This window comes from Leptidea sinapis, chromosome 14 (assembly GCF_905404315.1).
Source record: "Leptidea sinapis chromosome 14, ilLepSina1.1, whole genome shotgun sequence".
NCBI classification, from domain to species: domain Eukaryota; kingdom Metazoa; phylum Arthropoda; class Insecta; order Lepidoptera; family Pieridae; genus Leptidea; species Leptidea sinapis.
The window spans coordinates 9,930,137-10,041,910 of record NC_066278.1 but is presented as its reverse complement, the minus strand read 5'-3'; the positions used below and the strand labels follow the sequence as shown (position 1 = coordinate 10,041,910).

Here is a 111,774-nt window from a genome sequence, read left to right as displayed (position 1 = left end):
GCGGGCCGCTGGCCATCGTCAGAGTGACGAGTGCCAGTGGTTTGCGGTGGTTTACCGCGCCTACGCCTGCGAAGCTCTCTAGGTCGCGGTGAAGGTCAACGTTTCGGATGAACCACGGGGCTCCGGTTGCCATGCGCGTGAATTTATTTTGAACTACTTGCAAACGACGTAAGTAGCTCGGTCGGGTGAGCGCGAAAACGACGCTTGCGTATGACAGTATGGGCCGTACGATGGTTTTGTACAGCGTCACTTGGTGTTTGAGCGGAAGTTTGCTTCGCCCACACACAAGTGGATAAAGGCGACTGAGGACAAATCGGGCTCTATTGCATACCGTATCAATATGTTTCTTGAAGTTCATATTGCTGTTGAACGTGACTCCTAAGTATTTGTAATCCTTCACCCACGGTATGGGTGTTTCATACAGTTTAATAACGTCGGTCGGTTGTTTTTTAGCGCGGATGCTATTCGCGTTACCGAAGAGTACCGCTGCACTCTTGGCGGAGTTCACTTTAATCTGCCATTTTCTGAACCAGTTCCCTAGTTCATCGACGGCGGCTTGAAGCACTTTAATGTTCTTGGTCAAGGTTGAGCGGTTGGAGCCAAAGTAGAGTGCCGTGTCGTCAGCGTACTGAGCGAGCTGGACACTCGGAAACTTGAGAATGTCGCTCGTGAAGAGCGAGAAAAGAGTGGGAGAGAGAACCGAACCCTGTGGCACGCCAGACCTGATGGGTCTGGGTGAGGATAGGGTGCCCTCTACTCGATATCGGAAGGAGCGATCAGTAGGGTAGGCTCGAATGATGCGCACGAGCCTGTCTGGCACTCCCAGTTGATACAGCTTGAATACTAAGCCGTTGTGCCATACCTTGTCGAAGGCCTTCGCGACATCGAAAAACACGGCTGCCGTGGTAGCGTGAAATTGACGCCGTATGAGAATGTACTCGGTGAGTCGGTGAGCCTGCTGGGGACACGAGTGAGCGGTTCTGAATCCGAACTGTATGTCGGGTATCAGGTTAAGCTCCGCGATGTAATGATTAAGACGCGCGAGAATTAATCTTTCGTAAAGTTTCCCGATCGAGTTAATTCAGCTAATAGGCCTATAGCTACTCGGATTAGCTTTAGGTTTATTGGGTTTTGGGATACCGATAACCCTTGGATGGAATCCTTCCATTGTTCGGGGAACGCGCTATTAGACAATAGAATATTAAAAATGGTAACCAATAAAGTAATAAGAGTCGAGGGTAGGATTTTAAGAACCCTATTGTTTATAGTGTCGGGCCCCGGGGCCTTCTTGGAGTGAAGCTCCTTAATGATTAGCTTCACCTCTTCGTAAGAGGTGGGTTTTATTACATCGCCTGAAGGGCTCAGAGCGGAGCGACGTTCAACTTCACGATCAACTTCGTCAACGTGTGTCGGGTCGGCTGCTGCATTTGGAGAGCACTGACTCTCGAGACTATCGGCGAGGCATTCAGCCTTCTCATCGTCATCGAGCGCCGGCTGCAGTCCCGGTCTGTCCAAAGGAGGCATTACAGTGGGCGACTCCTGTTTGAACGCGCGAGGCAGCTTCCAGAAAGCCACATGTGATGGCTTAAGGTTGCCGAGCAAGCGGTCCCAACGTTCGCCGCGGAGTTCCGCGATACGTTCCCGTACCACCCGCTGTAGGTAGCGGAGGTGGCGCCTATTCTCGACCGACGGATACCTGTCGTAAAGTCTAGTGGCTCTGTGCTTCTGTGTGAGTAAGTTCCTGACCTCTGGAGGCAGGTTTAGGCGATGCGGTTGCATCGTCGGAACCTGCCTGGAGCAGGCCTTGATCCTATTCTGTATATGTGACGTCGCATGAGAGATAGCACTGTGAGCCGTGTCGACCGAGTCGATGACGTCCGGTATACGGTCAAGGTCGTCGGACTTGATAGACTCGAGATCCTTTTCCAGCCGTTGCCAGTCATCACTGTTTTCGTCGGTGGTTGAAAGTTAACCGGTGGGCCTAGATTTAGGACGACGGGCCGGTGGTCTGACTCTAATTCGTGAAAAACCTCGATTGAATTTACATTGAGCGTTACGTTTTTAAGTAACGCAACGTCTAGAATGTCGGGTCGGTGCGCGACGTTATCCGGATAACGTGTTGGTTCGTTTGGTGCTATTACTGAAAAGTTCAGCGTGTCTGTGAGAGAATCTAATAAAATTCCGTTTCTATTTGTGGCTCTACTGTTCCAGCTGGAGTGTTTGGCGTTAAGATCGCCGCCCACTATGACTGCGGCCCCGTGGCCGAGTAATGCTTCTATATCTGTGTCTAATATTTGTTTGTTCGGCGGAAGATAAGCTGAAATAACAGTGATCGGCTGGTGATTCGCCATACTGACCCGGATGGCAGAGGCCTCGATGTTAGTGAGGACCGGAGGATCTATAGGTATACAGTGTAGAGACCTTTTAAAATAAATGAGGGTGCCGCCCATACGGGTGGTGCGATCATTCCTGACTAAGTTATAATTAGCGATACGCGGATCGCGTATACGTGGTTTTAGAAATGTCTCTTGCACTAAGAATAGGTCTAATTGATGTTCGTGAGCGAACTCCTTCACCAAGTCTAGTTTAGGCCTTGGGCGTTAAAATACGCTATACGGAGCGTATGTGGTTTAACCCGTCCGCTTACGTAATAAGGCATCGCGAATGTTTTTATACTTTCGCCCTATATCGGTGAGGGCACGGAATATTTTGCCGTTGTCTGCCATAACTTGCAGGAGCGACGGCGGGTCGTCCCGGACAGCATCGAGCCTGCTGGCCAGGGCTGTGATTTCATCAATGTCGAACAGCTCTGACAGTTCGAATATGAAGGCAAAGGTGCTGCCGCCTTTGTTACCTGTTGCCGCGGACGCGGGCGCCGGTGGCCTCGGTCGCGGGACCGACGCCGCCGGGCGGGACGCTAGCGGTGGCCGGAGGGGCGCGGGGGCCTCTGTGGCAGCGTTGGCAGCCGGAGGAGATCTCGCCCAGGCGTTTACCTTCGGAGGCGGCGCAGGTTTGAAGGTCGGAGTGAACTCCACCTTCTCTGCTCTGCCTTGCGGCTGGCGGCGCCCTGGGTGACGCTTGTGTTTGGGTGCCTTGGGACACCCGCGATAGCTCGCGGGGTGCCCCTTCTCCCCGCACAAGACGCAGGCCCGGGGCTCCGCGCATTGCGCTGGTCGAAGGCACTCCGGCGTGCCGTGTTTTCCGAGGTACTTCACACACCTCGGGGTGTGTTCGCAGTTGCGTGCCGAGTGCCTGTATAAATGGCATCTGTGACACTGACCAGGCCCCCCGCGGTTGCGAGGAGCTTCGGCCCGGATGCCCTGAAGGGAGCAAACCGATTTAATATTAAAAATTTCCTTTCCCTCTTGCGTGAGGTCGAGGACGACGAGAACCATGTTAAATGGTTGTTTGTTGGTGGTTCCGCGCATACGGTGCACCTCGTGTGCAGGGTAACCCTGCTCTTTGAGGTCCGACAGAATGTCGGCCTCGTCTAACTCTCTGGGGACGTTCCTAATAACGACCCTCAGACGCTTCTCCTCAGGCAGGGCGTACGTGTGGAAACCCACACTCAGCTCTCTAAGAAGAGATGTCAGGGTGCGGTGGTCCGCTACCTCTCTGGTCCCTTATTTGATGAGAGATTGGTACGCCCACGCCTGGAAGGAGAGCGTCTTCGGGATCCTATTTTTGATAACTAACCAGCGGCCTCGGTCTCCTATAAAAATAGGAGGCGGGCGCTTGGTCGGAGGCGGTACGCGGGCTTTAGCGGGCGCGGGCGCGGACGCGGGAGTGGAGCCCGTCGTGGCCGCGGCTTTCTTGGCGGGTGTGCCATCAAGAGAAGGCGATTCGCGACCGCGCTTCTTCTTGCGACTGACGGTGATGAAGCCGTCAGCATCCGACGCGACACTCCGCTCTCGACGGTAGAGCGGTTTCCGGCTGGGCTGGTGAAGCACTGGAAGCCTGAGGGGCTTCCGTGCGGTCAGGACTGACCGCGGGGACCTTAGGGGTCGCCTGCGCGTCAAAGTACGCCTGAAGGACAGGCGGGCGGGCTGATCGGGTTCACCTTTCTCGGTTTGACCGAGGCCACGGAGCTTGCGTCGGAGTCATTTTCTAATTCCATTTCGGATTCCCCGTCGGAACCAGAAACGTCAGATGATGAGTTATATTTTTTGGATTTTGCTCTAAAAGCTGGATCCACTGTCTCATCTATAGTTTCCTTAATTAGCGGAGCGATCTTCTCCGTGAATAACCTATCTAGTAGGGCGTTTAGAAGGCCCTCGTCGGCAGCCATTGGTGAAGCCATGGTTGTCATATTTAATAACTAGGTTGAGCGGGCAACAACCCCCGCTGCCCGAGTCAGGCAGAGGGGGAATATAATAATTAAGTGGACAACTATAGTTAAGTTGTACACTTGCACTTTGATAAATAATATTAATGTGCTCGCGTTGCCTGCCTGAATCGAACTTTACCTGACGAGTGAAGCATCGGGACTCGGAGGTCGATTGCTATTCATGCAATTTTAATCAATGAGCAACAGCGTAGGTGCTGAATGCTCATTGACATCGTATGATCGAGGTTCGACGCGAGTTTACACAAACTGTGATACATTAGTTTTAGAGCGAGATAGAACACATAATATTATTCTCAATTCTTATTGAATGAAACGTTTTACTATTGGTTGAAATATAAGCTTTAGTATTGGTGTGTATTTTCTGAACTTGTAAATATTTTTTAAGTAACAATTGTGATTGGGTAACTAGTTTTAAGGATTTTGTATATATATCATGTAACTTTTTAATAAATCTTTTTACTACATGGGTGTCATACGTGGACATACACAACTAAAGTGAAACAGAGGTTACTTTCTACGCAGAGAGCAATGGAAAGAAGCATTCTGAAATTAAACAAAAACAAAAAAAAAAATTAAAAATGAGTCCATACGACAAAAAACAAAAGTTTCAGATGCACTGACACGAGCCCTGAAGCTTAAGTGGCAATGGGCAGGACATATTTCACATTACACTGATAATCGATGGACAATGAAGATGGAATGTTAATGTAATGCATATTGTTGGTCCTTAGACAAACAAAGAGTCGGCAGACGCAGAGAGATAAACGGTGGACTGATGACTTAATAGATATAGCAGGAAAAGACTGGATGCATAAAAGACAAAATCGAACACTGGAAAAAACTGGAGGAGGCCTTTACTCTAACGAGATCCACAACTCAAATAAATCGTAGCAAAAGCAACTAATCTTACTAACACCAAACTATTAGAATTATCTTATCTTACCTACTAATACTACTAATAATTCGCTTTGTGTCAAAAGAGTTATGGAATAAATGAGGTTTTATTATTATTATTATAATTGGACAATTACTCCAACCAGCCCAGTTTCTTCCAAGAGTTGAGAACCATCCTGGAATGTTCACAAAACTTCTCAAAGCGACTTCGTATGAACGATTTTCCAGGATTACATAGGTTTCCTGTAGATGGATTGAAAATAGACATCAATCATCGCACATCGGTTATTCAAATGCCATAAGTAGGAAATGGATTAAAATATCAATCTCCGTTCACCAATTTAAGATTGCGATTGAATATACAAATTTGCCTCAAAGTGCTAACGGTATTAGATTCAAGGCATTTATTTTAAATTTATAAGTTTGTGTTACGTTACGTTATTCCATCCGATTTTTTACTTTTGTTTTATTAAATATCTTCTTAAATACCCAAATGTTTATAATTTATATCATAAGGTTTTTTTGTGACAGTAAGGGACGTGACGAATAGGACGTTCAGCTGATGGTTATTGATGCGCCCTGCCCATTACACTGGAGTATCGCTCAGGATTCTTGAAAAACCTAAAAATTCTGAGACATCTAACACCTTGAGACATAAGATGTTAAGTCTGATTTGCCAAGGAATTTCTCTAGCTACGGCCCCTTCAGATCGAAACAGATTAATGCGTACACATTACTGTCTCGCGGCAATAAAAGGCGCCGTCGTGGTAACATAATCATAATCTTTAAGAATATAATTTTTAGAATCCTGGTATCATATTTCGCAGCATGATCTGGTCGGTGTGCGCAACCTTAGAGGAGGAGCCTCGCCGCAAGTTGGACAACTGGGTCCGCGAGCATGAGGGCATGTTCCCACTCAAGGACACCGTCTACGACTACTACGTGGATGAGCGGCTGAGACAGTTCAAGTCCTGGGAGGACAAACTACCCGATAACTGGAGATTCAATGCGAGGTTCAACTCTTATTTATTTTAGAAGAGGGAGTTATTGGGGACATTGCTTCAATTGTGTCTTCTACCGCATTTATCACGGAGAGTGTTCCGAAGAGCTGTTTCACCTGATTCCTGACACCGAATTCCACCTTTGCCCGCGTGCCGCAAATTAGGATATCATCCCCACCATCTGGATGTGTGGCGTTCCTCTACAGTGCGGTTTTCAAGGAACTTCATTCCACGTACTACAAAGCTGTGGGATGAGCTTTCCTGTGCAGTGTTTCCGAGACGATATGACATGGGTACCTTCAAAAAAAGGGTACAACTTCCGTAACACCAGGTGTACGCTCGTTTGTCCTCCTTTTCCATAAAAAAAATATTATCACCCATATTTTAAAGTCCACCTAGGCCAAGTCACAGACACGAATGTCTTTCATTATAAATGCGATCATAATGCAGTTTAGATACAAAGTAACTTATATGACGGTCGAAGGCCGGTGATATGGTCATTGTCTTCGTGGTTGTCGATTGTTGTGGGCGTTATCACAACAGCAAGTACAACACAGCCTCACAAACACAAGGGTATCATTATTAGCAACAAATGTTACAATCGTAAGTAGGTAAACTTCACAAAGCCTTATGTAATTAGGTCGTGGTGTTTCCGGCATGCGTATACGACACAACCGTCTCACTCTGTAGTTCTTCCCTGACTGCCCACTCGGCGCTCGTCCAGCGCCCGATTTCGACTGCACTCGCGCCGCTCGCTGATTACCAAGACGAGTACCCAAACGTATTCGTACTTGCTCGTGGTTCGACGTTCGTGATAACTATAATCTTAATATATACAAATCTCGTGTCACAATGTTTGTCCTCAATGGACTCCTAAACCACTTAACCGATTATAATAAAATTCGCACACCATGTGCAGTTCGATCCAACTTGAGAGATAGGATAGTTTTTATTTTGATTTGGGACCCATAAATATTTTTATTTTCAATATTTGTTTTGTATGGACATATTTTCTGTGAGAGAATTTACTGACGCACGGTTTGACAGTTCCGCTATGAAACAATTTCATTATAACAACAGAGAGCATTTTTTACGAAATAATTCTTGATGGTTTGAAATATTATTGGCAAAGTCCTATAAAACAGTTTTTTTTTTTTATTATCTACAGAACAACGTCTGTCGGGGCAGCTAGTAATATATATAAAATAAATAATAGCTGTGCCCATTTTACCTACAGTTTGGGTTTCCACACAATATTGGTGCCAACAGTGGAGTTCCTCCGCGTGGAGATTATAGCTCTGGAGATGCTGAGAGCCGGCTACGGGGTGCTGGTTGGAGGTGGAACTGGTACCGGAAAGACTTTTCTCATCCAAGGAACTCTAGCACATCTTGATACATCCAGGTACGATAAACAGAAAAATAGTTTTTATTTTTATAGGAGTTCTAAATATACTATTCATGGAGAATGAACAAAAGTAGTGATTATATTATGTTCTCTTGGCTATTTTTGACCAAAAAATTTTGTTATATCCTGTACACCTTACTTTGTCACCAACAAAAACACTAACTAAAAACAAAACACTCACTAACATGTCTGTATTAATTACAGACAGCTAAAACGTTATCAACATGTCTAGTTTTCCACTTACAGATATAGTACACAGGTTATCAACATCTCTATTTACACTTACAGATACAGTACAGATGCTATCAACATCTCTATTTACACTTACAGATACAGTACAGATGCTATCAACATCTCTATTTACACTTACAGATACAGTACAGATGCTATCAACATCTCTATTTACACTTACAGATACAGTACAGATGCTATCAACATCTCTATTTACACTTACAGATACAGTACACAAGTTATCAACATGTCTGCGCAAACGACTGCCGCCAATGTGCAGGACATCATCGAAGCTCGTCTGGAGAAGAGGACCAAGGGCAACTATGTTCCAGCTGGCGGTACCCCTAAACATATTATATCTACTTAGTATTTACAAAGTCTACCTCGTAGAGGTTTAATTCAAAAGAATATATTGAGAGACAACAGTAAAGATGTTAATTTGCATTTTCTATAAATTTTGCTGTGAACGATTCATGCTTAGATCATTTATACGTCTAGATAGACTATGACAGCTGTGAAAATGTCGAAAAGAAATTGAGTTTAGAACTAACCTATTGTGAGCAATTAACGCACACTAACACAGTGTCATACAAAACGCGAGTGTAACACGTAGCTTGTCACGCACACTAAACTAATATACCTGCCCTGTTTTTATCGGTTCTCTAACAGCAAGAGACTATCCAGACGTATGAATTATGTAAGGATTCATGATGTGATCAGGGAAGAAGATGATAGCGTTCATGGACGACATCAACATGCCGGTGCGGGACGAGTACGGGTCGCAGCCGCCGCTCGAGCTGGTGCGGCTGTGGAACGACTACGGCTACTGGTTCGACAGAGCCAAGCAGTGGCGCAAGAATGTTAAGGTGAACAAACGTAGCTCTCATGATCTGCAAACTGGTGTGAGGGTTTTAAGGATTTTTCGTTCACGTACAAAGCCTATGAGCCACATATTATATAAAAAAAAAACATTTCTTCAACACTTAATACTTAAATTTTACTAACTGACCCGACACACGTTCTGTACATAATAAATAAAATACAATGTTTAATGAATTTCTCAATTGTATTTCATAACATCAAGAATTATTTCGTTGTTATATTGAAATTGTTTCAAAGCAGAACTGTGCGTCAATAAATTATCTCATAGAAAATATGTTAATACAAAACAAATATTGGAAATAAAAATAATTATGGGTCCCAAATCGAAATAAATACTATCCTATCTCTCAAGTTTGACTAAACTGCACTCCATGAAGTAAATTAGTTTAGCAGTTCAGTGGAAATTATATCTAATTTAAAATTAGTTCACCAATTCACCGTACAAAAATCGATTAACCCTGATTAGTCTAGCCAAAATTGGTACAAGTTGAAAACAAAAAATATTTGAATTTGGAACACTACTATATTATGTTAGAAACTTGATCCGCAATTTAAGATATACTTTTCAAGATAAAATAACAATAATTGTAAAAGATTTCAAAGTAAACAGAATTGCAGCGATTGCCTTAGACAAAGTGAGTATGCGAGTCATTTTCAAGACACTACAATAGCTAGGTACGGAGCTAGGTAGGTCGTCGTATTTCTTTATCGACTATCGATAGATACATCTTTGTCTAGCGGTTCACTTCACTAACGTGTCTCTAGTAACGGATACATTGCTGTCACCGTTTAAGGCGAAGAGTAAGCAGAAAACACGCAACCATGATGTTTTTAGACAAGTTTTGTGGTGAAAGTATAGCATTTCGAGCTATGAACACTATTTAATCCTGTTACACATATCCTAAAGTCTTATTTGTAGGTTGCTAATGCTTGCTGTTGGTCATAGTTAACACTACCGAGCCTTTTTGAACTACCATTTTTCTTTGAAGTTAAACAAGTTTTTCGGCATGGCGTGACCCATTTTTTTGGTACTTCTCTCATAAAAGTTATTCTTATAGCTTGTACTTTTTTGTGTAGGTTCATTTATTCAGATTAGTAGTGAATAACGAGGATTGTAAGCATATAAACTGTCTTCCACGCAAGAATTTTAAAAATATTGGCTTTGTTACATAGATGGCGGGCCGGCAACGGTGAACTCATATCGCTCAAGGTCGCTGGCATTCAGTGTCGCCTTAATGACAAGACCTTATCTATACATAGTTATGTCCAATAATAGTTATAGTCCAATGGTTTATGTCGATAAGTTATTGAAATGTAAGTAAGCGTCAAAGCATAGTTTTGTCATACTTTCATAGTTCCAAAGAACCTTCACTGTTATTCAGCATGGTCATCGTCGTGCGTCAGTTATGGTGTGGTGGTGTGTGTGTCTTATCAAGGAATCACAAAGATCTATTGTAAAAAGTGTGAAGATTTTCAGCCAATGTGTATCAAGAGACTGTCTCACAACGTGTTGTGAAACCTATAAGCATTTCGCTTTTTAAAAATCTACCTTCACCTTTCACACAACAAGACTCTGCACCTGGTCAAAAAACTGCCGAAGCTTGGTTGGAAGTGAACTTTCCCGATTTTATAAAAGCTGGCTCTCGTGTGGCCCAGATCTGAACCCCTTGGATTAGATATTATGCTCGATTTTAGAAGACTTGGTGACTAAACGATCGCCGGCATCATGTCGATTAAGAAATCTCTAGAATAAGATGTGATTTAATTTCCCATAGGAACAGCGCGTAAATTGATAGATTCTAGTAGTAATTTCAAGCACAATTCTTTTTTATTTATCGCTGAGACTTTAATAAACAAATAAAAAGTTTTATTTGGCTTACGTTACTTCATAAAAACTAAATTTATTTTTATTTCTTACGCAAGTTATGGTCTAGGTTCAGAAACTTATTACTATTTTCCATAACTTTGGAAAGCAGAGCTTTTATTATACAAATGATTTGAGTTTTCTTTAGTGTTAATTCCGCCAATATTTGTCTCTCAAATCATTTGTATAATTATGGATTTCCGCAATGTAACGCCTACTTCAATAAAAAACAGCTTCTATTATTAGAATTGGTAAGAATGAGATGAGGAATAAGAGAAAATCGAAGTTCACCTATTCCCTTTCACACTGCTGCCAGCTAGTTTTTAGTAGTTTTTTGAAATGAACGGGCATGACCCATTAAAAACTTAACGGCGGGCGGTTATGTGGTGCTTAAAGTCCAGAAAGTCGCAGCACTTAGTGGTTCCAGTTGTAATATGTATATGTGTATATATTGCATACAGGACATGGTGCTGTGTGCGGCAGCGGGCCCCCCCGGCGGCGCCCGCTCGCCACTCCCCCCACGCCTGCTCTCCTGCTTCCACTCGTTCTTCCTACCGCCGCCGACGCAACAGCAGCTCGTCAAGATCTTCGGTACCATGCTCTCCCAACACCTACACGACTTTGACGAAGAAACTAAAACTGTTGGTGAGTATTGTTACTTTTGTCTGTTGTAAAAGTGTCGTAATAGGCGAATATCTTTTTTTATGGAAAAGGAGGACAAACGAGATCACCGCCGCCGATGTTCTCATGCAACATCAGAGGAATCTCATGAGCGTTGCCGGCCTTTAAGGAAGGTATACGCGCTTTTTTTGTACCCATGTCCTGTCGTCCCTGAAACACCGCACATGGAAGCTCATTCCACATTGAATTCGTACGTTAAAGAAAGTTCCTTGAAAACCGAACTGTGGACGACCGCCACACATCCTGATGGTGGGGATAGATAAGCAAATATCTAAATAGGTTGACTTAGCTAGTATTATTCAGTGGTTTATCAACTATAACATAATAATACTAATTATTAATAGAAAGGTGATTTGTTTGCACAAAATTAGTGTGGATGTATGCGTGGTAAATGGAGGAGGATGTAAGCTATGCCTACCTTGTAAGTGATTTCCCCAATTACTGGGATATTATCAACGCTTTATCGGCTTGTAAATAATCGTACTAATAAAATCTTGTATAATATATACCAATTTAACAACCGAAAGATATCCACTGTAGGACAAAGGCCTCTCCCAAAGATCTCCACGACGATCGGTCCTGCGCTGCCAACCTATTACGGCGATCTTGACCAGATCGTCGGTTCATCCAGTGCGTAGGTGGTTGCCATACTTTGAGCTATATGCCCTGCCCACTGCCACTTCAGTATCGTACTCATCCGGGATAGTCGGTGACTTTGGTTCTCCTACTGATCCCCTTATTTATAATTCGATCTCGCAGGGCAACTCCAAGTATAGCCCTATCCATTGCCCTCTGACCGGCCATCAGCTCTCTCATAAGGGCTATATAATGGCCTGAATAAATAAAGTTGCGTCTGCGTTCCGTATATCATTACTGGCAATACACACTGCTTAAAAACCTTTGTCTTGAGTCTCTGTCGTATATAATAAGAATTATATTCCCCTTATACAACAAAGAGCTGTATGACGGAGACAGATGTCACGTATTCTCGTTGCTGTTGTAGTATAAGTAAACAAACCGTTAATTTATAGTTAATTCCGCCAATATTTGTCTTTAAAACAATTCGACACGTGTTTCGCCTCTACACGAGGCATCCTCAGGATTCTTTATTGTTTACAGGTAAAATAGTGCTGATAGCGACGATAGACATGTTCAACAATATCGTGGCCAAGCTGCTGCCCACGCCGAGCAAAATGCACTACCAGTTCAACTTGAGAGATATCTCCAAGATATTCCAGGTAAAATCGTTAACTATTTGGCAACTCATAAACTATGCACGTCTGGCTACATGGTAGTAGTAAAGTCTGAGTGTGGTGGGAGAATGAACGACGTAAAAATAAAAAAATCTATGTTTGTGGAGATAACTAGAGTGAAAGATTAACCCCCTTATTCATAATAGTCTGCTAACTTAAATCATTGCTAATTCTCACTCTGTCTTCTTCTATTGACCTAAGTCAGAATGAGAAAAACACTCCTTGGCGGCTGTTTAAAGTTAGCGGACCATTATGGATAAGGGGGTAAGAAACTGACATAGAGCTATTTGTATGTGAAAAGGAAGCCCAGGAGATTAGCTTTCTGTTTCGAGTCATCATCCCTCTGCAGCGGCGGAATGGCAGGCTGCAGAAATTTACTTGGACAGCCTTGACGATTGGCCCGGAACGCACAAATTCCTGAGGGAAGGTGAGCAAGTCTCGCCAATTATGCCTATGTGCTTCGACTTCGCCTCGGCAATACCTCTTTCTAGGGACCTAGAGGGGCGCTTGTAGTCCTACTAAATCCTACTAAAATTACTAAAAAGTATTGCCAGTAATGTTGGCTGGTTTCAGTCATAGGTGTGCTTTATTTTTGCTAACTTTTAGTGCCATACTAATAAAACTATTTAACCAGGGCCTGCTCCGAAGCAATAAGGATTATCAGAACACAAAGCCGAGATTTCTGCGTCTTTGGATCTGCGAAAGTTTCCGTGTGTTCTCCGATCGTCTCACCGAGGAGAAGTTAGTATAAATTTTATACAACATTCATCTCAGTATTTTTGAACAAATCTTTAGATCAAATGAACAAATAAAAAAAAAATAAAAAAACACATTTTCAATGAAGCTCTTATGGAAACGTTTAAACCTGAATAGCTTTTGACCCCGACCACCTAGAAACCAAACTATCGACTAACGATTTTAAGATTTTCTCAAGACCTTTCCAATAAAAAAAGCGCGCTTTCAAGGAGCTTTCTTCCTCGTACTACGAAGCTGTGAAATGAGCCTCCTTGTGCGGTGTTTCCAGGACGACACGACATGGGTACCTTCAAAACAAGCGCGTTCTTAAAGGCCGGCAACGCTCTTGTGATTTCTCTGGTGTTGCAAGAGAATGTGGGCGGTGGTGATCACTTAACACCAGGTGACCCGTACGCTCGTTTGTCTTCCTATTCCATAAAAAAAAACTACATAGTATACTAGCTTTTACCCTCGACTTCGTCCGCGTGGACTTTCATCTCTTATTTCATCTCCAAATATATGATAGTTTGCTTCTTATCAACTACCTAAAGCAAAGTTTCATGGTTTATCTCCGAAAAAGACGAATTTCTATGAAAACTTTCATCCCTTATTTCAACCCCTTCATGCACTTTTTAACAACAAAGGGTAGCTTATGTATCTATTTTTAAACCAAATATAATCACATTCGAATTCGGAGATAAGCGTGAAAGCGATACTTTGTACTTCCATACGAACTTTCATCCACACACATGTAGAAATTTATAAAACGCTAGTTAAAATATTTGTTTTATATCTTATCAAGTGCCTCAATAGAGAGTTTCATGGTGTCATCTTCGATAGTGTCGAACTTCCATACAAACTTCCATCCCCAATTTCAACCCCTCCAAGCCTTTTTTTCGGGATAAATGATAAGGCATGAAATCGTAACAAACAAACTTACATTCACATTTATAATATTAGTAGGGATTATATACATGTACCTGTTGTAGTTGCTGAGGAGTTCCAATACCATCTTTACGCTTTATTTATGTAGATTAACTGGCCGTTCCCGCCCGCTTCGCTGGACGAATTTTAAAAGGAAATAAATTAAATTTTATTCACCTTTTTACAAATACAATAAAAAATAAGTAGCCATAAACCATCTGGGATAAATTTCGCATCGAATGGTGGAAGTTTCATGTCGATACGATCAGTGGTTTAGCCGTGATTGAGCCTCAAACAAAGACCATTTTCAATATTTAAAAAGAAGATGATATTTAAAAAAAAATTAACGAAACATTTCTTCGACTTCATGTGATTAGGTACTCTGGTGTTGCAAGAGTTGGGCGGCAGTGGTAACTTATCATCCAGTATTCACCGAGCTCATTAATTATTGTCTTATAGACTTTGATCATCGAAGCGTCGAAATAATGTAAGGAAGTCATTAATTATACCCTTTATATATGTATCACGCAGGGATCGTGAATGGTTCATGGGCCAAATGGGAGACATGCTGGGTAAGCACTTTGAGCTGACTTTCCACGCGCTGTGCCCGACCAAGAGCGCGCCAATATTTGGACACTTCCTCAACCCCTACGAGGTTTACGACGACTTGAACGATCCCAACGCTTTAAGGAGGTAAGTTCTGCTTTCATGCTTCACATCTTTTATCTTATTCATAAATGCAATATAAAATTACTCTTAGTTTAAATTTATTTCTCCCTGTTATGTACCTAGCCTTGCCATAATTACTGAAATAAAGAATAATAAATAGTTTCTTTTGCAAATTACATTTATTACTTTTACAGTGTGTTAGTTTAATACATAAATATAAAACAATTTAAAATATAAAAAGGTTATTCGAAGTTGTCTCCATTGGCTGCAATACAGTATTTTAAACGTTGAGGGTAGTTATCAATAGAAGCACGCACCATTTCCATGGGAAATTTCTTCACTGCCAATCGTACTGATTGTTTTAGGGACTCCAAATTATCTTGGCGTTTAGAGCAAGCCGTACTCTCTAAAACTGACAGGAGACTAATGGACACTAAATTGTTTCAAAACGGTTTCTATTCAGTCTCTTTCTCACACCTAGGTTTTTTTATAAGGATAGTTATCTCAATCTCATACAGGGCTCGTCCATTACGCTAGTATGCTAATATGTAAGTACAAAATGTATGTACATGTAAAATCATTTGCCAAACGGTGAATTGGATAATTCATGTCACACACAATATATATTGGTGCAGATACATAGCGAACCAGATGGAGGAGTACAACAGCTGCCCTGGCGTGGTGAAGATGGACCTGGTGTTGTTCAAGGACGCGATAGAACACATCGTCCGCATTGTGCGCGTCGTTTCGCAGCCACGCGGCCACATGCTGTGTGTTGGGATCGGTGGGTGATACAATTCATGTTTATATTTCGATTTATATGATATTTTACCCGTGGGAGCCTCCTTTGCACAGGATGCCAGCTGGATTATGGGTACCACAACAGAGGTGTGTAAACATTACTGTGTTTCGGTCTGAAGGGCGCGAAGCTAGTGAAATTACAGTGCAAATGAGACTTAGGGCGCGGACTGACTAGGATTGTAAACGCTACAACCAATAGTACAATATTTGTGTCGATCATGTGGCTAAGCTGCAAATGGGCATTAATTTTAATGGTTTTGTTTTGTTTATTCAAAAAATACATATTAAATTGAATAATTGTTCGGTTTAAACTTTAGAAAAATACTAATTCTATTAAGTTCTTTTAAAAAAGAATATTGTTATCGCTGAAAATTCAGAGATTTTTAAATCCAAAGTTTATTTTTTGGTAGCAACTACCAAATTTTTTATTGGATATTTCAAATTATATATAAATATTCTATTCGGTTCTAATTCATCTTTATGTACTTCTTTTTGTACTGTATTTTTTTGCGTCGGAATATTTTAATTGCGTCTTATTTTAATCGACTCTCTAAGAAACTAATTTTTGTGGATATCGAGGTATGACCGCGCCTTAACATTTTATGTCTCAAGGTGACGAGAGCAATTGTAGTGCCGCTCAGAATTTTTGGGTTTTTTCAAGAATCCTGAGCAGCACTGCAATTGTTAAAAATTATCCTGTGTTCTTCTCAGAGTAGTGCATAATATCTCTGAGAGTACACAGAATGATCAAGTTGAAATCTTTAAGCATTTTGCTGATTCCAAATGTTACAGTCGTAACATAACTAAGGTTACAATTTTGAAAGCTAATCGATTGATAGAATTAATTTTTTTTATTGTTTTTATTTCGTTCAGCTTATTTTTTCACATTAGAAGGGGTAAACGACAATGACGACGACGACACTGGATGGAAACCATCAGATGAAATCTGCCCATGGTCATTCGTATCCCCAAACATCAAGAGATGTTTTACCGACCTGGTGGCAGTATATGGCCTAGTTAAAAGGCGTTTATTTTCTCAAAATTGATTCCCTTAGAATTCTATTTGATGTCATTTCTAATATACTAGACACTACTACCGCTTCGGAAGCAAATGGCGCTCTGAGAGAGAAGAAGCGGCGCAAAAAACTCTCCCAGCATTTTTGTTGCGCTCTTTTTAATCAAATATACAATATTGTACTGTCACAGCTATTGCTATAAAAAGATTGAAGGTTACTAGGTCTTATCGGTTCGGAAATTCTGCTGCAGATGATTCTATATGGATTATTGCAAAATCCGCGGTTGTACGGACAGCAAATTGAATTAGATGACATTTCCTATTGTTAACGCAAGTGTTCACCTCACAGGTGGTTCGGGCCGCCAGAGTTTGACGCGAGTCGCCTCCTACATTTGCGAATGTAACTCGTTCCAGGTGGTCTGTACCAAGACATATGGCGTCAAGGATTTCCGGGAAGACCTCAAAGTTTGTCTTATTCAATTATACCTATCTAGTTTCCACTTTTCGTAGAAGTCAGCAAAATTCAAAAGGAAGGGATCGTTAAAAAAAATTGCAAAATAACGTTGCCGTTGTATGCTAAACAAAAATGGCCGTTTTCTGTTAATAAATTCAAATTCAAATATTTTTATTCAAAATAGGATGTCACTCATTGAAAGTCAAAAACTACCACCCATTCCATAACGATTGCCTCAGACCTGACAAGAATGGGCGCAACAAACTCAGCGGGCTTTTTTTTCATCAAAAGAAATATGTTAACAAAGTAATATTGTACAATTAAACTTATTATTTAACAGCCTGAGGGCGGTGACTCCATTCCCAATCTGTGGTATCATTAAGAAAGTAATTTATGTTACAGTAACCATTACCACACGTTTTTTTACAATTCTTTTGAATAACGTTATACTTTTATTTTGAACACTTTCTGGGATATTGTTTTAAAAGCATATACATCACGCAGGCCTGATAAATTATACTTTTTAATTATTGTTTATTTTATCATTCGACGAACATCGCGTCAAATGAATGATTTAGTTCAATTTTTTTTTTCAAATTGAGAAGTAATTTTAAACTTGGAGTAAATTTTCCTTGTGTTTATTAATAAAACAGAATATGAACATGTTTTGTAGTGGACCTTTAATCGGATCTTATTAAAATATTGAATGTCTTAGGTGCTGTACACAAACTGCGGCGTGGACTGCAAGAAGACCACGTTCATATTCTGCGACACTCAGATAGTGGAGGAGACCTTCACCGAGATTATAAATAACCTGCTCAGCAGCGGCGAGGTCACTAACCTCTTCAAGCCGGACGAGTTCGAAGATGTATGACTACCCTCCTTTATCATCTAGATATTGTAGGCACGCTATGATGGCCGTTTTGATAAATTACAATAGAAATCTTGATATATGTCATGTTACTGTGACCTGTATGGATTAGCAATCAGTTTTTTAATAGTAATATAATAATAAACTTTATTGGCAACATAATTACGTTGCTAAACGTAGGTCATTTTTTTTAATTAAAAAAAGAAACCCTTAACAAAAAGTAATTATTATTTATTTATCAATATGCAAACTTAATTGAAACTATAAAGAAAAATAAACAAATAATTAAGACAGTCTTAGTGAAGTTGAAAAAAAAGAACAATAAAATTGAGGGGCAGAGTAATCACTTTAGTGTTGCCATGTTGGAGTTTGCTCGGTTACAGATGTGTCCATACTTTATTGACACAACACTGATAGTCAGTGTATCCGTAAATAATTGTGACTAAAATAAATATTACAAAAAATTTAGATTTAAAAATTATCATATTAATTACAAATCTTCAATTTTGTCAGGCCATCTTGTTGGAGAACGACTGCGCAATCAAGAAAGACAGTTGCGTTCGGATAATGATAATTATTTATAGGAAACGAAATTATATTATACACCCTTTATTGCAAAGTCACGAATATTGTTGTATGATACATAATATGTATGTTTTTTTACCTCCTTATTCATAATGGTCCGCTAACTTTAAACAGCCGCTAAGAGAGTGTTTTTTCTCATTCTGACTTAGGTCAATAGAAGAAGACAGAGTGCGAATTAGCAGTGCTTTAAGTTAGCAGACTATTATGAATAAGGGGGTTAGTATTTAAGCAAATTTTGGACGTGATGTCACTTCGGGAATTCAATTATAATCTTCCAAACCTTATTCATATACTACAACATGCAAGCGAAAATATACCTTCAGCTGTAATTAGCTTGTAGTCTTGCTTATCGCTATTCATATTTAGCTAGCTATAAGGTGCCATAATATTGAAATCTACAAACCGAAGTACTACGAGACGAGCAGGAAGTTCAGCTGATGGTAATTTATACGCCCTGCCCATTACAATGCAGTTCCCCTCAGGTTGAAAAATCAAAAAATTCAACAATTGCGCTCATCACCTTAAGACAAGATGTTAAGTCTCATTTGCCCAGTAATTTCACTAGATGTGGCGCCCTTCAGACTGAAACACAATAATGATTACACATTACTGCTTCACGGCAGAAAAAGGCGCCGTTGTGGTACCCATAATTTAGCCTTCATCCTGTATAAAGGAGCCTCCCATTGGTGAACTTCCAGTTTCATTATATTCCAGATCAAGCAAGCCCTGGAGAAGCCGATGAAGGCCGCGAACATAATGCAGACGGCCGAGTCTGTGTACTTGTTCCTGGTGGACAGGGTCCGTGCCAACATGCACATCGTGCTGTGCTTCAGTCCCATCGGTGACGACTACAGGTGGGTTCGGAAGAGAAAAGCATTGTAAGGAAAATGTGACGAGCCCAGCAAAATGACACTTGGCGCTGCGTAGAGACGTCGATTCATTATGTGTCTTCTACCGCATTTATCACGGGGAGTGTGCCGAAGAGCTGTTTGAACTGAACCTGCCGCCAGTTCCAAGTTCGCTACAAATTAAGATATCATCCCCACCATCTGGATGTGTCGCGGTCCTCCACAGTGCGGTTGTGAAGGAACTTTCTTTAACGTACAACCAAACTGTGGAACCAGCTTCCTTGTGTGGTGATTCCAGGGCGGTACGACATGAGTGTCATCATACGCGCAGCGCAAAAACATGTCTCAAATGCTGGCAATGCTTCTGTGATTCCTCTCGTCTTGCAGGAGAATGTGGGTGGCGTTGATTACCACCACCAAACCCACACGTTGGTCACACCAGGTGACCCATACGCTCGATTTTCCTCATTTTTCATTAAAAAAATAATGTTTTGTGGTTGTCATTAATGTTTTTAATATAGGAACCGCATCCGTCAGTACCCCGCCTTGATAAACGCTACAACTACTAACTGGTTTCTGGAATGGCCGCGAGAGGCGCTGCTCGAGGTGGCCTACAAGTTTCTGGAGGGCGTGGAACTATTAGCTTCCATCACGGGAGTTCGGGTGAGAGCTATTTATAACCTAATTATTTTGGTAACTTAAGCTAAGGCAATTAATTCCTCAAACTTGATTCCTTTTGAATTCTTTATGATGCCTTTTCTAATATACTAGGTACTACTAACGCTTCGGAAACAAATGGCGCTCTGACAGAGAAGAAGCGGTGCAAGAAACTCTCCCAGCATTCTTTTTGTACTTTCTCAATGTTCGACATGACACTCGTAACCAGTCGAACAATATATTTTCCTAACACAAAAAAACAGTGGATGTAACGTTTTGGACCCAGGTTGCGTCAGACAATAATATATATATATATATATATATGTAATAATGAAAATGGTATTTCTTTGAGGCTCGAATCACGCCTAAACCACTGATTGTATCGACATGAAACTACCACCATTCGTGGCGAAATTTATCCTAGATGGTTTATGGCTACTTATTTTTAGAATTCCAACGTTCCTTCATTAATTTATTTTTTGAAATTTGCCCTTTTGAAATTTGCCCGGCGGGAACGGCCAGTAACTATACAAGTTTTATATTTCGCATTTCTGCAGGTCCGCCGGAAGGAGTCGCTGGTGGAGAGCCGCGAGGACGTGCTGCGAGCGTCCGTGGCGTCCATCATGTCGCTGATCCACTCGTCGGTGGGCCGCTACTCCGTGAAGATGTGGCAGGAGATGCGCCGCACCAACTACGTGACACCAACCAACTATCTGGAGCTCGTGTCCGGCTATAAGGAGTTAGTATCAGCCGACATTACCAACTTCTGGAGTCGTGGCGGATCACTGTCTTGTTTTAAGTAACTTTCGTCAAAGACAATTAAAATTATAGAAACAAATATATTTCGTGGTGTTTCCAGGCAATTGTGACTTTAAATAAAGTGATAGAATGATTTAATGGTCATGTAGGCCATTGGTGGCGATGACCATTCAACATCATAGAAAAAAAACTATAGGATGTCTGTTTACTTTTAACGAAATACTGAGCAAGAATGTAATAAAAATTCTTAATCCGGCAGCGTATCTTTTCTATTGTCGAATACATAATGATCGCTTACAGCAATTGTAGCGTCTAACAGTAAAAAAAAATCACAAGAGCAGGTGTCGTTGTCATCACCATTCTTAACTCTGAATGTGGCATTTTTGTCCAGTTTTTACCTTTACCTGTAATTAATTTTAGTAAAGCTAATTTTCTGATATAAAATAAAACTATATGTTTTTTTTAAATATAATTATGTAAAAAATTGAAAAAAATATGGTTATCTCAGCCAGCTGTGGTATATTAATTTTTAATTTTTTGTTTAATTCAATAATCATTTTGAATAAAAAAATTTCAGGATGCTGAAAGCGAAGCGTATAGAGATTGCTCTGCAAGCAAACAAACTGCGCAATGGCCTGGGCAAGGTGGAGGAAACCACCAAGCTGGTGGGGCAGATGTCAGAGGAGTTGGCAGTGGCCCAGGTGAGATGAGATGAGGTGCAATGAGTTTTGAGACTGCGGCGCTATCGCCCGCACTGGCATCGCACGCCGATTACACTCGAGCTAAGACGAATACCGAATCATCTTCGTACTAGCTTCCTGGCTCGTCGTTCTTGACTACGACATATGTATAGATTTAGTTTGTGTAATATGTTTATTATAAAACGTAGGTCCAAGTGGCGGAGTACACCGAGCAGTGTATAGAGTACATGGGCGTGATCAACGTGCAGCAACGGAACGCCGACGAGCAACAGCGGTCCGTGGCCGCGCGCAGCAAGAAGACGCAGGAGGAGGAGGTGCAGTGCAAGAAGCTGGCTGAGGCCGCCATGAGGGACCTGGCCAGCGCCATGCCCGCGCTCGAGGAGGCTGTCAAGGTACTTATATACGGCCTATACAAGTGAAGGAAGGAAAAGTACCTTAAGTGTGTCCTCACCTGATTCCTGCCGCCGTATTCCACCCTCGCACGACACGCCACAAATCACAATATCATCCCCACCATATGGATATGTGGCGGTCCTCCACAGTGCGGTTTTCAAGGAACTTTCTTCCACGTACTACAAAGCTTTGGAATAAGCTTCCTTGTGCGGTGTTTCTGGAACAATACGACATGGGCGTTCTTTAAAGGCCGACAACGCTCCTGTGTTTCTTCTGGTGTTGCAAGAGTATGTGGGCGGTGGTGATCACTTAACATCACGAGACCAGTACGCTCGTTTGTCCTTCTTTTTCATAAAAATATGTACTAACCGCTCGGTTCTATTGTCGTTGTGCTCGTTCTATACCACATGGAGGGGAAGTACCTTAAATATTGTATATGTAACATTTTAATAAAATAAGACCTTATTTTAATTTAAAAAACAATTTAAATTGCATTTCTAGATTTGTAAATAATTTACTGATTGAACCGGGAATCGAACCCGCTACACGAGAAAAAATAACCCTGTAGTTTTATTATACCGACCGAAAGACTTCATCATAAGGCTCTTGGTGAGGGAGTAGGGTGCCGTATTTGGGAAGGATAAGAGGTGGATAAACTAGGCTAAAAATTAAATTTGAATATAATATGCCTTGGTGTATATTCTTCTATTTAAGAGTTGCGTTTTACTTGTGTTGTTTATTGATGGATTTAATTGCATCACCGAACTGTGGTGTGGAGCAGTCAAATATCGAAATAGCTGACGAAAATATCTTCTAATTACTGTATGTGCGTCTCGAACATTCGCAGGCGCTCGACGCGTTGAACAAGAAAGACATAACAGAGGTTAAGTCGTACGCCAAACCACCGCAGAAGGTAGAGATGGTGTTGGAGGCTGTACTCATATTGCTACAGGTGAGACTTTGGCAGCGTTTGAATCTTAATTCCATTCAAGCTAAATTCAAAATTTTGTAGTTGTAATTATATTCTTATTACTTATATGTTCTTATTGTTTATCACAAGATTTTACGTAGGTACATTTTTGATATTATTTTTTTAACATTAAAATTATTTAAATAAGACACTTTAGAAGGATTAAAACGCGTTTTTACATTAGATTTTTGCGTAAAAGTTACATTTTTATTTTTGTTAACCCTTCAAGACCTTTCCAGATCTCGTTTTCAGGGGGACTGCAGATGAAATGAGTCAAAGATAGTATTTATCATAGTTGTCATTATAACGCAAAAATCGAATGTAAAAACAGTTACAATTATTACACGCGTTTTAATCCTTTAAAAGGGTTTTATTTAAATGTGTAACACTCGCGTTAATCAAAGAAAAAACTATTAAAATTATTTGTTTAATCTTTTGCAGAAAGTGGCAAATAAAATTATGTGATGTGAAAAACAGCTTATAAACTTAGGAAATTTTATGCCAAATTGTTCCAAAGAGTAGTATTTTGAAATAGAAAGAGCCAACATGGGCCGAAGCGAAGCGTCAACTGGGCGACCAGTACTTCCTGGACCGTCTGCGCGACTTCGACAAGGACAACATCGCGGACAAGACGCTGAAGAAGATTGGCACGTACACCGCCAAGCCGGACTTTGACCCCGAGATCGTGGGCACCGTGTCGCTAGCTGCGAAGTCGCTCTGTCTCTGGGTGCGGGCTATCGAGAAGTATGGCAAGGTCTACAAGTAAGTACATCTTGCACACCCGCTTCATGGATAACATTTTGTTATTTCAAAAGTTACCAAATTATTTAGATTTGAAAGAACTAATATGCAATGATTAGGGTTGAGCAGGTTATCAACTGTAACGTATATCCTGTAGATGGAGCCACAACCTGAGAGTTAAACAAGGCATACCAAGATTAACGAACCATACGTCAATCGAACGGTTGGCTAAAGAGCGCTCGGACGGAACCCGAGAGGTCGCGGGTTCGAGTCCCGCATCGTTCACTTTGTGATTCTTGTAGCTGCAGGCTAAAGTATTTTAGAAAACGTTTCAGCTTTTCTAGGTTTTTAGTCGTTTAAGTGGCAGGCAACGAATTTGTTAGGAACATCTTCAAAGGTTTAGTAGAACCAATTTCAAAATAATGATAGATACAGTAACAGTCCTCTATGCAGAGGATGTGTTAGCGCTGGAGCTCTGCCACGTAATACGTAATAGTCTCCTCTTAAGTAAATCCTCGGAATAGTAATGCCATTCCGTAAAGACCATGAAGTAACTTCGAAACTTTTGCGTTTTTGGACAGCTTGGCTGCTGCACTAGCCAATATCCTTACAAGGACCAAAAGAGAATGTGAGCGGATACAGGCGTTTTTACATAATATGTTGCATTTGTATCTCTGAGACCGTTTGCTTTCTAATAAAGAAGAGAAGGTACTGTAAGATCTTTTACGACTAAACATAAAACATACATACACTACGAATCTTTCTTGATATTGGATGCGCCAGCAAACGATTTAAATTAAAGCTTAGTTTCTAGTTTGACTCCTAATGATAGTTTAATGTAATACTATAAGAAGTTTACCTGAGAATATGGATCGCAAATAAGACGATATATAATCGATAATAATCATCACAATTTTACCCCTAGAATTGTCAAACCCAAAAAGGAACGTTTAGAAGAGGCTTTGGAGTCGCTTCGTATGAAGCAGCAAATATTGGCTGAGGCACGCGCCAAGCTGCGGGAGTTGAGTGAGATGATCGCCCGCCTGCAGAAGGAGTATGATGAGAAGGTGGCGCAGAAAGAAGAACTAGAGAGGAAGTCGAGAATGCTCCAGCTAAAGTTGGAGCGAGCTGAGGCACTCATTACTGGACTGTCTGGTTAGATGATGTATCAGCAGCAGTCGAAGACTGCTTGATCGTAGATGAAATATTATGATTGTTAAAAAAATAAAAAAGTAAAGCGCAAAGAGAACCACGAACATAAGAAACACTGTATTATGCTTCTTATCTCATTTACTCCCAAGTTAAATCTTATGAATTTATGTGCCTGTCTCTTTTTCGTTCCATCGATTTTCAAATCACAACGATGCTAAACAAGTTTTCACTTCAAAACCTTGAGGTAAAAATACTACAGTCGGAGATGGGGAAACTCTTATGCTTCTTATTGCAATTAAAGTAACAATTGATTATTTGAAAAAAAGCCTTTGCGAGTGCGGTTTTTAAGAAGGTTCCTGCCATGAACTACCAAATTATGGAATGAACTTCGTTGTGCTGTTTTCCAGGATGATACGATACTGGTGCCCTTAAATAAAGTACGTACATCTATCTCATATCGCTGCAAGTCTCCTATGTTGCAAGGGTGTAACGGAGGCGATTATCTCTTACAATTGGGTTAGCTACTCTTATATAATTAGAAAAACGTAATGTCTCACGAATAATTCAAATGCAATACAAATTCAGTCACATGACAAGAATGAACAAGATCATTTGTTGGACTTTTATGTTATATAGGAAAGAACAGATAGCAACCTTATCGTAAACGGCAGCTGATACTGCAGATGCTGATCTAGTGACTGCCAGAAAAAGATCTGGTCGTCAATTTACACTGGAACACACAACCGTCAAACAAGAACTTAACAATACAAATGCACCGCTTAGGCGTTTTACGCACATATGTGGTGGCAGCAAGTACTGCCCCACACTAACTATGCACATATCTATAGTACTACTTGTAACATAGACTTACAATATACTAGCGTATAAACAAACAAAGCGTCTGACAGAAAAGAAAATCCCTAACGGAGACACAGCATTATAGAAATTTGAATAACTAGCCGTAAACAGTCATCCATGCCTGGAATTATGGATAAAGGATAGTATAGCATAAATCATTACCACACTTTGGGAAAGGGTTGATTACCACCAGACTACTTCATGATATAAACATTAATTAATCTAATACAATTTAATATTTGTAAATAGGCCCTTTAGGTTCTTTGCATCCGTTCCGTGTCTGAGGCGTATCTTTTTGGATGTATGGTGAATATGATGTTCAAAAAGCGCCACAAAAATCCAACATTAAAGAAAAATATTTGAAAACTTGTCAATAGGTGAGAAAGAGCGATGGGAGTTGACAGTGGAACGTTTGGACAAAGAGTTTGACAACCTGCCAGGTGATTGCTTGATAGCGACCGGGTTCGTGGCGTACCTGGGGCCGTTTGTCTCCGAGTATCGGGAGTACCTTATGGACGATTGGTTCAGAGAGGTTTGTCTATCCTTTTTTTCTAGTCAGCAATGAATGGACATGGATTTTTAATGAAATACAAAAATAGTCAGGCTTATTACATACATTATACGTCACCCGATGGTTATTTAAGATGCATTTTTGCCATCTGCTGCCGATTTCCAAATTATTAAGGCTCGCTTAACTCTTAACTCGACTCACTTAAGATGTGTGGTGTTCCTCTACAGTGAGTATTCCTAGAAACTTTTGTCCACATATTACCAAACTATAGAACAAACTTCCTTGCGCGATTTTTACAGGACGATGCAACAGTGGTTCCTTCAAAAAAGGCGCGTAAACCTTCCTAAAAGTCCGGCAGCACTCCTGTGATTCTTCTGGTGTTGCAACATGTGGATGGCGGTGATCACTTAACAATATCTTTTTATGGTCTTTCAATAAAAACATTTAAAAAATGATGTTATGGTATTTTATGTCGGTAAATAATAGCTGACTAAATCTCAGTACATATACTGTAATTTAAGAAGTTCCAGTTAAGCTAGGGTCAATTTATTTTAAATCATGTAGGCACGTAGTTTTTTTTTATGGAATAGGAAGACAAACGAGCGTACGGATCACCTGGTGTTAAGTGCTCACCGCCGCCCACATTCTCTTGCAACACCAGAGGAATCACAAGAGCGTTGCCGGCCTTTAAGGAAGGTGTGCGCGCTTTCTTTGAAGGTATCCATGTCGTACCGTCCCGGAAACACCGCACAAGGAAGCTCATTCCACAGCTTCGTAGTACGAGGAAGAAAGCTCCTTGAAAACCGCACTGTGGAGGACCGCCACACATCCAAATGGTGGGGATGATATCCTAACTTGTGGCGTGTCGTGCAAAGGTGGAATTCGGCGGCAGGAATCAGGTTAAACAGCTCTTCGGAACACTCCCCGTGATAAATGCGGAAGAAGACACACAATGAAGCGACGTCTCTGCGCTTCGCCAAGTGATCCAGCCGTGGAAAATGGATCGAGCTGATTGTGGGGTAGCTCGTTAATAAAGTTTTTCCCGTAGGTTTATAATGAAGGTGTCCCCTGCACAATGGACCTCAGCATGAAGTACTTCCTTCTTGATGATGCAATTCTAAGAGAATGGAATTATATGGGGCTGCCTGGTGAGTATGACTGCCTCCTTCGTTCTATGTCAAACTCAAATAAACTTGATTCAATACGGCTTAAGCTAAGAGTTTTAGAATCGTCACTATAAATACATCTTTTAAATTACTGATCTACAATATGTTCGGAAAAATTAGACCCCGTGAGAAAATCACACTAGAAACTCAACAGCCAATAGAATATTTTTCAATAGCTGTAATGCACAAAATATATTAGTTTGTAAGGTGCTGGATCCAATATATGAATCGTGTTCAAAGGTAAAGCGTTTTAAATATTTCATAAAAAGTAATAAAGAACAAATTGTATAAATACAAATTATCGGATGCATCAACATTTAGAGCTTGAATTCATTGTTTGTGTAAGGTGCGTCGTGAACATGATGGTCGTGATTACTGTCATAATTAGTAATCGCGTTCAACAAATACAAATGCAATGATATTATATATTGCTTTAGGTATGATTTAACGCTTCCCGCACCATAAATCTATCTAGGGATTCATTTCTCATGTGACTGGTCATTTACTAACTACTTTTATGAGGAATATTTATTTTCGAAAAATACGTACTAAAGCTTTGGGTAAAAGAGTTGCTTACGTACCTCGCTGTTTCCCATGTCATACTTGTATAATTCATCATTATCTAATCGTCTAATTCAATTACAATTTAACATAAATTTTCCTTCTGGGACACCAAACTATTTTAGAGCCACAGAGCTTCCTAGCGTGCTTTTTATAAAATATTTATAGTTAAAAATACCCAAATTGTGTCATTACACAACAGATGACAACTTCAGCGCGGAGAACGGAATAATAGTGGTGCGTGCTACAAGATGGCCGCTGGCTGTGGACCCGCAGGGACAGGCGCTCATCTGGATCTCGAGGCTGGAGGAGAAGAACGACATACAGGTTGATATGGATCGCTTAATGTTGATACGAAATTTCACTCGCACCACGTTGTTGTCTGGCATACCACAGCCGAGTGATTCGCAGGAAACTTCTTGCCTCCCACAAATACTTTTTCCAATCATCTGCCGGTTGCTGTATCCTCGATCTAATTCGACTTAGGCATGTCCAACCTGAGAACTAACTCCCCACCCATTTACAAAACAACGCATTTCTAAGACCGCTAGAAGTGCAGATGTCCATGAGGGGCAGTTCTCACTTTGCGCGGTGCGCCATTACCCTCTCTAATATAAAAAATGTGGAATTAATAAAGCATATTCTTTAGAATAAGTATATAATATATAAAGGGAGGATAAATCTTGATGAGTTTCTTGCCAGTTGTTCTCAGAACAAGGCGTCCTGGTGGTCTCTTGATCCGATGGCATCAAACTTGACATTCATAGGCGTACAAATTATACCTACATGAATAAAGAAAATTGATTTCATTACTGTTATTGTATGTACTCCAGATTGTTGATTTTGGTCAACCCAACTACCTTAAGATCATGGAGACGTGCCTGATAGAGGGCAAGCCGGTGATCGTCCAGAACGTAGGCGAGGTGCTGGACCCCTCGATCGCGCCGATCCTGGACAAAGCCATTGTGAAAATCGGGAACTCCTACGTCATCAAGTTCAACGAAAAGATGGTTGCATACAATAGCAAGTTCCAGATGTACCTCACCACCAAACTTGGTAAGACTTTGAGGAATAAATTGGCGTTTATTTACGTTACAACTTTTTAAATTGATTACTTGGAAAAATTAACAATGTTTTCAGTTTAGGATATCATTCCCCTCTGCAATAGTGCGCATTTAAAGAAACTGTCGTCCACCTAAAACCAGCCTGTGTAAAGCTTTGCGCGGTGTTTCTAGGACGATACGACATTGATACCTTCAAATAGCTCGTACACTTTTCTAAAGGACCGGCAACGCTCCTGTGATTCCTCCTGTGTGGCAGGACAATGTGGGCGGCGGTGATCACTTAACAACAGGTGACCCGTACGCTCGTTTGTCCTTTCTTCCATAAAAAAAAGTTGAATACGTTATCAAATTACTTATAATTTGTTATAAACTTTACATAATGAATAAAATAATGGCTACGTTGAAATGTTAAGGTAACCCGGTGTACACTCCCGAGACCTTGACGAAGACAACGATGGTGAACTTTGCGGTGAAGGAGCAGGGGCTGACGTCACAGCTGCTGGGCATCGTGGTGCGCAAGGAGCGGCCGCAGCTTGAACTGATGAAGGATAACCTGGTGATGACCATCGCAAATAACAAGAAAACGCTGGTGAGTGCTTGTAGGAATTGCTAGAAAAGGCATCAAAGTGGGCGGGTGAAATGTTGTATTTCGATGTTGTGCTATATGCATAAAAATGTGATATGAATCCAGGTGGACTTAGAGAACGATCTGCTTCGCATCATGTACGAGTCGCAGGTGCCTCTCCTGGAGAACGAGGAGCTGTTCATAACGCTGCAGACGTCGCAGCGCACGTCGCTGCAGGTGAAGGAGGCGCTTATCACCTCTCAAGTGACGGAAAAAGAGATTGACACGGCCCGACAGGTGATGCGACTAATGTTTTATCAGTTCATGTCAGCTTTTCTTATTGTTTTGTATGTTCGTCGCTCCATTTACTTTAAATGCCTTATCCTAAGCGTGATAGCGCTCCACCTGGGGTGAAAAAAGTGAACCACCTCGCGTCAGCAATATTAAAAAACAATTTGTCAGTCTTCGCTTGAAACTTCTGCTGACGTGCACTATGAGATTTGCATTGGCAGAACCGCCTCAATATAATTAATAACTGTTGAAAGTTCTTTACACCCTGGGGTTTATTGTGTGAACTAGTGATTTTTGGAGCACTACGAGCTGTGCACCGCAATATCGAGTAAATTCCCTAGCGGTAAAGTTTTTATTTTGAAGATATTATACTTGCAAGTAATCGGAACCCTAGAACCCTTGTTCACTAGAACAGAGCTGGTGTTACCTGATCGACCCTGAAGTCGTTAGTAGACTCTGATAATCTCGTGGCAAATGAGAGTATGAGTAGGTGTAAACAATTTGTTATTTTTAAAGTGATATCCCTTACTTCAGGAATTAATTATAAAAATTAAATTTGAAACCAAAATTGATTCACGATGTGGTTGGCCCGCGCCTCTCGGTTTCGATTTATCGTTTAAATTTGAAAGGGCGACATCTCAAGTATATTTCGTAATATGTAATTATTATTGGGGTTGAGCAGGTTATGAACTGTAAAGCAGATGCTATAGATGAAGCAACAACCTGAGAGTTGAACAAGACATACCAAGATTTACGTTTGATGTGTTACTCAGACTGTTGCTCGGTTGGTAAGAGCGCTCGTACGGAACCCGAGAGAACGCAGGTTCGAGGTCGCATCGTTCATAAATTTTGGTTACATATTTAAGTTGTATGGTGAGGTGATCTAACAGGCCAGCTGTAATAACCTACACCCAACCACATATTTGTAGCACCCGTAATTGAACTAAAATAGTGTTGTCGACCAGTGGGACCAACAAACGACGTCACACACGAATGCCGTGAGAAACGCTATGTCAAATAAAATTATAAAATAAAATAGACAACGCATGGGTTTTGTTTGACCGATATCCTAAAATAAAATTGTTTTATCAGGGCTACGTTCCGGTAGCTGTCCGCGCGTCCGTACTGTTCTTCGCGTTGAACGATCTGTCCCGCATCGACCCCATGTACCAGTTCTCTCTGGACGCCTACATCGACCTGTTCACGTACTCCATAGATCGCAGCCCCAAGGGAGGGGAACTGGAGGACAGGATCAACAATCTCAACGAGTTTCACACTTTTGCTGTCTACAAGTGAGTCAAAACAAGCGCGCACCATTATCTTTAATTTTCGTAAAACCATTCAACCTGAGCTACCCCGGGGCATAAGAGGAATAGGGAAGTCCCAGGCAGAAGGGGACTACAATATAAAAGTATAAAAGGCGACTTAGGACAGTTACCAGTACGAGGCTCCTCTGCACAGGATACTGCTTAGATTATGGGTGCAAAAACGGTGAAATTACTGGGCAAATAATGAGACTTAACATCTTATAGTTTTTCAAGAATCCTGAGCGCCAGTTCATTGTAATGGACAGGGAGTATTAATAACCATCAGCTGAACGTTCTGCTCTTCTCGACCCTTATTGTCATAAAAAAAGCTTGGTATGCTTTATGCGTCTAGATGGAAACTCTTGCTGCTAAGCAACGTATGACAACGGGCCATGTTTATTACTTTAGTGTGCATGACAAGCTACTATTGCTATAGTTATTGCTGAAAATAGAGGTTACCAGTTCACCGCTATTTTTTGACGTGTCCACAGTTGCCATAGTCGGTCAGGAAGTATATATTCTCTAAGCATTCAACTTAAATTTATGTTCCCTCTTTTGTTTTCAACTTTTGTAAATAATAAAATAATAAATTCTACATAAAAATAGCGTGTGGTGGTATTACAGGAACACTTGCCGCGCGTTGTTCGAGCGCCACAAGCTGCTGCTGTCGTTCCACATGGTCTCCCGGATCCTGTTCCAGATGGGCAAGTTGAGCATGAACGAGTACCTTTTCCTCCTCAAGGGGGGAGTGGTGCTTGACCGCTCCGAACAACCGGACAATCCTACCAGTCAGTATTGTCTGGGGGCACGGTATATCCTCCGCTAAGGATTTTTTAAATTGATATGATCACTATAAGTTAGCTAATTGCGTAGTAACTTAGACAGAAGGACCCTTAAGTTGGGACTGAATAAATTAACCGACTTGGTATTATATGAATCTGACAACTGACAACAACACGCTGAATTCCACAACCCCGATATTTACGACACCGACAGAACAAATTGAAGCATTAGCGGAGGGAAGTGATTGAAAAGCGACGTTGCCAACTTGACAACGGTTTAAAGTTCCCAGAAATCTGTTCTGTTTTAAATCCTCTTCGTTTCCCCTCGGCCTTCCCTACAACAAAAACTAAAAAGAGGCAATTGTAAGTGGTAAACATTTTTTTTTAATTGTCGTTTAAAAGATGAAGCGGATTGTTGGAAAATATTTCCTCGTCTTGTCAGATTGGCTCCCGGATGAGTGTTGGGACAACGTGACCGAGTTGGATAAGCTGCCCGGCTTTCACGGGGTGATTGACTCTTTCGAGACCTTCTCCAAGGAGTGGAAGGAATGGTACCTCATGCCGGAGCCAGAGCTGGAACCACTAATCGGTAATGACATGATATTTATATTGTCTCTGACAGTCATCTATGGCTGATATCTATAGATTGTACTCAGACTTTACTTAGAGTTCAAGCTTAGGGCATTATTTGATTTGGTATTTATAGTTATTTGACAGCTGATATTATGCTGAGCTTTTGGAGGTCTTTCGAGGCTTTAGGAGGCCTATGTCGGAAGACAAGCTGTACCACAGTAAAAACCGTTTGCCGATAGCATTTAGAGGCACTTTTTTTTACTATTTTAGTACCTAGTATGTAAAATTTGTACAGTAATAAAGGATTTTTATTTTTTATTTTATTTTATTTTTTATTTTAATTTTATATTATGCTGAGCTTTTAAGCTAAGACGGCCCAATAGAAAGGTCAATCGCGCAATTCATTATTCAAAGTACATTGTCGATTATTATAAAAACAATATCCAAAACTTATCTGAATATCAGTTTAAGCGAGACGCGGACTTATTAACTTTTACATATGAGAAACGGAACGCAGTTTTAGATGCGTGACAGCTATGGGTGATAGCAGACAGTGTATATATAATACGGGAATTGTAAAACGTCGACCAACACCTGTTGTGATGACGCAATGAATTGTTGATCTCCTTTTTGTTCCGCCTATAGTCGTTTTTTATAGGCTAAGCTTAAGCTTAGCTCCAACTCAACTCTCTAGGGAAGTCTGAGTAAAATCTAAGTTGGCTCTATAGATCTGAGCCTTTGAGCGAGTATAATATTATTAGTATGATCTCAAATTTAATGCATATCAATGTATTAGTGAGAAAAACTGACGAAATATAAAAGTTCTTTTGTCGCTACTAGTATTAAATGAAGTTAATATTTTATCTACACCTATGCTTTAAATCCTCTATTAAAGATTCTGAAACAGTTAGCTTATTGCCAACATTAAAACACCCAATGTCCTAATAACCATTACATCATCCAAACGAGTGTTGTAATGTTGCACTGAATTTCATAACAACACTCCTTTGTTTTTTTTTCGAACCCTTCATGCGCAAATTGTTTCAACAGACAGCCACATTCTTATTGTTCGATGCGTGTTATCTGTATGAATTAAAAAAAAAGAACATTTTATTTTACGCGCATTCCAGACTACCAGATCGTCGTGCGCCGTAAAAAAAAGTAGGTCATTCGAATCCCCGCCATATTTATTCGATATTATTATTGTTTTGTGTATAAAAATGAGATATTCAAGTTTTGACAGCACACCACCAGATATTTTAAACGCTGCAAAAGAACTTATTATTCAAGTAAATTTTAATAATTGCAATAATTCTTTCATTAATAGGTACTTATTTATTTGTATATATATAGGATATTAGGTTACTACTAGGAATGGCTGTTTTAATGTTAGCTTAACTATTTCAGAATCTTTTAGAGGATTCAAATTCTGGGTGTAGATAAAGTATACAAGTATGCAACTGTTGATAATTAGGTATTAAAACACTCTTGTGATACTATTATCACACTCGGCTTCGCCTCGTGTCATAAACCCATATTCGTGTTTTAATACCCCTTATTACACAACAGATGCATAAATAACTATAAAACGTCTCCCGATCCATTTATAATCACTTATTACTAATTATTATTATTTATTTATTATATTATTATAATACTTACTTATTTCTATGAGAGAATTTATTGACGCACGGTTTGACAGTTCTGCTGTGAAACAATTTCATTACGACAGCAGGGTGCATATTTTACGAAGTAATGTTTGATGTTATGATATATTATTGACAAATTCATATTAAAACATTATTTTATTTATTATAGACAGAACTTCTGTCGGGTCAGCTAGTATATAATGAAAATGGTTTTTGTTTGAGGCTCTTTGGCTTAGACTTGAAACTACCACCATTCGATGCGAAATTTATCCTAGATGGTTTACAGCTACTTATTTTTTTATTGTATTTGTAATAAGTTGAATAAAATTTAATTTAGTTTCTAATATATTACAATAACGTTTCGTTTTCATGTTGGTATATTAAGGCGAATGGAACGACGTGTGCAACGAATTCCAGCGCATTCTGTTCGTGCGCTCTCTGCGTGCGGACCGGATAGCGGCATGCGTGTCCACATTCATCATCAACACGCTCGGGCCGCGGTACGTCGAGCCGCCCGTGCTCGACATCAGGGTATGTGCGTGTAATGCCGCCTTTAATTTTGCCCGAGCTATGTTAATTGGTCAAGCCTATTCGAATCAGAGTTACATTTATGCTGGTTGTTAGGTTTAACTAAAACTGTACCTAAATTTGAATATTTTATGAAGGTACGTGCTCTATCTTTCATAAACAATACCGAAGTCAAAAAGTAGTTTATAGGATGTTCGTCTGTGTGTGTGTCTGGGAAAAACACAACACACATGCAGATACCAGTATTTTTGCTGCTAATTCCGTACAGAGACGACGTTGCGGGCAGCAGCTAGTGTGTATATATTTCAAAATAATGAAATCTTTTAAGTTGAAGCGGTTTCCCTCTCTTTGGGAATTAGAATATATTATACAAGTTTATGTTTGCGCCAAAATTTATGGTCGATACGGCCTGCGCTTCTAGAGAGAACATCAGAGGTGTTATATTGCCCATACATTTTGGGCGTAAATAAAGATTCATTAGTATGGTTGGAGTTGCGTAGAGATGTGGGTTCTCCCTGCATTTTGTTTTAAATGAAAATAAAGGAAGAGACGAGGAGGACGTTCAGCTGATGATAATTGATATCTTCGAGCTTCCCACTGGTGGTGGGCAAGTGGGCAATGGCCCATGGACATCCGCACAACCGTAAGTAAGGCAATGGCCTTACTTACCATCACGTGTCAGTCTCGTGCCCGTATTACCCCCTCCTATATAATGAGAGGTTTTTCATTAAGTAAAATGGTGTATTTGTGAGCCAGGCAGCATGGGAGGAGTCAACATGGAAAACGTCACTGCTGTTTGTGCTGTCACCCGGCGTGGACCCCACGTCCTCGCTGATCCAGTTGGCGTTGGACGTCAAGATGTTTGACAAGTTTCAGTCGCTCAGCTTAGGCCAAGGGCAAGCTCCTACCGCTGCTCGGTCAGTAACTTCGGCCGTTTTCAATAACCTATATATCCTTAGTTTAACTTACGGATACATTGCTGTCACCGTTTAAAGACAAGATCTTATCTATCCATAGTTATGTCCAATATAGTTATAGTCCAATGCTATCTGCCAATAGGTTATTGAAATGTAAGTAAGCATAAAAGGATAGATTTGTCAACCTCTAGTAAGTTAAACTAAGGATAGATAGGTTATTGAAAACGGCCGTGAGACGATTGATTTGCTGTTGAACTCGTCGAGATACATTTCAGAGAGCCAAGACATTTACGTACTACAAAGCTGTGAAATGGGCTTCCTTGTGCAGTGTTTCTGGGACGATACGACATGGGTACCTTAAAAAGTATATTGGGAAAATAAACTCACATTGCTATAAATTCTAAAACGATCTTCTATTTTGAAATATAGATAATTTTCATTGGAGCATTATTTGTGGGTTCACGTACGCAGGTTATTATCGAATCCATTCTACAACATGACCAATTACAACATACAAATGACAATGGTGTAAATTGTCATACTAACGACAAACAGATATTATGATATATATAGGTGTAATCGTTAAGTGTGACCAGGTGACTATTCCGTAACTATAATAGATATCAAAAAACTTTAAACTGATATTGAAAGTACGTTACCTAATCTTTAAAATTACATCAATAACTTTTTAAAAATCAAACGAAAAGCTTTCAAAGTGTGGATATGAATCACTCCCATTTCTTTTTAATTTTTGTTTATTAAGATTTGGGGATTTAAAATACACTTAAATTCTAGGACCTATTGTGCCCCCTACTTGCACTAGCGCCTGCCCTCAACTCTTAATGTCTAAAAAAACATCTCAATCTCATATTAAATGTATGGGAGTGTTTAATACCAAAAATTTAGATTTTTCTATTCATGTCATTATACAGATTAGGTAACGTGTTTTCGATATCAGTTTATTTTTTTTTAATATCTGTAATAGTTATGGAATAGTCACCAGGTCATACTTAACGATTACACTTCGCATTGCCATGTCGAGCTATATCTCTACGCTGATGAGTAACAAGAACAGCTAGTATTATATATAAAATTAAATATATTATGTATACTGCATTTATAATAATAAAATTATTTTTATTATTGAACCTACTACAATCATTATATTTAGTATGACACATGACTACAGGATGCTAGCGCAGGGCATGCACGACGGTGGGTGGGTGTTCCTGGCGAACTGCCACCTGGCCTGCCAGTGGCTGGGCTCGCTGCGTGGTCTGGACAACCCCAAGATCCACCCTCGCTTCAGGCTGTGGCTGTCCTCCATGCCGGACGACAAGTTTCCTCTGAGCGTTCTGCAGAGGAGCATCAAGATGACGACAGAACCTCCACAGGTATATTACACAAGTACCGGACTTTTTATGCACTCTTATAATTTTATTTTGGCAACAGTCATGTACAAAAATAATGTTCTTATTCTAATCCTTAATATGTTATTGTAAATGACCATGAGCTGTAAGTAAATTATGAATAGCACAATGGATATACAAAAAGAAAACAAAAAATTGAAAAAAAAAAGGAAACATTTTTGATTTATAGATAGTTCTTAGAAAAAAAATCAATGATCAATAATTCTTCTATTAGCAGTAAAAGGATCTAATATATAATATCTTTTTATCTTTTTTATTTAAATCTTTTGTGGGGCGATGTATATGCTTTTACAACAGGCTCCCAGAGAATGTGTAAACAAAAGTATTACGTTATTCAAAAGAATAGTTAAAAAACGTTTGTGAGGTAAAGGTAACTATAACATAAATGACTTTCTTAATGATACCACAGATTGGGAATGGAGCGACCGCCCTCAGGCTATTAAATAATAAGTTTAATTGTACAATGTTACTTTGTAAATGTTACTTTAATTGTTAAACATATTTTTGATGAAAAAAAAGCCCGCTGAGTTTGTTGCGCCCATTCTTCTCAGGCCTGAGGCATTCATTTTGGAATGGGTGGTAGTTTTTGTTTGACTTTCAATAAGTGATTTCACATCCTATTTTGAATAAAAATATTTGAATTTGAATACAAATTAAATGATTAACAAATAATTAAATCCACCAATATAAATATTTGGGTATTAAATTCGACCTTTGTGTGTCATTTTATAACTTAACACCGATAAAATTATCTTACCTAATAAACAGAATATAAATAAATAAATTCTAAGAAATAGAACTAAAAGTAACTTGAGTAAACGAAAACTTATTATGCACACTACTAATCCAAGTTGACATAGAATTAATATGCTTCAACATATAAAGTAAACATACAACATTTTTGAAATGACAACTTCTTTAGCGTCGTTGTAATTTGAAAGTCGATGGAACGAATAAGCGAGACAGTAAAAAGAGACAGATACATAAATTAATAAGATTTAACGTGGGAGAAATGATACTTACATATGACGCGAGTATACCTTAATATATTCTGACGTCATGACGTATTACTACATAGACACCAGGATAACATAAATATGGTAGCGCTGATAGTAATATCTTTCATAGCGGTTCATGCACAGTTCAGGTTTCACTTCGAACATGTGTATTTTGTACGCACGCATTTTTTTAATACATATACTGCTAATCCATTCCTAAGCAAGTGATATATGTAAATTTAATCGTGTTCTTTTACAGGGTTTGAAGGGCAACCTCGTTCGGATATTCTCGAATTTGAATGAAAACAAGTTCGACGAGGCGACGCCGATGTATCGCCGGCTGTTGTTCTGCGTGTCGTTCTTCCATTGCTCGCTCATCGCCAGGAAACGTTTCCGACAGCTCGGTTACAACGCAGTGTACAGCTTCAACGATGCAGACTTTGATGTTAGTTAACCTTGTTCTGCCGCTAATTACGTACCACGCTGTCTCGACGTCTCGACTCAACTTGTGAAACTGGATGATTAGAAATGAACATATAAACACACAATTTATTTTTGAAGTGAAAACTACTTTAGCGGCGTTGAACAATTTCCTTGGGATGGTTATAAAATGTTAAACTCGCGTCAGGACACGTGACATTCGTAAGACAGTCGTTGAAATTATAGATGAAAGTTAAATTTTGCTGACGGTTAAACTTGTAGGTACTTTCCGATTTCTTATGCATTTTATTTATGTTATGTACCTTTAAGAATAAATATTCTTAAAGATACATTAACACATAATATAACAGGTGGTAGGCATATTTAAAGTCCATTATTTGGACAGGCAGAGGGTTCGAGCTCGTACAGCCGCATTCGTTATTTAATAATAAATTGTCAAAGCCATCGTTGCAAGATTTTTACTATATTGTTCTTTCTACAAACGTAGAATAGCTCGAGGAATAAATAATTTTAAGAATTTTTGCTTTGTTAGGCCAAAGAAGTATAACTTCTTGCGTGCACACATAAGTACATAAACACTTTTTTGGAACGGAACCTGATTGACTCGGATAAGTCATTATTAAAATAGAAAAAAATAACTCGCAATAGCAACTTTAGTATTAACGCGATAACACGGTAAGCGTATGATAATTGACATGGAAGACACAACACTACAATGCAGGCGCGCGAGGCGAGGCTCGCGGATAGCGGGGGGAGGTACTCCTGCTTTTTACCCCAGGCCCCGACTGCATTCAACTCGCGCCATAACTGTAGCAAAGCCATGTTGTGGCACGAAAATACTAGACTCGTTCGTTTTATTCGCGCATGTGACAAGCCTAATTAAGTGTATCGATTTGCATTGGAAGGAATCGGTACGACCGCAGACTGGGTGGGCATCAGGGGGCACCGTTCTCCTTCATTACCGCAGACCCATTGTTGCTCTGTCTCACGGCCGCGTTGGGCCACTGTTTGTATTTATTACACACAGTAATGTAGTAATAGGCATGTATGCATTTGTGGGCTAGAAAACTTTAGGTAATAGGACTCTTGACGACAACGGAAAAACACCGCCGACTATCCCGCGGTGTCAGAGCTCTATGCCTGAAGTACAGTTCAGACAGAAAACTGTTAGGCGAGCTCTGTTTTCGTTGGACGTCAGAAAGTCAAGCGGGCCGGATGGCATTTCTCCAATCGTGCTTAGAACGTGTGCCCCTGAGTTGACGCCGGTGCTATCGCAGACAGTTCGTATCCGGCAAACTACAGGCCTATTGCTATTACCTCCCTGCTCTCCAAAATCATGGAGAGCATAATTAGCCGTCAGCTCTTGGTATATCTAGAGGGTCACCAGTTGATCAATGACCGACAATACGGGTTTCGCCATGGTCGGTCGGCAGGTGATCTTCTGGTATACCTAACACATAGATGGGCAGCGGCTATTGAAAGCAAGGGGGAAGGCCTGGCAGTTAGCTTGGATATAGCGAAGGCCTTTGATCGTGTATGGCACAAGGCGCTCCTCTCCAAACTTCCATCATTTCGGCTTCCCGAGAGCTTGTCCAAGTGGACCTCCAGCTTCCTCACTGGGCGCAGCATACAGGTCGTTGTCGACGGATATTGCTCGAACCCGAAGCCCGTGAATGCTGGAGTGCCCCAAGGCTGTGTGCTGTCTCCCACGCTGTTTCTTCTGCATATCAATAATATGTTGGACACCTCCAACATTCATTGCTATGCAGACGACAGCACTGGTGATGCCGTATACACTGGCCATGCAGGTCTCTTTCGGGAAATCGTCGACCAGTGCCGGGAGAAACTTGTGTCTTCTATCGAGTCCTCTCTTGAGAAGGTCGCGAAATGGGGTAAATTGAACCTTGTCCAATTTAACCCCCAGAAGACTCAAGTTTGCGCGTTTACCACTAAAAAAACCCCATTTGTCGTATCACCGCTCTTCGAGAACACTTCTCTTAAAGCCGCGCCTAGTATCGGAATACTGGGTCTCGAGATCTCGAGCGATTGCCAATTTCGTGGTCATCTGGAAGGCAAAGCCAAATTGGCTTCAAAGAAACTGGGCGTCATTAATAGAGCACGGCAATACTTCAAGCCGGCCCACATACTAGCGCTCTACAAAGCGCAGGTCCGGCCACACATGGAGTATTGCTGTCATCTCTGGTCTGGCGCACCCCAGTATCAGCTCGATCCATTTGACCGCGTGCAACGCAGAGCAGCTCGAATTGTCGGGGACCCAGTGCTCTGTGAACGGCTGGATCATTTGGCGTTGCGTAGAGACGTCGCTTCATTGTGTGTCTTCTACCGCATTTATCACGGGGAGTGTTCCGAAGAGCTGTTTAACCTGATTCCTGCCGCCGAATTCCACCTTCGCACGACACGACAAGTTAGGATATCATCCTCATCATCTGGATGTGTAGCGGCCCTCCACAGTGCGGTTTTCAAGGAGCTTTCTTCCACGTACTACAAAGCTGTGGAATGAGCTTCCTTGTGCGGTGTTTCCTGGACGATACGACATTGGAACCTTCAAAAAAAGCTCGTACACTTTCCTTAAAGGCCGGCAACGCTCCTGTGATTCCTCTGGTGTTGCAAGAGAGTGTGGGCGGCGGTGATCACTTAACAACAGGTGACCCTTACGCTCGTATGTCCTCCTATTCCATAAAAAAAAGGTAAGTATTTAATTGTTGTAAACAATGCAAGCAACAAAACCATGTAAGCGTGCGCTTTAATTGCTAAAATGTAGCAATATTGCTATGAATTTCTGGTTTGCTGGTATATAAGTATCATGTATTTTTATGTAGTAGGTATCTAACTGAATAATTTTTATTTAAGGTATCGGACAACCTGCTGGCGAATTACCTCGAGGAGTACGACGAGGTGCCGTGGGACGCGCTGCGCTACTTGTTCGCCATCATCAACTACGGCGGACACATCACCGACGACTGGGACAAGCGCGTGCTCATCGCCTACATCAACCAGTTCTTCTGCGAGGAAGCTCTTGACACCCCTTTCTACAGGTACTGTATCAATTGATAAAGGTGTATGAGAATTGAGATTGAAGTGAGAGTTGGGTATGGCAGAAAAATTAACGCAGTTGAGATGCGATCACTGCGTAGTATGTATGATGGTGAGACTTATTGATATAATTCCGAATGTGGTAATACGAGCGCGCTGTGGTCTAAAAGAGGATGTTGTGACAAGGACTGAGAAAGGAATGCTGAAATGGTTTGGATACGTGGAGCGAATGACGCAAAAGTATAAGGCAAGTGTGTGTGGGAAGTCGGTCGCGGGAGACCTCGTAGAACATTCGTCTACCAAATTGGGGACGTTTTGAGAAAAGGAAAGGTCCGAAGCACCCGCAACCGGCGAGCAGGTTTGAAAAGAGTAATGAATGTAGATGAAGCGCTTGAGGTGTGTAAGGATAGACGCAAGTGGCATTCTATTGTCTCTGCCTACCCCGACGGGAACAAGGCGTGAGAATTTATAGATCTAATTATTTACTGCACTTGTTAGGTAGGTAGGTACTCTTTGGAGGTTTTATGATTTACCACTCTTTTTCATTTTTTTTAACAAATACAAGTAAGTGAAAAAGTTAATAAATAAATAAAATATAATGTAAAATCCTGAAACTATAAATATAAATTTAAAAGAGTGACAATGAGAGTTAGTGGTGATAAATCTTTGAAATTCATATGTGTCATATTTTTAACCTCAGATAACGTAACGAGCAGATGTCCCACTTACATTTTTAAATTTTAGGATAGATATGTACTATTGGCATCTGGTTTTATGATTAGTAGTGAACAATTTAATAAATCAAATCAAAATCACTTTATTCATGTAGGTCAAGGACAATGACTTATGAATGTCATAAGTTTTCTTTGCTTATATTATTGTTTAATGTTTTATGATGTGACATTATTACGAATTCCCAAATGATATTGTTAAATCTTTTTAAAATAAATTAACTACTTTCCTTAATACTTGTATGACCATAAAGTCAGTGAGATAATAACTTTTTCTTTATTTTGTTTATTAATTTATACTGTTTCATCGAAATATTTATAAAATATGTAATTAGTACAATCGTTCTTAAGGCGCGGACTGACTAGGATTGTAAACGCTACAACTAATAGTACAATATTTGTGTTAATCATGTGGCTAAGCTGCAAATGGGCATTTATTTTACTGGTTTTCTTTTGTTTATTCAAAATATACATATTAATTAGAATAATTTTTCGGTTCAAGTTTTAGAAAAATACCAATATTGTTTTCGTTGAAAATTTAGAGATTTTTAACTCCAAAGTTTATTTTTGGGTAGCAACTTCCAAATTTTTTATTGGATATTACATATATCCATTGTATTAGATTTATCAGCTAATGGTAAATAAAGATCTCTTATTAACTCAAAAAGATAGAAGTTACTCATATAAAAAGTCAAACTTTGATTATCTATAATGATTACTTTACCGTTTGTCAGATTATCGAGTATCCCCGCGTACCACATCCCGCGGGACGGTAGCCTGGAGTCGTACCGGGATTTCCTGGACGTGCTACCAGCGCAGGAACGCGCCGAGTCAGTGGGACAGCACGCGTCTGCTGATGTGGCAACACAGGCGCAGGTACCCACTATATCAACTACAGCCGCAATAGGGCTCGACCTTAGGGCGGTAAAATACGACGATGTTTTTTTATGAAAATAAAGGGACGAGACTAGCAGGACTTCCAGCTGATGGTAATTGATAAGCCCTGTTCATTAAATGCAGTGCCGCTCGAGATTCTTGAAACACCCAAAAATTCGGAGAGAGGTGTTAAGTCTCATTTGCTCAGTAATTTCACTAGCTACGGCGCCCTTGAGACAGGAACACAATATTTCTTACACATTACTGTTTCACGCTGTGGTTCCCATACCAGCCAGCATCCTGTGCAAAGGAGCCTCCCACTTGTGTCTAAATGATAGCAGACATACAAAGAATTAAGGACTTTTCGGGATGAAATTTAATTATTTAATTTAAAATGTAACTTCTACAAGTTATAGAGGTTTTTTTTCTATTGTTTTGAAGTGCCTATATAATGCATTCTTTGGTATTTTCTTCTAGACTTTGAACGCAAAAACGTTATGATTTAACTTTTCAGGCTCAGTTTAGAACGATTACTTAAAGATTTTATGAATGTGGTATTACCAGCCATTGACTATATGGCTGTATTATGTAGTTACCTTTGACTTTACTAACTTAAGCATAGAAGGAAGTGCATTTAAAAAAATATATTTCAGGATGCGCTCATTATGTGCTCGACACTGTTTGCGCTCGCGTCAACTGGAGGGGGTGGGGCAGGCGGAGGGGAGGATCAAAAGGTACCCTGACTATAATTATTTTGTGAAGGAATGTGTAGTTGAAATAAATTAATATGTTGATTTTACATGAACCTGTACCTAAGACATATTCTTCTTTGATAGAACCTTAATTATAATGGCGAGGTGTAATTATCGTGCAAATCGCTACATTACTAGATCTTTCAGAAGTTGCAACGACTTATTACATGAAGTAGATCTAATAAAAATTTGTTCATCTGGCACAAAACTAAAAAGAACGTGATCTTCTAAGATTTTAAGATTAAATAATAGTAGTTAAGTTGGTTTGAAAGCGTAATATTATGTCCTTACAATAGTTTTATAATATGTGGAAACCTCTAAGTAGCTATCATTAATTTAAATGATTTCATATTGTAAGCTCGCTGTAAGCTTACGTAGAACTCGTAGGGACTTCCCAAATACTTTTTTTAAATTTCGTTATAATATATTAATATAGTACAATAAAAATATTAATATTTTATAATTAAATAGCCTGAGGGTGTTCAAAAGAGGGCTCTATTCCTATTCTGTGGTCATTAAGGAAATTATTTTTGTTATACTTAGTAACCTTTACCATTTTACTGTCGCTATTGTTGCACCACGCTATATATGACTTGATTATTTATGTTCGGTATTATAAGGGGACTGTATATTGTTTGAAAGCCATAATAAAAACAACTGTGGAAAAGAACAGTGCTTATACCACCTACCTCTACTGCTCGCCTTATACCAACTGCCTCGTCACAAACAGTATCCACCGGTGCACGGTACTACAGGAACAACAATCGAGAGAATATCTCGGACAGCACGGTGTTTGCAAGCAAAAGAGAGGGTGTCCAGGCCCCACATACGCTTCGCGATTGTCGCTCGAATCGCCACCGATATGCTACCGGCTTCAACTTAGAGTTGAGGTACAGTAGCGATAAATATATAAACATACTATCCGTTCCTGCTTCGCTAGGCGAATTTTAAAAGGAAAGAACGTGGTACTTCAAAAAATTACAAGCCATAAACCATCTCGGATAAATTTCGCATCGAATGGTGGTAGTTTCATGTCGATACGATCAGTGGTTTAGGCGTGACTGAACCTTAAAGCCATTATATATATATATATATAGATAATTGTGAATTGCAGGTGGACGACTTAGCAGCAGAAATGATTGTGAAGTTGCCGTCGAAGATCGACGTGGAGACGACGGAACGCATGATGGGCCCCGAGATCGTGATGCCCATGTGTGTCTCCCTGCTGCAGGAGATCGGATACTTCAACGTGCTCATCACCACTATATTGTCTGGACTGAGGGTATTCTAAGCTTTTTCTTCTGTGAACCAGTAATGTGTAAGCATTGTTGTTTTGGTCTGAAGGGCGCTGTAGCTATAGAAATTACTGGGCAAATGAGACTGAACATCATGTCTCAAGGTGACAAGCGCAATTGTAGTGCCACCCAGGATTTATGGGTTTTTTAAGAAACCTGAGCGGCACTGCATTGTTATCCTGCTCGTCTCGTCTCTTATTGTCATAATATTATTAGAATTATTAGAATTATCTATCATTAAACTTTATTGAATTGTATGTGCTGTGCTTGTAGGTGCTTCCTGAACTCCTGAATTGACATATTGGTTTTTCCCTTTCAGGAGCTGCGTCGAGCAATCGAGGGTTTGGTTGTGATGTCGGATATGTTGGAGATGATGTACCATTGTATATTTGAAGGGAAAGTACCGTCGTTTTGGCAAAAAGGTAAATTTGATAATGATAATGTTTATTTCATATAGGAAGACCAACAGTGTACAATTATTTTAAATAAAATCTATAGTAACAAAATAATTCTAAATAATAGCAAATTGATAATTTAATAAAGTTATGAATACTTACGTTAGTACTATCAACGATCGAAGTGATAAAAGTATTGGACCATACTTTAATACATATCTATAATTAATACATAACAATCTAGTTAAGGAATTCGATTCTCAACAACTGCCTAGCCTTATGCTACATTAGAAAAAAAATATAGGTGTAAGCCAACTCGCTTATTAATTTTGTTTAAAAGTTTTTGCTCACACGCCGCAAGTAGGAATTTTGCTTGTATTTAGATTTATTTAGTGGTGTATGTATAAAAGGATTACAATGTAATAGATAAGCAATGTATAGGTTATATTAATTTTCAAATTCATGTGTCTCTTGTGTCTATCTTGCCTGTCTTTTGTATGTAATCGACGCTCTTTTTTAGAAGGGACAACAGGAGCGGGACGTTCAGTTGATGGTAATTGATATGCCTTGCCCATTACAATGCAGTGCCACTCAGGATTCTAGAACAACCCAAAAAATCTGAGCGGATTTCGCGCGCTAGCGTGCCCTTCAGACCGAAACACAATAATGCCTTATGGCAGAAAAATTAATAAAATAAAAGGATAACTTCTAAGAATGTGTGTGTGTGTGTGTGTGTGTGTGTGTGTGTGTGTGTGTGTGTGTGTGTGTGTGTATGTAATAATGTGTGACAGTGTTTAGATATGGTATTATGATTTGTATATATTTATTGAGAATATTAAGAAGTATATATTTATAAATTCTCGGTCTCATGGAAATTCAGCCCATGGTTTTTGATTGTTTTTTTTACATTGATAAAGTCTGTGGGTATATGTTTGGTCTTTCGTTGGCTGCATTATATATGTGGTTACTGTAAATATAGAATTGTCTTCTAGCCAGTTTGGTTTTATGTGGGGAATTAACACTATGTTGAATTCGCCACCAGGTCGGCCGTCGATCAAGCCCCTGGGCTCGTGGTGCCGCGAGCTGTTCCTGCGCGGGTCCCACCTGTCCGCGTGGGCCAACGCCCCCCGTTCTCCCCCCACGCTGTGCTGGCTGCCGGCATTGGTGGCACCCACTGGCTTCCTCACGGCAGTGATGCAGGTACCTCACTACATCACCAATCACCATACACTTACAATATACTGGCGTTACAATATACACAAGCTGACAGCCCGATGAAGCGTGACTAATTTTGTTTTGACTATGTGTGCGTTGGCGACTGGTTTAGTTTTCAAAATACTACTGACAATTTTAAGCACGGCTGACTGCTTACAATTTGTCAATAAAATCCAGCTACTGTAGATACGATTTATTGGTGGTGGTCTTCATAAGGATGAGTGTAGTGGGTTTGCTATAACGTTGTTATAACGGTCTCCGTCTCCCGCGCACTACGAGCATAAGTCCGCAGTAAGAGACTGGACGCTATCGGATGAAGGACCTCCGAATGGTCCGAAACTAGTCGGTACCCACACCGATTAATCGTGAGTAAAGCCGTCTTAATAAATAAGGGCCTCGTTCACCATGTCCAAGTAAAGCTGTAATTAGTAACTTCTCGATTAACGTTAATTGGAAGCTACATGTTATCAGTATCTTTTGCCAATTTCACAAGCGAAAATTATGTCTTGAGTAACTACTGATTGGTTTAAGTGAGTAATGAATCTAATAATAATCTTGTTTAATGTTTAGCGTTCATTTCACTGTTTAACGCCAGATATTTCTGTTTGTTTACCTTTGAAACTAGAAACCATCTGGAAATAGTATAATACAGTTTTTGTCATTTAGTGGTTACTTGTGTGAATATCATTATTATGGATATAATTAAAAGAGAGAGAAGTGCATACTTTACACGAGAGATATTTTGGTATTATTAAATAGAAATATGGTGATATCTTGGAATTTAAATATACTTGGTATTTGTTCCATGGAAGAATAATCTTAACTCGTCCAATTGATGATAAATCAAATCGAATGATGCACAAAACAACAAATGATAATAATAGTAGGCACATAATATCATGCAACTGTCAAGTAACCGTGCTAATTGGCAGAAGATGTGGCAAGTTAGTTACGCGACAGTTAATCTTACTTAAAGATTAGTGTTACTTTAAGGTCGTGAAATTCGCATGTTATGTTACTATTGACTTTACTCAGTGATTAGCTTTACTTGATAGTTTTTTAATTATTTATGTAATTTAATTTTCAATGCCTTTGCGCACTTGTTAGTTAGTAATGATTTATGACAGACGACCGCCCGCGGCGAGGCGTGGCCCATCGACACGCTGTGCTGGGAGTTCAACGTGATGCCGCTGGAGGAGACGTCGTTCGTGCGCCCGCCGCGAGATGGCGGTGTCTACATACGGTGCGTACGACTAGGGCTGACATCTATAGAGCGTACTTAGACTTTGCTCAGACTTTACTTACGTAAAACTTAGCCGAGTAAAAAATAAAACGCGAACCTGATTTTTACATTGGTCTGCCTTAAGGACGCGTTCTCAAAACATAGGGGTATCGAATCGCACCACTACACTGACACCACTCAAACACATACACGTACTTAAAGGTAAATGCGGGAATCAAATGAATTTGATACTTTAGCAAGTTTGAATTTTGTTTTTTTTTAATACTTATGTATTTTTGATAATTGGTTGATGTATTCGTTTAGTAGTTAAATATTAGCCCCCTTATTCATAATTGTCCGCTACTTTTAAACAGCCGCTTAGGAGTGTTTTTACTCATTCTGACTTAAGTCAATAGAAGAAGACAGAGTGCGAATTAGCAATGCTTTAAGTTAGCAGACTATTATGAATAAGGGGGTAGAGCTTAAGATGGCAATTCTGTCGCATAACGACGTGTGCAGTAAATGCAGTTTTTTTTTAAATCCAAGATGGCCGCTGCGAAAAATTATGATTTCAGCAATATGGGTATCGTATCCGAGGTTATCGAGGGTACAGAGAACGATTTTGGGATCATTTTTGAAATCCAAGATGGCCGCCGCGCAACATTATGATTTCAACAATATGGGTATCGAATCCGAGGTTCTCGAGGGCGCAGAGAACGAATTTGGGATCATTTTTTAAATCCAAATTGGTAAAATTCGGAGGAGCCATCTTGGATTTCTATCTTGACCCGATATTCGTTATTGTTGACCCCGAAAACCATGAAAAAGACACCCATGAAGAAAAGTTGGTAAATTTCATAGGCGCCATCTTGGATTATTATATTTAGAGATGAACTTATAAATCACTAATTCTTAAAAAAAAATAGAGAAACATATTTTTTTGAAAATCGCAAAAACGCAGTCAGTGTACAAAATATGTAAAGTATCAAAGACAGCTTATAAAAAATATTCATGTTCGTACAGCGATCTTTCCGAGTACGACCTGCTACTTACAACCGACACAGTGCCTACCCACGACGGCGGCCGAGCGCGGACTGACGTTGTCTCGATAGATCTCTCTGTGCAATGCGTACGGAGTGACAAAATAAAATAACCCTTAATACCATACTATAGAGCTCATGCTTATCAGAAAAATATATGAATTTTAGACGATTCATTTTTATTTTTTTCTGAGATTATTTATAACATATTCATTAATTTATTACCCGTGTTTTTGAAAATATTATGTCTGCTTTCCTTATGTAATTTTTAAGAGACAAAATTATGTAAGTAGTAACAGAAAACTGATGCTGAATGAAGCTCCATTTCGTCAATTTTGTGTGAAGAGGTAAAAACGATTATCCGTTGATAATCGTTTTTACGACATAAAATATCGAAATTTCAAAGCAAATATTTCCCGCTAATTGGAGATAAAGAAGTAATCTATTTGTGGTAATTTTTGGTTTTGTTAGATTTAGTTTCATTTCATCACAAACTCTACCGAAAAATATCTTATTTTTGTCGGATTCGTAAACGCGTCCTTATGCTAAGTCTGCCTAAGGCAATAACCACACCTATAATTAATACTTCTAGATAGTCTCTTGCTGTTAGACAACCGATAAAAACAAGCCAGGAATACTACTATAGTGTGCATGACAAGTTCTAACTCAAGTCTCAAGACTTACACTCGCGATTTATGACACATTGTGTTGTGTGCGTGAATTGCTCAAAATAGAGGTTAAGTCAAAACTCAATGTTTTCGACGTTTTCACAGCTGTCTATCTAGACGTATAAATGATTTAAGATTTTAATATTATTATCATTCAATTGGTAATATTATGTTTATCGCAGTGGTCTGTACATGGAGGGCGCGAGCTGGAACAAGAAGGAGGGTTGGCTGCAGGAGCCGCTACCCATGCAACTGGTGTTCCCCATGACTCCTATACACTTCAAACCCATCCGGGCCACGGGACGCCGCATGAGAAGTGAGTCTCATGTGTAATGTAATACACGTGCTGATCCAGCAAATAAATTAAGTACCCCTGCTCATCTCAGTTCCTAAACGCTATGATACAGTTGGCATCTGCACTTTACTTAAAACGAACGTTTAGGACAAAATATACAATATATTTAGATAAGATAATATATAATCGCTCTAATCAGTACAAAAATATCTACCAATAATTTGTTAAAATGCCGCCTCATGTATGTATGCATATATACAAAATTTCATATCAATTCGACCAAAGAATCAAAATATAAAAATAACTGCTTACAGCGCCACCTATCCGGCACTGACGTAAGTATATTCGTCTCAGTGGTCACGTCGCCTATGTGTGCAGTTTCATATCGTTTGGGCTACCGGTTCTCGAGTTTTAAGTGAACATACACACATACATTCTCTTTTTTCTACATTTTCCTAATAATAATAGCGTCGGGCATTCATTGTTGATATTACCGTTCCGTGTGATAATAACCTTGTGAAAGCTGAAATAGACAAATTATCGAAGTAGCTACACCTAGCACACGTCGTTACTGACGTGTGAGATGTTGATTCAACAAAATTGTCCCAATAGTCGTTTCCATAAACGGTCTTATAGCAAAGAGCCTCGACCATCATCTCAAGAGGCTCTCACTTAATAACTGGATAAAGCGTCAGTTACAGAAAGCAGCTGTTTTGGGAACGGCACGCATCGTGCGGAAGTTCCTCAGTATGTCGCCCTAACCACCGGCGGAATTGTCGTGAACCAACGCCGGCGAGACTATTTTTTTTATATTTATATTATTGTTATATATGTTTTTTTTTTCAATAAGTTATATATATATAAATATAGAAAATAAGATAAAATTATAATAAAGAAAAATAAAAATAAGTCAATTAATTCAGGCTACAGTTTATATATTTTAAGCAAGCCAACGAAACGTGCAGCCCAATATGATGCATTTTCAATATCTTTTATTCAATTTAGTTTAGTGAGATAAATAGCTTCAAATTGCCTAATAAGTGTCTTTAGTTAGATTTCCTGCAGATTGAATAATGTTTAACTTAGTCTTAACTTACCCTACAGCCTCCCTAGATTGAATAATGTAATAAGCTTTTAACTTAGTCTTAACTTACCATACAGTCTCCAATATATTAAGTACATTATCCACATTTAATAATTACTGATGTGTGGACGAAATATCCTGGCGTGCGTCCGTGCAGAATGGGATGTCTCTATGCCAATTAATGGCTGACAGGCTTGCCATGCATGTTTCAGTATGACAACTCTGTTATCCCTACTTAAGGCGAAGCGTAAGCAGAAAACACGCAAACATGGTGTTTTTAGACAAGTTTTGTGGTGAAAGTATAGCATTTCGAGCTATGAACACTATTTAATCCTGTTACACATATCCTTAAGTCTTATATGTAGGTTGCTAATGCTTGCTGTTGGTTATAGTTAACACTACCGAGCCTTTTTGAACTACCATTTTTTCTTTGAAGTTAAACAAGTTTTTTGGCATGGCGTGACGCATTTTGTTGGTACTTCTCTCAGAAAAGTTATTCTTATAGCTTGTCCTTTTTGTGTAGGTTCATTTATTCAGATTAGTAGTGAATAACGAGGATTGTAAGCATATAAACTGTTTTCCACCCAAGAATTTTGAAAATATTGGCTTTGTTACATAGATGGGGGGCCGGCAGCCGTGAACTTATATTGCTCAAGGTCGCTGGCATTTAGTGTCGCCTTAAACATTATCTATAAAGCTATAAAGCTGCAGTGTTTGTTTGTTTGTTTGTTTGAACGCGCTAATCTCTGGTACTACTGGTCCGATTTGAATGATTCTTTCAGCGTTGGGTTGTCCATTTATCGAGGAAGGCTATAGGCTATGTTTTTTTTTTTAAATTAGGGATCCGTAATAAAATTGCTATTTTGTCACACAGGGTGTAAAATCGAAAACCTATTTTTGCGTGCGCTGCAAAAACTATAGACAATAGAACAAAATGATGTACAGGCTATAATATAGGCAATATTTTATTACTTATAAAACTATCGCGTGAATTATACTTTATATGGCAAAACAACGTTTGCCGGGTCAGCTAGTATTGAGATAAAATCTTTAGTTGCGAATGCCACGGGCAATTAGAGATAGCAGTAATGCAAAATCGTTGGTTAAGGTCGATGTAAAAGACATTTCTTGGGAATGAGTGACGCTGATCATGGCCACATACTCTAGGAAATGCTTATTACTAATGAACATAACCTCGGTGTCTCATTGTCTCATTTTACCATTATTTGTATTGTTTTTCTTTGTTTGTATTTTGCTTTGTCTTTATTGCTATTTAATTCAGTCATGTTGTTATATGTAAAAAAAAATCGACTTTAATTGGATATTTTTAAAATAATATTTACTTAATATTAAAATATTTTAAGTGAACTCGCTATTCCTCACATAAACACTTGAGGATGGCTTAAATTGTTTAATAGTTTGTTTCTTTTATATTTTAAACAATAAACAAAAAAACTTCTATTAAAATTATAATTGCTTTCAGACCGCTACGTTTGTCCGTGCTATTACTACCCGCTGCGGATGGGCGCTTTTGTGGTCGCAGTGGACGTCCACTCCGGAAAGGAGTCTCCAGATTTCTGGGTGAAGCGAGGCACCGCGCTTCTCTGCACTCTGGCCTCTTAGACCGCTAGGAGAATACGGCCCTGTTCCTAGAATCCATCTCAGGCCGTTATAAGCTGAATACATACGACGCCTGAGCAATACGAAACACGACAAGAGCCAAGACATCTGGAGTCGTATGCTCTATAGTTTTATCACCTTCGGCTATTGTTAACGGCCGTTCTCAATAACCTTTCTCTAGTTACGGATAGACAGCTATCCCCGTCAAATGGCAAAATCTTATCTATCCACGGTTTTCACAATCAAGGACAAGCGCTATCTATCTGTTAATAGCTTTTTCCCTTCCCAGCCTCCCACAAATGTTTAATGCAAATTTTTTTAAATCTTAAAAGTAAGTATTTAAGTGTAAAAGGATAGATTTGTCTACTTCTAGTAAGTAAAACTAAGTATAGATAGGTTATTGAAAACGGCTGTGAATGAGTCATTCAGCTGTGACAAATGATTGATTGAGCAATGTACAGAGATAAATGCTCTAGCGTAACTCATCCTCCTAGTTTCTAGTTTATATCAGATTATTTATTCTATTATGATATTTCCAATAAAACTTATGTTACCTAGGAATGTGTTCATTTTAACTGTCCTTTATTTATTTTTTTAATAATTAGATATGAAAATATTGTGAGGTTTTCAGTTTCTTTTTTCTTCGTTATTGGTGCAAGCGTCGATATCGAAATCTGTAGAACCGTTGACTCAATAATGTATGTGTTTTTGGCGTATGTGTTTTTAAAAACACAAATGGTCGTTTGTACTCCTCTTCATTAAAAAAAGATGTGTAGCGGTTAACCTTAAATCCTTCTGCCCCTCTCTATCTGTGCAAATTTAAATTGTGTTATTAATGAACAGATAATTTAAACATCTGACTTAATAAACATTTTAGCTTCAATTGTTGTTTTCTAAGCATTGTGTTTATGAAACATAATACTGTATTCATACGATTACTGGATAAAAAACTACCTGTAATGTTATCGAATAACTAATATATATATAAGTAAATCTAGATGTAATTATTTTTGCAACTAATTTACATTCATATACTAGCTGACCCAGCAAACGTTGTATTGCCGATATTAAAATCGAGTTACAAAAGTAACTGTTGATCGTAGATGGGTGAAAATTTGAAGTTGTATTCATTTTTTAATGTTGACTCATAATCAAACAAATTTAAAAACAAATGTCAAAAAAATTCAAAAAAAAAAAGTTCGTGTGGACCACCCTTAACATTTAGGGGGATGAAAAATAGATGTTGTCCGATTCTCAGACCTGCCCAATACGCACTCAAAATTTCATGAGAATCGGTCAAGCCGTTTCGGAGGAGTTCAATGTTTAACACTGTATTTATATATTTGTATGATTTTCTACACATGACTATTCCATCTCGACATTTCTTAATAGCTGCTACTAAATTTTCGTTTACTGAGACTGTTGAGTGAATCCACATTCCTAGAAGCTTAGCGGCCGTTTTCAATAACCTATCTATCGTTAGTTTAACTTACTATAGGTAAGCAAATCTATCCTTGTACGCTTGCTCACACTTTAATAAATTATCGACAGATAGCATTGGACTATAACTAATAATATATACTATATTGGACATAACTATGGATAGATAAGATCTTGTCATTAAACGGCTATAGCAATATATCCGTAACTAGAGATACGTTATTGAAAACGGCCGTAAATCATACGTCTAAATCGACTATGACAGCTGTGAAAACGTCGAAGAAGTTGACAGCTTACCTCTGTTATGAGCAATGCACGCACACAAACACAAAGTGATCAAATCGCGAGTGTAAGCTGTCGTTATTAATATTCTCGCGTTCCAACCAAAGAATTTTCTGCCCATGTTTAAATTAATATTCGAAATAACAATAATAGTATTTTCTTTGATTAAAGCGAGTGTTACACATTTTAATAAAACACTTTTAAAGGATTAAAACGCGTGCATTTGTAACTGTGTTTTTTTACATTAGATTTTTGCGTTAAAGTTACATTTTTATTAATATTTTAGTAAACCGACATTTCAAGACCCTTCTAGATCTAGTTTTCAGGGGGACTTATTTTCTAATGGTAAAAAACACTGCTAATGGTAAAAAACAGTGCTTGAAAGAGATGAGGTAGTGACAGACTGCAATATCGTGATTGGAGATGAAAAAATTGAACAGGTAAATGAGTTTGTGTATCTAGGTTCTAAATTTACAAGAGATGGAAAGTATGAGAGTGATATTGAAAGAAGAGTGAATGCAGGAAACATGGTGAATGGAGCTTTGCACTCCTTTATGAACAGTCAGAAGGTGTCTAATAAGGCTCGCTTGGCTGTGCATGAGGGGGTGTTGGTTCCAACACTCATGTACGGAAGTGAAAGTTGGGTATGGCAGAAGAAATATGAAAGCAGAATAAATGCAGTTGAGATGAGAGCGTTGAGAAGTATGATAGGAGTTACACTGAGTGACAGGATAAGAAATAGTGAGATAAGAAAACGTTGTGGTCTGAAAGAAGATGCTGTGACAAAAATTGAGAAAGGGTATGCCGAGATGGTTTGGACATGTCGAGCGAATGAATGAAGAACGATTGACGAAGAAAGTGTATAAGGCCAGTGTGAATGAAAGTGTTGGAAGGGGTAGACCTAGGCGGACGTTTCAAGATCAAATCAGGGACGTCTTGAAAAAAGGCCAGGTCAAGAGTACACTAAACCGGAGAGCATGTATGAAAGGAATAATGAAAGTGTACGAAGCGAAAGAAGTATGTAAGGATCGTAGCAAGTGGAAAGAAGTGGTCTCTGCCTACCCCTACGGGAAAGAGGCGTGATTTTATGTATGTATGTATGTATGTATGTAAAAACACAGTTAGAATTATACATGTTGTAATCAATCAATCAAGCAAAATCAGTTTATTCACGTAGGTCACGGAAATGACACTTATGAATGTCAAAAAAAAAATCTTGTTGAATCTACCGCTACTTCGTAAAGCGTTGAGCTAATGGAGAAGAAGTAGCAAGAAACTCATTGCCACTCTTTCATGTCAAGACTTACATCGATTTACAAATCATTTCAACTACAATATAATATGTAAAATGTAAAATGATGCAACAAACACACTCAAACGTCAAATAGTCAATAGTTATCCATTAAAAGTGTTTTATTTAAATAACAATAATGTCTAAGATGTATTTTGGCCGATTGTAACTCTTTAGAATAATAATACTTAAACTTAATATAGGTACCAGTTTGTGATAGAAATAATACTAGACTTTGATAAAATAATTATTTTATTTACAACTTAACTAAAGTTTAACGCTAACCTGAGTTAGTAAGATTAGGATATATTATGCGATATATTATTATGAAAAACCCTTTTCAAGTCTTATTTAGACTTTGATTAAGCTCTGTTTTATATCAATTATACTTCAATATTTATTAACACTCTTCACATTACACAAATACAATTTTAAACAAAATTTATGAACGATGCTGGTCTCAAACCCGCGACCTCCCGCGTTCCGTGCGAGCGCTCTTCGAACTGAGCCAACAGTTCGAGTGATGAAGCCACAACCTAAAAGTTGAACAAAGTATACAAGATTTATCAACGATACGTGACTCGAAGGGCTCAGTTGGAAAAGCGCTCGCACGGAACGAGAGAGGTCGCGGGTTCGAGTCCCGCATCGTTCATATATTTTGTTTTCAAATTTTATATGTGTAATTATTCCCAGAACTGAGGACACTTTAAAACATTATTTTTACTCTTAACATCCTTAAAAAAGCCCAGAGAACTGGATATTGTTGAAATAATTTTGTACAAAAGTTGTAACATAAGGTTTGCTAAGGCATTACATTATCAATGTCGAGTTAATAAAGTTTCGCTTCCTATAACGTTTATATCTTAGATTAAGGATTGGTCTCCGCTGAGCTCCAACTAGATACCGCACCATCTAAGAACAATAGCTTTATTATTGCGGCAACTATTAAATGCCTGTGTGCGTGATTGATTCACTTCAGATCTTGACAGTCAATGGAATTTTTCAAATTTCGTAACATACGTTTCGTGTTATTTTACATTAAAATTGCAAAGTTTAACAGAACATATGGCGCGGCAACGTCATGCCATTGTTCAAGACTAGCTCGTGTACGTCCACTTGGGCGTAGTATTAGTTGCCGCATTTTACGACTTCGCCTGCGGTATCTAGTTGGAGCGCAGCGGAGACCAATCCTTAATCTAAGGTTTATATTAAAAATGTGTTGTTAGTTCACAATACTGCTGCGCTGTGGCCTTTGTTAAATCAGTCTATAATGTAAATTATAACTTTGACTATAATACGTGTCTAGATAGAGCTTGCTTGAACTATTAATAGCATTTAGCTGAATTGGGAGTAGGTACAATAAGAGCGCCTTCGCACTACGTCCAATCCGCATCCGATCCGTACCCGTGAAAACGGTCCGGTGTAGTCGGGAACTATTATAACTGTTCACGGAAAGTAATCGGACGACGGAAGCCGGCTCTAGTGCCGTAAACTACCATAGAAATAGTTCTACGGCTACCTCGGACCGTGTTTTCACGGATACGGATCGGATTCGGATCGGACATAGTGCGAAAGCGCTCTCAGCTTAGCGAAACTCTCTTATGCAACGTGCAGTCATTGATAGATTGACAGATGACGGCTATAATCTTGTAGATAATATAATCCACTACGTTTTAGGCAACTGTTCGCTTTCAAAGTTAGCCGGATTACATTTGGTCGCCATATTGTAATTACTATTTCAAATTTATGTCAAATCACTGCACGTTTCATACAAAATTAAATTTCAATGTTTTCTTAGACAGTCCCGCCTCTCATTACGTAGTATTTACATCCTCTTTGGGTACAATCATTAATATTAGTTAAATAACTATGTAAACATGTTACTTTATAGTTCCTGATTTTCTTAAATACTTATAGGTAGGTTTACTGGATGAATATAATTATTTTATGCTTTATTTATGATTCTATAACAAAAAGCCTGTAATAAAATACTACCATGAATTATCATTTTACGATATATATACCATATATATGAACATACTATCGTACGGATGACCTGACAGCCTGATAACTTGTGAACAATTTTTATTTGTCAATGTGTGTGTTAGCTAGTTGCTTGATATTCAAAATATTAAGCTAATTCCAAGCGAAGCTGACTGTTTACGACTTGCCAATCAAGATCGGTTACAGTAACATTAGATTCGCTTTTCTATTCTATCTTGCTGTATCTCCGTTAGAAGTGTTCTTCTTTCTTTCTTGCACGCTTTGTTCATTTATTGGTAAGTAAGAACAGTACATTATAAGTCACGATTTATACGTAATAATTTGCGATATCAAAAATTAAACACATTTAAAAATTATTAAAGCATTTGTTCTTAGATAATATACGGTGCACTTAGTAATACGTGCATACGAATTTGAAGGGTTGCAATTTTTCTCCTTACATTAGTGTCGCGAAGCCAAGAGAATTTCGGCCAATGACCCGCTACTGCCGATGTCGAGTATATTTTCTTTTCGCTCAAGCTCACTTTTATGTGAACGAGATGGAGCTATTCGAACTGTTGCTTGATTCACAAACCGCTCGGTCAAATATCTGACTGTTAAATAAATATTGTTGTATAAATACCACTGGTCAGGCTGTTCCATATGTTTGACAGCAAATTTTTTGTGCCTATTTGAAGCGCCACTCGCGACCGTCCAGAGAACTAATTTTGACGTATAATACAAATGGCTGCGTGAAAAGCGTACAGTATAGGTTAAATATATTCTACTCTGAAGTATTTTTGGATTTTGAATTAAGTTTCGTTCGTTTTTCGTGTTACTTTAAGAATCAACGTAACCACCATATATCCCACCATATATCGCTGTTTATTTAGTTGAGGTCGTTATCACTGTTTTTAGTACCGCAGACTCTCGCTATGGCTAACAGCGCCCAAATGGCGAATATCAAACAGGCACGAAAGCGCTTTGACAGCCGCCAGTCCAGTGGTAAATAGAAGAGATCAGTGGTTCCACTGCAAAGCCCTACTCTATCTAGACTATACGTGTGTTACAACTTATAATTAATTCATGCCGCACTTTTCGGCTGGTATCTCCCCCTTAAATGAAATCGTCTCTTGTATCTCCTCATGGGGCATCGTCCCGCGTGTCTCTCGTATGGACCGTATTCACAGCTCGGGACATTGCAGTCTCCTTGAGCCACACAGACTCTGTCCCTCAAACCGAAGTGCTCCCTCCCACGGGCGAGAGAGAGACAGTCGCGCCGGCGACTGGCCACGGGCCAATCACAGTTGCAGGAGCAAACGTCGTCAGTTATCCGGTTCTTGAACAGCTTTGGGCAGGTACATCTAGAAAAAGACAAACTTGTTTCCATTTAGAAAGTAGGGACACTTACTTCGAACAGTTATATTAAAAAGTAAATTACATAAATTTATTTACAACGTTATGTTAGAAGCTTCCAAGACAATCAAATTTCAGAAACACTTTTTATGACTCAAATAAGCCAGTTTTTGGTTCACTGGAAGCCTTAAATTAAGGATTAGTCTCCGATGCGCTCCAGCTAGATACCGCAGCCGTAATCGCAAAGTGTGGCAACTAATGCTACGCCCAAGGTGGCGTACTCGAGCCAGTCTCAAACAATGTGTGACGTTGACGTGCAACATGATCTGTTAAACTTTGCTAATAATTGAAATTAAAATGCCGGGTTGCGTAGAAAAACTTTGTAAAAATAATACTACAAGAAATTATAATAAAGACACTGGGATCATATAAAATCAGTTAGTATTTTGTGTTTATTAATTACAATGTAAAATAACACGAAGCGTATGTTACAAAATTTGAAAGATGCCATTGAGTGTCTAGATGCCATGCACACAACCATCTAATAGTTGATCATAATAAAAACGCTATTGTTCTTACGTAGTTCGATATCTATTTGGAGCGCAGCGGAGACCAATCCCTAATATAAGTGTACAACGTTATGTTAGAAGTTTCCAAGATAATCAAATATCAGAAACACTTTTTGTGACCCAGATATGCCAGTTTTTGGTTCACTGAAAGCGTTTCTTGTTAGTTCGATATTGTCATATTTTTATTAAATAAATACATTATGTATTTATTTGTAATAAACTTTTTTAATATGATAATAATTATTATTTATATCTTCGTTTTCAAAATGTTTGTTAATTGAAAAAAATACACACGTCAACGTTTAAGTCAAATTGAAGTTTTTTACCTTGAATACGATGCTTGTCAAAATAATGATGCCACAGTTAAGCCTATCTAGGCTTAACTATAGATTTTGGAAACGGAAATCTTATTTATTTATTTACCACCAGCTGACCCGGCAAACGTTGTTTTGCCATATAAATTGTATTGATCTTGTGCTTGCTAGTTGATAAGAGATGGCGCTAGTTGTATTAATTAGTAACAATCACACTTCTTTTATATTTTGCATAATTCACACTTTAGTTTTATAAATTATAGCCTATTTGTTATTATGGTGTGTAAGCTATAATATTGTAAAGTTTCATCAAAATCTATTCAGTAGATTTTGCGTTAAAGAAGTTCAAACATACATCCAGACATACAAACTTTCACATTTATAATATTATAGTAGGATACATCATTGTATACGTCTCCAATTCCGATCGTAAGGATACAACGATTTTTTTCTCACTGAGTGCTCAAAAATGATAAAAAGCTTTTGCTTACTGGTTTTATACACCAAAGGAACCATTTAAGAGCTACTGAGGTGAAAATTACTGTTATAATCCTCAACTGAAACTGAAACAGAAACTGTGAAACTGACACATCTACGTGACGTCTGTTTGCAAACCGTACTTTTGATTTGTGATTTTTGAAACCTGCCCTCGTGTCATTGAAATGAAATGAAATGATTTATTTGTATGAATCATGGTAATATAGTTGTTAATAATTAATTGGTGTACAGCACAATTCGCCAATATATCGGCATACAAATATTTGATTGTCAATATTGGAATTTTTATATTTATACGTCACTTATATACATTACATAGTTTTAATTATAATATAATATTAAATAAACATTAGTTTGTAGGTACCTCTCAAGAAATTACATTTAAATACTATTATTTTTGGCTAAAGAATTCTTTTAAACTATAAAAGCATTTATCTTTTAGCCATAATTTTAATTTTTTATGCATTAATGTTTTAGACATCTCTCTAATATTCTTTGGAAGGTGGTTAAAGACCCTAATACACATAACATTTGCGTTATTTTGATAAAGCGCTGAATTGCGAGGGTATTATACTGTTTATTTAGTACATATGCAATAGTATAATTAGTATCAAATCATTCAAGAATATAATAATAGCGCCGTTCAGGCACTACAATTATTGTGCTCGTCACCTTGAGACATGATGTTAAGTCTCAATTGCCCAGTAATATCACTCCCTACGGCACCCTACAAGCCGTAACACAGTCATGTTTACACATTACTGCTTCACGGCAGAAGTAGGTGCCGTTGTGGTACCCATAATCTAGCCGGCATCCTGCGCAAAGGAGCCTCCCACTGGTTCCTACGGCAAGCAATCTCCAGGCTCAACTAAGACTAACTAGTTAGATTCAAATTCAAATTCAAATATTTTTATTCAAAATAGGATTTAAAATCACTTATTGAACGTCAAAAACTACCACCCATTCAAAAGAGACTGCCTCAGACCTGAGAAGAATGGGCGCAAGAAACTCAGCGGGCTTTTTATATATATATAAAATATGGATTACAATGTGATATCGTACAATAAACATTTATAATTAAAGAGCCTGAGGGTGTTCGCTTTATTCCCTGTCCGTGGTGTCATTAAGAAAATCGTTTATGCTATAATAACCTTTCCCACACAAACGTTTTTTAACAATTCTTTTAAATTTCGTAACACATTTGTTTTGTACATTTTCTGGGATCATATTGTAGAAGCATATACATCGCCCAACAAAAGAAGTCTCGACTCTCTACTAACTCGACCCAACCGAGTAGTAGGCTTAACAAGTTCATGTTGTTCCTCGTGTTAACATTATGAATGTCACAGTTTCTAGGGAATTCCTCAATGTGCTTATGAACATACAAAACATTATCAAAAATGTAAAGCAATAGACAAAATGTTTATTTCTTTAAATTTTTCTCTTAACGATTCTCTAGGACCTAGGTTATAAATCACGCGAATAGCCCTCTTCTGCAGCACAAAGATGGTATTAATATCGGCCGCACTGCCCCATAACAATATACCATAGGACATAATACTATGAAAATATCTAAAGTATACTAATCTCGCCGTATCTATGTCAGTTAACCGTCTAATTTTCTTAACAGCATATGCTGCAGAACTAAGCCTATTCGCCAATCCTTCAATATGGGGAACCCCACTGCAATTTGCAATCAAGAGTAATGCCAAGAAATACAGCAGATTCCACTGGTGTTACCACCTCTCCATTTAATAAAATATTCGCATCTACATTTTTGACATTTGGCGCGGTGAATTTAATATATTTGGTTTTATGACAATAAGTTATTGGCGCTAAACCAGTACACGATGTCAGATAGAGCATTGTTTACTTCGTCATATAAAACTTGGCTTCGTTTCACTTTGAATATAAGTGAAGTGTCATCCGCAAACCTTGTGTTTTTTTCTACAGTGCCTACCTTGCTAGAAAACCGATGCACGCCCCTGAGTAATCCTTGCTATTCTTTACCTTCGTAATTGTGGTGAGGCCTGTTCTTCATCTCTTTCCAACGGCGGCTCTTCAGTAGGAGGTCTCCAATCGTTCTGTCTCTCACTAGCACTAGCTTCCCGTTTCTCCGGCACAGGTCTGTCGATCCGGGACCTGGCAGTGCTCTGGAGTGTGTCCTTGGAGACGCACGCGCATCTCGTGTGGTTAAAGAACAGCATGCGGGCTGTGGTCAGATTGCCATCAGCTTTATTTAACTGAAATTGTAAGAAATAATATGCAAGGCAATTAATTTTCTTTTTCCATCTATGTAGTGGATAATTGGATTGGTATTTATAACTAAATACACGGTGGTTCCAAATTAATTATCATGCTCCTAATGCTAACAAGGTAATTAGCCGTGTAAATAAATTTACCAAATTTTATTTTTTGTGAAATATTTGATATTTAAAACGCTTTCAACTTTGAACACTATTCATATATTAGATTAAAAAACTAATTTGTCATGTTATTAGTTATATTACAGCCATTGTAATATAAGTTTCTTATATGTTCTTCTCACGAGCTCAACTTTCTACTTTTTCCGTACATTATATGGTAGATTTAGTAATTTACCAGTGGATGGCTCCTTTGCACAGGATGCCTGATAGATTATGGGTACCACAACGGCGCCTATTTCTGCCGTGAACCAGTAAAGTGTAACCATTACTGTGTTTCGGTGTGAAGGGCGCCGGAGCTAGTGAAATTACTGGGAAAATGAGACTTAACATCTTATGTCTCAAGGTGACGAGCGCAATTGTAGTGCCGCTCAGAATTATTGGGGTTTTTCAAGAATCCTGAGCGGCACTGCTTTGTTGGCAGGGCGTATCAATTACTATCAGCTGAAAGTCCCGTTCGTCTTGTCCCTTATTTTCATAAAAAAAATTAAAAGAAATATTTCTAGAGACCATTCAAAAACGCTTACCTTAAGCCTATTTGAATACAAAGTATAAGTGTAAAGTATATTTGATTTTGAACTTTTCTGAGTTTTCTCAAACCAAAAAGTTTTAAAGGCTATATAAATAATGTAGATATAGTTTTAATATTATGATTAGGTCTTCTATAACAAAATCTTTATAAATATAAAATATCTTTATAAAAAATACGCATAAGTAAGCACTTTGGAATAATCTTCTCATAATTATTGATATTATTTTCGGAAGTTTAATTCTAATTTAATTCTAATAAATTAAAGTTTAATACGAGGAAAGTGATAATAGACAAATTTGTAGATTTTTTTATTATCTATCGATTTTGTTTGAATGTTTTTTCGCTAAAAATTATATTTTCGAAGAAAATCGCCAAAAAGCTGTTTCGGGGGTAGTTTTTATTGTTTTTACAACCCCTGCAATTAATTTTCGATTTTTTGACTCTGTATCCTTATTTTACATAAAAAACTGAAAATATGATCGAGAATTTAAACTTCCGAAAATAATGTCGATTTAAAGCTTTTCTTTACTGGACTAAGAGATACTTGTCGATAAAATAATTCCGAATAGATGAATGGCTTACCAGAAAAGATAGAACTATGTGTTTTCCATCGACTGGCGCACACATCTGAGCCTCGTCGTGGCAGCAACCGGTGTCTTCAGCGCAACGGTGAAGCTGTACACATGGGGGCATGTACCTACCGATTAAAAATATTATATACTAGCTGACCCGACAGACGTTGTTCTGTATATAATAAATAAAATAATGTTTTTTATGAATTTGTCAATAATATATCATAACATCAAAAATTACTTCGTAAAATATGCACCCTGCTGTCGCAATGAAATTGTTTCACAGCAGAACTGTCAAACCGTGCGTCAATAAATTCTTTCATAGAAAATATGTCCATACAAAACAAATATCGGACGACGGGGGACACATCAAAGGAAAAACAAAATTGTTGCTTTTATTTAATTCCGAGCATTTTCATATTTATTCACCTTTTAAAACTTCCCTGGACTTTTACAAATAATTCAAGACCTAAATTTGGAAAATCGGTCCAGCCGTTCTCGAGTTTTAGCGAGACTAACGAACAGCAATTCATTTATATATATATATATATATACTAGCTGACCCGGCAGTCATTGTTCTGTATATAATAAATAAAATAATGTTTTATATGATTTTGTCAATGTATATCAAAAATAATCAATAATATATGTAAAATATGCACCCTGCTGTCGTAATGAAATTGTTTCACAGCAGAACTGTCAAACCGTGCGTCAATAAATTCTCTCCTAGAAATTATGTATGGACACATCAAAGGAAAAACAAATTTGTTGTTTTTATTTAATTTGGCAGCATTTTCCTTATTTATTCACCTTTTAAACCTTCTCTGGACTTCCACAAATAATTCAAGACCTAAATTTGCCAAATCGGTCCAGCCGTTCTCGAGTTTTAGCGAGACTAACGAACAGCAATTCATTTTTATATATATAGATTATATATACAGTTTACTGTCCATTGTTATATGTAATCCGCACAATTAAAATGAGATGCGAATGCGGAACTGATAGATACGCGATTGACCATAAGGTCGGCAAAGTAAGCTCACGATACGATTACACATAGCTCATTGCTCAAAAACTGAAATTTTTTAGTACTTAGGGCTCCCACACAAAACCGCGACCTCGCATCGAATCGCAAATATCTGCGAACTCGAACGAATGCACCGCAAGAACGTCCGATCTCATTCGCATAGGGCATTCCCGCGAATCACACCTGTGACGCCTCCTTTAAAAGACTTTAGTCCGCTCTAAAATAGCTTTAGAGAAAGACGCGCGCGCATCTTTGTTTATAGAATGGCGGAATATGATGTAGATTATTTAATATCTTTAATCGAGGAGCGCCCCGTCCTTTGGGATACAAGTGATCAACATTACAAAAATAAATTTACTAAGCAAGATGCGTGGAAGAGCGTCTGTATAATCGTAATAAGTGGATCCAATACGGCTGACTACACTTGAAGGTATGGTTGCCCTACCAAACAGTTTGCCGCACAAAATCGTATCGCAGAAATTCGCATCGCAAGTTCCTGCGATGCGGTTTCGCATCGCATCGCTTCGCAGTTTTGTGTGGGAGCCCTAAGTATGGCTTCGTCCCATTTTTAACGACTCACACGAATAATATAGTTTTCTCTTAATCAGTGATCGACATGCTCTACCATTCATATTGTTATTGTTTAGACTAAAAATATTTACCTTTTACCTGAACATAAAACATTCAACAACTCACTTAGATTGCTTTAATTAGACCATTATTGTTTGCTATGTTTAGTTGATATCCCTAACTTCTGGGATTCAGTACACAGATTTAATTTAAATTTAATAAGAACCCGCGCGTCTCGGGTTTCGTCCCAGAGCCTTAGTTACCACCTAAGCCAATCGTAAATCTTGGTATGATTGTTAATGCATTCATCTATCTTGTAAGCCGAGAGTTGAATACACAATAGTTTTAAGGGCAAATATATATATTAACAGTACACTTTAGGCAAATCGGCAAATGACTTGCTTGGTGGTAAGGTCAAAGGCAGCACACAACACAACAGTGTACCTCAGCAATAGCAGAGCTGCAGCGGTACTATCCACGTCGATAAATTCCAATCCTATCCAAGTTTTGCTCTAGATTCGTATTCTATCATTTCCCTTGAACGTCAGACACCATGGAAAGGATATGGGTACCACAACGTGACTATTTCTGCGATGAAGCAGTGATGTGTAAACATTGCTGGGTTTCGGTCTGAAGGGCGCCGTACCTAGTGAAATCACTGGGCAAATGAGACTTAACATCTTAGGTCTCAAGGCGACGAGCGCAATTGTAGTGGCGCTCAGAATTTAACTTATTATCATTAAACTTATTTATATTAAAAAAAAAGTTTACTGAATCGAAACCGCGCCAATAATCGTACACTCGAATTTTCCAATATAGCTCAACCAAATATAGAATATTTTTCCTACTATTGCAAGGGTAATAAACTGATTTAAGTTGTCAACTCAACCAAATGTCAAAATTTTGCAGAATAGACATCTACCAATAATTGACGTTCGATCTTGTTACGAGAACACGTATCACACAGTTTCCCTAAGTCCTAACGTAACTTCAACACAACTGGAACTGAACTGTCAATTTGTGTCACGACAATACGAAATTTAACTTTTTGACATTTGAAGGTCCCTACGATCTTAATCTAGTTTTGTTATGAATGAATAATAGAATTATGAAATAATAGATTTAATTTGCAAGATTCAAAGTAATAGTGATTGATGATTATTGATTGGTATATATTTATAGTGACGACCTATATAGCCCAGTGGTTGGTGACCCTGCCTACTGAGCTAGAGGGCCCAGGTTCGAATCCCGGTAGGTGCAAATTTTTTGTGATGAATATTATTAAAATGTTTGTTTCCGAGTCAACGGAAGTATATGTATTTATGTATGTTTGAGTAAGTATATTGTAATAAATATATCGATGTCTTACTTCTACCCATAGGCTATGTCTAGTTTGGGGCAAGATAATTTGTGTAAAGGTGTGTCAGTATTATATTATTACTAGCTGACCCGGCAAACGTTGTTTTGCCATATAAAGTATAATTCACGCGATAGTTTTATAAGTAATAAAATATTGCCTATATTATAGCCTGTACATCATTTTGTTATATTGTCAATAGTTTTTGCAGCGCAAGCAAAAATAGGTTTTCGATTTTACACCTTGTGTTACAAAATAGCAATTTTATTACGGATCCTTAATTTTGAAAAAAAAAACATAGCCTATAGCCTTCCTCGATAAATGGACTACCCAACACTGAAAGAATCATTCAAATCGGACCAGTAGTACCAGAGATCAGCGCGTTCAAACAAATTAGTATAGATTATATACTAGCGGACCCAGCAAACGTTGTATTGCCGATATTAAAATCGCGATACAAAAGTAACTGTTGATCGCAGATGGGTGAAAATTTGAAGTTGTATGTATTTTTTAATGCTGACTCATAATCAAATAAATTTAAAAAAATGTAAAAAAAAATAAAAAAAAAATTCGCGTGGACCACTCCTAACATTTAGGGGGATGAAAAATAAATGTTGTCCGATTATCAGACCTACCCAATATGCACTCAAAATTTCATGAGAATCGGTCAAGACGTTTCGAAGGAGTATAACTACAAACACCGCGACATGAGAATTTTATATATTAGATTGCAATACTTACAAAGTGTCAGCCGCTGGGGCCAGCTTCCTCACAGACAGCCACCGCGGCTGAGGTGTCAGGCATTGTCCTGAGCGCAGTGCCGTCCTAATGTTGGAAAGGGCTGCCCTGCGAACAGCAAGCCGATCCTCGGCTGTGGAGTAAGCTGGAATCATTGGACCATAGATAATACAAGCCGAATATCTGGTGCGCCTTCAACAGCATTTAGAATAGAATAGAAACACTTTATTAGCAATTAAAAACACTCACACAAAAACACAATAATTTACAATATTAATTAAAATCTTAAAATTCTAAATTAAATAACGTAACAAATATTATAAAAAAATAAAAATAAATAAATAAAAATAACAGTGTGAGCGTGATTCCCTGCTAAAAGGAGCTGACTCAGTATATTGTTGTGTCAATGCAGAAGACACCAACACAACACTGAGAAGAACAGATAAGAAACACCCAGCATTATTTAAATGATTTAACAAAATTCCTTAGTTTACCTAATATAATATACCTCCTATATGATTTAGGTGGCCTGAATCAGTCAAGAACCATGCATTATTACCGTCAATAGAGTCTACTATACTATAGTAAACGTTCTTTTTGGTCAAAGTAGCTTTAATATATTTTTTGAAGTTGTGCTCAGTAAGCCCTAGTATACTATCTGTTTTTTTATTGAAAAGAACGTGATCACCGCCGCCCACATTCACTTGCAAAACCAGAGAAATCTAAGGAGCGTTGCTGGCCTTTGAGGAAGGTGTACGCGCTTTTTTTGGTTTGCTTTTTGGTGTCGTATCGTCCCGGAATCACTGCACAAGGAAGCTCATTCGACAGCTTTGTAGTACGTAGATGAAAGCGCCATCCAGATGGTTGTAAGTGCGTTTACAGTTTTATTGTTAAACTGAATACAGGCTACCATAGCATATGCATAGCCGTTTGAAATCATTGCACTCTAATGGAATATATGTCAAAAGATGAAACTCCATTATCACCGGCCGGCATCGCTCCTGTAATTACTTTGATATTGTAAGAGAGGCGGTGATTACTTCCACCAGATGGTTAACCTATCAGTTCATTCGTTTGGTGTCTAAATAAAAAAAAACCCCCATCTTGTATTGTGGCATAGCAAAGTTCTCAGGAACTTATTCTGAAACAAACTATTGGACCAACTTCTTTTAACGCATGGTAATCGTGATTTTTTTCTGACAGCCATTTTGATTTGTCAATTGTCAATGGGGGCGTTAGCTAGTGGTTTGATAGGTATTCAAAATACTAAAAGACTACTACTAATACTAACCGTAGTTAACTGTTCATAGCTTGTCAATCAACGTCGGTTACAGTAACTACAGATTCGCTTTCTTTTTCTATCTTATTGTAGCTCCGTTAAAGATGTTCTTTCCTCTCGTACGCTTCGTCTATACTTTATTGTAAATCGATGGTACTGATATGCTATTTATATTTAGCAGGATAGACTAGCTTTTCATGATCTCACTATATTTTTGATGTCACCCGAGTCTCGAATTTTATACTAGTAAATAATTGTACAGAAAGTACTTGTAAGGCGGCGCCTATTTCTGTCGTGAAGCAGTAAAACCTAGGATGGCAGCTTGCGTAAGCATTTGTGTTGCGGTCTAAAGGGCGCCGTAGCTAGTGAAATGGCCCAGTCAGTAGCAAATGAGACTTAACATCTTATGTCATTATCATCTGAGCGGCACTGCGTTGTTATGGGCAGAGCGTATCAATTACAATCAGCTGAACATCCTGCTCGTCCTGTCCAATACTGTACAATACATGTATAAAAAAATTTATTCCATCTACTAGGCTCCGTAAAATTACTAAATCTTTTAAAGTGGATTGTGTTATATTTTATAATAAACTCCCAAATGATATTAAAACATTACATAAAAAAATTAAATGTATCGTAAAAACTAAATTAATATCTAAGGCCTATTATAATTTGAAAGATTATTTGAATGATAAAGATAGTTGGAATTAATGTTCTAAGCTTTGTTAATGAATATTGTTATACTCATTTGAATGCTATTGTAACTTTTGTACTTCATCCTGACTCGCCTAAATAACTTTTAATGTTTTGGTGAATAAATAATACTTTTTGACTTTGACTATGCATACATTGCAAACTTGACTTAAGTTTGCAATGTATGCATAGTCAAAGCCGTAACTCGGTTAGAAATATACCTTAAGATACTCAGAATTAATTTGGTATATAAGCAGCCCTCTGCCCTGGCTAGGGAATACAGGACCTTAAATCAAAGTAAGTAAAATAATCTTATGCTTACAATCGTCTAAAATCCTGGGTCTCTCCTTTGTAGCAGCTACGGGGTCCACAGCGGACACGATGGTATGCCTGTAATTGTCCAGTCTGGTGAAGGCGGAAGGTGTCACGCCCAGCAGTGGCTTCGAGGTTGAGCTGATGTCATCTTCTAGTGGATCCCAATCCTCGCCGACATCGTTCGCGTAGTCACCCTCACTGTCTGGATCATCCTGAGAATTAAATTAAACTTTGAGTAGAGAGTAGAACGTGCCGTATCTGCACTATTTAACTCCGACATATTATATGCTGATATTTTAAGAGCTTAAATTTTCTTTTCTGATCTAATAATCATAATAATAATAAATTTCGTTTATTTCAAAGATAACATATACATTTTAGTAGTTGAGACATCCCAGTTAGTTGTCTTAGGACACTTGTATTGGAAATATCTCACAACATCCTTAGCGGATACATTATATGTGATAAACAATATAGAAATAAACAGAAATGATTAAAAAACAAAATTTGCAATTATCGCATAATGAAAACAAGTCTGAAAACTGTATGCGTGCGATCTGGAAAGTGTATCTAGGTTTTCCTTAATAATTTTATCATGAGCAAATAATCCAAGAATTCCCCTCTTTCCAAATTTTCATATTTCTTCCTTTTCATCGCCTCTTTGGCTCCACCACGAAAAGTAATCACCACCATCCACGTTCTGTTGCAACACCAGAGCAATTTACTCGCAGACATTAACTTATCGGCCTTCCAGAAAGTTTAATGTGAGATTGTTTCTCTCTCACTCTACGGTTTAAGCCTGGGCTAATAAAAAAGTAAGTAAGTAAGATTACTTTAGAGTCCTATTGCGTTCACTACCTACAGATAAGAAAGGAAAATCAAAACAAACATTAAAAAGAGTTTCAATTCATCGGTTGATCGATTGAAAAAGGCAACATCACATTGTGTTGATGATTTATGCTACGTGTGATTCCTACACCACTTAACATCCCATGAAGTCATTTTTAATAGAAACATCCTGGTTTAGTTTGTTTAAAAATCTCATCTGACAGGGATTCAATCTCGCTCACTCGCCTAACCGAACTGATTCGCGTGCCAGGACAGATTGTAAGCCTAGACCACATCACAGATCACGGATCGGATAGTTTTAGTTGCGCTATTTTAAAGCGCCAGAAATACTTCCATTTTTAATATGCGTTCACTGGTGTAAATACTCATGTATACTCCGCGTAATCAAACTGGTATGCTAATACGTGACTGATACATGCGCGTCGTCAAAGCAAGCACTATACGGGGAATCCCCATGTTGGCTTTCCTTCGTAACCTCATAGGATTTTACGCTTATATGGCATAAAAAATATGCCACAAAAGCAATCTTTGTCTTGTAGTTATTGTTTGTATAAGAGGAGGCAAAAGTGGTGAGGTCCATCGACATTCGCAATACCAGAGGTCAAAAATGCATTGCCGGGGTTTAAAGTGTGTGCTTAAAGGTTCCTAAGAAAGTTCGGGAAAACTGTAGCCGGTAATTGATTTGATTATGTCGGGCCCGCTTAATTTATGAATGTCCAAGGTGAAAAGCGTCTTAAAATGGCCGGTATGCCGGAATTTGATGCCTCGGTCATGTATGAGCCGCACCGCGAAATAAACAGTGGTGGAGTAGCACCATAGTCATATAGAGTCGAGTTGGAGAGAGCAACGGCAAGCTGACAGAAATTTACCTGGACAGACTTGGCTTGACTTCTCATTACATATGAGAATGCACGAGGGAAGGTGCGCAAGTCTCTCGCCATTTCTGCCCATGTCCTGTGACTTTGCCTCAGAAATAACTATTGGGGGACCTGGAACCATGCTTTTAGTGTCTTTTTTTTAAATTGGCTGGTATTTTTCTAAGATATCATCGCAGTTTGCAGGAATGCTCAAACCATGGTTGACACTTGCCACCGATCGGCACCGAAGAGAACGGAATTAAGGATTCCATACTGTGTAGTAGTAAGACAGAAACAGCAGCGGCATCAGCTGGATCGACCAATTATGCTTAATCAATCAAAATATTGTGTCCTTTACTAAATAATGCCCTGATGATTAATTCTTTGCAAAGAAAATTGAGAGACCGCAAAACAAGTAATACTTTTGAAGGAAGTTTTGGACAGAATAAAAATAAAAATATTCAAATCGCAGCTCATCCAAATTAGCAACCGTCTTTTGTCCAGGGTGTGATCTAGCGCTGTTCTCAACCTAAAATAATTGGCCTGCAGCAAGGGTTTCGAAACTGTTCGAAAAAATTAGATCATATAATGTAAGGACCATCTTACATGTGTAACTATTTATGTAAATATAGGCGATTTCTTATTTACAAAACGACATGCCGAATATTCAAACAACGAGTATTCTAAATCGCAGCTTGATTGAATTCCAAGCGTTGTGTTTGAGTTATTAACACGGTAAGATTAATATTCTGTAGCCAGGAATAGCTCACGCCTGTAACTCCACAACGATCGTTGCTAATTTTATTCAACATAATACCAATGTTTGGTTTCTGTTGAGTGGGCGTCCATTTTGAATGTAGCAGGAAAATACTGAATTATAATATTTTGAAAATGAAATTTTTTATGATTTTATTTAAGTACATAAATATAAAACAAATTTAGGTATGTGCGTGAATTTTAGAGTGAGAAGCTCGTTATTACAAATTATTAGCGGAATTATTAAGCGGATTGTGCCAACTGTATAAAAATAGTTATAAGAAGGGCCAGATGTTCGGCCAGATAATAGGAGTATGGTAATTATATTATATACTAGCTGACCCGACAGACGTTGTTCTGTATATAATAAATAAAATAATGTTTTTATATGAATTTGTCAATAATATATCGTAACATCAAAAATTACTTCGTAAATTATGCACCCTGCTATCGTAATGAAATTGTTTCACAGCAGAACTGTCAAATCGTGCGTCAATAAATTCTCTCATAGAAATTATGTATGGACACATCAAAGGAAAAACAAATTTACTGTCTTTATTTAATTTAGCAGCATTTTCCTATTTATTCACCTTTTAAACCTTCTCTGGACTTCCACAAATAATTCAAGACCAAAATTTGCCAAATCGGATCAGCCGTTCTCGAGTTTTAGCGAGAATAACGAATAGCAATTCATCTTTGTATATAAAGATAGATTACCTACTATTGGTATTTATTCATATCACTGCAACTGATCTGGAGTCACCCCAGTCGAACCATTAGACCGCGTGCGATGTATGCTGCTCCAACTGTTAGTGATCCAGTACCTACACCAGCGGGAGGTTCCTTTGCACCGGATGCCGGCTAGATTATGGGTACGTCGTGAAACAGTAATGTGCAAGCATTATTGTGTTTCGGTTTCAAGGGCGCCGTAGCTAGTGAAATTACTGGGCAAATAAGACTTGACATCTTATGTCTCAAGGTGCAGAGCGCAGTTGTAGTGCCGCTCAGAATTTTTGGATTTTTCAAGAATCCTGAGCGGAACCATTAGCTGAACGTCCTTCTCGTCTTACTATTTTCATAAAAAAAATGTATCTGTGAAAAACTTGGACTCTAGGGGGTTCCAGAACCAAAGGAATCTGATGCTATGAGAGGGTATGGGCGATAGAGCAGTAGAGTAACCAATCATGAGATCGTTTCTTCTTTCTAAGAAGGCTCATAGTTGCCAGACACGATGGTATTTGATACGATTTTTCTACACAGTCGTGAAAAAGGTGTATACGATTATCGTGTGCATTCCCGCACAAAGGTCCGGGCTCATGAACTGCTCCATCTTCATGTATTGGACTCGCGTGCGTCATGCTAAAAAACGCAAATAAATAACGATGTTTTCTGACTGATATAATCTTATGTATGTATTTTTACTTCATTGTATACAATTTTAATTACTTTTACTACTAAATATAGGATTTTATCTCTGAAATAAAGATTTATTATTATTGTAATAGTCACTGTTATGTCCTCATAATAAATAATTATTAATACTATAATCATTATGCATTGTAAGTACTTATACAGCAAAGACGGTTGAGTTTTAGGTGAGTAATATTAAAATGTGTTAGACAAGGTTAAATATATTTTTTGTTTCAGTTGTCATTCTCAATCTCTCTACGATTTTTCACAATAGAGAGAGAGAGAGCGATCATAAATAAACTAAGGAATTATATAATAAATTTAATACTCAGCCATTAGACATATTTTATGAACAGCAGTTTTATGATTTCATGTGAGACCCATTACCATGATATTGCTTAAGCACAATCGTAAATCAAAGAAACACTTAAAATACCGTTGTTAATATAATAAGTTATATAATTCCGACATTTGATACAAGATCAAAAGGTTTAATCATTTAATTACTTTTATATCGTCATCTCAGAATATTCGTGTCTGTTTAATTATTTTATTAGTGTGGTAAAAATAATTTTACGATGTCTGTCTGGCACAATGCTTGCTGCACCAACTGACGATCGCGATGTTTGGTAAGTAAAACATTATTTATAATAGATAAACCAAATTATCTAAGTAAAAGCTCTTTATTCGCGGGGTATATGTTCCGTAAATATGCCGCGAAAGGTAATTTATATATATTTTATATATATTTTAGGTTATAGGGGTACGTTCCTAGGTGACAAACTAAAGAACAAATTTCACCAGTGGGAGACTTCTTTGCACAGGATGCCGGCTAGATTATGAGTACCACAACGGCGCCTATTTCTGCCGTGAAGCAGTAATGTGTTAACATTACTGTTTTTCGGTCTGTGAAATTACTGGGCAAATGAGACTTAACATCTTATGTCTCAAGGTGTCGAGTGCAATTGTAGTGCCGCTCAGACACTTTGGGTTATTCAAGAATCCTGAGCGGCACTACATTGTAATGGGCAGGGCGTATCAATTACCATCAGCTGAACGTCCTGCTCGTCTCGTCCCTCACTTTCATAAAAAAAATCCAATCTATTGAAGTTTTTTACCTTATTTATTAATTATTATCCCCAGAATAAGGTAGTGGATTAAAGAATTTTGTAATATATTCTTGCTTGGCAGTTCTTAAAGCTCCTTCGATTGGTTGTTATAACATCTGTTGTTCTTTATTAATAGTCTATTTGACGAGACGTTTACAAAGGATATTCGGTTGGATACCTATTTGAATACTTTTTATTAATATGTATGTACCGATTGGATACGCGAATAAAGTATTTTTGGCCGCGAATAGTGAAAACGCGAATAAGGAGCGTTTACTGTACTACAAGCTGTAACGCGTATTATCAAATACGGAAAAGAACATAATATGTCAGGTGTGGCTGACTGTTTACGTCCTGTCAATCAAAATCGGTTGCAGTAACAAAAGATTCATACTTTTTATATATTGCTGTAGGTCCGTTACATATGTCTCTCTGACCTGAAAAGCCTAACTTTGGTTCTCCTAATTTCTGAATTGATCTCGTAGGGAATCTCCGAGCATAACCCTTTCCATTGCCCTGTGAGCAACCATAAGCTTTCTAATACAGACCCACAGGTCTTTTGGCCAATAAATGTAGAAAAATAATTGAAAGCATGACGCCTATAAGCTATGTACAATAAAACGGTATTTATTTTCTAATCTCTCTATAATTGAATCCTTTAGAATTCTTTTAGATGTCATTTCTAAAATACTAGATACTTACTACTACCGGTTCGGAAACAAATGGCGCTTTGAGAGCGAAGAAGAGGCGCGAGAAACTCTCCCATCATTTCCCAGCGCTCTTTTTAATAAAAAATTATAACATTGTACGGTTATTGCTATTGCTATAAAATAATCATAATCTAGGTTGTCCGATCACTTAGATATTCAGCTGTGGAGTAATAGGAATTACAACAGAGCCATTTTTTAATAAAACATTTTAATTTATTTATAGATAACACCTGAACAGTGGCTGAGACTTTATTATAAAAGTGAACCATTTACCCTTAAAGCAAGCTATTCAAAAGGCGTAGTCCCTGATTCATGGAAGTCAGCCCTTGTCCATCCGATCCCAAAAAAAGGAGACAGTTCGATTCCGGCAAACTACAGGCCTATTGCTATTACCTCCCTACTCTCCAAAATCATGGAGAGCATAATTAACCGCCAGCTCTTGGTATACCTTGAGGGTCACCAGTTGATCAACGACCGGCAGTACGGCTTTCGCCATGGTTGGTCGACTGGCGATCTTCTGGTATACCTAACACATAGATGGGCGGCGGCTATTGTAAGCAAGGGGGAAGGCCTGGCAGTTAGCCTGGATATAGCGAAGGCCTTTGATCGTGTATGGCACAAGGCGCTCCTCGCAAAACTTCCATCATTTGGGCTTTCCGAGAGCTTATGCAAGTGGACCTCCAGCTTCCTCACTGGGCGCAGCATACAGGTCGTAGTCGACGGTTATTGCTCGAATCCCAAGCCTGTGAACGCTGGAGTGCCCCAAGGCTGTGTGCTATCTCCCACACTGTTTCTTCTGCATATCAATGATATGTTGGACACCGCCAACATGCAATGCTATGCAGACGACAGCACTGGTGATGCCGTATACACGGGCCATGCAGGTCTCTCTCGGGAAAACGTCGACCAGTACCGGGAGAAACTTGTGTCTTCTATCGAGTCCTCTCTCGAGAAGGTCGCGGAATGGTGTAAGTTGAACCTCGTCCAATTTTACCCCCAGAAGACTCAAGTTTGCGCGTTTACCACTAAAAAACCCCATTTGGCGTATCACCGCTCTACGAGAACACTTCCCTTAAAGCCTCGCCTAGTATCGGAATACTGGGTCTCGAAATCTCGAGCGATTGCCAATTCCGTGGCCATCTGGAGGGCAAAGCCAAATTGGCTTCGAAGAAACTGGGCGTCATAAATAGAGCACGGCAATACTTCAAGCCAGCCCACATTCTAGCGCTCTACAAAGCGCAAGTCCGGCCTCACATGGAGTATTGCTGTCATCTCTGGTCTGGCGCACCCCAGTATCAGCTCGATCCATTTAACCGCGTGCAACGCAGAGCAGCTCGAATTGTCGGGGACCTAGCGCTCTGTGAACGGCTGGATCACTTGGCGTTGCGTAGAGACGTCGCTTCATTGTGTGTCTTCTACCGCATTTATCACGGGGAATGTTCCGAGGAGCTGTTCAACCTGATTCCTGCCGCCGAATTTCACCTTCGCACGACACGCCACAAGTTACGATATCATCCCCACCATCTGGATGTGTGGCAGTATTCCACAGTGCGGTTTTCAAGGAGCTATCTTCCTCGTACTACGAAGCTGTGGAATGAGCTTCCTTGTGCGGTGTTTCCGGGACGATACGACATGGGTACCTTCAAGAAAAGCGCGTACACCTTCCTTAAAGGCCGGCAACGCTCTTGTGATTCCTCTGGTGTTGCAAGAGAGTGTGGGCGGCGGTGATCACTTAACACCAGGTGACCTGTACGCTCGTTTGTCCTCCTATTCCATAAAAAAAAGCTTTTATGTATCTTATGCATCTTATGAAGCTCCCTTATTTTTAGTGTTATAATATATATGTATATAATATAATAGGTTCTTCCTAACTGTACACGGGCTTTTTGTCACAAAAATACATGGACTAGCCCAACAAGATTGCGTTACAGTGATTCCACAAGGAACGGTTTAACATCTTCTTCCTTCTAAAACTTTCCCCCATAACATTAACATTTTTTATTCACCATTTAATATAACAAAAAGATTCGCTTAAACAGCAAAATTCTAAAGCTATACTTTTATTTTATTTTAAAGAAGTTATAAGTACTTTTATTTTTATTTTAATCTCACTTTTGTATTTCGACAGTATATTTATTTTATTCTATCAGCTGATGTTGATAATTTTATTTGACTATGTAGGTAATTATGTCTGGTACCGAGAAGTCACTGACAGCTGCAACTCAGTCCACACTAGTTTAGCTAAACTAAAGACAGCTGTCTTTGCTCCCTGTATTGTATGTAAATCTAATATATAAAATTCTCGTGTCATGGTGAACTTTGAACTCCTCCGAAACGGCTTGACCGATTCTCATGAAATTTTAAGTGCATATTGGGTAGGTCTGAGAATCGGACAACATCTATTTTTCATCCCCCTAAATGTTAAGGGTGGTCCACACGATTTCTTTTTTTAATTTTTTTGACATTATTTTTAAAATTTGTTTGATTATGAGTCAGCATTAAAAATACATACAACTTCAAATTTTCACCCATCTACGATCAACAGTTACTTTTGTAACGCGATTTTAATATCGGCAATACAACGTTTGCTGGGTCAGCTAGTAATTAATAATATAATTTAGAAACATTCTAACCTTTAATTGTATATATTAATTATTGTAATGTTTAGGAAATAAATAAAGTTATTATTATTATTAATAAGATTTTTAATTCGTACAAGTTTATGTTACATTTCTTGTTTCTGCTTCGAATCAAGGAGAAGTTAGCCCGATAACTTTATCAAACGACGTAATAATTCTAAATACATTGCCTACAACAATAATTCCTAGAATAGATTACTTCATCAGCTATTTACCTATTTCAAGCTACATCTGACCTTACATTTATAGTTAAGGCGCGAACTGACTAAGATTGTAAACGCTTACACTTGGCTAAGCTGCAAATGGGCATTTATTTTACTGGTTTTCTTTTGTTTATTCAAAATATACATATTAAATTTAATAATTGTTTGGTTTAAGTTTTTAGAAAAATACTAATTCTATTAAATTCGTCAAAAAAAAATGTAATTATCGCTGAAAATTCAGAGATTTTTAACTCCAAAGTCTATTTTTGGGAAGCAACTTCCATGTTATTTATTGGATATTTCAAATTATATATAAATATTCTATTCGGTTCAAATTTTTTTTCAAGTTCTTTTTTTTGTAACGTATTTTTTGCGTCGGAATATTTTCATTGCGTTATGTTGTAATCGATAAAAGGCATAAAAGGCATATATTTTCTCAAAATTGATTCCTTTACAATTCTTTTTGATGTCATTTCTAATAACTACTAGATACTACTACCGCTTCGGAAACAAATGGCGCTCTGAGAGAGTAGAAGCGGCGCAAGAAACTCTCCCAGCATTCTTTTCATTAAAAATATACAATATTGTACAGTCATTTCTATCGCTATAAAATATACACAATCTAGTCCCAGGCTGTCCGATCATTTAGATATTCAGCAGTGGAGTAATAGGATTTACAACCGAGCCATTTTTTATAAAACATTTAAATTTATTTATAGATAATGCCTGAACAGTGGCTGGGACTTAATCATAGAAGTGTATACATTTACCCTTAAAGCTATTATGTATCTTATGAAGCCAACTAGAATTAGTTACAAGCAATCCCTTATTTCTAGTAGATTCTCTAAGAAACTAATTTTTGTGGATGTTGAGGTATGACCGCGCCTTAAATGAACTGTTGATTTATTGTGTAAGTAATTTTATTGTGCCATTTTTGGATGCAACGCAAATTTTTATGACAGCATAACATTAATTCCATGCGTCATTATTTTAAAATCTCCAGTTATGTTGGCAATTATTATGGACCTCTGTACCGTTTTAATGGAGTGGAATTTATTCGTTTTTTGTTTTCGTTTTCATTAAAACAGAAAGTTTCAATGAAAATATAACTGTTATTTAATTATTTGCTTTGGAAGATATAGAGTCCCTTTAAATATACTTATCATAAAAATACTTCTCATCTAAGTATTAACATTAAATTAGCCAAAATTTAGTTAGAATTTTTTTATTAAAAAATGACGTGGAGATAATGTAATTAACATGCCCTTTTTGGCTGTGTTGATTCGTATAGTATTTTTTGCTAACTTTTATAAACACGTTATGTAAATAAAGATTTATTATTATTATTTTATTATTAAAACATTTTTCACTTATAATTAAATGCAATCTTAAATGTGAAGTATAAATTTTTAGAAGGAAATAGAATAAAATAAAAAGGTTTACAACAAAAAAAATATTCTTGATGGAATGACATTAGTGGCTTGTCCACGGGGAAGGGCGCTGGTGTGGGACGCGACTTGCGTCGACAATAATTTATCAATATGGTCAATAAATTCTGTTTGTTTTTTGTATATATTTTTTCTTTATTTTGTCACCTTATAATGCCATATTAGATATAAATTATCAATCCGTATTGACGTTTTTTGATTTCTGCCGCTCAGAATTTTAGGGTTTTTCAAGAATCCTGAGTGGCACTTCAGTGTAATGGGCAGGGCGTATCAATTACCATCAGCTGAGCTTCTCGTCCCTAAATATTATCATAAATAAAGAGCTTTTACTGTATTTATCCGTAAATCTAACAATCACACCCTTAGATGCAAAGATAATATTAAAATATTTTATTTTAAATAGTATTAACGTACGAACGGGTTCCGTACCATCGTACAAAAAACTTGGAAATGATTGGAATTGGGGTCATGGAATTCACTATCTTGGCTTTCGGCAGCTATTAATACACACTCTATCAAAATTGCAGCTGTTTGTACTATTGTTAATTAACGATAAGTTTTAATAAGAAGAAGTGGCGAGAAACTCCACTCTTTTAAATCAATATTTACAGCTTCATCGTTTTACAACTATTTTACATACAGTTCATGGAAAATGATGAAAATACTTTAAGGTTGCGTATTGAGTACACTAGATGTTTATTTATTTATTTATTTATTTAACACCAACTAGATATACACTTATAAAAGCATAATAATATTATTATAATAAATAATAAAATGTAAGTGTTGGCCTAATTAAAGGTGACACACATGTCAAAAACATAGACACAAATAGAAGTAATTAATTAATTTTATTCGAATATTATACACATTGAAATATAGTATATAGCTTGAATAAGATATCTATATATATATATATATATATATATAAATTAATTGCTGTTCGTTAGTCTCACCAAAACTCGAGAACGGCTGGCGGCTGGACCGCTTTGGCTAATTGTCTTGAGTTATTTGTGGAAGTCCAGAGAAGGTTTAAAAGGTGAATAAATATGAAAATGCTCGGAATTAAAAAAAAAACAATAATGTTGTCCCCCGTCGCGTCGTTCAAAAATCAAATTGAAAGAATTGTTTAAAATGAATAACTTATTAGAATCTTTATATCTTTCTAACTTTCCCAGGAGGTAAGAAATAAACTTTATTTTAGCTAGCTATAGTTGGTATATTAACTACAGTTGTTAACTATCTATCAGATTACTTTTATCTAGAAGGATAAATCTTAAGTTTTAATCTTAAGTCGTCATCTATTTCTCATATACTTACCCCAAAAATTTTAAATACTGTTTTTTTTTTCTTATTACTTTATATGGCAATACAGCGTTTGCTGGGCCAGCTAGTCAATAATAATAATATGTTCTAGTTATTGAGTTAGTTAGATCAATCACACCCAGTGCATATGAATAATTAATGTAATTCGCTGACTCATAGACCAGCCATCGTTCCCGTCAACCATATTATAGGGAAGATAATCAATACAAAAACGAATTCTATCAGCGGTGCATGATGTAATTAGTAATAGCTGTTACCCACAATCAAGTGAGTCCTACGTTCTGTATCTCCATGTAGGTACAAATTGAAGAGTATTATAAATAGTTTATTTTTAATAACACACTTTTGCTCAATTATCTTGTCCCAAAATATGCATAACCTGTTCTCTGGATGCAAGACAATGATATAAAACATGGATGAAACATCTGGACAACTGAGCTCGGATTTTTAAGAATGTGCAAAACTTGAACAAAAAAAAACTAATAGGACATGTGTCTGTCTTGCATATAGTGGCGAAATATACCTTTGTATTATAATGTTTTTGTAGCTGTTTCTCATTAAAACACGGATAAAACTATATTTTTAAAAATTGAAACCTAGCTAGATTAATTTTTCGCGCCCGAAATACCCTGTATACTAAATTACATGAAAATCGTTGAAGCCGTTACCAAGACTCAGATTATATAGATACTAGAATTGCTCGTTTAAGGCGACACTAAATGCTAGCGACCTTGAGCGATATGAGTTCGCAGCTGCCGGCCCGCGATCTATGTAACAAAGCCAACATTTTCAAAATCCTTGCGTGGAAATCGTAATATTTTAACAGGCGCAAACAGTTTATATGCTTACAATTCTCATTATTGATTTCTAATCTGAATAAATGTACCTACACAAAAAAAAGTACGAGCTATATAAATACTTTTTCTGAGAATAGTACTAAACAAATGCGTCATGCCGAGAAAAAACTTGTTTACGGCAGTGAAAAGTGGTAGTTCAAAATAGCTCTGGAGTGTTGACTATATAACCAACAGCAAACATTAGAAACCTACAAATAAGCCTGAAGGGTATGTGTTATATGATAAAATAGTGTACATAGCTCCAAATGCTGTATTTTCACCACTAAACTTGTATAAAATGCCTCCTTTGCGTGTTTTCTGCTTACCCTTCGCCTTAAAGAAATATAAAATATATACAAACATCCATGTTACGGAAATAAACATCTATATACCTACATCATATAGGTCACATCACATTGTAAAAGCTTCCACCGCGATTTGAACTTTAAGTTCAGTGGGCAGGGTCACTAACCAATGGGCTATTAAAAACAGCAACACAAATTAGTATCATGTCAATAGTTATCTGTCTTGAATTCGCTATAAAAGTAATTAAAGCGAGGTTATGATGCACGCCAATTAAAATGGAAAGTACACAAGTGGGACCGAGTCAAGCGGCGTCTCATCTGCATTACGACACTTTTCTGAGAAGTGGATGATACTGCATCTTGTGTACATAAACTCTAATGGCGCGATAACACTGTGTACTTTATATTACGGATGTCGAATTTGTGCGTAATTTTCGTCCAACTTGATCATTTGACGCAGTTAGTAATGTTGCTAAAGATGAGAAAAATGGAACTGATCAGTCTGAGGATGAAGTTATTTATTATTATGATTTGGGTATTATAAAAGGATCTATTGTACCCCAACTTGCGCTACCCTCAAATATCGATTTTACTAACTACTACTAATAACTAAATCGAGGTTACTAACTAGGAAACGTATTACTGTGCCGAGATTTAAATTATAGATCCTCAGAGGGTTTTTTAGGCAGGGCACGTCCTCTGCTTTGAGTGAAGGTATTTTAAGACACTCACGCCTGATACTGGCAATGGCTTCACATTCCAGAAGGATGTGTATGGGGTCTTCAGTGGCTTCGCAGCAGAATCTGCACAGATTTGATTAACTGAGACCTATTCTAGCTAGGTGCCCATTCAACATGCAATGGCCGGATAGGAACCCCGTGAGGACTCTCAGTTGTCTCCTGTCCAAGCTTATACAAGAATGAAGTTAATTAACCGATTTTGTCAATCTACCGTCCGTGCATCCTTCTGTCTGTCTGGCGAAATATATCTCATAATGCCGCTATAACAATTAAAAAAATTGTAGGACAAGGGCATAAAAGGCATTTATATTCCTCAAAATTGTTTCCTTGTTTAGAAATAAATAATAAAAAAGATTTCATGTCATTGCAAATATACTAGGTACTGTTTCGGAAACAAATGGTGCTCCGAGAGAGAAGAAGCGGTGCAAGAAATACTGCCAGCATTCTTTTTTTTGCGCTCTTTTAATGAAATATACAATATTGTACTGTCATTGCTATTGCTATCAAACAATCATAATCTAGTCTCAGGCTGCCCGATTACTTAGATATTCAGCTGTGGAGTAGTAGGATTTACGACAGAGCTATTTTTTAATAAAACATTTATATTTATTTATAGATAATGCCTGAACAGTGGCTGGGACTTTATTATAAAAGTGTAAACATTTACCCTTAAAACTATTACGTATCTTAAAAATAGTTACAAGCAATCCCTTATTTCTAGTGTTATAATAATGAAAAAAGGTGACGATTTTTGTGAAAGTATATTAAGTAAAAACTTCTTTAGCCGTGATGGACACTTTGGTAGGGGAACACCTTATGGGTTCGCGTCACCGACATGCTCATGACTGGCGCACACGATAAGTAAATAATTAAAAAATAAATATAATTATATATAGTTAAATATACTTTTTGGATGGGTGAAATCTCGTGAGTTCGCATCACGGAAATGCTTATAGCGGTATATCTGTAGCTATACAGCTGACGTATTGTGCAACATTAGTGCTGTGTACATATTATAAGAGAAATTGAATGGATTTAGTGAAAGGGTCAACGTGTTTATACTGTACATTGTTGAAATCGTGTTTTTTGTTTGCATAATATATTATTGAAAATAAGTTTTAAAAATAAATTGAAGTTAATAATTTTATTGTTCTTAAACATTATGAAATTTCAAATTGTAATACTAAAAGTTCAAGTTTACACTTCCATCGACAGTCTTACAAAGTTACAAATCAACTTACATATTTTTTTTAATTTTCAATGTTTTCCAAAATTATTAAATTACAAAATATATTTGATTTTATGAATACAAAGCCTTGCAAAAGATTAACGTACACTTCGTGTGTTAGTCCAACTTAATCTAGAACGGATCTTTTATGGCCTAGGTTTACAATTCACCTGATAAATACCGCTGCAGATGCTTCAGAGGAATCATATAAGAGTTACTTTTAAGATCAGAACGAGGTTTTATATCAGAGGTATGTATGTCAAACTGACGTTAACTTAGGAAAAACTTCAATTTCACAGTTTATATTTCACCGAAATTGACTTCCATAACAACGTTCAACCAGGTATGTGGACGGTATTTAAGTTTCTGGCGTGATTCGATACTTATTCGCTGCAGAAGACTGCGTTTATGTTGTAATTTGATAAACAAATCCCTTGCAAATCGATCTCTCTAAGATTCCGATTCCTCAATTCCGTTTATTTCCGAGCGATTTTAGCGCGCGAATTGTACGCGCGTGAAAGTGTATCTACCCGTAATATTTTTCGCAGACGACGCACGCACGTGTTGGTAGAACAAGATGGACCGACGATCTGGGCAAGATCGCCGGAATACGTTGGATGAGGGCAGCGCAGGACCGATCGTCGTGGAAATCTTTGGGGGAGGCCTTTGTGCAGTAATGGACGACTTCCGGTTGATGATGATGAAAATAATGATTTCAGTGAATGTATCTGAAAGTCATCGAAACAAGCTATAGGATCATGCATAAATTATTCATATTGTGTTTTATTTTATTTTGCATAATTTGTATTTTAGAATTAATAAGTGTTTTCGATGAAAATAATGGATTTTCTTCATAAGTGTTAATGGTTTTATAATCAACTTTATATGTTCTTTCTAAAACTAAACTATATATCTATATACTAATATATAAAGCTGCAGTGTTTGTTTGTTTGTTTGAACGCGCTAATCTCTGGTACTACTGGTCCGATTTGAATGATTCTTTCAGTGTTGGGTAGTCCATTTATCGAGGAAAGCTATAGGCTATGTTTTTTTTTCAAAATTAGGGATCCGTAATAAAATTGCTATTTTGTAACACAAGGTGTAAAATCGAAAACCTATTTTTGCGTGCGCTGCAAAAACTATTGACAATAGAACAAAATGATGTGCAGGCTATAATATAGGCAATATTTTATTACTTATAAAACTATCGCGTGAATTATACTTTATATGGCAAAACAACGTTTGCCGGGTCAGCTAGTGTTCCTATATATATGTTGATTCAGAAAGACTAAAAAATTCCCTTTACCCTGACCGACCTTGAAGTGCTAGATACATGCGTGTATGTGATATAAAATGTAACTATGCTATATTGGTATAAAATAAATACTGAAATATATTTTACGATAATTTTAAAGTACGGTAAATATATATCAATATATCCCAAAATAAATAAACAATAAAAACATACAAAAGTAAAGTATTAAATTTGAATTTATATTTATATCAAAAGGGGAATTTATATCAACAAATACTATATTATATCATAATTCATACTATTATAATGATTCTCATGTCTTTTCAACTTACCAAAAGTTTGGGTAAAAATTCGAAAAAAAAACATTTCTGCGCACTTCGCTTTCAAATAATTATTAATGATTTTTTTTGGGATTACATTAATTACAATTTATATACATACGGCCGTTTTCAATAACCCATCTATCCTTAGTTTGACTTACTAGACGAAGACAAATCTATCCTTTTACGCCTACTTACATTTCAATAATCCATTGACAGATAGCATTGGACTATAACTATATTGGACATAACTATGGATAGATAAGATCTTGTCATTAAACGGTGACAGCAATGTATCCGTAAGTTAAACTAAGGGTAGATAGGTAATTGAAAACGGCCGTTAGCCAATTTGATGTCAACTATCAAAGAACTATAGGGTTCAAAACCAAAATTAGTAGACGGGTAGGTTCCCTTAATAACACGAGATTTTCTCGAGATTTTACAACTAAACTAAATATCCTAACAAAGAGATATTTTATTGTATGTATTTTCAACCCTTTTTCTTTCTGATGCCTAAACTGAAAACACGATTGGAAGATATTTGTTCGATACTTATTTTAATCGAAAACGATACTTATTTTTAAGAATTTTGTAATTTGCTTGAGAACTACATCTTCCATAAAAGCAAAACAATTCTAGTACATAGAAAATATGGTTAGTAATCTGATACCAAAGGCAAATTTTACGTAGGTTCTTTTGGATCGCTATAATTAATTGAATAAGTTTTGGGATTTACGCTGTTTAGTTCGTTATTAATAGATTCAAAAAAATGTAATCTAATCGAAGCATATTTTATTGTTTAATTAAATCGTATTTTTGTGCGTTTGTTTGTATAAGAAAATCTAGGAAACTGCTAAAACTAATGTATGTATTATGGCAAGCTATGTTTATTTCATTCCAATCGATTTTTATTAACAAATAAATTACGCTAATTTAAAACCCAGTGGGCGCCATCTTGTATTCTAGTATGAATAGAACAAAGTCAATACAGATTTAAATGTCGAAAATGTAAATTTAACTGCTGTATTTGCAGTCTAATCCTACTCATGAATTGCGTAACCAAATGTAACGAGTGTTCGTTAGTAGGATTGGGCAATGTTTATAGCTTTTGAACGTGGTTACAAGAGGCTTACGTCTATGATCTGTGATAACGATGTTGCATTATGACCTTCAGCGGTAGCTTTTTTGTTAGACGTTATCGTAGCCTTAGAGATTTAATTAAATCTTTTTATCGAAGAATAATAAAATTGATCCTAGTGATGTCCTATTGAATGGACTACCTAAGGTACAGTAAAATCACGGTTTAATTTACCACGCCAATAGCAAGCCTTCATTTGTTTGTTGTAAGGTCATTGTAATATGGATTAAAATAATCTATAGTTAAAAAAATGTCTGTTTGGAGTGTAGATAAAAAAATTAAAACCATTTTTTCGAAAATATCTTAAAAACACAAACTAATACCCATCAAAAATACCCATGAAATAAGAATTGTAGATCACAAAGTGTCTATAAAAGTTTTTCTAATCATGTTTGAAGCATTTGCAAGAGAAATCAAGATATTTGCAATAAACGATTCAAATTGACAGCTCAGCGAAATGAAATTTTTACAAATGTAAAAAATGTGAAAAGTATAAGTTTACATTTTATTTTATTTACTACCCTCTAAACAGAAATTAATTATTTACGTGATTTTACTGCACTGCATATACATGGATGTTTTAACCATCAATTTATCAATTTATATACAGTGGTTAATAGTATATTGTACAACTCGTGCGACAAGCTATTTTGTATTACATTTGCAACGATTTATTAAACTATCAGACGCGTTAACCTCAATTCAATAATGATATTTCGATTGTCTTTGTTATTAGGTATTTTATTTATTTTAGCAATTTAATCTAAATTTACGTGTGCCAAGTATAATTTGCGTGCGACAAGTAAACTTTTCGCGTTCAAAGAACAGTTTCATTTACGAAAAAACTCACGCGTAATTTAAAAATGTGCAAACGGCTCTTTTTCAACGGCAACAGCGAGCGCCAAAATACTACTTTTCCCGCGTGAGTAATACAACACATTAACCCCCTTATTCATAATGGTCCGCTAGCTTAAAACAGCCACTAAGGAGTGTTTTTTCTCATTCTGACTTAGGTCAATAGAAGAAGACAGAGTGAGAATTAGCAATGCTGTAAGTTAGCAGACTATTATGAATAAGTGGGTAAATTGCATCGCCATGTCAATTTGATGTCATTTGCAGACATTTGATTTTATATTATTTTTTTTTATTAAGAGCATTGGTAACAATACCATCAGCTTAACCCAAAATACAATAAAAGAAGTATAATTAAATAATATTTCAATATAAGTACTCAATATCAAGAAAAACCAACTTTAGGTTTATGTGCAAAATATTTTTGTATGTAGGTCATTACCTCCATTTTGATTTTTATGTCAAAGTTAAATGTATTTGACATTTTTCTGTCAAAAAGCAACTTGTCTGACTCACAGGGCATTTATAAGATTTTTTATCATGGCGTGTCTAAAATAGAACATCTGTTTACATATTAGAAAGGGGTCGGGAAACAAAATGTTATTGTTAACGCTATTTTAGGACACCTGTTGTACATCCGAACGGAAGGATTAAAATAGATACAGTTTTTATATCGATTGTAAAAATCTATTATGAGTTCAAATACTTTGTCGTCATTTTCAATACAAAGATTGAGACTTGTTCATTAAGTTTAGTTAAATCTTAGAATAAAAAAATATACGCTGCGCTCCAACTAGATACCGCAGTCGCAAAGTGAGGCAATTAATACTACGCCCAAGTGGGCGTACTCGAGCCTCGAACAATGTGTGACGTTGACGTGCCACATGTTCTGTTAAACTTTGCTAATATTTGAAAATAATACTACAAGAAATAAGAAAGACACCGGGATCACATATTATCAGTAAGTATTTTGTATTTTATTAATTTCAATATAAAATAACACGAAGCGTATGTTACAAAATTTGAAAGATGTCATTGACTGTCAAGATGCCACGCACACAAGCATCTTTACAAATAGCCAATACACACTACAATATAAAGTTGCAATCATAAAAAAGCTAGCGTTCAAAAGTTCTTAGGTAGTGCGGTATTTAGTTAAGTTGCAGTGCAGCGGAAGTCTGTGAGTTTAGTTTATTCATTTGACTTCCAAAACAGTAGTAGGAGATTCGTTAGTATTTTTTTTTATCTCCGCCGTTTTTAGACCAGTTTGACAATTATTTTAGTATAATTCATATTAAAGACCGCCCTGAGGCTATTAAACAATAAATTTTATTATACAATATCACATTGTACCATATTTTTATGAAAAAAAAAACAGAAGTCCGCTGATACTGCTGCGCCCGTTCTTCTCAGGTCTGAGCATACTTTTTCGAATGGGTGGTAGTTTTTGACTTTCAAGTGATATCCTATTGTATTTTGTATAAAAAATATTTGAATTTATAATATTGGCACACTTTTATACAAATTACCTCAAACTCGGTTATGCCTGTACTATGGGTACAAGACAATGATATATTTAATACAATATATGAATATACTTATCTCAAATTGTCAAATTTGTTTAACAAATTGTTTTGATTTACAAGAGCGACATCTCAAGTCAATTTCCTAATATGCAAATATTGGGTTTGAGCAGGTTATCAACTGTTAAGTACTTAGATCCTGTAGATGAAGCCACAACTTGAGAGTTGAACAAAGCATACAAGATTTATCTATGATGTGTCATTCGAACGTTTGGCTCAGTTGGAAGAGCACTCGCACGGAACGCGAGGGATAATTTTTGTGTTCAAATTTATTTGTGTTATTAATCCCAGAAGTGAGGGTTATCACTTTAAAAATATAACAAATTGTTTAGAATACATAAATATTATATTATATATTTCTCGGAACCATCATCCATATTCATCATATAAATGTTTGCATTCGAACCCGGGACTTCTACCTCAGTAGGCAGGGTCGCTAACCACTGGGCTATTTGGCGCTTCGCTTCACGTACACAAATGCATATCAAAATTTTAAAGTATTTAATGTTTCTAGAATTTTAATAATAGTTACAATTATTGTTTCGTTTTTCCCTGTTCTTGTAGTGAAATTATGTCACAATAGAATTGTCAAACTGTGCGTTAATCTCATAGAATTATTGACACAGAAATAAAATTTTAAAATAACAAAATATGAAGGGTCGCGAATCGAAATAAAATCTATCTTATATCCCACAGTGTGCAAAATTTGATAAGAATATTTAACCGGCTTTAGTACATTTCAGGTCAGCCCTATTTCACTGTGACCAATATATTATGATATCTTATTATAGCCACTGTTAATTATAGCTCACTGCTAAGATAATATATCATTAATACACTTTATTTACATTGTATTTGTTTTGTCTTCGTACAATTGCCGATTTTGCGCGGTAGTTATTGTTTATATGATAAGGAAAATCACGAAACTTACCGACATACTCAAACGAATCGACCAACAAAAGTGCAAATGGGCAGGGCACATGATGCGAGATAAAATTGGGAAATGGAGCAAAAGAGTTAGAGAATGGTACCCAAGAGATGGCAAAAGAGGAAGAACGAGGAATACAGCACATAAGGCAGCAGGACCTAACTAGAGAAGAGTTGCCCGAAACAGAAAGAGTGGAATCGGCATGCCGAACTAAGAGATATTTATAGTTTTCTTTATAGCTTAAGTTTTTTGGTTTTTCAAATGTTTTTTAGTACGGAATAAAGTGGCTTTATTATTATTATTAAAAAATGTTTATATGTTAGGTACTTGATTTTCCTTAAATTCAATTTTCAACCGGTAATTTAAGTGTAATACAATTACTGTTTATAAAAAAATCCAAATTTAAAATGCAAGTACATATCCACTATAAATCAATGTGAAATTAGTGATAATTATTGATGACTACCTGAAGTCAATATATTTCGTATTGATTTAAGACTGTTAATGATTTTTTTTTATTTGTAAATTTATTTTTCACATCTATAATTTTCAAATAATCATCTCTAATTAACTTTGTGAAGAAGCCCATACTTCTTGGATTGGTCATGCGACAAACTACCTACTCAAAATAGTTACTAAAAATATTGAAAGATCTTGCTACAAAAATTCATCATGGGTGAATTTTTCGTAATTAAGAAAATATGACATTTCAAAGAACTCACTTCATCATTCCAATCGCCGTCAATGTAATCATCGGCGAGCCTCTCGCTCCTGTCTTCCTTCATCTCCCGCAGCCCTTGTATCACCTCCTGGAGCTGATCGTCGCTCATGGTTCCCCACATCTGAATAGCCGACAGGATCTCATCCTCCTCACTAAGCTGTGCATCAGGGGTTAGACTGTTTAACTTTTCCAGTTTTGCATAGAGCCTGTCGTCTCTGTTATGAGGCGCGACTGTAAACTTTTCCAACTTTTCGTATAACTTGTCCAGACGTTCCGCGAACGATGGCGGATCTGTGATATACGCGGTTCGAGTCCGGGACAAACACAACAGGAGGATAAGTATGCGCGTCATTGTGCGTGTTATTCCGTCGACTGCGCGCGCGCACTGACCGCCGAGTTGAGCTTTGCTCGCGTAGGGTAAAGGGCCCTGATGAGGGCTACATTCATGTTTCGATTTTTATTAATAAAGTTGCGAGTATTTTAATATAGTAAGGTTAATGAAATAATTGCAAATTACTTTTAACTATTTGTATCTAACTAATGCTTACACTGCAGCGTTTACACATTATTCGTTTTTTTGTTTTTATTGGTATATATTATATATATTCAGGTAGATATATTTCTTATTCTGAGACATGTTTATCAATATCTTTAAGTGATTGCGTTGTTCTGCAATTTGCTTGTAAATATTACGCTGGCATAACTTTCCTAAGACGTGTAAACTAAAACAAATGAGGTTAAAACTTAGTATCCCTTAGCACGAATTTGGATGTAAAAAATATTGTAGTTGATAGAGCTTTAGTCCACGATTACAATGATACCACTCTTATTACAAGGTAATGCACCGTTTTCAAGAAAATAACGAAAAAATTTCTAACCTAAGACAGATAAATCACGTAAATAAACACTACTGACATCGCGGCGGGAGGCTAGAAACTGTCATGAAGTGATTTTGGTTTCTTCGTAAAATATTTGGACAGGCAAAGGGTTTAAGCCCATACAGCCATAAATTGTATGAAAAACAGTGAAATGAAATGTAAAAATAGTCTAGGACAGATTAGACGGCTTCATCAATAATTATTTTTAGATAAAAGGAAAACATTTATAAAAGGGTTTATTATTCATGTTCATCAATCCCCAAACATCTATCGCCGCTGCTGCGGCACGCTACGCTCGGCTCGTGCGTTGTTTTAACTGTTCTAACATAACCTAACCTAACCAATTTTAATGAATTGTATATGACAGAGCTTCGGTCCACTATTATAGTGCTACCACTCTTATTACAACGTAACGTAATACACAGTTTTCAAGAAAAACCAAAATAAAAGTCTACCCTCCCCCCTCCCTAATTTGTTAATGGGGGGAAACGCCTGATATTTGGTTGGCTAAGGGATATTAAGTTCAACCCCTATTATGGATTGTATATGCTCAAAAAACATTACCATACCTGCCATTTGGATAAATAGCGTTCATCCGGAGTACTTTCTCAGAAAACTTGCTCCTAACTTTATAATATTGACATATTTACTCCTGAAATAACAAAACATGTTTTTTTTAAATGGGATTTATTTAAATGTGTTATATTGGTTACTTAATCGAATAAAGTCTGCAAATTTCATTTTCTGCATTTTTAAGTTTTCCGGTTAACTTCATCACGGGTGACAGAAGTTGACTGGAGTAGAGTAAGAGTCCATTTTGTTAATCGTTTAGCGTCATCTATTTTTCTCAGAGGTGACAACTACTCTTATATAAAAACTTCAATCACTCTAATGTTAATTTCAGTTAAATGTCACGCGTTTTGATCATTCTTAAAGTGTTTTTTATATTGGAACACTACATTTATGACATACTTATGAAAATAATTACAATATTATGAAACATCTCTGACAAATAATGATATTTATGACATATTATAATTAATAATTATGAATAGTCTGTGTACACTGTCATTCGCCCTACTTCTCGAGGTATGCAGTCTGCTAGTACTGAGCTCAGACTGGACGATAAAATAGATGGAGCACGTTATGATGTCCGCCAAACCTTTAAGAAAGAAATATAGTCAATTCGTGGAATCCAAGTAACATGATGCAGAACTTTGCTTGATTATTAATAATGTTTACATGTTATAACACTTTTCACACAATTGCGTACCTCATGTATGTATTTGATTTCAAGTGAAGTTCTCTGATCATAAAAAAATTGATTCAAAATTGTTTCATTTGTCTGTAAAGAAGATATTAAGATACCATTTTAGACAAGTTGTATATCAATAAAAATCATGTTAGAAAATTCTTAAACAGGGACATTCCACAACTTTAGATTGTAAAAATGTGGAAGGAATTCCGATAAACCGCGGAACGGTTTCGAGTGGCATCCCTTGGAATGTCAATGACGACCTGAGTGACCTGTTTATTTGCAAGGTCACCCTTAACAGAGAGTTGCAGACAAGAGGCATTAGCTGGTTTAAGGGCAATTGATTAGGCTCAAAAGATTTACTTCATTATGATGCTTCTATCTTCTATCACGATGTGTGTTCTGAATTGGGAGCTGATTAATGTTGCTGGTTTTTAGGATGGGATATGAAAAACAAAGAGTATGGGTCACACGATAATATAGTAAAAATAATCACAGGAATATTGCCACCCTTTTAAGAAGGTATATACATGCATTCATTAAATGTATCGTGGAAACACCGCGAACCGTATTTATACGTGGAAGAAAGTTCCTTGAAAACTGCACGATGGAACATCTCTTGTTAATTTATGAGTCTAGATAGTCGCTTGCTGTTAGACAACCGATAAAAACACGCTAGGAATATTAGTTTAGTGTGGGTGACAGGCTATGTTTTACACTCGCGATTTGTATGACATTTTATTAGTGTGCGTGAATTGCTCAAAATAGTGGTTAGTTCTAATAAGAGTCTATCTAAACGTATTATTAATTATCCAACTATTTCACAACCAGAACGAGAAAGTAATATTTTAAAGCATAATCGATATAAATAAAAGTGTAATGAGGTATCGTCTATACTTTATACACTCTGTCTATCGTATCTGTAGTCTGAGTCAGTAAGATATAAATAACAACGTCTCGGAAACCTCACGAACCCATTCATACTGTCTGGGTTCCGTTCTGAGATTACACATGAATTGATAATATTATGCTAAAGAGAATAATTATTAATATTTTTTACTCTCTCACGCAAGTCAATGCAAGTATGTACATTGATTGGCTGATGTATTAGGAATCAAGGGGCTCCATGGAGGCTACTCACCAGTGGGTTGCTCCATTACACAGGGTGCTGGCTAGATTATGGGTACCACAACGGCGCCTATTACTGCCGTGAAGCAGTAATGTGTTGGCATTACTGTGTTTCGGTCGGAAGGGCGCCGTAGCTAGTGAAATTACTGGGCAAATGAGACTTAACATCTTATGTCTCAAGGTGACGAGCTCAGTTATTGTGCCGCTCAGAATTTTTGGGGTTTTTCAAGAATCCTGAGCGGCACTGCATTGTAATGGGCAGGGCATATCAATTACCATCAGCTGAACGTCCTGCTCGTCTCTGATGAAAATAAAGGGATTTTAATAAAAAAAAGGAGTAAAAGGATTTTTATTCAAAATAGGATGTGATATCACTTATTGAAAGTCAAAAACTACCACCCATTCCAAAATGAATGCCTCAGACCTGAGAAGAATGGGCGCAACAAACTCAGCGGGCTTTTTTTTTTCATCGAAAAAATATGTTTACAAAGTAATATTGTACAATTAAACTTATTATTTAATAGCCTGAGGGCGGTCACTCCATTCCCAATCTGTGGTATCATTAAGAAAGTCATTTATGTTATAGTAACCTTTACCACACAAACGTTTTTTAACAATTCTTTTGAATAACGTAACACCTTTGTTTTGAACATTTTCTGGGATCTTGTTGTAAAAGCATATACATCGCCCCACAAAAGACTTACTAACTCGACTAAGCCGAGTAGTAGGCATCATCAGTTTATGTCTGTTCCTGGTGTTAACATTATGGTTATGACAGTTTCTGGCAAATTCACTTATGTGCCTATGAACATACATTACATTATCAAGAATATATTGAGAAGCAACAGTCAAGATGTTAATTTCTTTAAATTTTGCTCTCAATGATTCTTTAGGACCTAGGTTATAAATAGCGCGAATAGCCCTCTTCTGCAGCACAAATATTGTATTAGTATCGGCAGCGTTGCCCCATAGCAATATACCATAGGACATAATACTATAGAAATAACTAAAGTATACTAGTCGCGCCGTATCTATTTCAGTTAATTGTCTAATTTTTTTAACCGCGTATGCTGCAGAACTAAGTCTGTTCGCCAATCCTTCAATATGGGAGCCCCATTGTAATTTGGAATCTAGAGTTATGCCAAGAAATATAGCAGATTCCACCGGTTCTATCACCTCTCCATTTAACAAAACATTTGCATTTACATTTTTGACATTTGGTACGGTAAATTTAATGTATTTAGTTTTCTTGCTATTTAACAATAGGTTATTAGCGCTAAACCAGTACACGATGTCAGATAAAATATTGTTCACTTCGTCATACATAGCTTGGTTTCTTTTCACTTTGAAAATCAGTGAAGTGTCGTCCGCAAACAATACTACCTTATGTTTTTTCTCTATAAGATTAGAAAGATCATTTATATAGATAAGGAAGAGGAACGGTCCAAGAATAGACCCTTGTGGTACCCCCATACTGAAAAGAGTCCCAGGAGATCTCTTGCCATTCACGTCGACCCTCTGAATTCTATTGTTTAGATATGAAGTCAGAAGATCGAGCGCAGTTCTTTTTATGCCATAGTGGTATAGCTTCTTGACCAGCGTTGAATGCTGAACACAATCAAAAGCCTTAGATAAATCACAGAAGATGCCAAGTGCATTCTGCGATTCCTCCCAGGCATCAAAAATATTCTTGATCAGCTCAACACCTGCATCCGTTGTTGAACGTCCCCTAGTAAAGCCAAATTGTTTCAAATGAAGTAACTTATGAGAGTTAAAGTAAGTAAGCATTTGGCTTAAAATTATTTTTTCAAAAAATTTACTAAGGGTCGGCAAAACCGACACAGGACGATAGTTATTCGGGTCAGAAGAGCAACCCGACTTAAATATTGGTGTAATTATACTATGTTTCAGAAGGTCAGGAAACACGCCACGACTAAACAATTATTAAAGACTATTGCAAGATATGGTGCTATGACATCAATTATTGAACTTATTATTTTAACAGAAATGCCCCATATATCAGCAGTTTTTTTCATGTCGAGAGACTTAAAAGTTTTAATTATTTCTCCAGGGCTAACAAAACTAAAATTGAAAGTTTGTTGGCATTCTTTAACATTTTCCAGAAGAAGTGACTCAGCAACACTGGTGGAGGAGACAAGAGTGCTTGTGATAGAAACTGGAATGTCAGAAAAAAATTCTCAAAAGCAGAAGCAACTTCCTGCTGCAATTGAATTATAGTATTGTTTATTGATAAATTGTATTCAATGTTGCGGTCTTTCACTCTTCCAGATTCCCAGTTAATCACATTCTAAGTCATCTTTTTTTTATTTGGTGCATTTTTAATTATCTGTCTGATATGCATAGACTTTGCAATAGAACAAACACTTTTAAATAATTTAGAGTATTTTTTAACATACTCGATAAAAGATGTATCATGATTATATAATGATCTCTCACTATATAGTTCATATAGCCTTTGTCTGCTCCTATGAATGCCAGCTGTTGCCCAATCATTAAATGACAAGAGACCACCTGATTTGACTGTCATTGAAGTAAATATAGAAGTAAACTCTGTTTTAATTATTTTAAATAGCATATCATACATTTCATTAGGATTTTTATTATATTTCAATGAATCCAAATTTGAGAGATTAACTGACACATTACTTCTATATTTCTCCATTCGCCTATTATTCACAGGAACAAACGTAAACTTTTTAATTTTATTACATTTATTGACCTCAATATTAAAAGAGGCCAAAGTGGTCTGAACTCAGTTTGTTTATGTTGCCTGAAAAATGGGTTTATAATTATATATATATATATATATATATATATCGCTTACCTACTGCTATTGGAAATATAGTATTTTTTATTAGCATTTGAGAGGTATTTATGTAAGTTTAACACTCAGATCAGTAAAAAGAGCTAATACTTCTTGCATAAAAAACCAGTTTTGTAAACAATTTATATAAAAAATAAAGGATCTGTTAGCAAATACTTTGATAGCGTGGTATCAAGTTAAATTCCAGGAATGTCTATCGCTGTCTGAATGGATCGATCTCTAAGCTTCATTTTTCTATCGTGTCATGGCGATTGGCGATCTTACGGCATTGCTTGCGGCGGCGTCGTGTGCTTGGTCATCTCCTTCCCTCAAATATGTGCTAAGGAAACGATGACTAGTCCATGCATCAACTCATGAACGGATGCTACTTCTGGTGCCAGGTCGAACTGTTATAGTTAATAAATCATTGTATTTGTTGGATGGTATTACTAATTATGATTGTAATCACGACCGTCATGTTCACGAAGCATCCTTACACAAACAATGAATTCAAGCTCTAAAGGTTGATGCATCCAATATACGATAATTTATATTTATTCTCTATAACTCTGATGCAATATTTGATACTTAAAGCGCTTTTAACTAACACAAATCATATATTGGATGCAGCACCTTACAAACTAATTTATTATGTATATAACAGCAATTGTAAAATACTCTATTTGATTGTAAAGAGTGGCCGTTGAGTTTCTTGTATGTTCTTCTCATAAGCTCTACTTTGTCCGAACATATTATGGTTGATTCAGTAATTTAAAAGAAATATTAAGAAAGTGACGATTCCAACGCGCTTTGTTTGAGCCTAATTGAATAATGTTTATTTGACTTTGACATTGCCATTTACTGTTGTCTTTTGTTGTCAGATTCTATCGAGAAATAAGTGTCGTTTATCATTATTTTGTTTTCTTTAAAATACATATTTATTTGAGAATTGTAAGATATTTATTACAATAATAATAATATTGATACACTCTTACACAAATTATTTTGCCCCAAACTAGGCATAGCCTGTACTATGGGTACAAGACAACGATATATTTATTATAATATGCTTAGTTTATCATCATCATCAGCTGGAAGACGTTCACTGCTGGACAAAGGCCTCCCCCAAAGATCTCCACGAAGACCTGTCCTGCGTTGCCGTCGTCCAAAGTATTCCGGCGATCTTGACCAGATCGTCTGTCCATCTTGTGGAGGCATACCAACACTGCGTCTTCCGGTACGTGGTCGCCATTCGATGACTTTTCTACCCCACCGTCCGTGTATTCGTCGAAATATGTGGCCTGCCCACTGCCACTTCACTTTCGCAATCATTTGGCCTATGTCAGTGACTTTGGTTCTCCTGCGGATCTCCGGATCGGATTTTTACTTAAACATATAAACATCCATGACTCGGAACCAAACATTCATATTCATCATATAAATGAGTGCACCTACCGGGATTCGAACCCGGGATCTCCAGTTTTTACTATTTAGTAGACGAGTTTATAACTTATTTCATTGTAAATATTATCAATCACTCATCAAAAACATTAATCCCTGCCCGCTCTGTATTCTGTTCAGTTACTTATTTTTGTTTAAGTTTCTATTGATGTTTATTCAACTGTGTTTCTGACAGGAACATAAAAAGCAGATATTTTAATACAAAAATAAAATAAAACAATAATCATTATCATGCAACACTTCATTTTGAGTTTCGGGAAAACAAGATGAGTCTCTACGAAGTATTGCGGTCAAGTCCATTGCGAAATAACTGCCTTTTTTCTTTTGCATTCCATAAATGTTTGCTGTATCAATAATTTATTATAATAAAACATTTATTTCTTATCAGATCTATAACTCTGTTAGTAATGTTTTACTTAAAGACTAATGTTAGTAACCTAAATCGAAATGATTTTATATTGGTGTGAAACCACATTTGTAACTTCTCAGGTCTGAGGCAGTCTCTTTTGAATGGGTGGTAGTTTTTGACGTTTTCAATAAGTGATTTTAAATCCTATTTTGAATAAAAATATTTGAATTTGAATTTGTAAAAGGGGCGACTGCTGACCCATCTGCAAAATTACTCAGGATAGTGTTGGTACTGCCGTGGGCTCGAGCGAGCAGAGATTCGCGCTCTTTTCCGTATAATGGCTGCGAAACCATGAATGGACGCCTGCGTGAACATCCCTGATTGACTACATGATCAAAACATTTTTTCAAAATACTGATTAAAGTAAGCATAAGATACATAATAGCTTTAAGGGTCAGATAAGTCAACACTTTTATAATAAAGTCCCAGGCACTGTTCAGGCATTATCTATAAATAAAATTAAATGTTTAATTAAAAAATGGCTAAAAATGTATATCTTTCTACTCCATAGCTGAATATCTAAGATATCTATCCGACAGCCTGGTTAGTCCCAGTCCCATTATGATTATTTTATTGCAATAGTAATACAGTACATTTCATTAAAAAAAGTGCAAAACAAAAATACTTGGGCCGCTTCTTCTCTCTAAGAGCACCATTTGTTTCCGATGCAGTAATAGTATCTAGTATATTAGAAATGACATCAAAAATAATTCAAAAGGAATCAATTTTGAGAAAATAAATTTATTTATACGTTTATTTATGCATTTATAATCTTTTTTTAAGGTTCCGTATATCTTCAAGTCAAACGAAGCTCTGACTATCTGTCAACACATTTATTCTCTACTAGCTGACCCGGCAAACGTTGTTTTGCTATATAAATTAATTTTAGAGTTAGACCGTTTCTTGAACATTGCAACATTACTTTATTTTTCGGAAATAATAGAATTTTTCTAAAATAAACGTAGCCTAAGTTACTCCTTATTACATCAGCTACCTGCCAATAAAAGTCCCGTCAAAATCGGTCCAGCCATTTCAGAGATTAGCCGGAACAAACAGACAGATAGATAGAGAGACAGACAGACATAAAAATGGTAAAAAAATGTTATTTTGGTGTATGTAACTTATATATGTTCATATACATGTGGTAATAAACGGTTATCTCAATATTAGAAACAGACTCTCCAATTTTATTGGTATATGTGTATGTATAGATAACCCGTAGAAGAAGGATTTAAGCATCTAATAACAACATTGGCTTAGATCTGTTCTCATATTTTAACATGCATTGTGAAAATCTTATACTTCCATTGAGACAGATCATGAAATCTTAGAGCGAGGTCCTACAGCATCAACTAAGAAAGATTAAAAGTCGTTATTGTTTTAGGACATGTATGTTGGGGTGATATCAAATTCAAATTCAAATTCAAATATTTTTATTCAAAATAGGATGTGAAATCACTTATTGAAAGTCAAAAAAAACTACCACCCATTCCAAAGTGAATGCCTCAGGCCTGAGAAGAATGGGCGCAGCAAACTCAGCGGGCTTTTTTTTTTCATCAAAAATATGTTTTACAATTAAAGTAACATTTACAAAGTAACATTGTACAATTAAACTTATTATTTAATAGCCTGAGGGCGGTCGCTCCATTCCCAATCTGTGGTATCATTAAGAAAGTCATTTATGTTATAGTAACCTTTACCACACAAACGTTTTTTAACAATTCTTTTGAATAACGTAACACCTTTGTTTTGAACATTTTCTGGGATCTTGTAAAAGCATATACATCGCCCCACAAAAGACTTACTAACTCGACTAAGCCGAGTAGTAGGCATCATCAGTTTATGTCTGTTCCTGGTGTTAACATTATGGTTATGACAGTTTCTGGCAAATTCACTTATGTGCCTATGAACATACATTACATTATCAAGAATATATTGAGAAGCAACAGTCAAGATGTAAATTTCTTTGAATTTTGCTCTCAATGATTCTCTAGGACCTAGGTTATAAATAGCGCGAATAGCCCTCTTCTGCAGCACAAATATTGTATTAATATCGGCAGCGTTGCCCCATAGCAATATACCATAGGACATAATACTATGGAAATAACTAAAGTATACTAGTCGCGCCGTGTCTATGTCAGTTAATTGTCTAATTTTTTAACCGCGTATGCTGCAGAACTAAGTCTGTTCGCCAATCCTTCAATATGGGGGCCCCATTGTAATTTGGAATCTAGAGTTATGCCAAGAAATATAGCAGATTCCACCGGTTCTATCACCTCTCCGTTTAACAAAACATTTGCATTTACATTTTTGACATTTGGTACGGTAAATTTAATGAATTTAGTTTTCTTGCTATTTAACAATAGGTTATTAGCGCTAAACCAGTACACGATGTCAGATAAAATATCGTTCACTTCGTCATACATAGCTTGGTTTCTTTTCACTTTGAAAATCAGTGAAGTGTCGTCCGCAAACAATACTACCTTATGTTTTTTCTCTATAAGATTAGGAAGATCATTTATATAGATAAGGAAGAGGAACGGTCCAAGAATAGACCCTTGTGGTACCCCCATACTGAGAGGAGTCCCAGGAGATCTCCTGCCATTCACGTCGACCCTCTGAATTCTATTGTTTAGATATGAAGTCAGAAGATCGAGCGAAGTTCCTTTTATGCCATAGTGGTATAGCTTCCTGACCAGCGTTGAATGTTGAACACAATCAAAAGCCTATCAAAACACACATTTAGTAACACGAACTTTAAATATTTAAATAGTATGTTTAGTGTCGTCTTAAATTGTAATATTGTATGTATCTATTACTGGCAACTTTTTGAAGTTATAATTCTTTAAGCGCGTTATGAAAAAATGATGAGTGAAATTTTATGGCGCGCGCATCACTGTAACACAAAAGTAACAGGGTGAAGTTGGTTTCTGAAATTCTCTGACGTTTGCAACATCTGTTATTTTATTTTTGGTTTCTTCGTCCATTATTAGGACAGGCAGAGGGTTCAAGCCCATACAGCCGTATTCGTTATTTAATAATTAATTGTCAAAGCCATCTTTGCAAGATTTTTACAATATAATATACTAGCTGACCCGACAAATCTTGTTTTGCCATATAAATTATTTTTAGTGTTCGGCCGTATTTTCTCTGACCAACTTTTTAAATCTAATGACCAAGAAAAAGTCATTTCATATTACTAAAAATATGTATACATATAATATTTGTAACTATATATTATAATACTAGTGGAACCGACAGACGTTGTCCTGTACACACGTCTTAAATTTGAAAAATCGGCCCAGCCGTTAGGAGTAGTTCACTAACATACACATGAGCAGGAGAATTATATTATATGGACGGAATTGAGAATCTAAACCAATCTCAAATTCACTGGAACACTTAAAAAATCATCAAAATCGGTCCAGCCCTTTAGGAGGTAGTTCAATAGTGAATCTAAACCATTCTCGAATCCACCTGAAGACACACACTAATCTCAAATTCACTGGAACAACCAAAAACTTCATCAAAATCGGTCCAGCTGTTTAGGAGGTAGTTCAATTGTGAATCTAAACCATCCTCGAATCCATTTTTTGTGTAAGTTCAAGGGAACTCACACAAAAAATTTCATCAAAATCGGTCCAGCCGTCTAGGAGGAGTTCAGTGACATACACACGCACACAAGAAATATATATATAAAGATTTGTAACTGCTACAGTTTTTGCAGTGCACGCATAAATACCTCGCAGATCACAGATTTTTTTTCTACTTACTGACACTTATAGTATTATTTTGGATGTTTCTCACTATATCTATATAAATTATAGCCTATGTGTTATTCTGATGTGTAAGCTACATTATTGTTAAGTTTCATTAAAATACATTCAGTAGTTTTAACGTGAAAGAAAAACAAACATACATCCATATATCCATACATTCTTAGAAACTTTCGCGTTTATAATTTTAGTAGGATTAGTTCTATATAATAATTTAAATAAAGTACATTTAGGAGGATTCAAGCGCGTGTGATTTCAGCTGCATTTTTTACAATACTTCATTCGTTTCAGAATATATTTGTGCTAAAAGCCTTATATTTTGTCGAGCTTTATATTTCACTTCGGCATTCAGTAAGTCACTTTTAACATTAGATATTGTGTGTTACAATTTACAGATGACGATGCATTTATCTCCTGGGATTAGTCTATGTAAGAAATAAAAGTATATGCACTCTAGTAGGTACTTAATGAGTTCAAATATACGCCGAGTGATGCGGATACAAGCCCAGTGACCCAAATGTGGTAAGATTAAGCACAGATTAGATAAGTTGTTATTTCACTAGTACTTAGAGAATTTGTGGTTTCGACATAACCTACATTATATTTCTATCAAAGCTCAGTGAAGCTGCTTAGGTTACTTTCAGTTTAGAGGCTAGGATCATTTTAGAATCCTGAAAAGATAGGTATGTAGAAATTTACTAGTACCAGAAAGTAGCCTATAATACTTTATGGATATTTAGGTGCGCGTGTGTCTCTCTGCGCTTAGGTGCGAAACATGCGCACCTTCAGGCACGCGAAATAGTCTAGGCCATCACGACGTATACCGTTTTTATTCCAATTACAGGAACGTTTTCCTTTCTCTGTTCATTTGAGCGAAAAAGTCTTCTTAAGGCGACACTAAATGCCAGCGACCTTGAGCAATATAAGTTCACGGCTTCCGGCCCCCCATCTATGTAACAAAGCCAATATTTTCAAAATTCTTGGGTGGAAAACAGTTTATCTGCTAACAATCCTCGTTATTCACTACTAATCTGAATAAATTAACCTACACAAAAAAGGACAAGCTATAAGAATAACTTTTCTGAGAGAAGTACCAAAAAAATGCGTCCACCATGCCAAAAAACTTGTTTAACTTCAAACAAAAGTGGTAGTTCAAAATGGCTCGGCAGTGTTAACTACAACCAACAGCAAGCTTTAGCAACCTACAAATAAGACTTAAGGATATGTGTAACAGGATTAAATAGTGTTCATAGCTCCAAATGCTATACTTTCACCACAAAACTTGTCTAAAAACACGGAGAAGCATTAAAAAAGTTTGGATAAACAAAACAAACCTAAGAATTACACCTATATAGGCATTATAATTCTGTTGTTCATTCTGTCATCGTGCGAGTTGCAAGGTAACTTTGGCTTGGTCTGTTTGGTCCTCGACCTTACAAATAAATAGCTTAGTAGCGTGAAAAAAGCGCCTGCAGGCTTATTTGTGCGCCTCAGCCCTGAATAGGTACCCAATAAGTAAGTACAAGTGGATCGCAGTGCGCCTAAACTGATTCCTCAATGTGTTATGAACCCAACGCAATTACTAACTGTAAGATGAAACAAAGTGAAAAGTCTTTATTATAAACCTATTACTTGTTCTGTGATTTAGGAGTTATATATTAAGAATCAATTATAAAATCGAAATAGTCTAGCAGAAATTGTCTGATTAAGCCCGCTATTCCAAGAAATCGCCAAAATAGCGCATAATTGAAACATGACGGTTTATACAAAGCTTATATTTTTACAGAAAATAATTATATATCTACAGAATATCAGAAGAACATTCATTTTTTCTTTACATTTCTATTTTCTATAAACAGTGCGAAAAAATATCACCAATATACCCCTAACTTTTACAGTTGGCCATGCTAATCATTCAATCTAGAATCTAGATAATAATTGTACGAAAATTTATTTATTGTACACCAATACTATTAAACATGTCATAGCTTCATTAGTTTTGTATAGAAAATTGTATTATGTTTGTAATAAATTAAAAATGCTTCTAATTCTGAATTAAAACTATGGCGATCTTGTACGAGATAGGTAACTTAGCTCCGCTCGATTTCTCAAGGCTGTTGACTTAGTCCCCAACCTTAAGTTGGGGATTTAGGAAATAAATAGGGAATTTCATGTTCATAATAACCACATAATAATTAAGATATTTATTACAGCTATGAGTGCCGTTAGAATCGTTAGAACCTACACCCTTTGTTAGCAGTAACTGGTTGTATTTCACATTTATGTCAGACAGTGTTTCAAAGCTGTTTATTACCAACAAAACGATTTCCATAATTGTACCGCACGACTAAGCTTAAGTAGATTTAAAGGGTTCATTTAGAAGTTGTTTTGAAGGAGTTTCTAGACAAATTCACCTTGACGAAGAAAAAATAATGGTGATTTTTGATGTTATCCTTGAAAAAAAAACTATACAAGTATCTTTAACTAGCTGACCGGAAAGACGGTGTTCTGTTCATAATAAAAAAAATATCTTAAAATCCGAAAATATTCTTAGATGACCTCTACTCGGCGAAAGGAATATTCCTACCAAATTTCAAGTCTCTACGCCTTATGGTTCCAGAGATATCGTGATGAATCAATATATAGGTGAAAATCTCATTTTTTTTATGAAAGTATGGGACGAGACGAGCAGGACGTTCCGCTGATGGTAATTGATATGCCCTGACCATTTCAACACAGTGCCGCTCAGGATTCTTGAAAAACCCAAAAATTCTGAGCGGCACTACAATTGCGCTCGTCACATTGAGACATAAGATATTAAATCTCATTGCCCAGTAATTTCACTAGTTACGGAGCCCTTCCGACCGAAACACAGTAATGTTTACACATTGCTGCTTCACGGCAAAATTGTGGTAACCATATCCTGTGCAAAGGAGCCTCCCACTATAATCTTTATTAAGAGAAATCCCGGCGGTACTAAGCAGTACTTAGCTATTTGGATTAACATTTTTCCGGTGATAAACCGACAGACAAACTACACATTGGTTTGAAGTTTCTATAGCGTAACGCGGGCAATTAGGCACACTTTTTGGTGACTGACATAAAAACCCGTATATTAAACTAGATCTCGTATCATATTTTTTATAGACCAATATAGGTAATAAACAAATAATATGTAGGTAAGTAATTATTTGATCATGCATATATCCATTTTAATAAAATAAAAAATGACCTGGTTTATAGATAATTATGGTTTTAATAGATCTAATGACGTTAGAGATAATAACGTATAATTTCGTTAATTATTCTCGAAAAATTGTAAACTATAGTAATCATTAGGATATCGTCTAGATAGACTATGACAGCTGTGAATATGTGGAAAAAAATATAATTTAGAACTAACAAGATAAACTAACAAGTTAGGATATCGTCCTCACCATCTGGATGTGTGGCGGTCCTCCACAGTGCGGTTTTTAAGGAGCTTTCTTCCACGTACTACAAAGCTGTGGAATGAACTTCCTTGTGCGGTGTTTCCGGGACGATACGACATGGGTACCTTCAAAAAAAGCTCGTACACCTTCCTTAAAGGCCGGCAACGCTCCTGTGATTCCTCTGGTGTTGCAAGAGATTGTGGGCGGCGGTGATCACTTCACAACAGGTGACCCGTACGCTCGTTTGTCCTCCTATTCCATAAAAAAAAATATTTTGAGCAATTCACGCACACTAACACAAAGTGTCATACAAGTCGCGAGTGTAAGACGTAGCTTGTCACGCCCCACACTTAACTAATATTCCTGGCCTGTTTTTATCGGTTGTCTAACAGCAAGAGACTCTATCTAGACGTATATATTATCTAAGTAGTAATCATTAGCTTTGATCTTAGGAAATATACGTTTGCCTGTGAATATAATTCATAAAAAACGTTTTTACAAATGTTTAATACTTAATAAATTTCTTTTAGGCGACCTTTTCGATACCGGTTTCAGCAATTTGAGGTCATGACGTGTTTGTTTTTTATTTTAAATGAAAAATAAGTTTTCATAGCATGCTTACATCAGCTCAGGTGCATTAAATTCAGAAACATATCAATTATCAGGCAGGTTCATTTGATCGTAGTCGTATCGCAGTATGCTACGCCTTAGATCCTCTGTGGTACGTTACGGCCCAAACTATATTGTCGCTTCCGCCCGTTTCGCTGCATGAATTTTAAAAGGAAATAAATTTTATTCATCTCATTACAAATACAATAACAAAATATATATATATAACTATATATAGCTATAAACCATCTAGGATAAATTTCGCATCGAATGGTGGTTTCGGCTGCTTTCAATATACTATCTACAGATTGAGATAAATTACTACCTTCTACTGTCAGTAATTAGCTGTCAATAATCTGAAGCTGACCCAATATACCCGATAAGTCATTCTTATCGCCTTATATTGGGTCGCGTGAATTGCAACTTCCATACAAACTTCTATCGCTGGTAAGCTATACGTCCTCCCATTGACAGACAGCGTGTACGGATAAGGTGAGTTACCGTCGATAAGTTTATTGGGACAGAAAAGTCAACGATAGTTACGATTTTTATCTCAAGTAAGAGATAGACTGAATATTGGGAACGGCCGTAAATTAATCAGACAGCTAATTACTGACAGTAGAAGGTAGTAATTTATCTCAATCTGTAGATAGTATATTGGAAGCAGCCGTAAGAAAATCATTTATGTTACAGTAACCTTGAAGTCTATATATATATATATAAAAAATATGGTGACCGTAAAACTACTACCTACCTACTGTTGTTGCAGACTATCGCTGCGGCACTGCAATGTGTGTGAAGCACCCTTTATTGTTTACATTCCGCCCCACATACGTGACTTCCTTTAACAATAAATCAAAATTAACTTTACTGCGAAACAGCGAAATGTGCTTCGTTTATAAATTATATGCGTTTTAAGTAGAATGTGTGAAGCGGTTGTTAGAAACCGGCCTTTGGTATTTGAAAACATTTTGAAAGCAGGGCCCCGGTGCGGAACTAATTGAGAATTAAGAATGATAAATTCTTCATTACGCACGAGTATTAAGGAAGTTGATCAATTGGTTGACCGACTAACGTTGTATGCCTGTTGCGACTTATACTTTTCAATTTAACAGCGCCCATCACTAAAGACATGACTATATACCTAGTCTTGCTATACATACTGAAACGAGGAAGAACAATTTTCTATTGCAAATCACGGACGAGTAAAAAAAGGAGGACTCCGTGTCACCTTACATAACAGTGAAGCACCAAAACAAGCCGGTAAACGTGTAAATACATAGCCACCGCACATACTTACACTAATACAAGTCGATCGACCACCATTATGAAATATGCCATCTCTTTGTGACAGATCAGTTTGCGTCGCAATATAACAATGTAAAATATAAAAAGTTTATTCGAAGTGGTCTTCATTGGCTGCAATACAGTCCTTTAAAGGTTGAGGCCAGTTAGCTATCAATATTATAGAAGCCGCACTCTTTCCATGGAAAAATTCTTCACTGCCAATCGTACGGATTGTTTTAGGGCCTCCAAACTATCATGGCGTTTAGAGCAAGCCGTACTCTCAAAAATTGACCATAAATCATATTCCAGTAGATTAAGATCGGGACTAGACCACGGCCAGTCTCCAGCTCTGATTAAGTCCGAAACCGGAAACGTTCGTTTTGGAATCTGTCATATAAAAATGACAGATTCCAAATTCAAATGCGATATTCTGTTTATTTTTAATTGTTACAGTAGTTATGGCCAGACTAAGTAGTTACATTCAAGTTTATGATTTTAACAACGAAAACAAAATACAACTCGACTCCTTTTATTATAATCTGTATCTAAGTCATAATTTAAAAAAATACATAGTAAGAATTATTAAAGTGAATATTTTATGGATTCTCACAAGAAACGATATATTTGACACATGTTAAACAGATGAAAGAGGTCGACACACTCTGTACCAACACAAGTGTTCACTTCGACTATTCTCTAAATCTTTAGAATAAGACTTAAATTAATATTTATTTCAACACAGAATCTGATCTTCGATATTAACCGAAAAACGACCGTATGAAGCATTTGACCGAAATAAAGAACTAAAGGAAATATGATTTCTAGATCCATAAATATCATATTATACTCTAATTAGTAAATCTTTAGGCTTATTAGTATAAAAGGGTCACATGTAAGACACATCTGTTTAACTTTTGAGCAACACCATTGCCTTATTAGTCACTTTATTGAGAATTCAATAAAGCTTAGGCTCTACAAATGTATGTAAAACTCCATTTGTCGCTAGAGCTCCGCCCTATTGAGCGCCAAAGCTGTGGACCAGCTTGAAGTATGACACAGTTAATATTTATTAGAAGCTGTAAGCTTATAAGTAAATGCAGCATCAGAATTCGCTTAATTTGCGAGAACGTATATTCCATTAGCCTGTGAGACTTTAGAGGAGGATTTTTCTGCGCTAATCTGAGACTTCTGGAGGTTTCGATAACTAAACGGTACAATATATTATATGTTTCGTTCGGAGCCTGTCAAAGATATCCCAAGGGAGCTCTGCGTGTCCGGCATTTCCAGTACTATTCAAATTCAAATATTTTTATTTAAAATAGGATTCAAAATCACTTATTGAACGTCAAAAACCTATAACGACCAACCCACCATACTCACCCAAGAACGCGCGCAAGAAACTCAGCGGGCTTTTTCTATAAAAATATGGATTACAATGTAATATCGTACAACAAATATTTATAATTAAAGAGCCTGAGAGTGATCGATTCATTCCCAGTCTGTGGTATCATTAAAAAAATCCTTCATGTTATAGTAACCACACAAACTTTTTTTAACAATTCTTTTAAATTTCGTAACAAATGTGTTTTGTACATTTTCTGGGATTATATTGTAGAAGCATATATATAACTCGACTTATTGTCGGCATATCACTGCATGTTGAAGACATCCAACTATCACTAAACTAAACGTTATGTTAAGTATCCATTCTAGCATCTTCCAATGATTGCCCGTTCCTCGAAACTTAGAGACTCATTGAGCCATGAATGAGATTGTCATGTTTATCGTTTCACCCAGGAAACGTAACTTGTTGAAACAAATACACTGTTTATATATTATTATTCAGAGCAGTGCAGTGCACATAGGAACCGGTCTAATTCAAAGCTTTTAGCAATGCAACAAATGCATTTCCGGCATCTATGAGAACACCACTTGAGAATTCATTACTAGGAATGGAGTAGCTTTGTATGTTTATACATTTGTATATGACTTAGTCTTACCTACCTTTTAAGCTCGTAAATAGTTCAAATTAAAATATTTTTATTAAAAATATAATCACTTATTGAAAGTCGAAAACCAACCCATTTGAAAAAGTATGCCTCAGACCTGACAAGAGCGGGCGTAAGAAATTTAGCGGGCTTCTTTTTTTTTTTCATAAAGATATGGTTACAATATCATATCGTACAATAAAATTTATTATTTAATAGCCTGAAGTCGATCACTACATTACCAATCTGTGGTATCATTAAGAAAGTCATTTATGTTATTACCGGTTACGACACAAACGATTTTAACAATTATTCTTTTGAATTCGTAATACATTTGTTTTGAACATTTTCTGGGATTTTGTTGTAAATCCATATAGATCGTCCTACAAAACACTTACTTACTCGACTTATCTGAGTAGGAGGCATTATAAGTTTGTGTCTGTCCTAGTGTTAACATAATATTTACGACAGTTCCTAGCAAATTCACTTATGTGCCTATGTACATACATAACATTATCAAGAAATATTGCGTAGCAACAGTTCAGATCTTTATTTCTTTAAATTTTACTCTCAATCATTCTTTCTGCTGTAAAGATGGTAATAATATCGGCAACATTGGCCCATTGAGGGTTAAAGTCTGAGACGGAAAATTATATGTATATTTTTATAGACAGTATTATTAATTTCTCAAATAGTATTATCTAGAAGCTAGAAGCTCCTGTGACCAACCATGCCTGAAGGCGAAGAGTAAGCAGAAAACACGCAAACATGGTGTTTTTAGACAAGTTTTGTGGTGAAAGTATAGCATTTCGAGCTATGAACACTACTTAATCCTGTTACACATATCCTTAAGTCTTATTTGTAGGTTGCTAATGCTTGCTGTTGGTTATAGTTAACACTGCCGAGGTTTTTGGCGTGACGCATTTTTTTGGTACTTCTCTCAGAAAAGCTATTCTTATAGATTGTACTTTTTTGTGTAGGTTCATTTATTCAGATTTGTAGTGAATAACGAGGATTGTAAGCATATAAATTATTTTCCACGCAAGAATTTTGAAAATATTGGCTTTGTTACATAGATGGCGGGCCAGCAGCCGTGAACTCATATCGCTCAAGGCCGCTGGCATTTAGTGTCGCCTGAAAAGATCCAAGGCTCGTATAGACCTAACAGGTGATCAGATATCAGGCATAGGTATCTGTGAAACGTCAAATGCGTTATGGGCACTATATCTGCAGAGTGCATCCTTAATGCAGGTAAGTAGTGTCAGCTTGATATGTTAACAAGCGCTACTTTTAATATATAATCCCCCCCCCCCCAAACCTCATGTATTAGTTTTTAAGCATAATAAAGTTTTATCTCTCAATACGTAGATAGGGTTGTAGAAATAAGTTTTCTGATACCTACAGATATAAGGCTTAATTGTAAATTGCTTTAGTAAGTAGATTTAAGTAATTTTGTATATATATTTTAATATCAAATATAGAAATTTTGAATTTGAATTTTTTTTTTGAGTGGACATTACATATTGTGAATTCTAAAGTTTTAGATATTCAGAT

At 37.2% G+C, this 111,774-nt stretch overlaps 2 protein-coding genes across 2 annotated transcripts; one reads left to right on the top strand and one right to left on the bottom strand.

Annotated features, from left to right (window-relative positions):
* The first annotated feature begins 11,221 nt into the window (after positions 1-11,221).
* LOC126967854 (dynein axonemal heavy chain 2-like) lies at positions 11,222-53,279 on the top strand. The gene is made up of 34 exons (XM_050812538.1): positions 11,222-11,270; positions 15,758-15,775; positions 17,053-17,168; positions 17,873-18,025; positions 19,328-19,467; positions 19,983-20,124; positions 20,676-20,857; positions 21,455-21,578; positions 21,767-21,970; positions 22,819-22,923; positions 23,477-23,703; positions 24,608-24,837; positions 26,070-26,224; positions 27,252-27,351; positions 28,133-28,257; positions 28,764-28,986; positions 29,408-29,583; positions 29,686-29,856; positions 30,943-31,142; positions 31,782-31,945; positions 32,382-32,528; positions 34,547-34,692; positions 35,446-35,606; positions 36,796-37,000; positions 38,294-38,479; positions 41,347-41,531; positions 42,995-43,136; positions 43,790-43,870; positions 45,003-45,170; positions 45,503-45,605; positions 46,621-46,778; positions 47,921-48,036; positions 49,906-50,039; positions 52,586-53,279. The coding sequence occupies exons 1-34, from the start codon at positions 11,222-11,224 to the stop codon at positions 52,723-52,725; spliced, it is 5,076 nt and encodes a 1,691-aa protein (XP_050668495.1). The 3' UTR covers positions 52,726-53,279.
* A 4,055-nt stretch (positions 53,280-57,334) lies between these two features.
* On the bottom strand, positions 57,335-91,625 carry LOC126967853 (uncharacterized; the record flags this gene model as incomplete). The annotated part of the gene is made up of 6 exons (XM_050812537.1): positions 57,335-59,082; positions 62,466-62,698; positions 63,993-64,107; positions 67,678-67,819; positions 69,969-70,173; positions 91,176-91,625. Coding segments are annotated over 6 exons (1,425 nt in total), but the record flags the coding sequence as incomplete, so codon positions are not given.
* Between the last annotated feature and the right edge of the window lie 20,149 nt (positions 91,626-111,774).

What these genes read in the sequence shown, in the direction of transcription:
- LOC126967854 (XM_050812538.1), top strand. Translation starts at nt 11,222, where the DNA reads ATGCTCTCCCAACACCTACACGACTTTGACGAAGAAACTAAAACTGTT. An exon ending in GCGGAGGGGAGGATCAAAAG is followed by an intron (nt 43,871 to 45,002) that starts GTACCCTGACTA and finishes TGTGAATTGCAG; the next exon opens with GTGGACGACTTAGCAGCAGA. An exon ending in ACCGTCGTTTTGGCAAAAAG is followed by an intron (nt 45,606 to 46,620) that starts GTAAATTTGATA and finishes ATTCGCCACCAG; the next exon opens with GTCGGCCGTCGATCAAGCCC.